Genomic DNA, 141565 nt, shown 5'->3' with positions numbered 1-141565 from the left:
AGGCATTAAACTGAGTTCAATGAGATTTTATTTAATTCAGGATGGTGACTCCAGGATATGACAGAAAACTACACTTTGTCACAGCTCTTGGACTTCAGGATCTTAACAAAGTGCAGGTCCTGTGGGCGGAGTGTGTGTGTGTGTGTCATTCTCTGACCCCCTGCTTAAGCCCCTGGTGGCTGTACCCTCCCGCAAGCTGCAGGCCCTGGCTCAGCACGCTGGGCTATGTGGCTGTCCCAGGCTATCGAGGGATGAGCTGGATTTGCACATGGGTGGGATGGGCAAGGGCTCCGCCCACTCATCTGTTTGCTGTTTGTGAACAGGAGCCTGGGTGGCTTTCAGCACTGCAGGGCATGAACAGCTGCCCAGCAGTGACATACAAATGGTGCCCAGAGAAACTCTCTGGGCTGACTGCTCTGGTGCGCCAGAGTCTGCTCTGTGCAGCTGAGAAGGGAAAATGGGGCCACGGCAGCTTTGCTCTTGGGACCAGACAGGGGGCAGGGGGCTGTGTCGATCTCCGGCGTAATTCCAGCAGCCTCAGGGCTGTAGTAATGGTACCGCTCTGCAGTAAACCCCAGAGGGGCCCATCCTGTGTCTGGGGATGGCTGGAATCTCTGCTCCCTCCCACCTCTCTGTGATAACCCCTAGTCTCAGCCTGGGTTACCTCTAAGGCCGAACAGGCGGAAGCAGGCTCAGCGGTATCGCACACTTCCATGTCTCTGCTCCACCACCTCTGCTGGGCACTGCCCGGGGATGACCTGGGCCTGGTGTCACTGATCCTGAGCCAACTGCTGACACAGCAGAGGAGATCTAACTGTGGTTTCAGCGTCTCAGTTACTTCTGGCTCAGTTTATTCAGGTGAGACAGGCTGAGGGTTTCTGAGAACCGTGGAGAGCATTCTGTGCCGGGCGGGACAGGGGAAGGTGGTACCATCGTACCCATTGCAATAGCCAGGGACCAGCTGTAGCATTTGTCCAGCTCTTACTCTCTTTGGAGTCCCAGCTGGGGGGAGTTTCCAGATAATAGGCTTTGAAATAGGGCAGGGCCATGAGATTTCACAGCGATGCCTCGACGATGGCTCCTTCCTGCTGAGGGCCAGGGTGGGGTCTGATTTCTGCCGGAGATGAGCAATGCTCTGCACTGGAAAGGCAGCGCAATTCCTGTGGTGCTGGGCTGACAGATTCAAACCCGCCCATGTGATCTGGACTGGCCTCCTAAATATAAATGAGAATTGGGTTTCCAGATCCCTTAAGCAAGTTGAGATAAATCACATCTGTTCTGCTCCCATGCCCCACCCAGAGATGCAGCCAGCTGTGTGGGTGTCTCCAGCTGGAAGATATTCCAGCATTGCACCGTTCGCACCAGGAGACCCTGAACAAACTTTCCCCCAGCAGCTCTGTCACACAGCGGTTACCTCAAGGGGAATAAGGCAATGCTTCAAAGGAAAACTTTAGAACTGGTAGGGGAGAAATAGGAAAGGAAAGCCCCTTTTCTCAGAAGATACAAACTTGTGTGCTGTAAATAAAATAAAGAGGAGATAAGGTGATCTGGTGCAAACAAAGGTAAGTGTATCCAGGGTAAAGGTACAGAAAACTGGGAGGAATAGGGGAAAATGCAAACTTAATTAATACAGTGAAACAGTGACTGGCTTTGGGAGCTTAACACTCAGGCCCATAAACCCTCCCTTGGAAACTGGAAAACAATAAATGATGCCCCAGCACAGAAACCTTTCCCCACTGTTCAGGTGCAGTGGATACCACGTACAGGGGTGATGCCCAGGACTTTCCACTCTCCGGCTGATTTAGAGCCTTTGAGGAGGAGCACTGGGGAGTCCGGACGACAGTTGGATTTCGTTGCTGGCAAGGAGGCCCTCTGGGATGGTGGACATCAGGAATGCAGGATGGCAGGAATGGTGGTGACAGGCCTCCTTTTCCTCAGTCTCACGGAGCGACCGACAGTATTCTTCACTCGTCAGCTCTGGAGCACTGTGAAGACCCGACCGTGTATGGGCCGTCGCTGGGGTGGACAGCCCTGGGCAGGCGCTGAACAACTCCTTACAAAGCTTTTGTGGTGGGAAAAGTTCTGAGGAGATGGAATGCTGAGGGCTGGTTTTGGAAGGAAAAATCAGTTTTGACTGGTTTGAGCCTGTGTCTTAATGGAAAACAAGTCCCCTCTCAGAGATGGAGTCCAAGGGTCAATAGCTCATATACTCCATAGCGGATCTTATTTTAAAGCCAGTGATTTACTTAACATTACTTCATAAACACCTTATTAAACAACTAATTGAACATATTAAACAGTCTATACTTCTTACACCTAACACAGCCCAACAATCAACAGCTGTTCTGGTTGTGTGGCCCATCGGTCAGTGTGTTATGTGTCCCTCGCTGAGCCCAATCCACAGAGACTATAAGACATCACCGCTCCTGCTTCTAAAATCAGGCTCTCTAGTTCACGCTGTAACTGGTCATGCTGTCAGCTGGGAGATCTGGGTATCCCCTAACACCCCTCCTGAGGCTTGTTTCACTGTGTGGGGAGGTCCCTCCCTCTGGAGTGATACTGGTGGGGGAGTGAGAGGAGAAGCCAAGCCTGACATGCTGGTGTTCTCCTCTGCCCAAGGGGCCACCCAGAAGACGTACCAGGAGGATGGGTTGAGAACAGCGGAACAGCCAATTACATGGAAAAGTGGCAGATTTAAACCCTGTAGAAGGCACTGCTTTAATCACACAATTAGCCAGCGGAACTCACTGCCACAAGAGACTATTGAGGGCAAGAGCTTGAAAGGATTCAAAATAGGAGGAGGCATTTCTATGGATAATGGAGCATCCAGAGGTGTAATAGTAAAAATTCTGAAAGATATCCAAGGGTTTTTGAAGAGCTATAAACCCTCCTGCTTTCAGGGCATATGAACATCATGACCATACTGGCTCAGACCAAAGGTCCATCTACCCAGTGTCCTGTCTTCCGACAGTGGCCAATGCCAGGTGCCCCAGGGGGAATGAATGGAACAGGGAATCATCAAGTGATCCATCAATCAGTCCAGGGCAGAAGACAATCCCTATCTATTGAGGGTCAGGAGGGAACTTGCACCTCAGTGCACGGGATTAAGTGCTTTCTAGTGCATCCCTGACAGGTGTGTGTCTAAGCTGCTCTTAAGACCCACCAGTGATGGAGATTCCACAGCCTGCCTAGGTGATTTGTTCTGGTATTTCACCACTTTAATAGTTAGGAAGTTTTTCCTAATGTCCAGCCTAAACCTTTGATGCAATTGAAGATCTTTTCTTCTTGTCCTCTTCTCAGTCATTAAAGAGAACAATTCCTCCTCCTTTTCTTTATACCAACCTTTAAATGCTTGAAAAATGTCATCATGTCTCCCTTCAGTCTTCTCTTCCCCAGACTAAACTAACCCAGGCTTTTTCAATCTTGCCTCGTGTGTCATGTTTTCTAGACCTTTCATCATCTTTATGGTTCTCCTCTGGACTTTCTCCAATTTGTCCACATCTTTCGCCAAGTGTGGTGCAGAGAACTAGACACCACACTCCAGCTGTGGCCTCGTCAGTGCTGAGTAGTGTGGAAGAATTGTTTCTTGTGTCTTGCCTACAACACTCCTGCTACTAAATCCCAAAGATGTAGGCGGACCCCAGGTCTGATCCAGTCTGACAACTGCTAGGATCCTTTAAAAATCAGGCTTATACTGGACAGCTCATTACTGTCTTAAATTAGAACAAACTGCCCATGTTTCCACCTTTTAGGTTGAATGACAGTTTTTTCTTCATTGCTGCTTTTGGAGTTCTTTGCATAAACAGCAGTTTAATACTATGGCTTATTTCAGGAAGCATCTTTTATATAAACCAGACACCCTCTCATCAGAGGTTTGAAATGCCCCGCCTGCTGGAGATGCTCATGTGGCTCTACAGGGCATATTTACATTCTGTAGCATCTCATCTTTCGTTTAAAAATAAAAAGTAAGTGTCTAGCTTTCACAGCTGCAAAGGAACCCTTCTAAATGTGACCCACAGGGCCAGCGCTTCCATTTAGGCGACCTAGGGCACCAGGATTTGGGGGGGCGGCAAGGGTCCTTCCGCACTCCGGGTCTTCGGCGGCAATTCTGTGGTGGGTCCTTCACTCACTCCGGGACCTGCTGCCGAAGTGCCCCGAAGACTGGGAGCATGGAAGGACCCCCCGCCACAGAATTGCCGCCAACGACTGGGAGCGCGGAATGACCCCCGCCTAGGGTGCCAAAAACCCTGGCGCCGCTCCTGGTGACCCACATGTAACCGATATAGTAACACATGCCTGAGTCTGCAGAGAGTCAGACAATCTTTCCAAGAAGGGGGGAACTTCCTTGCATGTCACTGAGGTGTACAGAGAATCCAGAACAATGAATCAGAAAGGTGTGAACGCTCCGCTCCTGTTCATTTCAAGAAGTGTTAACTCTTAAGTGTAATGGTGACACATTGAATGCCAGCATTAACCATTTCTTTGCTGATCCTTTTAGCAGACTGGAAAAGGATGAGAGAAAGGAAGTAGCAAGCATGAGGAAGCATGTTTTTGAAGAGATGAACATGCAGGAGATGGAGCAATAACACCTTAGAAAGATCTACCATCTACTTATGTGTCTTAGCGTTCACCATGGCAACCATCACTATCATGAATAAAGCTGGTTGGAAAAATGTTTTCTTTTCTCCTGAGAAAATGTTGACATTTTAGCAAAAGACTGAAAATCGTTCAGCATCTGTTGACAAAAACTCAAAAGACACTGGCTGTGAAAAATTTCAGTTAATCAAATACCCAATTCTCCATCAATTAACAGTTTGGATGAGAAATTTTTGAGCCATTCTAATCTTGACTTTGAGATCTTAGATACTATATTATCGAATCAGCATGCTCACTGATTCTCCAGTGCAGACATCCTGTTCCCTTTATCGATGGATCAACTCTGTGTTTTATCAGTACCAGGCAGAGAAAGACGTTAATATCAGTCATTATCAGACTCAGCAGCAGCCAGTAGCTTATTTTTTAAAGTGAAGTTAAAGTTCTTTAAAGTCAGGCCGCACAGAAACCAGGTGGGGGAGAGGCACCCCAGTTCTTTGTGTGCTCTCCGAATTTGATACCATGTCCCTGGGAGTGGAGAACCTCGCCAGCTCAAACCAAATCTCTGGGCTCCTCTCCACAGCTTTTGGGGAGGGAGAGATTAGCCCCAGAAGTACACACTGTGCTCAGACATAACGCCATTGACTAGATCCGGGAAAGGACAAACCCTTGATGGATACAAGGAGCCATTCAGGAGCCCTGTAGGGAGTCCCCCAGTCTGCCCCCCCCAGCCACAGCACAATGTACCGAGTCCCCAACACTGTTATATACATAGTACTAATTAATCTGATCTGATTACGAGTCCATACAGCCCCCCACCTCCTCACCAGCCCCCAGCTCTTAGGGCTAGAACCACAAAGGTCCGTAAGTGCTGCAGTACTCAGGTCATAACCTTTAGCCCAGTGGCTCGGGCACTCACAGAGGACATGGGGCACCCAGGGGTTCAAGCCCCCTCTCTGCCTGATGGGGGAACAGGACTTGAACCTCACACGAGTGCCTAGCTATGGGGCTGGACGGGATCCTGGGGCAGGGCTCTCTCACTCTCGCCTGTCGAAGCTGTTCCACTTTGTATGAATAATGGATTAGAGTAGAGGGACTGGAGCCTGGATCTCCCACCTCCCAGGTCTCCTAATCATCAGGTCACTGACTCTTTTTCACTCCCAAGCTGGAGTGTCAAGGCAGCTGCCACCAATCAAGGCCAGTTGGTTTATAAACCACGAAACGAGCAGTCTGGAGGAAAGGGTTGAGTTGGCGCTAAGCCCAGGGTGGGACCTAATTCAGACAGGCTGAGATTCCTGTTTTTCTGGGGCGTGGATCAAACTGGTTTTGTGCCCACGAATAGCAGCACTTTATTGTGAGTTAGGTTTGTGAGACCTCACAACTTCACCAAATAACTGTGTCAGGGGCCAAAGTCGGGAAGAGAAGAACAATGGTAGGAAGAGGTAATCGCCCCCCACTCCAACCTTGTTTATTTCCTCTCATGTTCTCATTTATTTCAGTATGTCTCCAGGATTTCCTTTCCTTTGTCAAGATGCTGCCTCTTTGTACAATGGACTGGCCCAGACTGGCTCTGTTAAATCAGCCTGAACCAGCAGGAAAATTGGTTCTTCTAATAGCGAACCCAGATCTCTCCCGTGTGAAGTCACAGACACTGCCTTGGTTTCCCTTTTCTTACTAGGCAGCTTAGCTTTGCAATTCAACTACCCCCATTACCCCCTTGCTGGAGGCCAGAAGAAAACAAAACAATAGCGACCTCTGACCCAGCCCCTCACTGCCTGGCCACAGCCCTGTCTCCTGGATCTTCTCCCACCTTTGTCAGGGGCTCAGCCCCTCCGTGCAGGGGTCTGAGCTCACCACATCCAGATCATTTGCCCCCTCTGCCATGAGCACCTGCCCTCGGTCCATCTGCTGCATCTCAGCTTCTCCCCACTTCACTCCCTCCAACACCCAGGGAACACGCCAACCCCTGTCCCCTCCTCTGAGTATTGCAGGAACCCTCCTGAATCCAGCCTCCCTCTCAAGCCCTTTCCGCCCCCCCAGGCACCGAGGGATATGTCCAGAGCTCCTGTCCTCTCCCACATCACCCATAAGCTGCCCTCCACCTACTAAGCAACACACGGCATTCTTATATAAAGGTCCCTTCCCAGCATGCCTTGTGGTGAAGCCTATTGTTCCCATCAGCCCTGGGAACTACAAGTCTCAGGATTCACCTGTCCAGGCCAGAACTGGGCCGGGAACCCCTCTTAAAGGGCCAGCACTCTCTGCGACGATTCTCCCAAAAGCTGGATGGGGGAGTGGGAGGGAGGTGGTGAGAAAGCCGTCTGTGGGCTGCCAAGCCCCTGGTGGGGCCCTCACGCCCTTGGCAGCCCTGTCACACCTGCCCCCACCCCAGCTAAGATCTTCCACATTCCTCTGGGTGGGGAGCAGCTTTGGGATCTCCTCCCAGGGGCCATGATGGGGCCGTGTCAGATGGGCCATGTCTCTTTGCTCCCTGCTTGCTCCAGGCCAGTGGGGGAGTGAGGGAGGCAAGGTCAGACTGGAGGGTGCGGCTGGGGGGACAGAATGAGAAGATGGGGGGCTATTGGGGTGAGGGGCAGAATGAGAACAATGATCCAAGGGGGCCTCAGCCTCTTCCCATCCCTCCCAATGACCCTGCCAAGCTCCTCTCTCCCCCCACAACCATCTGCCTCCTAGACTCCCTCCAACACACCCACCCCTTGACTCCCAGCACTACGCCGGTTCCCACTGGCTGTCCCAAAACTTTTCCTGGCTATGCCTGGATCTCTCCAAGCCCTCCTGGTTTTGGAGATGCGTGGGGGATGGGCTTCTGCCTCCCCCAACACCTGCTGGTGCAAATTGGTGAGAACTGAGATGTGTTGCATGCCGAGCAGCGGAGGACTGGGTAACGATGGCAACGAAGCAGCACCCATGGGTGTGGGCGAGTTGGGGGCTGGGGTGTGAAAACTTGTTCTGGAATAGCGCAGCGACTTTGACATAGGTGTGATCACACTCAGATACACCCAGGTTTTGGTGTTAATCAGACCCACAGACCTAAGGTTATTAGAGTGAACAAAAGTCAATTTCTAGTCAGAACCGGTCACATGTGAATACATTCGCTGGGATGTGAAATTCATTTCTGATCGCTCTGAATTCTTCACTCTTGTGCTTCCCCTCAGCTAGGCATGGAAATGCTCCTGCCCACGTGTGATGTGACACTGATCCTGTGAATCAATCTCAGTCCACAGATCTTTTTCCTGACAGATTGTGTGTGCTTCATCGCCACAACCGCATCCGCCTGCATCTGGTCTGTCTTCTGCTGAGACCAGAACGAAGGATGAAGGCAGCTGGATTAGAGGCTTTTGCAGAGCCAGCCTAGGAAAGCTGGACATGCACTGGTGATTGGAGTGGGCTGGAAAATAGTGAGGAGTTTTTGTGTGGAAAATGTTGACATTTCTTCCAAAACCTGGAAATCTTCAGCTGAACTGGGAAAGTTTTTAGCTAAACATTTGGGGGCATTGATTAAAATTTGAAAATTTCCCCACAAAAGAAGGCACCATGTTGCTTTATCAAAACCAGAATTTTCCGTCAGCAAACCCTTCTGACAGAGAACGACTGACCAGCTGTACTGGGCATGGGCCTTAGTATGGTCCTGAGAAATGCTTCTCTTGTGGGACATGACTTCCACTGTCAGGTATTGGACACTCAGGCCTGGTCTATCCCTGGAACTTAGGGTTGGCATAGCAACAGTGGTCAGGGTGTGAAAAAACACCCTCCTGAGCACTGTAGCTGTGCCGACCTCACGCACAGTGTAGCTGCCTCTGTGTCAATGGACGAGAGCTTCTGTCAATGTAGCTACCATCACACCGGGAGGTGGTCCTACCCTGAGGGAAGAACCCTGTCCCTCACAGCAGGCCGTGCCTACCCCACAAGGATATGGGGGCATAGCCGTGGCCACCTGCCTATGCTGGGGGATTCACTGCAGTGTAGTCTTATCCAGAGTCAGTGTGGGAGTTCAAATAGAGGACTTCTCTCTGTTCCTCTTCCTCATGTAACCCATGGGGAAATAGCAAAACTTCCCAAGGGGTTTGTGAGAGGGGGTTCCTTGCTCCCTCGATAGGGCTCTGAGTGTGGCCTGGCTCCGAACCCTGAGCAGGACATTCCCAGAGGGGAAGAGACACTGACTGGAGAGAGGCCATGTGGCCAGGTGAGGATACACGGGGAATTCCACTGCCCTGCGTTTCCCTACAGATGAAACCACCCCGCAGTGTTTGCCAGGTGCTGAGTACTAACAAAATTCAGCAGCACGTCCCCATTGTGCCCCTCAAGACCACATCCTCCTAATTTCCATTGACTCACCAGCCACCTGCCCCTCCCCTCTGGTAAGGGTCTCTTGCCCCAGGTGAGGACCTTGTCCTGTGCTGACCGTGTCATCAGTGCTCCCGTGGCTTCGATCCCAATTGTCTTGTTTCCTACTAGAGTCATTGGCTCTGTCTCCAGGTCTCTTCCTCGATGCCTTGTGACACAGGCTCATCAGCTCCGATGTGTCACCTCGGACAATGCAGCTGGTCTGGGCTGACGTGCAGTTAAGTGTTGTTCTAGGGTATTGTAAAAAGAGGCCGGATGGCTCAGTTGCTCAGGAGACCACATGGGGTCAGTACTCAGCACCGACACAGATTCCATGTGATATTGGGCAAGTCACCTAGCAGAGTACAACGGAATCCTCTTCTCAGCTGGGGCAGGGACTGTCTCTCCCTGTGTGTCTGTGCAGCGCCTGGCACAATGGGGCCCTGATCTCAGCTGGGGCAGGGACTGTCTCTCCCTGTGTGTCTTTGATCCTGGTTAGGTTCCACCTTAATGCAAGTATTTAATACCGAAATGCAGGGCCGTCCCTAGCCATTTTGGTTCCCTATGCAGCCCTCCCACAGGGTGGCTGTGTGGGGCCCCAGGCCTCTGCGGGGGGAGGGGAGCAGGGGGGAACTGTCCCCCAGCCCCAGTCCACTCCGCTGTGCTCCCCGGCTCCCAGCCTTGGGGAACAGGGGGAAACTGCCCCCCAGCACTCGCCACTGGGTCGCTGCATTTCCTGCTGCCGGTGAGTACAGGCCCGACCCCTGCAGCAGTCCTCAGGGGAGTGGGGGCAGGACTAGGGTGGAGCCGGGGCAGGAAGAGGCAGAGTGGGGGTGGAGCAGGGGCAGGGGCTTTGGGGAAAGAGTGGAGCGGGGCTGGGGCTGGGACAGAGCAGGGGCGGGAAGAGGCGGGGTGGGGGCTGGAAAAGGCAAGGTGGAGCAGGGGCGGGGGCTTTGGGGAAGGGGTGAGGTGGGGCTGGGGTGGAGCAGGGGCAGGGGCCATGGGGAAGAGGCGGAGCAGGGGCTGGAGCAGCATACAGCTGTGCAGGGCACCAAGAAATGTGGTGCCCCAAATTTCCTGGTGCCCTACGCAGCTGCGTACCTTGCTTATGGGTAGGGATGGCCCTGCCAATGTGGTATGTAGAGTAAGTCAATTGCTATTTATACGGAGCCATTGCATTCTTTATTTGATCTCCTCTCACGCTGAGTTGGCTGAAATGATCCCTGCCCGTTTCCTGCTGACTGCGTGAGGTGGAATGTAGGAGGACAATGGAGAGTTAGAGAGTCAGGTATGAATAATGTCTGAGTTTCAAGGGGCAAAGAATGCAATTAACTGGTGGTTTCTATGGGTTCATAGACCCATAGAAACCACTACTTCAATAACCTTAGAGACAAATTTTCTAAAGTGCTCTCTGTTGGTCTCATGATTTCATTGAAGCCAAGGCTGAGAGCATTTGAAAATCTCACATGTGACCTTTAGTTTACAATGCTTGTCATGTGGTCAATAAGTAGTCTGCTAGTTCTGAGAAAATACCCACCCACAGCTTTTAATGAGTCAAGGTTGAAGGGACACTGTCTATATTAACCCGGCTCCAAGGGGAAGCTTTGGAAAACAAGAAGCTTTTTTCTTATGCCCAACAGCAATGTTTCCACAATAAAGCTAGACCTTTAGAAACCAAATAAAAATATGCTGTGCTTTAACCAGCAGTGTTTGAAATGGAAACAGTGCGGATCTAAGAACCTGACAACAGCATGCAGATACAAAACTAAACAAACCTACACAGAAACAAAGCATTCTACACAAAACATTCTTCTCTTGGGAAGACAATGAGAGAGAGAGAGACACGGAACAGGTGTGAGTCACGTTGCTAAGTGCATGACCGGAAAGTGCTCAGATACAACAGAAGGTGCAGTCAAGCCCCTCTATGTGGCAAAGATAGACACAGACAATGGAGGCATCTGCCCAAGGACTAGGCTGCATGGCAGGTCACAGCTATGCCATGTGAGCTGCAGTTTCTCTGGATACAAACACTGGGTCTGGGTTGTGTGTTTTAAGCCAGGGAGCCAGGAGGAACAGTTGTGAGTGTGATCTGAGAGGGAGCAGAGAGACAGGGCTCCTTTGGCACAGAGCTTGCTGCAGGGGAAGATGTGGGAATTTCTGAGCAAGGAAAATGCCTGCTGCTGTTTGTTGCTGCTATGGTCAGGGAAACAGGACTTTGGGCACAGTTTTTGTCTTCTCCTAATGGAAGCAACTCTCTGGGGTGCTGAATATTGGCTAGTAGCTTGGGCCAAAGAACGAACAATGATAGCCGATGACAGAGCCAGGAATTGAACCCAGATCGTCTGAGTTTTCAGCTAATACCTTAGCCACAAACCACGCTTTTACTGCTAGATGCTAATGAAGATCAATGCTGATGAACCAGAAAAGCCAAACAATGGGGGAACATGGATATTTGGAATGTGGTCTCAGGAAGGGTCTAAAGTACAGAATTGCTCACCTGTCCAAAGTGAAAAATGTCCGTGACTGCAGACGGAAACTTTACATAGAAGTGGTGAGGTTCTTTTGTTATCGCTTAACACGTTGACCATGGACTTCTCAGAAAAAATAAGTAAACAAAAATGTATAGAGAACAAAAACCAGATGTACTTGCCTAATTCCCCATTTGGTGCCCACATACATCATCACATGACTATATGCAGTCATAATGTTCCCCATACTGATTGTCAACAACCTGATACATTCTGACTGTTGGGCAGAGAAAAAAAAGGATATTAAATATTGTACCTCTTTAACTGTATCCCCTGCACACACTTTGTCTCTCATTTGTCATCTCTCAGTATAAGCAGCCCCTCTGCCCCACGGCGCCACTCACTGGGCTTTCTGGTCCTGCTACCAGGGGAAGCCCTAGGGGATGTGTTGTATGTCACGGAGGGGGCAGAGCTCATTGCGATGTGGATGGGAGACAAGGTCTTCAGGAGCAGGACTAAAAGCCCCCGGACAATTTCCTGCCCTTCCCCTCTGAGTAGGGATTTCAACTGTTCAATGGTCTCTTAATGCCTGATGCCCTATATTCTTTCTTTCCATGGTAACCTTTGCTAGCCGTGCATTGCTAATCTATGTTCCAGCTTGAACTGGCCAGCAACTAAAGACATTCATTATACAACTGGCATTTGAGTCTGTTGCCAACACAAACTCCAAAGGAGCCTGTCTGTCCTCATTGCAGTTACCAGTAAACAGGATAACAAACTTTCTGGGTATTATACAAGTTGGAACATATCTCATCAGCAAAGATAAGTCAGAACTCTTATCTTTGGCGATGTGAGCGCTGCTAGTTTCCCTTTCCCTTCACAATGCAAGAGTCCATTAAATACCCAGTAAAAGTGAAAGGCAGTGTATTTAAAATGGGGCTTTTCCAACCCCCTGGGGCAATTGGCCTGTGGAACTCCCAGCCATATGAGCTCATCATAAGCAAAGGCCTTCAGACAGGGCACTGGGCATTTATCTGCAGGATGGGAAGATCCCGAGGTATCACAGTCAATACAATGCAAACAGGTTTGGGAGAGATCTCACCATCCTGCTTCAGGGCATGAGTAGAGATGTGTTGGGGGAGGGGTTGTGTCTCTTTGTGACCCCCACTTGCCCTCCTTTCCTGTCCAATATCCTGGGTGATCCTTCTCCTGCCCCCATTCATGCAGCAGGACCTTGGTGGCCTGTGAGGGCTAAATCCTGCACCCTCACCCCCAGTGCGAGGCAGCAGCCACACAGCAGCACTCGCTGAGCTCTCGCTACTGCTGATAGGGGGTAGATGTGGGGGGCACCCAGGGTACCATCAGCGGGGGTGGGGTTAACCCTGCCCCAGCCCTCACTCTCTTGTCACAGGTCACCCCTCCTGGGTAGTTAGTGGCCCCTCCCCACACAGCAAGGCTAGAAATGTGCACTAGGCCGTACAGTGGTCTCTCTCCAATGGGAGTCTCCCTCGGCTCGTCTTGTCCCTTAAGGCTGCTCCTGAGCCTGTGTGCTGATGGGGGAGATGCTGTATCCTGGCCTCTGGCTAAGTGCAGGGGCTGTTGTGGGGAGGCAGTGCGGCTCAGTGGTTAGGAAACTTACCTAACTCACTCTGCTAGGAGCTGGAGACCTGGGTTTAATATCTGGCTCTGCTACTGACTCCCTGGGTGTCCTTGAGCAAGTCACTCTGTGTCTCCGGTCCCCATGTGCCAAAGGGGGATGGCTACATTTCCCTACCTGGCAGGGCGCATGTGACGTGTGATGGGGAGGTGGCCCTGGGCACCACTCAAGCTAGAGCCCCTGATTCCTTTAGCCTAGGCAGCCTCAGCTCAGCACAGCTCAGGGCTTGGCTACACTGGAGAGTTGCAGCGCTGGTGGTAGGTTTACAGCGCTGCAATTTAGTAACTGTCCACACCTGCAAGGCACATCCAGCGCTGCAACTCCCTGGCTGCGGCGCTGGCTGTACACCTGGTCTGCTTGGTGTGTAATGTTTGCAGCGCTGCTCATCAAGTGTGACCACCAAAAGCGCTGTTATTTGCCTCCAGGGTATTAGGAGGTATCCCAGAATGCCTGCTCACAACAAACCGGAAGAATGGCTGAACTCTGAGCTCCCCTGAGCTGCTTATCTAAAAAACAAACACAGCTCCTGTTTGCTCCAGCCAGCGGAGGCAGGCAGGAGAATTACTTTGGAAGGTTCACAGCTGTTTGCTTGGAGAGAGAAGTCACAAGGCAGAGGGAGAGGGGGAGTCCGTGCTGAGCAGCTGCTTATGTGGTCTGAAGGCTATTTAGGAGTGCATCATTTGCATTTAGTGAATAAGAGGGGTGGGGGAAGGGCTCGAAACTTTTTAATTGATTGCAAGTTGGTGATGCACCACTCCCAACAGCGCTGGAAATGTGCCCACACTGCAGCTCTTTCCCTACACAGCTGTACGAAGACAGCTGTAACTCCCAGCCCTGTACAACTGTAAGTGTAGCCATACCCTCACTCAGAGCCTTGGGATGCCCAGTGCAAGGGAGGAAAAGGAGCAGGTGTCCCATAGGCGCCATCCCCGCTCTGCCTTGAACCCTTTCCTCAGGGGGCTCTGAAAGCCTGGGCATTGAGGTCCTTGGGGCAGGACCCAGATGTTTGTACAGCATCTAGCACACTTGGGGGCTGGTCCACGACTGGGGCTTCTAGGTGCTATGGGGAGACCCAGAAATAACAACACAGTGAGGCTGTAACTGAGCCCATCAGCCTGGTTCCTGCCTCCCTTGACCCTATCCCTGCTCTCAGGAGCCATGTGATAATACAGCCCTTACACAGCAAAGCTGATCTCTCTGTCTCCTGGGGTTATGTTGTTTTTCTGCTCTAAACCGTGAACTCTGGATGCACCACCCTGTTTTTCAATCAGATTTTACAGATGTTTTTGTTATTTCTACTCTGCACCGCACAGAACTGTGGGTAATGGACTCAGGTGGCCTCGCGTGTGGCTCCCTGCCAGCAGGGTTATTGCAGGAGTGGGTGGGGGAGGTTCTGTGGCCTGTGAGATGCAGGGAGTCAGACTAGAGATTCTCGTAAGGGTCCCTTCTGCCTGGCCTGACAGCCTGTGAATGAAGAATCCAGGGGGTGAGAGCGCTCGGCTTGGCTCTGCTGATGACCGTGCTCAATAGAAGAGGATGTTCCCATTGATTCTGTTTTCCAGGAGCCGTGTGTGGCCCAGATCCCTTCTCCCCCGACCCCCCAGATTCAGATCACACTGGACGAAGCTCTGCTCTGTGAGGGTTGGGAATGTAGAGGCCAGTTAATGCTCAGGGGCCTGGGAAGAGGACGGGCTGAAGGAGGAAACACAGAGCAGGGGAAAGAAGAACCAGGTCTCCCAGCATTGCTGGCTGAGGTTACAGTGGGGAAGAAAATGCAGAAGCTGGGACAGGGATTTTGGACTAAAGAAATCAGCAGAGAGTGGGAAGGGAAGCAGGGCTTGGGTAGGGTAAATGAGATGGGGCAGGGCTCTGCAGGAGGACACAGCTGTGGGTGGATGCAAAGGAGGTGAAAATAGGGGGCTGGGCTGTGGGAGATGCAGCTGCTGGTGGATGCACAGAGGTGTAGGAATGGGGGCAGGGCTGGGTAGAGGAAATGGGGGCAAGGCTCTGTGAGGAGAAGTCAGCTGCAGGTGCATGCAAAGGAGATGAGAATGGGGGAGGCAGGGCTCAGCTGGGGCAGTGGGGGCAGGGCTGTGGGGGTGCAGCTGCAGGTGGATGCATAGGGTGCAGGAATGGGGGGCAGGGCTGCGGGAGGGGCAGTGTGGGGGCAGGAGAGCTCTGTGCCCAATGGATAACTCACTGACCACAGAATCACAGGGCTGGGTCTTGGCAGGTGCTGAGCTCGTCCTGCAGTGGTGCCAGGCAGGGTGGGGCCTGGGATGGGAGCTGTTGAGGTTGATCTGTAACAGTCTCTCTTGCAGCCATGAAGCCGCCCCACCTTGGGCCGTGACAAGCTGTGCGGGGTCTCTGCTAGAGCGACTGGATGGGCCAATGAAAGTTCCGCATTTGCTTAGAGCTTCTCTCTGGAGCAGAGATACATAGGTGTGGGCAGCTGATTTGAGAAGTGCAACCTTACCACCGCCCTGCCTGAGTTTCTACTGCATGGGCTGCAGTTTTGTATCTTTTCTTGTTTGAGTTTTAATGGCTGAGAAGCACACACTCAGATCAGTAACCTGTGGCACCATTCCCTTAGCAATGACTGTTGTGGAAAGTCAGCCTCATTTTGCAGTGCTTCCATTCTGCATCAGGCAGCACTTTTTATAGCACTGGTGGGTCATTTTTGCAATGTTTACTCAGTTTTGCATTTTCCTTTCCCCATGTTTTTGTCCTGCGGCAACAGGAGAGAGGGAAAAAATGAAAAGCTAGCAAAATGTGATATTGAAACTGCAAAACTTTGCTGAGGACTCTCAGGGACAAGGGTGGGCCATGAAATGACTTTGACCTGGGACATTCAAAGCCTCAGTAAAAGGGACCGAAACCCAGGCTCCCCTACTCCCTGTGGCATTACCAGAGAGCTGGGAATGCGCCAGGCAAGATATGCCGCTTCTTGTGCCAACTGCACGTCTGGAGTGGATTCCCCTCTGCCCCACAGCGTGTGGCATTTACACCTTCTGGCTCAGTGCTGGCAGGGGACTGATTGGGTGGCATTTTACATGGGATTGGCATGGGGTAAGCGCCAAGGTCAAGTGGAGGGCCGGAGAGAACGAGGTCGCAGGGCTTGGGACAAGAAGCTCTGGAATCTGGGCTAGGAGGCTGCACACTTCATAGCTTGTGTGTGCTGAGCTCCCCTCACACGCCAGGGGCTCCATGCATCTCCCCACAGGCTCCTGGTGGAAAGCCCTGCCATCCCCCTCTACGTCAAAGACTTCCTGCAAATCTCCCCATCTCCCCCTGCCAGTGTTAGTGGGTGGCCCCCATTGTCCCCACACCAAAGGTGATAGGACAATTTCCTGCAGTATCTTTGGGAGATCTTATTGATCTCAGCGTGAGTATCTTTGGAGTCCAAGGTATGAAATGCAAAGCTTTCATGTTACTGTGGGCCTGGAGGATCATAGGACTGAGCCGAACAATCTCCAAGACAAGAACAAACTTTTGGGACAATAGTATGAAGCGGATTTCCTCGGAATTATCTAGGGGGAGGTGAATTCAAACTTTTCCCTCCCCTCTGCCTCAGCCTTTGAAGCTGTGCGCAGGTGAGAGGGCGATTTTCTGCTGAGTACCTGTTCCCTGGGTGGCAAGACGAAAGGCTCAACCTGTGTATTGATAGATTCAGGGGGGACTTGTTCTGAGCTCCCAGCTGTTATGAGCTTGTTCCCCTAGGAAAACCCCTTGATGAGGTATGAAGGACTGAACCTGGCTAGAGCCCTTGTTGGGATTGGGAGGTGATCTCTAGTGAGCTGGTCACAGGCCAGGTTCTGTCCTATGTTTTCTCCATAATGCTTTTACCTTATGAATAAATGTACTTGCTTGGAAAGCGCTGGGTGGTAAATTCACTACAGACAATGACGTTGTTTATAGCCTCTGAGGAGAAGGCAGAGCTGGCCTGGTGTGGCCATCTGGCTGGCGGGGGAGCTCGCAGTGTAGGCAGGGAACTGCGCAGCCTGGAAAAACCCCAGTCAACAGGGAGAGAGACCCAGGCCTCTGCCCAAGAGAAGGGATGGCTGAGGAGCTGGGAGCCAGAGACTAGGTGCCCTTGGTGGACCACAGAGGGGAAATATAGGCACAGTTGCCCTGAACTGTGACCCCAAAGTTCCCCATTCTCCCCCAAACTAGTGGCTCTGGGTGCCCCCAATTCCCTCCATGCCAGGGGGTCTAAGTGCCCTCCTTTGCCCCATACTAGCTTCCCCCAGTCTCCACCACAAGAGGTTCTGTGTGACCCATTATTCCCACATACCCCCATGGCAGGGGCTCTGTGTGCATCCCCAGTCCTCTCTTTCCCCCAGTCCCTCTCCTCCCCATTCCAGGGTTCCCCATTCTCCCTCCCCCCACATGGCAGGGATTCTGTGCCCCCCATTCCTCAATCTCCCCATAGCAGGGTCCCCTGTTTCCCTCCCATCATAGGGGCTCTATGTGAACCGTCTTTTTTCTCATGACCCCCATGTCCCCCATAGCAGGGACCCCTAATATCCCCCCACCTGGACTTTTTTGTCCCCCCACACTCCCCTCCATACCAGAGTTCCCCATTTTTCCACGTGAGCCCTTCTTACTCCCTTCCCCCCATTTCTCCCCTCCCATCCCATGTCTGCCCCTCATTTGCTCCTTTGCCTCATTATCACCTTTCCCCCTTGCTAGGGGCTCTGTGTGCTCCCCTTCCCCACTTCCACCAAACCAGGATTCCCAAATCGCCCCCTAGGCCAGGGACTAGGTACATGATCCCTCCCCCCAACCATTATTCTTCCTGTCCGGGAGAGAAATCACGTGGGGTATCAGCATGTTAATCTCTCCTGGGAGGAGGAGCAGGACTGTTTTTAGGGGAAAAGGGGTTTTGATCTATAGCCATTCGCAGAGGCACTTGTGGCTGGGCTAATCCCATGGCAGGGGCTCCATTTGTCCCCCATTTTCCCTCTTTGTGGCTTTCTGATTTCCCCCCCAAATCGGCAGAGTTCTGATGAGTGATGCCTAGAAGAGTCCCTGAAATTTTGGAATTGATTGGATGCAGCATTCATTGCTCTAGAGACACGGCGTGCAGACAAACACAGAAATGTTGAGTATAAGCCCTTCACAAGATATAATGCCCGGCTCTCTTCCTCTGTAGATCTCACAGCACTTTACAGTGGAAGGCAGCCACGCTAGCCCCATTGTACAGATGGGGAAATGGAGGCACAGAAAGGGGAAGGGTCTCACCCAAGGCCATTTGGCAGCTGAGCCAGGGACAGAACTCAGATGTCTTGAGCCCTAGTTCAGTGCGCGATCCTCTAGGCCACACCTTAAAGCACACAGTGACTCTGTTTAATGTAAGCTGGTCATAGAGTTCCACCCGACAGTCCACTGGCTAAAGGGGCTGCCCAGAGAAGTGTTCACCAGCCTCGCCACTCAGGGTACTTCTACACTGCACTAAAACCCCTGCAGCTGGCTGTGACGAACTGGGAATGTTCTTAATGTTTGCTCTGAATACTGTGTTGGTGCCTCAGTGTCCCCTCTGCAGTTCTTAAGTATCTAGGCGGCGGAACAAGGGTCTGTGATTGCTGCAGAGCAAAGGGCCAGTGCACCTAAATGCCTGACACTCTTTCTCCTAGCAACTGATGGCCGGGTCCCCCCCTCTGCAAAGGTGCCAGCTGAAGGTGTTGGAGACAAAGAGGTCAGGTGAGCTCCTGGCCTGGGAAAGGGGCTAAGCAGAGAGGAGGGGCTGGAGGGAGTTGTTAGTCTAGAGCTGGCTGGGGACGAGGAGTGAGGGCAGACGTGGGGGTCTGGCTCACTGCCCCCCCCAGAATGGACCCGGCCGAGGAGTCCAGTTCACTGTACCTACAAACTCAGTTTTAGACCATGATCCTGTCATCGAATAAACCTCTGTTATACTGGTTGGCTGAGAGTCATGTCTGACTGCAAAGTGGGGGTGCAGGACCCGGTGGCTTCCCCAGGACCCCGCTGGGGCGGGCTCGCTGTGGGAAGCGCAGAGGGGCAGAGGATGCTGAATGCTCCAAGGGGAGACCCAGGAGGTGAAGATGTGTGAGCTTCTTGCCCTGAACAAGTCTGCTCCAAGGGAGAGGACGCTCCCCAAGGTCCTGACTGGCTTTGTGGGGAGCTGTTCCAGAGCGTCACTCGGGGACTCCGTGACAACTGGTGGCAGCGGTGGGATGTACTGCACCCCGTGAATGGCACTGCTTGCAGTAAGTGACTGGGGAGCAGTAAAACAAAGGAGGGATAATGAGGACCAGGCGCGCTGAAGGCTCAGAGAGGGACGGTTTCAGGAGGCGGTTAACTTCTGGGAGTGTGTGACCAGCAAGAAGGACTGTTGGAGTAACGGGGTCCCCCTGAGGACGGCAGCGAGCAGTCTCAGGGGTGGAGGAGCTTGCTGCTCGACCCTGGGAGAGAGAAGGATTTTTGCAGTAGCAGGGTTCCCCGGGGGATTGCAGGAGCAGTCCCAGGGGCGGAGGAGTCTGCAGCTCGACCCTGGCAAAGAGGTGGTGATCAAGAGAAGGGCTGGCACACCAGGGGTTCTTCCTGGAAACCATGGGGGAGCCAAGAGCACACAGGCCTGTGAGTCCAGAGCCACTTGGGAACGGTGAAGTGATGGCCTATCACCATCTCCTTGAGAAGAACATTGTGATCCTGAGCACAAAGAGAGGGTTATGCATGGGGACGTTCACCAAGGCACAGTTAATCGTGCTGTTGGAGGAGGAAGCACCGCTCTGAGGAGGAGATTCCTGGCCCAGATGGGGCTACAAGAGGATCTGGGAGCAGCTGGAGCAGCAGCCAGGCATTCCCGAGAGCCTGGTCCCCAACCAGACGAGAGTCTTCATGGTCGGGTTCCCCATCAGGAGATTGGAGACGGATGGGATGGGAGCAGAGCCCGAGAGAACGAGAGGACCGTGAGAGAAAGGAAGAGCCCAAGGAAAAGCTGCAGGAGAAGCAGCAGCAGCGTGGATTGGTGATGGTGGAGCGGAGAGACAGAGGGGTCTGCCCAGGGGTCAGTGGGGAAACACCCCTGCGGGGGCGAGACCCTGGGACACAGAGAACTGTGGTGGTGCAGCCCCAGATGCTGAGGGACTGTGGGACCTGGGTGAAGGTCCCTGGGGTGAAGCTCCTCACCCTGTCTATGGCCCAGATCCCTGTGCAGACCCAGGAGGGGTCGGGCTGGCTGGTCATTGGGGTTCTCCAGGATATCGGCTGGGAGGCCTGTTGAGGGGGTGACTGTCTCCCCTTGGGACAGGATCCAGGCCCTGCTCCTGTAACGGCCGAGGATTTGAATTCATATCCAGGGAACCAATTGGCTAGGATGGAAATGGTCAGTGAAAATGCAAATGACCTGGCTGGCACAGGGGAGGGGCTGCAGGACTCAGGATACCTGCCTACCTGTAACCAGCCCCCTGGGGCTGAGTGGGAGGGAGAGATGCTCCCTGCCCCCCTGCACACCGGAGAGGGGGCTCACACCGGCTCTGATGCTGTGACCAGAGCAAGGAGCTTGCTGCCTGCCCCCACTGGGACAGCAAGGGCAGCGCTGAGCATGGGGGGAGCTGAGACCCCAGCTGAGTGGGGGGACACCCAGGCAGGGCAGGTCGGCTGCCAACCAGGTTTGCCTGGTCCAGACGTGCTGCTGGGAAGTGATTACATAGCAGGGAGGGAGCTACCAGGGACATGGCTCAGGGGGGTTGTGACCCCAGGCCCAGCCAGCAAGAGGGAGCAGGTCCCCCTCCCTGCCCCAGCAGCTGGATTCCAGACCAAACTGCAGAGGGATCTCTCCTTGGAGAAACTGAGGGAACTTGCTGGCCACAGTGCTGCAAACCCCCTTGGGGAAGGCTGCAGGGACAGAGTCCTGCAGGAGAAGGGATTCCTGTACCGGGAATGGGCTCCCCAAGGGGAAGTAGAACTGAGGGGAATCGGGAGGCAGCTGGTGGTGCCCCAGGAATCCACAGGGTTCTTCCCTTTCGAGCCGCTGCATAGGAAGAGAGTGAGGGGACCCCTGGACCTGAAAGGGGAGGATTGGGAGGAGAAGGGGGAAGACCCCCTGGGGGATCTCTTCCCTGAGATGGGAGCCAATCTCCCCATCAGGTGTTCCCCATTCAGAGTCACTGGGAAAGCAGCCCAGAACCTGGAGAGAGAGGTCAGGGACATACTGGCTTTAGATGTGATCCAGCTGTTTTACAGCCCATGGGCCTCACCCATGGGGCTGATCCCCAAGGGAGACAGGATGATCTGGTTTTGTGGGGGCCATCAGAAGCTTAAAGCCATCACAGAGTCTGATGCCTACCCCATGCCTAGGCCTGGGGAGATTCTGGACAAGCAGAGGGGGATGGAGAACTTGGCCCTGGCAGACACTGATAACATGTGCATCTTTAGCCAGACCTGGGAGGAACAGGTGTCCGAGGTGAAGAGGGGGCTGGGTTGCCTCAAGGAGGTGGGACTGACAGTAAAAGCTGGAAAGTGCAAGGGGGGATGGCAAAGGTGTTGTATCTGGGCCACAAGGTGGGGAGCGGCTGCCCAAGCCCAGAGCTGGCCAAGGCCAAGATGGGGGCTCTTAACCAAGAGAGCCCAAATCGTAACCCAGGGTGCTGGGAGAAGATCCTCTCCCAGTTTAAACCCCAGGGGTGTTGGGGTGGCAAAAGGGTACAGGCCGCATAAACCTTCCCACATGCGGCCTGCGAGTGCCATCAAGCACACTCGAGCAAAGAGAGGGCGCGAAACTGGACTGTCCTGGTGTAACTCACACCAAGGAATGAGAGAGATGCTGGGGTATCCATGGGAACATTAGTGGGTTCGAACTTCCCCAGGTCACTGGCTGAAGTGACCTGGCTCAGTTCGGTCTCGAAGTGCGGGAGAGATGTGACGAACTGGGAATGTTCTTAATGTTTGCTTTGAATACTGCGTTGGTGCCTCAGTGTCCCCTCTGCAGTTCTTAAGTATCTAGGGTCTGCAATTGCTGCAGAGCAAAAGGCCAGTGCACCCAAATGCCTGACACTCTGTCTCCTAGTAACTGATGGCCGGGGCCCCCCCTCTGCAAAGATGCCAGCTGAAGGTTTTGGAGACAAAGAGGTCAGGTGAGCTCCTGGCCTGGGAAAGGGGCTAAGCAGAGAGGAGGGGCTGGAGGGGGTTGTTAGTCTGGAGCTGGCTGGGGATGAGGAGTGAGGGCAGACGTGGGGGTCTGGCTCACTGCCCCCCCCCCCAGAATGGACCCGGCCGAGGAGTCCAGTTCGCTGTACCTACAAACTCTGTTTTAGACCATGATCCTGTCATCGAATAAACCTCTGTTATACTGGCTGTCTGAGAGTCATGTCTGACTGCAAAGTGGGGGTGCAGAACCCGGTGGCTTCCCCAGGACCCCGCTGGGATGGGCTCGCTGTGGGAAGCGCACAGAGGGGCAGAGGATGCTGAATGCTCCAAGGAGAGACCCAGGAGGTGAAGACATGTGAGCTTCTTGCCCTGAACAAGTCTGCTCCAAGGGAGAGGAGGCTCCCCAAAGTCCTGACTGGCTTGGTGGGGAGCTGTTCCAGAGCATCGCCCAGGGACTCCGTGACACTGGCGTGTTTCAGCTGAGTGCGGCTTGTGGGGCTCGGGCTGCGGGGCTATAAACTTTCAGTGTAGACATCTGGGCTTGGGTTGGAGCCCTGGATTTGGGACCCTCCCACCACACAGGGTCCTACAGCCTGGCTCTAGCCCAAGCCTGGAAGTCTACACAGCAATGAAACAGCCCTGCCATGGGCCAGCCACAGATTTGTCTTTGCTGTGTCGACGTACCCAAAATGGCCACTTCCCTCCCCACAACAAATTATTTTTTAAAATTCCTTTTTTCCCTACAAAATCAGAAATGTAAAACTTCACCTTTTCTCATTTTCTTAGGTTGCCTTTTTAAAAAATAATCATTCTCTTGTCATCTGGGACAAAATGGAAAAAAGAGGGGGAAAGAGGTAACCGCGCCCCCACCCCCTTTAAATTTACAGAATGAACATTTGCAATAAAAAGATTCACAGACATTTTGGAAGGAATGAAAAATTGTTCCACTTTGAGACCTGAGGAATAAAACTGCCGACTGGCTGCCTTTCTGGAAGCTGTGTGTTAGTCACATCCGAGTTATTGGGTTCAATACAGGAGTGTCTAGGTGAAATTCACAGTCCTGGGGTATACAGGAGGTCAGGCTAATGGGAATGATCTAATGGTCGCTTCTGGATCTATGAAAATGACTTTGAAATGTTTTGCCGTTTTGTTCACTTATTGGCCAGTTCTAGTGATCAATACAGATTAGGGAGCCAGGGCAGAGTGTAGAATATCGGTAGGACGTACAGTATTGTCAGGCCACGTGTTCAAATATCCTGGGTCAGGCCCCCCAGAAACATGAAACTGTTTGAAAAGATATAAGATTTCAAAAAATGAATAAAAGTTAAGTTCTGTTTATTTGCGTTCTGGTTTCTGAGCCTTTTGGGATCATGTTTTCAAGTTTTTCTCTGAGTCCACCAGGACTAGAAACCTACATTTGCTTTTAATGAAAGCTGAAAGTCTCTCATCATCACATGACTCCAAGAGCTGGAGCCTCAAGGAAAAGGCCAAATATTGTGAGATTTGCGTTAAAATCGTGAGAGCTGGCAATGTCGATTCAGAGGAGCTTTCCTAGCTTCAGCCCATGGCACAAGGTAACAGTGGGGAGTGATAGAAACTAGAAAAAGCAATCGACAGGAAAGAACTGAAGAAACCTCTGTACCCAGGTGTGCATTAAACATTGCAGTTCCTGTAAGTAAGGCAGCTTGGCATCTTGGCGAGGAGTCTAAAGCTATTTGTTGGATCACTTTGACAATTGGAGGGAAAATGCTCTGAATGAATGGGGTCCTGCAGACAACATCCTCTGCTGATGAGTATACAATCTGCCTTCTCCTAATTGGATTGCAGATATGACACACCCTGAAAGGAATCCCAGAAGGGGTTTCCCAGAGGTCTTCTTTTGGGGTGAGACCATTCCATAGCCTGTCCCAGGATGAGAATGACCAGCAATAAGAGACTTTTGTTCTTCTTCTGTTATATAGATTCCATAGATTTTAAGGCACCATAACATCTAATTTGACCTCCTGTATGACCCTGGCCTGAGAACTTCACCAAATGACCCCTTCAATGAGTCAAGTAACTTGTGTTTGGCTGATGCATCATCCAGAAAGGGACCCAGTCGAGATCTGAAGCCATCAAGAATCCACCACTTCCCTTGGTAGTTTCATAGAATCATAGGACTGGAAGGGACCTTGGGAGGGCTTCTAGTCCAGTCCCCTGCACTCAAGGCAGGACTATGTATTATCTAAACCATCCCTTAACTAGTTTGTTTCAATGTTTAATTGCCCTTTAAATATGAGCCTTATTTCTAAGTGGAATTTGTCTGATTTTATGTTCCAGCCAGTGGTTCTTATTTGCCACTGGATTAAAGACACTTTTGGTACCAGATGTTCAAAAGCTGCCAACAACCAGACTCAGACTCACAGTATATGAGTAAAGGTCAGCTTTAATAGCCACAGATCATCACCTTGAGCCACCTACTTCGGGGGGAAAAATATTCCAGTGTCCCAACTTTAGGAAATGCCTGAGAAACAATAATAATAACAACTGAGGAGAGTTGACACACTGGGAATTGAACCTGGGAACCTCAAGAACTAAAAGCATCAACTCATCTAGCTTGAGCTGAATGGCCAGACTACTATAGACAGGGATTGTAACATGTCCTCTAGGGCTCAGCAAGAGTGGCACTACAGAAACATTTTACCTAAAACAGTGTGGTTTTGGTTGAAGTGCTTGGGAGAATCTCCACTCATGTTAACAAGGGCTGGTGTTCGTCCACTACCCTTTTTATCAGAGTGGTGAAGTAATTATTGAGCTTGCAGTGTCCAAAGGAGTCTTGAGCAGTGTAAAATGGTATAATGCTGGGGTGCGGGGCTGGGGTGACTGGCTGGTGCCTCTCTCTGTGTGATTTGTGAGTGTCTCAGGGAGCATTCCTGCAATTTAGCTGGGTGTGGGGCTCCACATGCTGATGACTGAGTGATCCCAGGGGTTTGCTGCTTGTCACTGGCACAGCTCTGTGAGAGACAGCCCAGCTGGAGAGTTAAGGGGGCAGAGCAGCCCCACAGTCCCAGCTTGTACCTCGGGGATCCTGTCACAGAGGGTTAGCCAATCTAGCCATGCTGGTAGAGCTCTACTGACACCGCCTTTCCAGTGTGGACCTGACTGGAGTCACACACCCAGAAAGCAGGGGGGGAAGGTACATTTCCTCCTCCACTTACACATTCAAATTTAAACATGTCGCAACTGCAGCCTGAGGGATTCGTTGATGTTGAATTTGAACACAAATTTGCACACAAAGCCAAGGCAAATTACTAGGAAGGAGAGTTGTGCAGTTGCTCATTAAATCAATTATCAGTAGCAGATTGCCCAATCTCTCTGCCAACAGAGTGTTTTCCCTGGAAGGCGTCCAACTGAACAAACAGATATCCTGCAGCTGGACCACAAACAAGGGGGTTGCGCAAAATTCCCGGCTTTATTCTGCCAGAGCTCAGGGCCTGGTTCTCTGCTGAGATCCGTCTCCTAGGCATTGCTCAAGTGGTGCAAAAGGACTGGCAGGGTTGGACTTATGGGTGGGCACCGTGGTCAGGGGGCACCATGCTCATGAGGGTGTTATATGAAAAATTCGAACAACGGCCTCTCTTCTCCCCAACCTTGCTATGCCCCCCAGCCCTGTTCAGCTCACAGCCTCGGTCCACCCCCATCCCCTGCTCCGTCTGCACCTCCACTCTGCCCTGCTCCACCCCAAGCTCCGTCCCCAGCTGAGTCCATCCCCACTTCTAGCTCTGCCTCCAGCCTAGCTCCTCCCCATCCCAAGCTCCATCTCCAGCCCAGCTCCACCCCTACAACACGCTTAAACTCAAAGAAAGGTTAGTGCCAAAATACAAGTTCCCAGGGTACCATTTTCCCCAAGGCCAGCCCTGGGGACTGGAGATCAGCTGCATGGTTCCCGGGTGCCCCCTCCAAACAAGTGCCCTGTGCCCCCCATCACAGGCTGGCTGGACCGTTGAGGGGAGCAGGGCTCAGCCCTGCCCAGAACTTAGCAGCTGTTCCCTCAGCCTCTCTGATGTGCTGGCAACACGAGGGCTAATTAGTGACCTTGCTGGGTGGAATGGGAGCTTCATTAGCAACTCTGAGCCCAACTGGGGTAGTGAAGCCAGCAGGTCACCACTGACACAGAGGTGGGAGGCCTGGGGGGGAGGAGTAAGGGAAGTGCCTGAAGACGTTACCCACATGGAGCAGGGCAGGCTCCTGGGGAAGCCTGGAGCTGGGCCCACAAGGAGAAGGGAAGAGCGGAGAGGCCCAGGCGGGGTGGGGGACCAGGCGAGGTGCTATGGGGACTCTCAGTGGGGACAGCCTGGGCAATCAGCGCCCTGACAAGAGTGAGGAGAACTGAGGGGAGCCCCAGAGGGGGAAGAACCTCTTGGCTGTGCATCAGCTGGGACTGGGAATGCTCCGGATGGGGACTGAACTGGTACCAGACTTGGATGAAGGGCTGCGCCACGGAAAACCCAGAGAGGGAGTCAGGAGAAGACATGGGCTGGGACGGGCCCTTGTGGCCAAGGGAGCAGCCAATCGGTGGTAGTTGGAGGTGGGGGGCAGGTTGAGATGTAAAGCCCCCTGCAAGGCCACATCCCTCACAGATGTGAGGATACGTATGTGCACACCCTGACTGTAGGGGGCATGGAGGGGGTGGGAGAGTATCATGTGGCTGCTGTATGGTACATGCCAGCAACCCCAAGAGATGGGCAGCTCCTTAGGGACCCAGCATCCGCCCCAGCAGGGCTGGTCTGGCCCCAAGTTATCCCAGGGCCCTGGCCCCAACCTCAGTTGAACTCAACCCTGTTGTGCTCTGTGGCTTTTGATCCCCTTACGGAAGTTCTGGGCAGCTGGAAACCTGCCACAGCGCTATTGCAGGGCCAGATAATTGGTGAAGCTGTGGTTTCTATTTCAGTGCCACGCTGCTGTTTCTGAGGCCATGTCTACATCTAAAATTTTGCAGCGCTGGTTGTTACAGCTGTATTAGTACAGCTGTATAGGGCCAGCGCTGCAGAGTGGCCACACTTACAGCAACCAGCGCTGCAAGTGGTGTTAGATGTGGCCACACTGCAGCGGTGTTGGGCGGCTTCAAGGGGGGTTCCGGGAACGCGAGAGCAAACCGGGAAAGGAGACCCGCTTCGCCGCGGTTTGCTCTCGCGTTCCCGGAGCCACCCAGCAAACCGCAGGGAAGGAGACCTGCTTGCTCGGGGTTCCGGGAACGAGAGAGCAAACCGGGGAAGGAGACCAGCTTCACCGCGGTTTGCTCTCGCGTTCCCTGAACCCCCCTGCAAACGGCAGGGAAGGAGACCAGCTTGATTACCAGAGGCTTCCTCCTTCCACGGAGCTCAAGAAAAGCGCTGGTAAGTGTTTACATTGGATTACCAGCGCTGGATCACCAGCGCTGGATCCTCTACACCCGAGACAAAACGGGAGTACGGCCAGCGCTGCAAACAGGGAGTTGCAGCGCTGGTGGTGCCCTGCAGATGTGTACACCTCCTAAGTTGCAGCGCTGTAACTCCCTCACCAGCACTGCAACTTTCTGATGTAGACAAGCCCTCAGAAATGAAACCTGAGTGTCTCGGCTCCGTTCCCAGTGTTTGAGGTTTCGTTTTCTTCTAAAGTCTTTACCAGGCCATGTACTCTCAGTGCTCAAATGTCACCCTAAGGTGCCATTGATAAATGGTCCATAAAGAGCTAAGAAGTGACCCCTGGATGTTCCTAGCACGTCGCAGACAGGAGCAGTCTGTGTCCAGCTGGGTATAAGCAGCCTATGGGCCAGCTGGGCTCTACCAGGCTGGAAGAATCGATTTAGTGCTACATCTGGCAATCACTTACCAGCTCTGTATAAATGATCAACCCCTGAGCAGTGCCTGCAGCACGAACTCCCCCCCCAGGCGCTCTGGGATGAACGTGCAGAACATGATGCGTGTTGTGTGTCTGCACAGAGAACCCGATGCTGATCTGCCCTGTGCTAGCTATGAACCGGTGTCACCCCACAGAAGTCGGGGGACACACCAAGATGAGAATCCAGCTTGGACTCCATTGGGCAGTGGGGTCGCTCTGGATTTACACTGGGATCATTGAGATCAGAATCAGGCCTCCTGGCTTGTCGCTCTCTGCTCTGTGGGTTACTTTGTGGTCACCTGTTTGCAGCTGTCTGTCATTTCTTGTGGTGGTGCTATGGCAGGGCAGGGGGGCTCAATGTGTAGGAAGGTTGTTGGCCTGTAATAAACACAAAGCTTTGACCAAACGAGTAAAGATGAAAATGCAACTGACAGCAGTAGTCCCCAGCACTTCCCTTTGTCCTTTGGGGGGAACAAATACGCAAAAGTCAGTTAAGTGCCTCCCAGTAGCACTGGCAGCCAGCTGGCATTGTTCACTTCCCTATCACGCATTGTGTTTTCCCCTAATCTATGCGAGCTTCCTTCCCTGTTCCTGTTCCCCTTGGCTGACCCCCAGCTGAGCTCATGGCCAGTTTAACAAGCTGGATAAGGGCAGCAGGAGCAGGGCTCCCCTCTGGCCCAGCTCAGCTGGTCCCTTGGCTGTAGCTTTTCCTTGCCAGCCCAGTGAGGATCAGAGCTGCCCTGGGTGTGCGCCCTGAGCCTCCCTCTCCCTGCCCCACCCTGCCCCTCTGACTGCCCCAGGGCCAGGGCCAGAGCCACTGGAGTCACTGGAAAGGCTCCCCTGACTACAGTGGGTTTCGCATCACCCCTCCCAGCCCAGCTGTCACCCTGGGGGGCCCAGAGGCAGCACTCATCTAAGCAGCTCGGTCCATCCGAGGAACTGAGGCCCCACCAGTCCCATGGACCCTGCACACGCTCAGGGCAGCCCAGGCTAACCCGAGTCTGCTGCAGCTCCAGGATTATTAACACACATGGCCCGTTAGCTCAGCGGCGCCACTAGGAGCAAAGCCCGTCTGGATCCGCTGCAGGGACTGAACCGGGGACCGAAAACAGGAGCCTTCACTGCTTGAGCTATAAGGGCCCCTCTGTTAATGAAGAGGCAAGTAGCAAACTCTTTTGTGGTGTGTCCACTAAAGGAGGGCAAAGACCCGCTGCATCAGCAGGGGTTAGGTACCGTGCAAGAATCAGGCCACGTTCATTCACCAGTGGAGTCAGCTGACTGGCTTCATGGGCCTGGGTTTGAAAGTGTGGGTGCCTCGTGCTTTAAGTTCTCTGTTGAGCCCCACTGTCCCAGCCACAGAGACCCAGTAAAAGTGATGACTTTGCAACAAAGGCTCTAATTCAAGCCGAATGCTGCTGTAAGTAGGATGACCAGACAACAAATGTGCAAAATTGGGAAGGGGGTGGGGGATAATAGGAGCCTATATCAGAAAAAGACCCAAAAATCAGGATTGTCCCTATAAAATCGGGCCCATAGCTGGTCACCCTAGCTGTAAGCGATGTTCTGGACAAGCATGTGAGTGAGCTTCCACTTGTTAGCGGTTGACGCTCCCAGGCAGCCTGTTCCCTTTTTTAAATAAAAAAAGGCTGTAAAATCTTGAACATTTTTTTTCTACTTGCAAGGGGAGCAGATCTGCAGCTGGTGTAGGATGGTGTTGCCCTATGAGAGTCAAGGGGCTGATGCCGGTTCATGCTGCCCCTTCCTGGTGTTGTCACGGGTTTGGTATTGATGATACGACAGGCAGGGCTGTTCCTTCCCTGAAGAATCTATCTCATGTTGGGTGTTAATGTTGATCTGTAAAAATGTTTCCACCTCCTTAGCTATTTGACAGCGGCAACACCCAATTCATGCATTTCTCCCAGATTCCCAAATTGCCTCCCCTGCGTTCCCAGCCGCCCCCTTCCCACCAGCCAAACCTTCCATTCCCGCCCCCCGCCCCAACAGTTTCTAAATGCAGTTATGTACCATCAGTTCAAACAGTCCAGACACCATAAATGATGGTAATGTGGGGGCTGAGGAAACCGAGTCAGGTTTAAAAGAAATAGTTTACCAGGAAACCGATGAGCAGAGTCATTTTCATATCTGATGCAATGAAACGTAGAAGTTCTGCAGAGTTCCCCTCTGACTATGCTAGGATGACTCAGGCTACGTCTACTCTACAAAATTAAGTCGACCTAACTTATGTCGGCTACAGCCACTGCGGTAATTATTGCAGCTTTTCATGTCCATGCCGTGCGCCTTGTGTTGGCAGCGGTGTGCTTCCTCACTGGGGACACTTACACCAAACTAACTGACGTTGTGGGGCACGAACAGCCCAGAGCCCTGCCCCCTAGGCCTAACAGCCGGAATAGTCAATGCAGTGTCTACCCTGGTGTCGGCCTAACTACATAGACCTAAACGCTGCGCATCCTGCAGAGGTGAAGTTATTAGGCCATGGATGAGTCATGTTGGCGGGAGCAATGTTGTAGTGTAGATGCTAACAGAGTTAGGTCAACATCAGCTACCTTAAGTCGACCTAACTCTGTAGTATAGATCAGGCCTCAGAGACCCCAGGGGCCTGGTTTAGGGCTCAGGTCCAGAGAGCCATGGGCTGTGTTTCTATCCCTGTGTGGACATAACCACAGAATACCCTGGGCATAGACTGATGTTAGTGTCCCAGTCCTTTGACTGTAGTTAATACTCTGCCGGTCTATTTAATTGGTCAGTGGTTTGCAACTTGTTGTCCTTGGGCTGAAGCAAAACAGACTTGGCTTTAACCCTGGAGCCGCCTTCCAGGAGAAAATGGTATTAGGCATCTGGTTGTCTGTACAGAGACAGGATCCTGATAGAATTAAATGGGAAAAGATTTGTAAGACACAGCCTATGCCCCTGTCAGGAGTGGAGGCTTTGAGTAGAAGCAGTGGGATCTGGAAGAATCAATGTTTTGTGACTAATGCGCTGGGTGACCATGACCAAGTCACTGCACCTCCCTGCCTCAGTTTCCCCATCTGTAAGTGGGGTGATAATACTTACACACCTACCTTGTGCGTGTATTGTAAAGCTTAATTTGTTAGTGTCTGTGCAGTGCTTTCAACAGGCAGAGTGCTACGTAAACGCTAGGTAGGATTATTAACCTAGAAAGTTTGGATTTTTGAGAGGCTTTTTAAGGGAACTGGTCGAGCAAAGCCCTGAGCGCACAACCACTGCTCCACTTCTCCCCCATCCCTCCCAGGATTGCCACAAAACAGCTGATTCCCATTCTTTTTTTCCCTCCAGAGAAAAAATTTAATCCAAAGATTGATTCAGATTTTTTCATGGGAAAGTTTTGCCCCAACTCGAAAACTCTGACGGTTGGAATCACTGTCCCTGCGGTGTGCAAACTGGATAGCCTGGCTGTTCGCTTTCAGTAACAATTCTGCTTTTGTGCGTTACGTCTACTCATTGTCCTGATGGCCTGGATCCGAACCAGCTGGGGTTTACTCAATGACTGGCTTTGGATCGGTGAAGTAGGCATATCCTGTTTGGACTAGTCCAATGTTCTAACTAATCCGCATCCATCATACCTGGGCCGGGTGCATTAAATTAAATAGTCGGGGTGTGTGTGTGAGTTTTCTTTGTCACACTTCAAAGGACTTTGTGAAACAAACCCATGGGGTGGGAGCTGGGCTGGGCCCTGCAAGGCCACAGAATGCAGAGCACAAAGGGGGCTTCAAGCTGCCTTGACCCACCTCTGTCCCTTTCCCAAGAACAGGAGAATAGGGATGAGGCCCAGTAAGACTGATTGGGAGCTACCAGAGCGATGTGTGACTGTGGTACAGAGAGGGCTTGTGAGAACTAGCTGTGACTGGCAAGGTGTGCTGTGCTCCAGGGTGTGGAGAAGGGACTAACCAGTGTGGGTTTACAGGGCTGTTACTGGATTGTCAAGATGGGTGTTGGAGCAGCCTGGTGATATTCCAGAGAGTTCAGAGAAGTGGCTCTCACACTTCTTGGCATCCTCGCAAAAAATGCCCCTTGCCTCCCTGGCAGATTATTTTCACAGTGTGAAATTCACCCAGGTGCAGAGGACACTGCCAGGGGTTTCTGTAGCAGGAGCACAGCCTTCAGGGATTTAGATGCTCTTGAAAATGCTGCTCATAGGCACAGATCCTGCGAAGACTTATGCAAGTACAGTATGTCACTTGATTCATTGAGCAGCCTTTGAAGTCAAGCAGGCTACTGATAGACAGAAAGGCCATGGATGAGTGTTTGCAGGATCAGGGCTGTAAGTAGCACATGGAATGTGTCTTGATGTTAAATCCATCCCTCTAGAAATATCAGTGGGCTATTTCAGTTTTTGCATAATATTTGCCTTATGAAATGTGTTACTTTTATGCAATGCAGGAAATCACAGCTGGTATTTCCCAGTGCTCCAGAAATCTGGAGCCTTTCCTGTCCTATTGCATAACTTTCTTTCTCCACAACTTCCCTACAACCCAAATCCCATGAACACTCAAAACTGCTCTAATTGGTTAGAAAAAAAATTTTCCATGAAAAATTCGTTTTTTTTTAGTGGAAAAAATCGAAACCCAAATATTCACAGGTGAAAACCAAGCATTTCAATTCAGAAATGCTACCCCAATGCCTTGTGGGGGCTGTAGTTCAAGTGCTTCATGCCTCTGTTCTTCTCTATAGGCCAGGCTCCCTGGCTGGACTACATCTCCCATGATGCACCATGGCCTCCTCTCTTGTTGAGCCAGTGCAGGGCATCATGAAAGTCCTGTGGCTGATATGCATCACAGAATCGTAAGATGGGAAGAGACCTCAGGAGGCCTTCTAGTCTGGCCCCCTCCCCTGAGGCATGACTAAGTATTATCTAGACCATCCGTGACAGGTATTTATTCAAATTGTTCTTAAAAACCTCCAATGCTGGTGATTCTACAACCTCCCTAGATAACTTATTCCAGTGCTTAACCACCCTGACCGTTAGAAAGCTTTATTAAAAGCAGGTAGAGTAAAATGTGATGGGCCGGGCATAGAGCGAGGCTCCCTGACAATCCATGGACTGCAGCTGTCGCCGAGTGGTATCCACGGGAACTGAAACCACCACTCGGCCGACCTCCAAAGAGAGGGGAAGATTTTATTGTGGAAAGGCTGCACATGGAGAAGGAAGGCCAGGGTCAGAGAAGAATGGAAGATGTGTTATGAATGGCGCAATCTGTATGAGGGCTGAAGGACCGATTGATCAAGGCTATTTGTTCCATCCTCAGTGGATAAGGAGAACAATGAGAAGTCTTAAGGAATCTCCATCCTTAGAGGTTTTTAAGGCCCGGCTTGATGAGTTGGTTGGGAATTGGTCCTGCTTCAAGCAGGGGGTTGGACTAGAACCTCCTGAGGTCCCTTCCAACCCTGATATTCTATGATTCTAGGGTTCTATTCCCAGTTCTCCCACAGTCTCTTTTGTGCAAGTCACTTCACTCATCATAAAAACCTTTTACGTACTCGAAGACTGTTATCAGCCCTCCTGGTCTTCCATTCTCCACACCAAACAAACCCAATTTTTTCAGTCTGTCCTTATGGGAGATGTAGTCCAGTTGGAGAGTCAGGGAGCAAGGACAGGGGTGAATGGGGCCCACTTTGGCTGAATCAATATTAAATACTGCATTCACGCCAAACAGAGACAGAGCCTCTGGGACAGGGAAAGCAGCCCTAGTTAGGCAAATAGAAAAAGAGCCTCGTTTGAGATGGAAATTTCTTAGCTGAGCGGGATTTGAATAGCAAAGAGCCTGGGACACAAACACTTTTGAGGAAGCTAATCCAGTCACAGTGTCTATAGCTGCTGACACTCGGCAGCGGTGGAATCGGACGCGTGTTGTCCAAGCGTGACAGTGCCTAAGGGTGGGAGAGGATAGCAGGTGGGGGAGGCTGGAAGAACTGTGCCTATGCTGTGTAGATCCCACCCCCAGGCTGTGTGTGGTTGGGGCTCGGGTCCCTCACAGGAGGCTGTTAAGAACTTCAATGAGCGGTGGGGTGAGGCCCAGGATCAGAGGCAGATTACTAATATGGGAGCATCTGTAGTCACCAGCCCTGTGCAAATACACCACAATGAGCCCCGCTCTTTTGCAAGAAGCTGTGGGAGACAAGTGGGAGCAGGTGAAAACCTGTCCTGTGCACTCTGTGCTGCTTTCCCATGGAATATCCAAGCAGGTTCAAGGCCCTGATCCTTATCTTCAAGGCACTCGTGGCATGGGCCCAGGGTAGCCGAAGGAGCTGAAAGTTCGGAGATGAGGATCACAAGTAACAGCTCTGCTTCTCAGACATAAGGGAGCCCTCTGCCTTAATGGTAAAGCACCTCAGGGCTGGGCAGAGCTTTCTTGGGGGGCTGCTTTGAAACAGGTGTGGATCCCCCTAGGCACCAGCACAAATCTCCCCCTTAAAACTAGGCGAAATGTTTCAATTACAAACAATTTTGGCAATAAAAAGTAGATGAGTCGACACTGAAATTTGTGAGTTCATGTTGATTTCGCCAAATTGTTCATTTTGAAGAGCGAGAAACCCCCTTAGATTCTGAAGAAATCAAAACGTTTTGTTTTGACATCGTCAATTCAAAGTATCTTTTTTTTCCATACAGAAATTTCCTTTCATTTTAGTTCTATAAATTCAACAATAAAAAAGCCTTGAAATTAAAACAAAATATGTAATTCTGAGTCGAGCTAAATGCTTTAATCCAACTTTTTTTTTTTTTTTTGCTTTTCATTTTGCCAATTTTTTTGTTTTGAGACTTTCAGTCCAACCCAACATTTTTCCCCTCTGACTTCTCAATATGGCCAATGAACTGGAAAATGTGTTATTCACCCCCTTGCTACTCTCCTCCTTCCACTCTGATCTGCTTTCTCTGGTATCAACACAGATCAGGCTGTAGATAAGAGAAAAATCCTCCACTCCACCACCCACACAATTCGCCCCCCAGAAGAGGATGAGAGGAAAAACAAACTCTGCTGTCAGTTGTATCATTTAATACAAACCTGGCCTGGCACTTTTAGATACTGTAGTGACAAGGACGGGATCAGAACACACTGAACAGAACAACAGATTGTCACCCACTCACTTATCAAAAACTGGGCTCAGAGGGGGAGACAGTAGGGGCCAGGGGTAATGGCTGTGGGGCTGGGGGAAGGAAGTGGCGGCCTGGGGCGATGGGTGGACTGGAGATTGGAGGAGGCAGCAGGGCCCCAGGGCAATGGGGGTAGTGGGTTTTCAGAGATTTTCCTGGCCCTCTCGGGTTGGAGGCACTGAGGTGGACTGGAGGGTACTGGCAGCCGTGGTGGAGGGGCCTCTGGGCTTCTGTGGAGAAAAGGGGGCAGGAGGAGCAGGGCCTTAGGCAGAAGGGGTGAGCTGGACTGGGGGCTGACCTCACTGAGCCTGGGGTTTACTCACCTGCCCATGAGAATATGCTGTGAATTCTCTTTCTATAACTTTCCTGGAAAGGTGGACACTTTAGTAGCCATTGAATCCAGTTGAATGAGAGGCAGAGAGGAATTGTATGTCAGATATTTTAGGAACCACTAACAATGACCTTAGAACTCTCCCATGCATAAAAATGTCATACTCAGTAGTCCAATATTTCAGGTCCCTCGGGCGTAGCATTGCATGCTGGGAATCTCTAGGGTGCTGTGTGAAATTCCCATTTCTCATGCTGCAGGCCTGTCCCTCAGTCACGACTAGTTAGGCCCTAGGGAGAGGGGAGAGGAGTTTTGGGTGAAAGGATGATGCAGAGGTTAAAGCACTAACTTGGGAGACGCCAGTTCAATTCTGTGCTCTAATACAGACTCCATGTAGTCTAGGTTAAAAAAAGTCCCTTAGTTTCTGTCCCCTTCCTGTAAAATGACCATGATATATTCCTTTTTATCTCAGGGGCTGTCCTGAGGCAGTTACAGTGATGGGGGCGGCAGGTGTCTAACACAGATCAAGGGACACCCCACCCACTGGGGGAAAGAACAAAAGCATTTCCACAAAGGTCAATTACAGAGGAAAGGCTGATGGGAGAAGCAGACCTGGGTGGGGAATAGTTTTCCTACCTCATGACAATTTTTGCGATTTTTGAAAATTTTTCCTGTTTCTCATCAGGATGAAATTGAGCCCTTTTGGAATTATTTTAGAAAATATGAGAGAAAAGATTAAGAATATAAGAATGGCCATACTGGATCAGACCAAAGGTCCACCTAGCCCAGTCTCCTGTCTTCCGAGAGTGGCCAATGCCAGGTACCCCAGAAGGATTGAACAGAACAGGTAAGCATCAAGTGATCCATCCCCTGTAGCCCATTCCCAGCTTCTGGCAAACAGAGGCTTGGGACACCATCCCTGCCCATCCTGGCTAATAGCCATGGATGAACCTATCCTCCATGAACGTATCTAGTTCTTTTTTGAACCTTGTTACAGTCTTGGCCTTCACAACATCTCTGGCAAAGAGTTCCACAGGTTGACTGTGCATTGTATGAAGAAATACTTCCTTTTGTTTGTTTGTTTTAAACCTGGCTATTAATTTCATTGGGTGGCCCCTAGTTCTTGTGTGATGAGAAGGAAAAAATAACACTTCTTTATTTACTTTCTCCACACCAGTCATGATTTTATAGATCTTTATCATATCCCCCCTTAATTATCTCTTTTGCAAGCTGAGAAGTCTCAATCTTATTAATCTTCCCTCATACAGAAGCCGTTCCATACCCCTAATCATTTTTTGTTGTCCCTTTCTGTACCTTTCCAATTCCAATATATCTTTTCTGAGATGGGGTGACCATATCTGCATGCAGTATTCAAGGTGTGCACGTACCTTGGATTTATATAGAGGCAACATGATATTTTCTGTCCTATTATCTATCCCTTTCTTAATTATTCCCAGCATTCTGTTTGCTTTTGTGACTGCCGCTGCACATTGAGTGAATGGTTTCAGAGAACTATCCATAATGACTTCAAGATCTCTTTCTTGAGGGGTAACAGCTAATTTAGACCCCATAATTTTATATGCATAAAGACAGATGGAAAGACCCACTCTAGAATACCCCATATGGCCAGTGACCTGGGCTGTGGGAGATCTAGTCTGAAGTCCCTGTTCCAATAACGATTTAATTATTTATACAAAGTGGACAAGCTCCCATGGGAGTGCGGGGGAAGGACACACCCTATAGCCCAACAGTTGGGACGCTCACCTGGGGTGTGGGAGACCTTCACTCCGGTTGTTGCTCCCAGTCAGATGGAGCGGCTGGGGTCTCTTACATCCCAGCTGAGTGCCCCAAACAGCAGGCTATAATGAGTGGGCTGGGGGGGGAGGTCTTTCTGACCAGAAATTCCATCCTGGCCCTGATGTCCCGTCTGCCTACATGACAGGGTTCAGTAGGTTCTTCCATCCAAACAGGAACAGGGAATGGGAACCCAGCCCTGGTGAGGTCAGTGGAACAAGAGCCTGATTTGAGATGGAAATTCCCATGCTGAGATGGAATTTGAATTGTAAAACACTGACCAAACTAAGGATCCTCAGCCATGGGATTGGCACGGTTCTGCAGCACAGGGGGCATGGATGGGTATGCGTTTAGATGGGTAAGGTGGGTTGAGGGATGGGGTGACACAATGGCACAGGGCTGGATTAAGGTGATCCAGGCCCAACAGAACCTGTCCCCTTCCTGCCCCGCAATGGCTACTGTGCCCTACTCTGATTCCTCTTGCTGTGACAGAGATCAGGCACACAACAGTGGTGTGCTGGCTGGATTGGGGGACCCTGCCTCGTTGGTTTAGGGGCAGGCTGGGATTCTCTGTCTCCTCCGAAGGGCAGGAGCAACTGCAGGGATCACTATCCCATCAGGAGAGCAGGGGTAACAAGGAGTCCCCACTCCACTCCCCAGATGGCAATCCAGCAGCTGAGGTGTCTGTGTTTGGAGGAGGGGGACATTGTACTCCTCCCTATCTACCACACGCACACAGCCCCATGCTGGAGTGGGGTCAACAGGGTGCCCTGAGCAGTGGGGTTGGGAGTTAGCACCCCATTGAGATGAATGGTCAGTTGTCCCCCCCCATAGAGCAATTGGTTCAGGCTCTCTGCATATTCAGGCAGCATTGCTGCATTGGTTATACTCAGAGCCATTCCACTATTTCAGAGCCATCAGTTCAGGCTCTCGGAAGACTCAGGAAGATGTCACTGTGTTGGTTACACTGAGGATACTCTTTCAAGGTTTTCCACACAACCTCAAAAGCTAGAAACCAATTACCTCATTTAATATGAGCTGAGAAACCTGACAACAGTTCTGATACTGGTCCATGTTCCCTCAGTCACCAGTTTCTTTGGGAAAGACTGCAAACATACAGTTGCTACCGATATAGAATTATGGACTTGATTGTGGAACCTTTACATTGGGCAATACTTTCTCATATGAGTAGTCTCATTAAAGTCATGGAAAAAGTGCTAATGAATGCAGGTGTGAGCATCGCATTAACAAGCCCTAGAGCTTTCATATAAAACTTTATAGAGGAGTTTACAAGAGAACATCAGTTTGAAGTTTAGCTTGGGAAGCTGCAAATGCTGAGTAGTTCTCTTAGAATGCGTCTACCAGGAAAAATAGCTCTGTCCATCGGGTTATTTTTGCTGCACTCATCGTGATGGCATGTGAGATCTTTATATGGTTGTAAAATCCACCCTGGAATGTCATCCTCTTCCACTGTCCTATCACTAGGTGGCACTGTGCATAATATACGTTATTGACGCTAACCTCCGCCATACCCAGCTGGGCATTAAAGGCATCTATGGAAAACACATCTATGACTTCTCTCTAAAGAAAGCTCTGTAGCCTGTCCGGAGCTGATGCCTGACTTGCTAGGAGCAGCCCATGCCCTACCAAGTACAAGGCGTCTGTGACGGGGTGGAGAGCTAGGTTGAGAGGAGAGAAAAGGGAACGGTGCTCATAGTGGAGGTTGAGAAGAAATGGTCCTTCCTCCCCCACCCCACACCCAAAGAATCCCATGACTTTGAAGCCATTGTGAGTTCTGGCTTATCTTTGTCTCATGTTGATTTTTTTGGCCAAGAGGATGACTGATGCTGCGGCTGGTCAGCTGGGCTGGGGGATGGAGATATCACTCCCCCCCACACACAAATCAAAGCCCCCTCCTCCAACCCTGCATCCCATAAACCCATGTTGCCTCCTCCAAAGGCCAATCCGTGTCCCCTCCCCCGCCCCAATTCCCAGGCCTTCAGCATTCCTGACAACAGCTGCGATATGCATGTGGTTTAACTAGGAGCATGTGAATAATCTGGCAGCAGCCTAAAATAAATTCTGTTTTAAATCCCCCTATGACTGATACTGGGGCCACTGTGCTGACTGGCCCATGTGTTTTCCATTTTAGGTCATTGAGAGCTTGGGTCTCAATTTGATTAAAGCAGTCCCAGGATCCCCAGTCAGCCTCACTGCAACGCTGCAGAAACCAGAGAGGGGCCAGTACAAAATGCACCCCCTGTTTGGAGAAAAGCCCTCAGGCCCAGAGCTGCACAGGCACATAGGCGATGTGACACCAAGCATCCCAACGCCTAACTTTTAGGTGCCTAGAAAACCACAGGAACAACCTGGCCATCCACCAATCCTGAGTTAGCTGCCTCAGCTCCCTGTACGATACACGGGGAGAGATGGGCACCTAGGAATGGGATCAACAAAAGCCAGTGTGTTAGGTGGGTAGCTACGTAGACCAGCCTATGGGCAATGCTGACCACAGGGGTGTGTCCTAAGCCCTGCCCCTCACACACTTAGGCAGCTACATCTGAGCGGCTGAGTGGTGTCTATGGCCAGGTCTGACCCAGTATGGCAGCTCGTGTCTTAACCCCCCCTCTGAAATCTGCTCCCTTGGGTTCCAAAGTGGTCTGAGAATGAGTTAGACGCCTGCCGTGCTCCACAAAGCCCAGAGGAGGAGGCAGAACTTTCAGCCTGGGCAAGTCACTTGCCTGAGATGTGGGAGATCTAGATCCAGTCCCACCCAGTGGGGAGAAAGGATTGGAACAGGGCTCTCCTACCCTTCAGGTGGCTACTCAAGCTATGGAATATTCTTCTGTAGGGCTCCCGTAGTGTACGTCTACACCAGAATAAAAGACGTGATGCAGAGCTGTGCCTGGCCAGGCTCGTGGGGCTCAAAACTGGTCCTTGAGCCCAGGGTCCAGTCCAAGCCTAAACCTCTACACCACAGGTTTGCAGCCCAAACCCAAGTCAGCTGACCTGGACCAGACCCAAGGGTTTAATTGCAGTGTAGACATACCCTCAGTCTCTTCTATTGCAATTGTTCCACACTGTATAGTTACTTAAAGAGTCACATGGGAGGAGGAAGCAGAGAGTAAGAGACAGTGAGAATGTGTCTGTAGCCTGGTGGTAGGGCACTCACGTGTGAGATCGAAGACCTACATTCTAATCCCTCTGCTCCAATGACTCTTATCCAATCGAGCACAATTAAGGCTGCATTGAGCTGGAAATAGGGTGACCAGACAGCAAATGTGAAAAATCAGGACGAGGGTAGGGGTAATAGGGGCCTATATAAGAAAAAGACTCAAAAATCGGGATTGTCCCTATAAAATCGGGACATCTGGTCACCCTAGCTGGAAATAACCACACAGACATTGTAATGGCCATGCCAGTCAATGAGAACCAACCAGTAGAGGTGCCGGGGCTCAAGCCATTTTTTTTACATTCATAAAGGACCTGGCAAGCTCAGAGGTGCTGGGGCTATGAACTGCCGAGCCTGAAGGAGCCAGAGCCCAGCCCTGGCACAAAGTAAGCAGTGGACCCAACCTTTCTCAGGGAATAGAATTTAAAAGGACAACAGGAGTCAAGTTGATGTAAATGCAGGTTCCCCATGTGCTGATTGAACCCATGATTAAATTGGGTAATTTAAATCTCTCCTCTCTGGTTTAGTCAGTTTCAACACCTGTAGCATCAAGGGAGGTATGCTGAGGTGGAATAGATTGCCTAACACTGGAATAGATTGCCTAACACTGGAATAGATTGCCTAACACTGGAATAGATTGCCTAGGGAAGTTGTGGAATCTCCATCGCTGGAGATATTTAAGAGTAGGTTAGATAAATGTCTATCAGGGATGGTCTAGACAGTATTTGGTCCTGCCATGACGGCAGGGGACTGGACTCGATGACCTCTCGAGGTCCCTTCCAGTCCTAGAGTCTATGAGGTACCCATGTTTTGCTCTAGGTGCTCCTTGCCCCATTTGTAGCACATCATTATACAAAGAGACTGTGCCAGGCCCTGCCTTCACTCAGTCATTAGCAGAAATCATAACCCAGCATCTGACAACACATGTCTGCAGCGTCGCACGCTCACAGGTGACATAAAGCAAAGTTAGCAAAAACCAGGCTGTGAGCAGAAGTCAGGCCTTGCTAGAAAACATGCCTGCTTGCAAGCTCACAGAGCCTGGCCAGAACAGGACTGGTGTTGCACAAACACAAGCATTTCTAGGTACTAAGTATTCATGTAAACACATTCAGAAGTGTCATGCCAGAACACCCCAATACAAGGTCATGGTGGAAACGCACTCCCAGCAGGTGACATGGGAACACACTGACCTCGCTCAGAAAGATAAGGTCAGCGTGCTGGATACAGATCTCTTGAGCAAACCAACATGTACAAGGTGAAGTATTGTGTCCAGTTCTGGGCACCGCATTTCAAGAAAGCTGTGGAGAAATTGGAGAAGGTCCAGAGAAGAGCAACAAGAATGATTAAAGGTCTTGAGAACATGACCTATGAAGGAAGGCTGAAGGAATTGGGTTTGTTTAGTTTGGAAAAGAGAAGACTGAGAGGGGACCTGATAGCAGTTTTCAGGTATCTAAAAGGGTGTCATCAGGAGGAGGGAGAAAACTTGTTCACCTTGGCCTCCAATGGTAGAACAAGAAGCAATGGACTTAAACTGCAGCAAGGGAGATTTAGGTTGGACATTAGGAAAAAGTTCCTAACTGTCAGGGTAGTTAAACACTGGAATAGATTGCCTAGGGAAGTTGTGGAATCTCCATCTCTGGAGATATTTAAGAGTAGGTTAGATAAATGTCTATTAGGGATGGTTTAGACAGTATTTGGTCCTGCCATGAGGGCAGGGGACTGGACTCGATGACCTCTCGAGGTCCCTTCCAGTCCTAGAGTCTATGAGTCTATGAGTCTATAAGGTAAAAACAATAAGGAGTCCTTGTGGCACCTTGGAGACTAACAGATTTATTTGGGCATAAGCTTTATGCCCAAATAAATGTGTTAGTCTCCAAGGTGCCACAAGGTGAAGGTAGTAACTGACCATGTCAGAGAGTGGTAACTAGCCATGTAAGTGGGGCAATACGTAACTTGTTTGTATTCAGGTATAAAGAAGGGTTTCAGAAGAGGGTGTCTTCGTCCGGCCAAGGAGGAAATGTAAAATCCTGCCGTTCACTGAGCCGAGTCCATTGTCATGGGCATCCATGTCTCAGTATCTCCATAAAGTCAGCCGGGTGCTATGATGGGGCTTCGTTGGCAGTAAACCCGGCTGGGAGCCTTCGTTATGGAACCGAGTCTGTGTCTTTTTGAGCCGTTCGATCGAGGTCTGCTGCGTGCCCGCCTGAAGCTGGGACAGCACACACTGAGAACACGCCCTCCGCTGACCACCGACTACACCAGATGGCAAAGAAACAGAACCCAGACTTCATCCTCGCTTTAAATCTCTTGCTTTTTTAAGCCAATCCACTGATTTGGAGTTGGCTCAGTTCTCGTCAATCTGTGTGCCCTGAGCACATTGGCGAATCAGGCTAAAAGGGTGATACATTCGCAGAAGCACCTGAATCAGTAACGTGCGATCCTGAACGGTTTTCACCCTGCTTTCGCTGCCGGTATCAGCCCAACTGTCTCTAAGGAGTTGTTACTGACGCATCCAAGCTGCAAAGTCTGTTGTTCCCAAACCTTGCTGAGACCTTGGGAGGGTTTGTTGTATTTACTGTGTCTATTTAACTATCACACGGGAGGGGAGCAACCAATCCTCTGCATCAGCTGTGGAAGTCGGGATGTGGGGGCTGGGAGGGGGGTAGAGAGACCCATGGGAGGAGGAAAGGTTTTTCTTGTGTTGTGTTGGTTGGAGCTGTCTGTTGCCAGCTCAGAGCTGGCACATATAAGGTGATAAACTGCTCCCCAGCACAATTTGCCACTGGTAGCAAATACTGACATCTGGCTGTTAGTGTTGCTGGCCTGTCACAGTTTGGTACCCCACACCTTTTTCCAGCCCCTGGTCCAGGGCTAGGAACAGCGCTTAATTTGTGCCAGGGCTGACCCCCAGCACCTCTCGACTTGGGAGTTCATAGCCCCAGCACCTCTGGGCTTGCTGCATCTGTTATGAAAGTTAAAAACAAAACAAAAGCCAAAAAAAGAGTCCTGGCACCTCTTTCACTACCAATCAAGCACTGGCTTGGAAACTGTGCTGCGAAGCAGTTTATAACACAACCCCTGGTGTCGCTGTGTAGGGGCTCTGGCTGCATTCAGCGCTGGCTGGCTCTTTACACATCGCGGTCTCTCTGGTGATAATTTCCCCTGTGGGTTTTATCCTAAGTGAGAGTTCATCCGTGAACAAGGAGTGTTAGTTCATACGATGTTTCAGTCACCTAGAATGATAGATTTGTAACACACACACACACCTGCTTGGTATGGCACACTGTCCCACCATAGCGTCAGCCAGCAAGTGCATTACTTGTAATGCCGACAGACCCCCCGCACCATCATCCCCCACCATGGGAACAAACCTGGGACTTCTAGAGCTTAATGCATGAGCCTCTACTCCATGAGCTAAAAGATGCATCTCTCTTGGCTAACACTGTCGCAGGCTCATCAATCACTAGCTGGTCTAGCTGCCACTGGAGGGGGACAGAGCGCCACCCCAAGCTGGCCTGGGTTACATATGCACGGGCAATGGTACAAGAGAGACAGACTGAATTAGTCCAAAGAAAAAGATCTGCAGATACAATTCAAGGACTGGGTTAAAATCATGCCTGGGCCACACAAAGTGTGACCCAACATTGGTGTGTTGGAAACTAGGCCTAACTGGTGACCAAAAACCCACTCTGCCTACCACACCCCTGTGAGGGCCTTAATGAAAGCGACTTTGAGAAGAAAAATTGGCTCCTGGAGTGACCGACACTGTGGCGACTGCCCTGACTGCCCCATCGTCTCCTGGGACCCCCGACCTTCTGTGCCCTACTTCTGAGACATCCTGCCTCGACCAGACCAGGCCAGAGAGAGGGACCCGGATAATGTCGGTGAATGCCAAACACCACCCGGGACGAAATGGGATCCGACTTTAACAGCAACAAGAGCAGCTCCAGCCCATCTCAACTAATTTCTCTCTTCCCCAAAAGGACAGTTATCGCCGTCTGTGTTACCATCCAAGGGGCTGTCAGACCAGAGGGATGGGCTCCCTTATTAAAACTCTCTCCAGGGAAAGGGAAGTGGAGTTGTTACCACAGAGACTTACTAGAGTTGATATTTTACATTCCAAAGGCTGGGACGGTTTTTCCTTCTTTGTCTTTAATAAACGGTTAGGGGGAGGGTTTGGAGTGGGGGTTGCCATGGGGCTGAGCAGCCTGAAGTCTCCATGTACCAAACCTCAGACCTTGTTTGAAACTGTCCAGAGCTGGGCAGTGCCTGGGATATGTTAATCCTTTTGGTCCATATGTTGCTTCTAAACCAAACAACCTCACTCACCTCCTCCCTCTGGACACCCCTGATGTCCCAGTTCCAGGCTCATCACAAGACAGGGTGGGGGGTGTGAAATCCCACTTCACGGAAGTCACTCTTACGGACTTCCATGGATTTCACTCAGGGAGTGTAAAGGTGCCTTACATTTAAAATCACTTGAACTGCCCCTCCTCTCCCCAACCCCTGTCCCCCACAGGGAGGGAGTCGCTGTGACTGGAGAGCTACTCTGCACTAGAAGAGTTATCCCGCTCTAAATACCTTGGCTGGGGTTGGACAATGGGTTATACTGGTAATGGTGGATTAGCAACTGGGCCAACAGGGCTCTGGCCAATTGGGGGCCCCCCAGAAATATGCCCTGAGCTGCTCTGCCTGGTGCTCCTGCCAGGGAGCAGAGTTGGGGTGCAGCAGCCCCCACTCCCTGGCAGGAGTTTTCTGTTTTCAATCTCCCGGAACATTATACAACTGGCTGCTCAGAGGAGGGAGGAGCTGTGGGGCCAGTGAATAACCCGCCTGCTGCAGCGAGGGACTGACACAGGACTGTATGTTCAGTCTCACAGCCCAGCGAACTCTCCCTGATCGGAATTAACCCTTTTGCCGCTGTTGGTCCTCCTGCGGGGAGCTGGCTGGCTGCTGTTCAGGTGAGCAGAGAGCTGCAAGTGCAGGGCTGGGGGGAAAGGGGGGAGATATCTGCATGGGGAGCTCTCCTGGGGGAGGGGCTGGGCTGCCTCCATTCTGTCTCACCCCGGCTTTCTCCTCAAGAATCCAGTTTAGCTCCCAGCTCGTTGCCCCGCGGGTCTGTGAGGGGCTGGTTGTGGGGGGCTCCTATGGGGCAGGGTGAGCGTGCGGGAGATGCAATGCCCCTGGGCAACCCAGCCTGGGATGTGTCTGCCCTACAAATCCAGGTGGGGTCTGATCTCTGTCCCCCACTGCAGAGCTCGCGGGGTTTGCCCTGGGGTCAGACCCTGGTGCCGGCTCCGTTTGATGCCTTTGCTGGGGCCCCCTGAGGCCCGGAGCTCCTGGGTTCACCCTTTCTGAGATCCTGCTCTGTTGAGCTGTCTGTCCCTGCAGCTAGGGACCCTCCTACAAACACCCCGGGGAACAGCAGCTGCTGCTTCTCTCCCTGCCAGAGCAGATACACAAAGACACCGGAGAGTGGTTGTCAGTTGCATTGGCTGGACTCCAGTTACCGATTATTAAAGTCAGAGGCACTGACTTTTCTTTTTGCTGGCGGGTGCTTTTGAAGAGGTGTGTGTGTGTTATGGGGGGGGGAGCATTCTGCTAGTTTGGGGGAGGCTATTTTCAGCATAGGTATACATTTCTGTCATATTCTAGTTACTGAATGTGTCAATCGTTGGCATCTTTACTATTTTAATAACAAGTCAGTTGTTATGAACTACCTAATTACATTCTCATGAATTACAGTGTATTAAAATCATTGCAGTCACTTGCAAGCTGTGTTCACTAATGTCCCAGTTTAAAGAGATTATGTCTCACTGTAGCTTTCTGGATGAAACTACAGCCAGCAATCTTACCTACATCTAGCTCCCTGGGATGGTCTTGATGCACGTTCAGGACAGCGGCATTATCCAGTTGCGTCTGTCCCATTGATGACTGGAGAGAATTTTTAAGTCTTCTGAAGCTGGAGAATGAGTTTGGGATGATATAGGCACAGTGAGATGGATACATTTGCAGTAATCTGGAAGGACAGGTCTTCCAGAGTCCTGTAAACGATTCCAAGGTCTCTTTCTTGATGGGTAACAGCTAATTTAGACCCCATTATTTTGTATGTATAGTTGGGTTTCTATTTTGTCATGTCATAGAATCATAGAAGATTAGGGTTGGGAGAGACCTCAGGAGGCCATCCAGTCCAACTCCCTGCTCATGGGCAGGACCAGCCTCAACTGATTTTGCATTACTTTGCATTTAACATTGAATTTCATCTGCCATTTTGTTGCCCAGTCACCTAGTTTTGAGAGATCCTTTTGCAGCTCTTTGCAGTCCACCTGGGATTTAACTATCTTGAGTATAATCATAGAATAATAGAACTGGAAGGGACCTCAGGTCATCAAGTCCAGTCCCCTGCACTCATGGCAGGACCAGCACCATCTAGACCATCTCTCACAGGGGTTTGTCTGACCTGCTCTTAAAAACCTCCAGTGAGGGAGATCCCACAACCTTCCTAGGCAATTTATTCTGGTGCTTAATCACCCTGACGGGAAGTTTTTTCCTAATATCCAAACTAAACCTCCCTTGCTGCAATTTAAGCCCATTGTTTCTTGTCCTGTCCTCAGAGGTTAAGAACCATTTTTCTCCCTCCTCCTTGTAACAACCTTTTATGTACTTGAAAATGGCTATTGTGTCCCCTCTCTGTTTGTATCAGCTGCAAACGTTGGCACCTCACTGCTTACCTCTTTTTCCAGATGATTGATGAATATTGCACAGCACTGGTCCCAGTACAAGCCCCTCTGGGGACACCTCTATTTACTCCTCTCCAGTCTGAAAAATGGACCATTTATTCCTGCCCTTTGTTTCCTACCTTTTAACTGGAGCGCCTGGCAATGCTTTCAGGATCATCTAACCTTAATTTAATTTAATGACAAGACTTTTGTTATCTCAGTCACTCTACAGCTTTTTATAAAAACACTCCCTGCCCCAAGGGCAGAAGCTGTTAGCGGCACAGAACTCCTCACCTTCCACACTCCAGCTCTGAGCACCCTGGGAGTCACACCTATGATTAAATTGCTGCCCCGGCTTGTGTGTGTGTTTGTGCATGAGTGGCGGGTGTGTGTATGTCTGTTTGCTATGTTAGTCTGTATGGATATCATATATCATGCAATCTGCCAGCTCTCCTGTATAGCCTGGATCCTGTGAGCAGCCAGGGACAAATGCCCCCTGGGGCAGATGGGAGCTGTGAGGGGGGGTGGGCTGCTCCTTTCATTGTGCATGGAGAAGTGACGCACGAGGGGTCGGGGTCAGCTCTAGACAGAAGATCTGCAGTGGCAGAGACTAAAATCAAAGCAGAGAATGTTGCATTCCTTATTCTACTAGTTTCTTGCTGACGGGTGGAAAAAAGTGACTCTCAGGGTGTGTCTACACTGCACAGTGAGCCCAGCTCAGACTCAGGTTTGAGACCAAACCCCTTTTTGTCCACACACAGATCAGTCTGACTCAGGTCATGTCAGGTCCTAGCATCCTGCTGGGGTGAGTCTGAGCCTGCGTCTTGGTGTGACTCAGGTCCGAGCCCTGTCATTTTGCCGTGTGGATGCAGCGTAAGCTCCAAACCGGTCAGAAGATCGGCACGGTGCGGTATTGACCATTAGCAAGGCTGAGAGACCCAGGGCAGCAATTGTAAACCCAGGTTTGCTGTGCAGTGTAAACGCTCATGCATGGGTTCAGACACAAGTGTCCACAAACCCAGGTCCCACAGAACTGGGTTTACAATGCAGTATAGACAGACCCCTACTGATTCGCTGGCACCATCCCAGGCCAGGTGTAGTTACCAATGGGTTGGTGATGAGGCCAGTGGATACCAGTGAGAGGTGATTCTAATCCGGTGGCTTTTGACACCTCACTGGGCAGGTGGCCGAGATGTTACAAGGTGACAGGCAGGGGAGAATCCGAATCTCTGTATGAGCACAGGAGACTCTTACCAGGGAAACTGCTACATTTTCTGTCTCCCGCATTCCTGCCATAGTCGCATTTTATGAAACACAATGGGACTATCGGGCAATTCCCAGCTGGCTGAGGTAGCCGTTACCCCACTGTCATAAACAGATAGCTAAGGGTTAACGTCTCTTTCACCTGGAAATAAGTATCTGAAGCACCTGACCAGAGGACCAATCAGGAAACAGGATTTTTTCAACTCTGGGTGGCAGGAAGTTTGTGTGTGAGTCTGTTGTTCTTGGGTCTTCTGCCTGTATGCTCTCTCGGCTAGGAGGAGTGATTTCTATTTCCTGCTTTCTAATCTTCTGTTTCCAAGTTGTGAGTACAAAGATCAGATAGTGATTTATATATTTTCTTTTGTATTTACATGTCTATAGTTGCTGGAGTGCTTTAAATTGTATTCTATTTGAATAAGGCTGTTTATTCAATATTCTTTTAAGCAATTGACCCTGTATTTGTCACCTTAATAAAGAGAGACCATTTTTATGTATTTTTCTTTCTTTTTATATAAAGCTTTCTTTTTAAGACCCGTTGGAGTTTTTCTTTAGTGGGGAACTCCAGGGAAATTGAGTCTGTACTCACCAGGGAATTGGTGGGAGGAAGAAGTCAGGGGGAAATCTGTGTGTGTTAGATTTACTAGCCTGACTTTGCATTCCCTCTGGGTGAGGGGGGGAAGAGAGATTAGCTCTCAGTAATTCTGTTTTCCAAGGCTGGAAACGGGGAGGGTGGAATCCCTCTGTTTAGATTCACAGAGCTTGTGTCTGTGTATCTCTCCAGGAACACCTGGAGGGGGGAAGGGAAAAGGTTTATTTCCCTTTGTTGTGAGACTCAAGGGATTTGGGTCTTGGGGTCCCCAGGGAAGGTTTTGTGGGGACCAGAGTGCCCCAAAACACTCTAATTTTTTGGGTGGTGGCAGCTTTACCAGGTCCAAGCTGGTAATTAAGCTTGGAGATTTTCATGCTAACCCCCATATTTTGGACGCTAAGGTCCAAATCTGGGACTAAGTTATGACACCCCCCTTCCCCATTACCCATTACGGCTCTGCTAATACCGGAGAGGAGCTGTGAGAGGAGGGGGCTGTTTGTTTAGCTGCTTTTTATTGATTGACTGTTACTGTTTATTGTCTGATTGCAATGCCCTGTCATTTCCACTAGCAGGCTGATGTCATATTGTAGCAAGTCTCCCAAAGGCCCTATCAGAACCACCCATTGACCACGCCCCTGACTTGAAAAGGCGGCAAATTCAAATCTTTTGAAATACATTTTCACACAAGGTGCAGCTGGCCTGTGGAACTCACTGCCCTAAGATCTCCTTGGCCAATCTTCTTTTCTGACTCCTGCCAAGTTCTTGGCATTTATAGGGATAATGGGACCATCCAGAGTTATAAACATCAATATTACACAGTAACCTGGAGTGGGAAGGACTCTAAACCCTCCTGTGGTAAGGCACAAGCCCCAGCTTCTATCCAAGGGGGGTGAATGAAGAATCTATTCCTGGAGCAAGTTATTCCATCACTGTCCAGTACAGGGGTGTCCTGCCCCTCCTGCTGAAGCTGGCTGCTGTTGGAGTCGCTCCCTTCAGATCTGCTCAGCTGGCAGCTCTGCTGCTGTCACAGGGCTCAGCTGGGATCTGTGCCTGCTGCTCTCCCAGTCTCTGTCCTGCCAGGGGTGCAGGGACTTCATGGGGCTTCCCCAAGGGCAGAAAGCAGGAACTGCTCCCCCGTATGGAAAATTCCAGGCTCTCCAATTAAACCATAACGACTTCTTGTAAACTATTTGCATAAGGGGCAGTGATCATTCCCGCCAATACAGGTGTGGCTGTAACAACTGTATACACAGACATAACCAATCAGAGCTGGGGATCTGGCCCCACTGACTGCGGTAGAGCGATGGCTCATTTCACCAGCTGGGGATCTGGGGTCAGTGATTTCAGTGGAGCTGCCCCAATTCACGCTAGCCCGGGATCTGGCCCCACTCTCTCTGCATGGAACGGACCCCAGTCCAGTACCTGCATCCAGGTGCTTTGGGATCCTTCCAGTGACAATTGCTGTAGAGAAACCAGGGCAGTCCTAGCACTGCCAGCTCTAACTGACCCTGTTGTGCAGGGCTGTGGCTGGGCAGATAAACACCAACACAAGCCAGCCAGAGTAACCCGACGATTCTCTCCACAGGCAAACCCTCGAACCCAGACCCCACAGGAAACAGAACAAGGATGATTGAGCGACCTGGAGTCGTTTTGGGCAGTGCCTGCTAAGGCCTAGTTGACCCTGGGGATAAAAGCAGTGCCAAGGATACCTTTGAAACAGTTAATTCGAACACAGCTCAGACCCAGCCTGGCTGGTCAGGGTATTCGGACAAAACTCACCATCAAATTATATTTGAAAGCAGTTTTTCCTGATCACCCCACGTAGCCAAACTGCATCTGAGTTGTAATCGAGTGAGCTGCTTTGAATCTGTCCTTACGAAGGGCTTTGCCGGCATTGCCAGACCCAGTGCGAACAGGCCGTAGTTACCGCTGGCTGCAGAAAGGTGAACATGTCCCCTGGTTTGGAGTCTGCAATTCCTTCGGAGACAGAACAGATGTGCAATGGGTCGTATCACGCTGAGAAGATGAAGCCAGAGCCACTCCTGGCCTCTCAGGAAACTCAAATGAATGAAAACGGAACAACTCACGTGCCCATCCCCCCCCAGGGTGGAAAGAGCAGCAAAATTTGCCCTACAGGTACAGCTGCCTCTTTGAGATCTTTCTTATCCGTTCTCCTGTCCCACCTGCATTAACTCATGAGGGCTTTTATCTCCCTCTAGTGAATGGTCCGTGTAAAAGACACAAGTCAGCCACGGCCTTCAATGTACTACACCAGATCTCTGCCCTGCTTCAGTCCGGGTATAGTCACCCCACTTCCTCCATCAGTGCTAGACAGGCTGGTCAAATTTCCATCAGCGTCTTCTGAGTGGAAAATGCTTTTTTGAACAAGGCAGATTTTCCCCCACAGCTCTCTTTGCTCAGAAGTTTTCCGAGTTTCAAATGGAAACAATGACAATCTTCATTTCTAATGAGCAGGTTTTTGTTCTGGGGGTGGGGGTGGGGGTGGGAATTGTGTTTGAAGTAGGAAAAGAATCCAGTTTTTATTTAAAACGTTGTGGTGTGACCCCCCGCACCTCTCCCCTTTTGGATAAACACTTTCACTGGGAACGCTTTGAAGGTACAGGGGAAAACCCTGAATACATCCAGTTGAGAACCAAGTTTTTCTGATTTTTTTTTTTTGGGTTGAAAGGACTTTCCCCTCCCCCCAATTTGGAATGAAAATTTTCACTTCCTGCTCTGTATATTTCTCTATTTGCAAAATAGCCCGAGCTCCAGCTGATGCAGTTAATCAGTGAAGGGCCCAGCCCCCCCTGTTCTGGCAGCAATGCAAGGATTAATGGCTTTTCCTATTACAGGTTTGCTGTCTGGGTTGAAACTAAGGGTGCATCGCTGGGCAGTTCCAATCCTGGCTCTCAATTTCATACTGTTCATCATCATCATCGTCCTCATCGCCGTGTCAGGTGAGTGTGGAGCCCGCACTGACCCCATCTCCGCATCTTCCACTCAGTGTGGAAACATCACAATCCCCCCAACTTCTCTTTCCTCCCCCCCACAGCCCACCCCGCTTCAGCAGTCACATCAGACTCTGCTGAGCCCATGGCATTTCTGTGGGGTCTCCCCCACCCCCAGTGTTCAGCTCCCACCAGCTATTGGTTTACTCTGCCCTGTTACCCAAACACACCTGGTTACCCAGGGCTGTGAGTCACTGTGTCACCCCCTGCCTCCTGCGGGAGGGATCTGTACCTGTTCCTGGCTGGCTGTCGGCTCCCTGACCCCACCGGCCTGTCAGCCTCACAAGCCCTCTCCTCTGGGCTAGGCCAGCCCTGGCTTTGCCCTGCACATAACAATAGCTGCACCCCAGTCCCTGCATCCCTTTGCAGTGCTCCCCTGTGACCTCCAGGCCTGACACTGGGTCCTCACAGAAATCCCAGATCCACTGCCCCTAAAGGGACAGTGTGCCCCATTTACCAGTTTTACCATAAACCGCCGCTCCTGTATCTCACCCAGCCCTCGTGAGCGCGGCTAATAAACAAGAGGAGGTTTGTTCAGGAAAGAATAAAGATTTAATTAGAAATTAGAGCGTGGGAGGGAAAGAAATGGTAACAACACAAACCCAAGTAATAAAATGTGAACCTGGGTCTACACTCATCATTTCTGTCTAATAAAGCTGCTTCCCCCGCAAGTCCAGTCTCTTGCAGAGCTGGCTGGCTTCACAGAAACCAGCATCCAAGCGGTCCTGAAAGCCCCCCTGCTCCTCCCCAGTAAATGGATCCAGAGGGTCTTTCCCCCTCCTCTGGTATCTTCAAACAGAGAGAGAACAGCACCACCTGATGGCTAGTTGCATCATCGTAGGTGTTCCTATTCCGTACCTGGCCTCTCATCTGCAGGTGCATGGGGGTGACAGCGCCATCTAGTAGTTGTTTATAATGAGCTTAGTGGTTGGTCGTAAGTGGCCTCACCCCCTGGCCTTTTTGAGAGCACAGTTTTGTGCCCACAGTACATTGCCCTGATATTGCACCCCCCGCAGACCAGCCTGGCCATTCAGATGTCAGTGCACCTGATGTGCAGGTGCAATCAGGTATCTCAATGACCGTGTCTGTGTGGCATAGGGTACATGGCAGCCCTCACTGAAAATACCCAAAGTCAAGGCAGGCTGCAAAAGGGAGAGCAGATACTCCCAAGACTGGTGGGTAACACTGAAGTTAGACGCCCCAGCCAGTCACAAACTGTGCTTCTGATCCCCCACACTGGTTATCAAGAAGTTAAAAAAGAAGTCACCCAGCCCCCTCTATTGCATTCCAGTTCTCTGGCTCCCAATCAGCGCCTTTGTCCAGTACAGTGAGAAGTTATTTAAAAGCTCTGCTCACGATACAAAATGTTCTTCTGACCCCAAAAGACCAGCCACATTACCAGGCCAATATTAGGTTGGATCTTACCCAAAATACCACGCTGCCAGCCAGTCCTTTAGCATCTAAAACTAAAGGTCTATTATAGAAGAAAGAAAAAGAGAATTATTAAATGGCCAAGCAGTCAGATACATACATAAGACTTCAAAGTCCATATATCAGGTTCTTAGCCACATTGGTGAGTTTGCTGGCTTGAAAGTCTCTCTGGAACATCCCCAGCTTGGATGGGTCATTCAGTCCTTTGTTCAGAGCTTCATTTGTAGAAAAGTTGCTTCAGAGGTAAAAAGCAGGACTGAAAACAAAATGGAGATGATGCAGCTGCTTTTTATAGTCTTTTGCCATGTGTCTAGCACTTCTTGAGTCCCAAACACAAACTTCACAGCACATGGCATGGAAAAGCTGTAGAGTTCTCTGTCCACTGGCCTGCCCCTACACGTCTTGCTGACTCAAGGTGTAGCCCCTGTCTCCTTTCCACGAGTTCATTGTACAGCTGATGACCCTGGAGGAGCCACTGAGCAGGCTGGGCAGTGCCGATGCCAACCTGTCTGGGGGTGTCACCCAGAAACAAAGCACAGACATACCCTACACATCTATAACTCCTAACACAAAAGTGATACAAACATATAAACAAGGTTATCGTACTCGGCAAATCATAACATTTTCGCAGCTCCCTCACACGGCCTATCTGGCCAGCTCCTTTGCAATTTGCTAATATTGGTGTCAATACCATCACTAAGGGTTCCACATATTCCACACAGCGTCACCATCTGTGCTTGCAGGGGCCAAAATGGGGACCCCAGCAAAGGAGCCCAGGGCTAGAAACGTGGCCCCAAATTCACAGCTCGCGTCGCTGTGGGGAGCGGGTGGGTGGCGCTGGCCTCTCTCTGTTCTAAAGGGGAACGTGCCCAGTCACAAGCTCAGCTTCCCATGGTGTGGAGGGGGTGCGGGGTTCCATGGGGTGGTGTCACTGGGGCTTGTTGCCGTGGCTACAGAGGGTGACGGGCAGATCTCTCACCCTGTTACTTTCTCATCTCCAGCAAAGAAACCTGAGTCGTGTCCAGCTTGTGCTGCCTGCCTAGTGGCTGCCTGCCCAGACAGCTGGATCGGGTACCTGGGGAAGTGTTACTATTTCTCAGAGGCTGAAGGGAACTGGACCTACAGCCAGAGCCACTGCTCGGGACTCAATGCCTCCCTGGCTGGGATTGACACCCAGCAGGAAATGGTGAGACCCAGATTCTGGGCTGCACAGGGTGGGAGTGGCAAAGGCGGCTTTATGCTGGGTTTGCCCTGGGGCTGCCACGGGCCTGGATGCTGCTTGAATTTAGGACAACTTTTCACGTCCCAGAATAGCCAGAGTACAGAGAGCTCCACCCACTCGCCATCCTCCCCGTTCACTGGGGATTGAGTCAGACCATGTGGGGCTAATGTGCTGACCCTCTTCTCCAGGGGAGTTGTAGTTTGGGGGCCTTCTGCCCCCTTCTGTGTGCTGAGATCCTGTGTTGGACTACATCTCCCATGATGCCCAGCAGTGGCTCAGCCAATAGGGAAACCATGGTTCATTATAGGAGATGCAGTCTTGGGGAACCCAACCCAGAGCGGAGAGTGGAGGTATAAGCATAAACAATAACTCCCATGAGGCACCTTGGTAACTCAGCTGGATACAGATTAATGTCGAACTGACCCCAAACAAAATCATTGCTCAATGGAAAATAGAAACTTTTCCATGAAATCAAAATTAAACTTAGGAAAAATTCATCTTTGCAGGAAACACATTTTCTGTCCCAGAAACATTTTGATGGAAAATCTTCAGCCAGCTCCACGAAATACACGAGACTAGTCTTAGCACCATGTCCCTGCATGGGCTGACCAACCCATAGCTCATGGAGAGGACGGGTGCTGCCTCTGAGTTGGGGATTCATTTCTTGGTGTAGCATTCCCAGCCTGGACCACCTGCCCAGCGCCCTGTGTAGCAGCCCAGAGAACCCAGTGTTGGTTGTCGAGATCCCAGACATGGAGATGTGCAATGTGTATTTGCTGTTACTTTTTTAACAAAGGATTTCCTGATGAACCATAAAGGACCCTCTGACCACTGGATCGGCCTCGGGAGGGAACCGGACCAACCCTGGATGTGGACCAACAGCACCGAATTCAACAAGTGGTGGGTCCCTTTTGCTTCTGTTAACTCGGTAAATGTTGCAGCGCACATGCAAAACAAGACACTGGCCTGGTGGTTAAGGCCTGGGCTGTGACTTAGCAAAGCTGGCTCAGTTCCTGGTTTTACCCCAGGTTTGCGTGGCCTTTGGGCAAATTGCTTAGAGCCAGATTATGGCTGCTAGTTGAAGCTGCTTTCATAGTTTTGTTGGCTTTATTATTATTTTTATTATTTATTATTTGTTTCTGTTGCAGGTTTCCAATAGCGGGAGGAGGCCTGTGTGCTTTTCTGAACAGAGGTGATGTTTCCAGTTCAAGCTGCTGGAGAAATGCACGCTGGATCTGCAGCAAAGCAGCAGAGAAACCAGCAGGCAGAGCAAAGTGACTGAGACCTGGATCAGTCGGACCTTGTCCTGTCAATAGGGCTGGCCCAAGCTGCCTCAGCGAGTGGGGAACTGAATGGGACTGGTGAAGTGGGACAGCCCCAGCAGCAAGGAAGAGAGACGCTCGCTGAAGGACATCAGGTAGCTCCTCCCCTTGGAGCCTCTGTCACCCATTGGCCCATTTGAGAAATCCCTGGAGCACCCCACATTAACATTCCAGCAGCCCCACTCTGAATTAGGAGTTGGACTCACGGGGTGGGGTGAAAGCAGCAAAGAATCCTGTGGCACCTTATAGACTAACAGACTTTTTGGAGCATGAGCTTTCATGGGTGAAGACCCACTTCGTCAGATGCATGTCTGGGTGGGGTGAGACTCCGTGGCCCTCCCAGGCTGAGGGCAGCCCCTGTGTTCAGGTTTAATAACATTTGGAGCCTGCCACGTAAAATCCATCCACGGGCCTGTGCTTACTTTGCCTCTGCGTCCTCATCAATGTTGCTTCTCCAGCCAACATGCAGCTACCCCCGGCCTGAGTGAACCCCTCGGAACCAGACAGCCAGCACCCCAACAATCGGACAGATGGACAGTAGCCATAAGATAGGACATGGCAGTTGTTTGTACTTCACAAGCAGCAAGGTTTGACAAGTTGGCAGCAAGGCCTGCTGGGAGAGGAAACGTGTATAAACGCCCAGGCTCCGTCTATGGCACAGAGAAGGAATCTTTTGACTTGGAAACTGGAAGGGGAGCAGCCAAACTTGCAGCGTCCCTCCTGTCAGAGGCCCTAGGCAGGAACCAGAGAAGAGCTGGGGCTAGACTGATCTGCCGGAGACTGTCTCTGGAGATGCTGTGGCCCTTGCAGCCATGGAGTGAAGGGGCCGGGTGATCCCTGCAGCCTGGGGGAAGGACTCGAACTCCTGCTATAAGGCGAGAAGGGCTGCTTTGCAGGCCCTGCTGCGAGGGCTTCGGGAGCGTGAAGAGGCTCTGTGGACAAGAGAGGATGCGCGCGCACACATACAAAATTTTTATAATAATAAACCAGCTCCAAAATTTTTATTTTAATTATTTTATTGTAAACCTTAAATCCTCCTGTGAATGGCTCCTCCCACCCCAGCAGGGAAACTGAGGCAGCAGCTGCATCCTGCCAACAGGGTTGTAAGCTCCCCTCCCACCAAGGATTAATGAATTGACACCCGTATGTGTGTCTCTCTCTCCTTTTTCTGCCCGATCCTCCTCATCTTTCCCTCTGCCTGCCAAGGGGTGATGTGCTGTAGGGGAAAGTCTCTCGACTCACTAGTCTAGGGGTTCTCAAACTGGGGGTCGGGACCCCTCAGGAGGTTGCGAGGTTATTACATGAGGGGTTGTGAGATGTCAGCCTCCACCCCAACCCCACTTTGCCTCCAGCATTTATAATGGTGTTAAAAATATAAAAAGTGTTTTGAATTTATAAGAATGGGTCGCATTCAGAGGCTTGCTGTTTGAAAGGGGTCACCAGTACAAAAGTTAGAGAACAACTGCACGAGGGGAAGGCTTTTCCCTAGTCTCTGCCGAAAAAGGGCAGGGCTCAGCCTGGTGTCTCTTCCCATGGAAAGAAGAGCACAGTGGAACGTGTGTGTGTGAGAGAGTTCAAAGAGCTGAGCTGGTCTCTGTCTGGCCATGCACAGTCCCCAGGAACCATTACCGATAGGGCCGTGCTTAGGCACAGGGCCGGCTCTACTGTTTCTGCCACCCCAAGCAGCGCACCGAATTGCCGCTGCGGATGGCGGGATCAGTCCTTGTGCCCTTAGGTGCCACGGCAGCGGCAATTCTGCGGCAGCTTCTGTCTTCAGCCGGAAGACAGAAGCTGCACCACCGCACACAGCTGAACAGAGAAGCTGCCACCGAATTACCACCGCCGCGGAAACACGCATGCCGCCCTAAAGGCACACGGACTGATCCTGCTCGCCGCAGTTGCAATTTGGCGCACTGCTTGGAGGAAAAAACACCCGGACTGCCGCCCCTTGCAGATTGCCGCCCCAAGCACCTGCTTGGAATGCTTGTGCCTGGAGCCGGCCCTGCTTAGGTATATGCAGAATATAGGGCTACATAGGGCACCTGAAAATTTGGGTCACTGCTGGGTCGTAGTGTCCACCCACCCGGATTTCCTATCCCTGTTCTGACCCTTCCTGCAGACTCCCACCACAGCTGGCTGCTGCAGCTTGGTGAGTCTTCCTTGGGAGGGGATCCAGTAACTTAAAAGTGAAAAACCCTCCAGCCTGCCAGACCTTTTAGCACAACACGGTAACTGTTAAAGAGCCTTGCAAGGGGTAATGAAGCCATTTAACAGGCACTTGCCAACCCCCAGGTATCGACTGTCAGTTTCTGAATTTACTGACAGAAACAACTGTGCATTATAAATCTTCTGCCTTTTACTCAGAACGTGTCAGTCTACAGGACCTTAGTTTAAAATTTGCTTTAAAAATATTTCATTGGTTAGCTGGTGAAGATTATAAAAACACATCTCTAAAAAATCCTTGGATAGACTTTTAGATGCACGATCATCTTTAGCCTTAAATGTTTGGATCTTCAGACATAGTTTTTTAAATACATCCTTCAAAAAAAAAGCCCCTTATCTAAAATACACATTTTGATTTTAATTACAATAGTAAAAAAAAATCTTGCTTTCATAGTCATCCTGTCCTTTCTGTCCATCCTTCTCCCTTCAAACCTCTCCCCCCCCATTGAGGAGAGCCCTTAAAGCAGTGGTTCCCAAACTTTAACAACCTGCGAACCCCTTTCACTAAAATGTCAAGTCTCACAAATCCCCTCCTAAAAATGAATATTTCCAGGGATTTTCTCCTTTACCTGAGCATAAATTATAAAAGCAGTGATCTGGGAAATATAAAATTTGGTTTTATGACATTCTTATTGCACATTATTTATTATTAATTATTATTTATTATTACGGTATTTTTATTACATTATGAAAACAGCAACACTCTTCCCAGATGTCACTTTCATAGCTTGTATCACTTTGACTAAGCCCGTTCTAAGACAAGGCTCCTATGTTTCATCAAGGAGTATCAGATGGGAAACAGCAGGAAGGTATTTAATTTTAAAACGAGCAAAAAATACCCACCTCCCTTTCCATTTCTTATAAGGAGTCTTGAAGTTTCAATCTCCTCAGTGTGATAGATCTGCTCGCTGTGATCTGCTTAGCTCTTGGAAGTCCAGGGGCTCCAGGCTGCTGGCCCGTATGGCCCAGGATTCCTAGGGACAGCTCTGTGCGCTATTAGGGAATTTTCCCCTGAGAATCCCCTGTAACATTTCCTGAACCCAACCCCAGTTTGGGAACCACTGCCTTAAAGGGACAAGACCCCTTTCTTTCCAGATAGCTGGATAAAGAGTTTCAATTTCTTTACTTCTGACTGTCTGATGAACTAGTTTTAAGAGAACACTCCAGCAAAATCAGTACGCAGTAAGATATAAAATCCTTTGTTATGCCTAAAATCTTTGGAAACATATTTTTAAAGTTGGTAAAATTTCATAAACATTTCTGTTGTTCTGGAGTTCACACAAAATAAATTAGTGTTCCCTTTTTCTAAAAGCAATGAACATTGTTATGAACACACTAAACCTCTGTGACTGATTAAATTAAAATAATGTCTTTGTTTCAGTGAGTTAAATATGTAGTAATCTGGGATGATTACTTTATGAAGGCTTAAGAGTACATTTAAAATATAAAATCAGCTTAGAAACACTGATTAACAAAATGTAAAACAGAGAAGAGCTGCATCATGTATTCCATAATATTTAATGTTGTATTCAGCAAGACAACTGACTCACCCTTACTACAAAGTTTTTGCAAATAAATCTCTGTAAAACTTCAGGGCAGATAAAAAACCTGTGACTGACATTTTTTATTCCCAAGTTTAGTGCTTTTAATTAGGTACCTTCTGCATGTCTATTCTGCATGAGGGAGAGTGTATAGGGGTCTCTGCAGGGAACTGTGATTCTGTGCCACCGTGAGACGGGCCGGGCATCTCACTATCCTTTGCTACCTCGTCCCTCCCTGCGTCCCTGGGCTGCCGTCGGGCATAGGGGCACCAGTTTAATACTACTGCTTAGGGACCCATAAATGCTGAAGACAGCCTTGATTACGGATACACAAACTTGAAACAGTTACACACGTACCCTCCCCACCATGCTAAGCATCAGGTATGACATCAGCGGTTAGAGGCTCCAACTGAGATCAGGACCCCATTGTGCCGGGCGCTGCAGAGACACACAGGGAGAGACAGTCCCTGCCCCAGCAGAGATCAGGACCCCGTTGTGCTGGGCTCTGCACAGACACACAGCGAGAGACAGTCCCTGTCCCAGCTGAGATCAGGGCCCTGTTGTGCCGGGCGCTGCACAGACACACAGTGAGAGACAGTCCCTGTCCCAGCTGAGATCAGGACTATATTGTTGTCCCTTCACTATCTGAACAGACAGGACAGACAAAAGGTGGGAGAGGAAACTGAGGCACAGATTGGGCAAGTGACCTGTCTAAAGTCACATAACATGTCAAAGCCAGAGTCTATCCACCAAGGCCGGCCCCAGGTATTTTGCTGCCTCAAGCAGCAAAGCCACAAAAAAAAAAAGGTAAATCCGCGATCAGCACCACTGCGGTGGCAGCTCTGCCGCACCGCTTCATGATTTGGTGGCAATTTGGCGTCGGGTCCTTCCCTCCGAGAGGGACTGAGGGACCCACTGTCGAATTGCCACTGAAGACCCAAACGTGCCGCCCCTTTCCATTGGCAGCCTTTAGCACCTGCTCCCTGCACCGGTGCCTGGAGCCAGCCCTGCTATCCGCTCTGTGACCTATCAAGAAAGACACTCAGCTTTCACATGGTTTAACAGAAACCGTTAACGTCCCTATGATCGTGATGATCCCTAGCTCCGACCTCGAGCTTTGCATCTGTAGATCTCGCAGTGCTTCATACAGGGAGCATAGGTGCTGACAAAGTGGGTGCTCCAGCATGGAAAAAAATTGGTGGGTGCTCAGCACCCACTGGCAGCTCCCCCCCCCACTCCAGCTTACCTCTGCCTCCTCCACGAGTGCACCACCGCGTCCTGCTTCTCCTCCCTCTCAGCCCTTGCACTGTGAAACAACTGATTTGCAGGGCAGGGAGGGAGGGGAAGGAGGGTGAAAGCGGCACGCTGGGAGAAGAGGCGGGGTCGGGGCAGAGATTTGGGGAAGGGATCCAATGGGGCAGGGAGGGGGCAGAGTTGGGGGTGGGCACTTTGGGGACGGGGTTGGAATGAGGGTGGAGCCAGAGGCAGGGAAAGGGTGTGTGTCCTCCATCCTGCATGAAGAACCGGGCTGCCTCAGGTAAAGCCATCGCCCCTGCAGGGGAGGGTGCGCAAGCAAATGCCCCTGTGTTGCTGAGCCCTTCTGCCAAGGGCAAAGGTCCCGTCGCAGCCGCGGGAAAAGCAGGACTTTGTGCTGCAGGCAGAGCCACCCAGAGCCAGGCTGTGCCCCCAGCACCTGGCAAAGGGCAGGAGAGCCCGGACAGCAGCAGTTCCTCCGATAGCGAGGAGGAGGACACGGCCAAGCAGTCCTCGAGGCCTGCAGGGGCACCCCAGAAACAGGGAGCGACGAAGGAGGCCGACAGCACCTCATCGGAGTCCAACAAGGAAGAGCAGCAGCTTTCGCAGTCCCTTCTAATAGGCTATCTAGGTCTTTCTAAAGCTCCAGCAGCACCCCAAGTGCAAACACCTGCTTCCCTGACCTCACCCAACGCAGGACGTAGAAAAGCAGCAGCTGCTGCCAGCACCCTCACCAAACCTGGGAAAGCAGCGCTGCCTGACGTCTCGGAGAGTGACAGCAGTGACTCTGATACGGATGCTGAGAAGACGTCAGCCAAACAGACGGCAGAGAGCAAGTCGTCCTCTTCTGGGGAGGTAGCGGTCACCACAAAAGTGGCCTCTAGCCAAGAGACTGCAGCAGGGAAAGCGGGCGAAAGAGGCACCAGTCTCAAAGCCTCACGGGCAAAGAAAGCCCTGGTGGTGACTCAGAATGCTGGTGGTCCTAAGGGCTCTCCAGGGACGCCGTCGCCGTATGCTCTGCTGTCCATCGCTCAGTCGGAGCAGGAGAGCTCCGTGAGCGACAGCGAAGACAGGGTTACTACTGCTGCCAAGGCTCCGGGCGGGCAAGCGCCAGGGGAGCTGGAGGGGGGGAAGAAGGAGCAGAAGGCAGTGAAGAACACCCCCGCAGCATCAGCCAAGGCTCTGAAAGCAACGAAAGCACCAAAGCTTGGGGACAAAGAGAACAAGAAGCAGAAATCCTCCGTGAAAAGGAAGCTGGCAGCAGGGGATGCCAGCCCCGCGAAGCCCAAGCCGAAGAAGCTGAAAAGTGGCCTCGAGACTCCCAAAAAGAAGAAAAGCCAAGGGGAGAGAGCAGCGGGCAGCAAGGAGAAGAAGAAGAAAGCCAGTAAAAAGAAGAAGACTGTGAAAGACAAGAAGAAGAAAAGCAAGAAGGCTGCAGCTGGAGTGGAGCCAAGCACGGACGGGTCTGCTTCCACCCCCCAAAAGAAGAAGAAGAAGAAGAAAGCTGCTGAGCTCGAGGGATCCTTGGGAGAAGAGCACCTCCCTCGGACGGCCGACAACGAATGAATGACGTAGGGGTGGAAGACAGTGAATTAAAACTCTTCTGTTTTTTTTAAAGAAAAAGAAAATACTTTAAACTTCTAAATCTTAATTTATAACTTCTTCTTTTAACTGTGACTTTTAGAGCCAAGCATTGTACTTTGCTGCCTCAGCCACTGCCTGGCTGGGACTGGACAAGAGTGTATATTGTTCTCCCGGAAGCCCGCAGCCATTACACTGTAACCAAACGAAAGGAGGCAATCAGAGCAACCCCATGGGCAGAGGGAATAAGAAGCCAGCTCCTCCTGTGCGCCATTTCCCCTCTTAGATGTGATATGCAGCAATCTCTCTCCAGAGCTATATTTTTTAAGAGAAACTTCCAATCTTTCTGTGAAAAAAAAAATCCAGTTTCCTGATTGGTCCTCTGGTCAGGTGCTTCAGGTGAAAGAGACATTAACCCTTAGCTATCTGTTTATGACAGGGTGGAGTTGGGGTGGGGCTGAGGTGGAGGGCGCGGGCACCCACCGGCGCCGGAGAAAATTGGCGCCTATGACAGGAAAGTCTATATCTATATCCTCATTTCACAGATGGGGAAAGTGATGCACAAAGGCTATGTTTACACTGCAGTTAGACACCTGTGCCTGGCTTATGCCACCTAACTGAGGCTCGAGCCAAGGAGCTGTTTCACTGTGGTGTAGATGCTGGGGCTCTGGTTGGGCTCCCCCTTGTGACAGCACCTTCAGCATGTTACATTCGTCCAGCCCCATGACCAAACCCATGACCAGGCTAGCGCTCGCCAGCCCTGACTCTCCCGCAGATAGAACATGCTCTGTCCTGTTGCATTCACAAGCCCAGTTGTCTTGGGGGCAGCTCCTAAAGACACTTGGGTCTGTTTGGAAGGTCACCTTTCAGCCTGGCCAGCCGCCTGCCCTCCAGCTTTGCCAGTCCATCTCCTCCTGGGCTGCCGGGTCACAGGGTAATAGGGCATTCGCTAGCCCCCAGCCCTCTCCCTAGTGCCCCCATCACTGCCACGGAGCACCCCAACGCGGCTCCTCCGACAGAGACAGTGACACCAGAGAGTGTCGAATAATGCACAGGGAAAGGTTCCCTTTGGGGTAGGGGTTGGGGGCACTGATCTCCTTAAAGGTGCTCTAAGGAGGTAGCAGGTGGACAGCACATCTGCACAGACACCTCTGAACCTGAGACCCCATCATTAGTGACAGGAGGCAACGATCTGTTAGGGCAGGATGGGCAGAGGTATGTCAGGTCACAGGCTGGACTGGACAGGAGCAGTGGACAAGCCGGGGAAGGGGGCTGAGAGCGGAATCTGTCAGAGAGGTGAAAGGAAATTAATCAGGGGTGAAATACAGGGGAAAGCCCAGATCCCCACCTGGCGTCAATCAGTTCTGCTCCATTAGACACCAAATCTGTGCTGATTTACGTGTCCTGGGGCAGACTCTTTACTCCCAGTCCTGCCGGAGTGAGGGATAAATTGCCCCAGGGCTGTGCAGAGCCTGATACCTACAGCCCAAGCCCGGCCCTTGCAGCGCTGTCCAGCCCCTGCTGGAATATGTGAAGCCAGAGCTTGGAATCGCTCTTCTCTAGACTGAGGTACCATTGGGAGTCAGGACTGCTGGGTTCCATTTCCCATTTTGCCATTGCCTCCAATTCTCGGTGTAATGTGGGCAGGTCAGGGTATGTCTACACTACGGGGTTATTCCGATTTTACAGAAACCAGTTTTTTAAAACAGATTGTATAAAGTCGAGTGCACGCGGCCACACTAAGCACATTAGTTCGGTGGTGTGCGTCCATGTACCGAGGCTAGCGTTGATTTCCAGAGCATTGCACTGTGGGTAGCTATCCCGTAGCTATCCCATAGTTCCCGCAGTCTCCTCCACCTATTGGAATTCTGGGTTGAGATCCCAATGCATGGTAGTGCAAAAACAGTGTCACAGGTGATTCTGGGTAAATGTCATCAGTCAATCCTTCCTCCGTGAAAGCAATGGCAGACAATCATTTCGTGCTCTTTTCCCCTGGATTGCCCTGGCAGACGCCATAGCATGGCAACCATGGAGCCCGTTTTGCCTTTTGTCACCATCACCGTATGTGTACTGGATGCTGCTGACAGACACAGTACTGCAGTGCTACACAGCAGCATTCATTTGCCTTTGAAAGGTAGCAGAGATGGTTACCAGCCCTATTATACCGTCTGCCATGCCATTGTAAGTTGGCAATGAGATGATGGTTATCAGTCGTTCTGTACCATCTGCTGCTGTCATGGGTGCTCCTGGCTGGCCTCGCTGAGGTCGGCCGGGGGCACAAAGACCAAAATGGGAATAACTCCCCGGGTCATTCCCTCCTTTATGTTTTATCTAAAAATAGAGTCAGTTCTGCCTAGAATATGGGGCAAGTGTACTAGAGAACCAGAGAGCACAGCTGCTCCGTGTCAGATCCCATAGAAATGATGAGCTGCATGCTATTCTAGGGGGTACCCCTGCAACAACCCCACCCGTTGCTTCCCTCCTCCCCTAACCCTCCTGGGCTACCATTGCAGTGTCCCCCCATTTGTGTGATGAAGTAATAAAGAATGCAGGAATAAGAAACACTGACTTTTTAGTGTGATAAAATGAGGGGGAGGCAGCCTCCAGCTGCTATGATAGTCCAGGCAGGACATTAAATGGTGGGGGGGAGAGGAGCCCAGCATCCTGCTGCTATGATAGTCCAGGCTGTACAGAATCTTTTCTTTAAACATGAAAGGGGGGACAGGGTCTGATGGAGCTCAGCCCCCACTTGCTATGATGAAGATGGTTACCAGCCATTCTGTACCATCTGCTGGGAATGACCCGGGAGTCATTCCTGCTTTTACCCAGGCAACCCCGGCCGACCTCACCTGAGGCCAGCCAGGAGCACTCATGGGATGATGACAAGGATGGCTATCAGTCCTTTTGCACTTTACCACCGGAGAGGAGAGGAAAGGAGAGGATGCTGCTGTTCATTGCCGCAGCACCACGTCTACCAGCAGCATGCAGTAGACATACAGTGACATTGAAAAAAGTCAAGAAACGATTTTTTTCCCTTTTCTTTCACGGGGGGAAGGGGGGTAAATTGACGAGATATACCCTGAACCACCCCGGACGTGTTTGACCCTACAGGCATTGGGAGCTCAGCCAAGAATGCAAATACTTTTTGGAGACTGCTGGGGACTGTGGGATAGCTGGAGTCCTCAGTCCCCCCTCCCTCCCTCCATGAGCGCCCATTTGATTATTTGGCTTTCTGTTACGCTTGTCACACAGCACTGTGCTGTGGCCTCCGTCTATCATAGCCTGGAGATTTTTTCAAATGCTTTGTCATTTCGTCTTCTGGAACGGAGCTCTGATAGAACAGATTTGTCTCCCCATACAGCGATCAGATCCAGTATCTCCCGTACGGCCCATGCTGGAGCTCTTTCTGGATTTGGGACTGCATCGCCACCCGTGCTCATCAGAGCTCCATGCTGGGAAAACAGAAAATGAAATTCAAAAATTCGCGGGACTTTTCCTGTTTACCAGGCCAGTGCATCCGAGTTCAGATTGCTTTTCAGAGCGGCCACAATGGTGCACTGTGGGATGCCGCCTGGAGGCCAATACCATCGATTTGCGGCCACACTAACCCTAATCCAACATGGCAATACCGATTTCAGCGCTACTCCTCTCGTCGGGGAGGAATACAGAAACCGTTTTAAAGAGCCCTTTATATGGATATAAAGGGCCTCGTTGTATGGACGGTGCAGGGTTAAATCAGTTTAACTCTGCTAAATTCGGTTTAAACGTGTAGTGTAGACCAGGCCTCTGTGTCTGTGTGTTGGTTTCCCCATGTGTGACATGTGGGATATGGAGCCGTGCTCTGAGGTGTCCCCCGTACCCTGTTTGGAGTGGGACGGCGTCTCGCTGACAAATCCACTGAAATGCAGAGCTGCAGGTGTCAGAATTAAGCTGTTTCCCTGCCAGCGCGCCACAGCTGTTCCCCTCAGCCGGGCCTGACACCGGAAACCTGCGGGACGAAGGAGAGGGGCCCTGTCAGCGCGTGTGGGTCCATCACATGCAGTCAGTTCCCTGTTCAAAGTTCCAACAGGATCCGCAGCCGTCGTCTCCTCCAGCTCTGCCCTGGGGGCTGCCCCTGCTCCCCACTGTCAGGCCCTGGCCAGGGTCTCAAACGGCCTTTCCCTGTCCAGACCCCAGGGACCTGCTCCAGCCTCCTCCTCCCTGCCGGGCTAGACCCTGTCCAGCTCCCTCCCCTGCTCCACGTCTCCTCCCCACCGGGCTGGGCCGACGCTGTCCCCTCCTGGTCCCCTCCGGTCTCTGGCTGCTCTGTGTCTCCCCCTCCCCCCTGCCCCATTGTCTGGGGGATCCCCAGGGCTCTGGCCTGGCCCCTTTGCTCTTCTCCCTCCACATCCCGTCTCTGAGCCACCTCCCCCACCCCCAACGCTCCAGCTTCACCTCCTCTGGGCAGGGGAGGGGCGGGGAGGAGAGGGTGTCTTTGTCATCACCTTACACTGAAAATGATTCCCCAAAGCCCCCGACCTTCCCCAAACATCCCCTCCCCCCATCTCTGTCACTGGCCCCTGCTGCCCAGAGAGAGGAGGGAAAGGATCCGACTCAAGGAATCACTCACTGGGTCTGATCCAGCCGGGAGCCGTTCAGCCAGGTCCAGGCCTTCTCCGGGGAGTGGAGGGACAGTCCGACCCAGAAATGAGACGTGCCTCCTGTCAGGTCCTGTAGGGACTCCTGCAGGGAGTGTGGGACAGGCAGCTGGGGACCAGAACCTGCTGTCGGTTCTTTTCTTGCAAATCCAAGTTCTCAACAACTTTAGCACCAGAACTACTGGCCGGCTGTCCAGATATCTTTATATACACCTATCCATCCCAACACATACCTGTCTATCTCTCCAACTGTTCCCCATGGATGATCTTCTGTCCACCCATCCCCACACCTACTCCCCCTCTCTGTAGCCCTCAGTCCTCATAACTCTCTCTCTCTGTCTCACACACACACACACACACACACACACACACACACACACACACACACACACACACACACACACACAGAGTCCCTCTTTCCAGCTGAATTGTGCTGGGCACATCCCAGAAGGGGGAGGGTACTGGTAGCTTTAAGCACCATTGTGTGTCCCTGATCTCAGGGCTAGTGATTTAGGCTGGGATTTGTCAGCTGCCTAGGGGATTTGGACACTCTGTTATTAACCATTAATGGGAATGGGGTGTCCAAGTCCTTTAGGCAGCATTGACAATCCTAGACCTACCATGTAGCCTATACGAGTCCTCAGACTCAGTATCCAGGGCCCAGCCCTGCAGGGGCAGCTCCAGCAGGAAGTTATCACCCCTTTACCAGCTCCTTCCGGTCCCGGAACACCAGCAGCTGGGAGCCCCTCGCTGAGCAGTCGGCGCAGCTCTCGCTCCACGTTTTACTTCCTCTGCCAACCCAGTAGCACTTGTCCCCGCGCAGATGCCAGTCCGTGGGGCAGAGTTTGCACCCGGAGCCCCCTGCAGACAGACAGGCATCATTAATGCTCTGAGCCCTCTGGGCCTCATTCCTGGCTACTCCCTTCCTGTGACTGGGGCAGGAACGGGGTTCAAATGGGATTGAGTCTCCTTTGTGCTCCCTGAAATCTGGGGCTGGGCCAGGCCCTGCCTGGCTCCTGGCATCAGTTAGAGCAGCCTTGGGGCTGCTCTGCCTTATCCAGCACTCCCATATGGGCCCTGGGCAGCAGAGAACACCCATAGCGCACTGCACTCTAGCCACACTACCAATGTGCTCCCTACTTTGGGGGTTGGGAACAGGGTGGTGAGGAGCCCTTACTCCAGCTCCACACTAGGTAGGGAGGTCTCCAGGGCAGAGGGGATCTCATGGGGCTATTTGCATCCATTTTAAGGCTACATTATTCTGCCAGAGTGGCCTAGAAGGGGCTTAGGACAGCTGAAGATGTGTTGGGGGCTGGTTAGTGGAAATCTAATAGGATATGGGAGGGGAAATGGTAACAGGGGAGAACGGGAGAGGAGGTGGGACCCCAGGGCTGGCTGGGAACCAGCAGGGGGTAAATCCATGAGACCATCTCTCTGCTGGGATCCATCCCTGATCTGAAAACATTTGGCCAACCTGGTATTAGATTATTTTAAGACCCCCCCTTGAGCAGTATCATGCATGGCCACTAGATGTTGCTCCCCCCGCCCCCACAGTCTCAGCAGAGCCCCCACACCCGGTTCCATCTGAGGCAGGTACATTCATGGTCTGGCATCGAGCGGGGCTGGTGGCAGATCGGTGCAGCCAGCAGGGGGCGGCGTGTCCCTGCCCTGCAGGATCCCCAGGGGCTGGGACGGCAGCTGGGTTCCCACTGGCCGTGCCCGGGGCGGAGGGCGGCTCAGAGACACACGCGCTGGGGTTACCTGCTGGGCTGGGCTGGGCCGGGTGGCACAGTTTTTGGGTCAGCTGGGATCGGAAATGCTCCAGGCGGGCGCTGCATTCTGCTGTGCTGGGGTCTGCGGTCCTAGAGGCTGCCAGGGTCTGTCCCTTCTCGGACAGCAAGTGGGAAACTGCAAAGCAGCGTCGGTGGGAGTGAGGTGACAGGTTAATGTGATGGGGAGTTGCTGGGTAAAAGCACCGGCAGAGACGGAGGGCCTGGCCCAAAGCCCATTCAGCTGACTCCCATGGGCTTCAGAAGAGCCGTAAAGGGCCACATTCCAAAAGAGCAGTTTGGGATTGAAAATCAGTGGGAGCTGGGTGCCTAAATCCCTTGGGCCTCTTTGCAAACCCAGCTCATCTTTGCATCAAAGTTATCCAGCCCCCATCAAAGCAGTGTCAGAACAGCTCAGAATCTTTGCTAGATTTCGCCTCCCAACCCCACTCTGTGAGGCTGGGCACAGGGATGTCATCCCCATTGTACAGGTGGGGAAACTGAGACACAGAGCTCCTCATGGAGGCGAGGACTAGCCTGGGTTCTGGGCCAGGACAGGCCACCTGAGCTGCCCCTCTGGGGTATCAAGTTCAATACAGTGTAGCCCCCGTTGCTGTGCATCCTGTCCTGGCGAGAGGAGGGGCTGGGAGCTGCGTGGGCGGAGATATGAGATCGCACAGGAAGCTGAGATGCTGGGCTGCAGCCGTGTGGCGTCAGGGTGGTGGTCACAGCATCCGGCCTCAGGGGCTTTCTGCTGCTGTGGACGTTGGCTCAGTCAAAACAGGGCTCCTAGGTGCCTCCCTCACCAATGCAGCCACCCTGAGGGGCACAGACTGTCTGTTGTGAAGTTTATCTGGCCCCCGTCACTTGCTGTCTCTGTCTCTCACCCACATTCCCTGTGACGCAGGGGAGGGTCATGGGGACAGATTATTCAAGGGATTTAGGCACCTAAAGCAGCAGACAGGCTCCAAGTGGGGTTCTCAGAAGCACCTAGGCCAAGATCCTCAACAGGATTTAAGTACCTAACTCCTTTGGGTGCTGGGCAACAAAATACATTTGAGAACCTGGGTCCTAAGAGCCCAATTCCCATTGACTTCGACAGGCATTAGTCACATAGTGGGTTGGTTTTAGGTGCCTAGATGCATTGTTAGGTATCTAAACCCTTGTGGAATTCCAGCCTTAAGGGACCAGCCCAGGGTCACATGGGGAATCAGTGGCAGAACCAGGAACTGGTCCCAGAGTCCCAGATTAGCACCAAAACCAGTGGGCCAGATTTCCTCTCAGGATGCCTGTGAGGTCCCGCCCAGTCCCACCATCCCGCTGCGAACAGCCAGCTCTGTCTGGCATGTCAGCCCAGCGATGGGAACTCGCCATTCGGGGGGAACATTCCAGCCATGTTTTGGGGACGTCCTTTCTCCATTTATCCACCAGCTACATTTCCTCTCTATTACGTATAGAGGACAGTTGTACTTAAACCCCCAAGGCAGATGAAAAGCTGGGGGGACGCTAGGACATTTTCCCCGCCCTAGATTCTCAAGTGGAAATATTTCAGATTTTGATATTACAACAATCGCTTTGCAACTCCCCAGCCGGTGGTACTGGCTAGTGCCCAGCATGATTAGTGGAAAGGCATCGTGAGGAGGAAATCGGGATTCAAGACTCAGCTCTGCTGTATGACCTTGGCCAAGTAATTTCAACTCATTTCCTTTGACTGTCTTGTCTATTGAGCTTCTGAGCTCTTGGAGGGGCAGGGCCTGTCTGTGTGTGTCTGTGCAGTGCCCGGTACAACGGGGCCCTGCTCTCAGCTGGGGCAGGGACTGTCTGTTGCTGTGTGTCTGTGCAGCGCCCGGCACAATCGGGCCCTGCTCTCAGCTGGGGCAGGGACTGTCTCTCCCTGTGTGTCTGTGCAGCGCCCGGCACAATCGGGCCCTGATCTCAGCTGGGGCAGGGACTGTCTCTCCCTGTGTGTCTGTGCAGTGCCCAGCACAACGGGGCCCTGATCTCAGCTGGGGCAGGGACTGTCTGTCGCTGTGTTTCTGTGCAGCACCCGGCACAACGGGGCCCTGATCTCAGCTGGGGCAGGGACTGTCTCTCGCTGTGTGTCTGCACAGCGCCCGGTACAACGGGGCCCTGATCTCAGCTGGGGCAGGGACTGTCTGTCGCTGTGTTTCTGTGCAGCACCCGGCACAACGGGGCCCTGATCTCAGCTGGGGCAGGGACTGTCTCTTGCTGTGTGTCTGTGCAGCTCCTGGCACAACGGGGCCCTGATCTCAGCTGGGGCAGGCACTGTCACTGTGTGTCTGTGCAGAGCCCAGGACGAAGGGGCCCTGATCTCAGGTGGGCATCTAGCTACTAGTGCAGGGTTAATAAAACTTTCCATTGACTTAGCTGCCCTTTGAAGTTGAATCGCCCCCTCGCTGCCCAGACACAGCTCCTGTCCTCATTTCACTTCCCCTCCTACACCACAAAGAGAAACCACTGTGTCTTCCCGGCCGCACACGTAAACAAGGTTACAAACAGGGACAGGGCAGCAAACGGCATCTTCTGTCCAGAGCCCAGCTGGCTCCTTACAGCCCAGCACAGACACATTCCAGGCTGCACGTAGGCCATGGCCCATGGACCAGCCTCTTTTATTGTTATTATATCTAGTGCTGTGGAGCCTAGAGGTCCAGCTGTGCACAGACGCACAATGAGAGACAGTCCCTGCCCCAGCTGAGATCAGGCCCCGTTGTGCCAGGCGCTGCACAGACACACAGGGAGAGACAGGTCCTGCCCCAGCTAAGATCAGGGCCCTGTTGTGCCAGGTGCTGCACAGACACACAGGGAGAGACAGTCCCTGCCCCAGCTGAGATCAGGGCCCCATTGTGCCAGGCGCTGCACAGACATACAGTGAGAGACAGTCCCTGCCCCAGCTGAGATCAGGGCCCCGTTGTGCCAGGCACTGCACAGACACACAGCAAGAGACAGTCCCTGCCCCAGCTGAGATTGGGGCCCTGTTGTGCCGAGTCTGCACAGACACACAATGAGAGACAGTCCCTGCCCCAGCTGAGATCAGGGCCCGTTGTTCCGGGCACTGCACAGACACACAGCGAGAGACAGTCCCTGCCTCAAAGCACTTGCAATCTATTTAGACAAGGGAGGCACAATCTCCATTTTATAGATGGGGAAACTGAGGCCTGAGATTCATAGACTCAATAGACTTTAAGGTCAGAAGGGACCAATGTGATCATCTAGTCTGAGCTCCTGCACAGAGCAGGCCACAGAACCCTACCCATCCACTTCTATAACAAACCCCTAACCTATGTCCGAGTTATTGAAGTTCTCAAATTGTGGTTGAGGACCTCAAGCTGCAGAGAATCCACCAGCAAGTGGTCCGTGCCCCACGCTGCAGGGGAAGGCGAAAAACCTCCAGGGCCTCTGCCAATCTGCCCTGGAGGAAAATTCCTTCCCGACCCCAAATATGGCGATCAGCTAAACCCTGAGCATGTGGGCAAGACTCACCAGCCAGCACTCAGGAAAGAATTCTGTGTAGTAATTCAGATCCTATCCCATCCAACATCCCATCACTGACCACTTGGCATACTTATCTGCTGATAATCAAAGATCAATTGTCAAAATTAAACTATCCCGTCATACCATCCCTTCCATAAACTTATCAAGCTTAGTCTTAAAGCCAGATATGTCTTTTGTCCCCACTACTCCCCTTGAAAGGCTATTCCAGAACTTCACTCCTCTAATGGTTGGAAACCTTTGTCTAATTTCTAGTCTAAACTTCCTAGTGTCCAGTTTATACCCATTCGTTCTTGTGTCTACATTGGTACTAAGCTTAAATAATTCCTCTCCCTCCCTAATATTAATCCCTCTGATATATTTATAAAGAGCAATCATATCCCCCCTCAGCCTTCTTTTGGCTAGGCTAAACAAGCCAAGCTCTTTGAGTCTCCTTTCATATGACAGGTTTTCCCACAGTCACACAGGGAGTCTATGGTAGAGCCAGGAATTGATGCTAGAGCTGAGTGTGGCTTGCAACCAAATGGAGGATATTTAATGTCAGTATGAAGTTGGTGCCCTAAATTCCTTACGGGCTTCTGAAAATCTCCCAATAAATAGACAAGGCAAATCACAGGCTGGGGAGCGAAGAGAAAAACAAAGGCAAAGTGCCTTGTGCAAGGTCACCCAGCAGATGGGGGAATAGAACCCACATCTGTTAAAGACAATATCCTCGTCTGACAGGTCTGGTTCTCTCACTGGATCTCCATTGCTGTGACTATCTCTTGGGGTGTGTATGTATTAGATAGCGTAGGTAAAAAAATCCAAATTTAGGTGCCAAGGGGAATTCTAATATTTCAACATTCGTTTTTGCCTTGAATTGGGACGAAAAGTCAAAGTATCAAAAACTTGTTTGTGGGAGGAAAAATTCAGAATCAACCTGATTGGGAAGGATGAAATGTTTCACTTAAGGCAGGTTCAATACTGACATGTCTGAGCTGCTGGGAATTGTAGTTTGGTTTCTCATGCTGCAATTCCTTCTTATGGGCTAGGCTCACTGGCTGGACTACATCTCCCATGATGCACCACAGACTCGGGACTCCCAAGGTGCACTGCAGTGACACTGCCAGAGCAGATATATATATGTGTGTGTAAGCACCAAGGTGCTTCCCTAGGGGCTTTGTGTGCTGGTAGCCCAGGGAGAGGCGCTGTCCTGGGTGACTCTCAGGTTAGAGACCTTTGTTGGGAAAACTCCCCCGACAGCCTGGCTGAATTTACCCCCCCCTCCATCTCCCTAGGGAAAATCAGCCACCCCAGGGCATTACTGCTCTGGCTGCTAGCCCAGGACTGCTGCCTGCTCGGAGTGTGTTTGGGTGCTGGGGTGGGAGACTAAACTTAGGATTTTTAGGCTAGTTTAGTAACCTGTCCCCTGAGCCCTACACCCCTTGGTGGGGAGGAGAAATCCTAGGAGCAGCAGCAGCCTGACCCTGCATGACAAGGACGCCTGCCAGCAGTGATCATCAGCCTTTCTGCTGTCCAGCGCCATCTCTGAATGTGAGGATCCGGCGTGGAGTTGTGAGTCACCATCCTTCCGTTAGCTAGTCAGGGAGATGGTTCGGGAGACACCCCCCTACTCCTGGAACTGGATCCTCAAGCCAGCGGGTCTGGGCTTGGGGATTTTATAACCTGCTGCCTATTAAAGCTGTGGCAGGACTGACGGCCTCATCCCACGCGTGAGTCCTTTGGGCTGCTCTGAGTCCAGTCAGCCGAGCTGCTAACTGAGGCACAGATGATATCGTGGTCACAGATCATCAAAGGCCTCCACGAATACGTGCACCAGTGGGACACTAATTTTATCTTTGCTAGATCAGGTCACGTGACTGGGGAAATTCATGGGTATTATCAGCATGGGCACAGGTGACCCTTGGATTAGTGTTTTATCCTGTTTTGTTATATGTATCTCGTGTTTAATATAATTACTGTGTGGAATATATTGTATGTGTCTGGGTTATTTCTTGGGAGTCTCCAGCTATCTGGCAAGTAAGCTGGGGGTTTACCCTGTGGTTAGAATTTTCCTGCCAAGCTGCCCTGGTGGCCCTGCCAGGAAGGAGCAAGGGGGGTTGGAGGCACCAGCAAATAAATTCATATGGGAAGAAAATAAAAATGTTATACCCTGGGGAGTGGAAAGCAGGATCCAGAAGATCCCAGGTTCGTCCCTCAAACCCATCAGGGGATTGGTGCTAAAGAAGGTAACTGGGGGGATTGGAGTGCTACATATATAGCAAAATCCTAATTTTCCTTTTTAAAAAACACATTTGGATGAGAAATTCTCAGTCAGTGCTAGTATCAGAGTTGGCTGAAATTTTGTTCTAATTTTTAAAAGTCGATGTAATTTTGAAATTTGAAACAAAAAATGAGGAAAAGTGTTGATGAAACTGTCACATAATTTTCCACACACTCTCCCATTTTTAAGCCAACTTGCAGAGCTTTTCAAATTTTCAACTTTCAAAATTTAGGGGGTCTTCTGAATTTTGAAAAGAGCGAGAAGTTTTTTTTAAAAATATATCAGTAAAATTTTCCCCTTATTTTTAACCAGTTCTAGTGTATGCCTGGATCTATCTAGTTATCCATCCATCCCCATGCACACCTATCTCTCTATCTGTTTAATTTTCTCTCTTTACAGTCAGGCTCTTTGGAGCATCAAAGAAATTTACTAGCTAGTGGGAGGGACCCACAATGGAATTCTGGAGGGACGGGACAATCCATGCTATACACTGATGGACCCGCGCAAATAAACACGGAGCTGTCAGCTACTTACCCCAAATCCCCAGCACTATCACAGCAATCACCAGGACAATATTCCCAATCCATCCGACCCACAGCGCTGTCTGATGCCACCGGGGACTCTGGGGACCTGTAAGAGCCAACGTCTGGTGAAAAACAGTCGGAATCTGGTGTATGGAAGACCATTTCAAAGAAAAATACGTTCCCGATCTTACAGTGTGGGTAGAATCCTATGCCCGCATGGAGTTTATTACAGGATTGGGGCCTATACACTCACCTGTTTTCCGCTGTAGGCCAGTCTGGGATGACTTGAGAGCTGCCTGACTTTTTATGTAAAGGCAGTGGGGTGAAATTTTGGCCATTTTCTTGAAAATGGAAATTTTTATGAAAATATCGATATTTTCTCAATATTTTACATTTCCTACATTTTTAAATGAAACCCCCCCTTTTTTTTAATTCTTCACCATATTGGTTTGTTGTTTTTTGGGTTCTTTTTCTGTTTGATTGCATTGTTCTTAATTGTCTATTGTGTTCATTATATATGTTGTCAATTTCCATACCTTGGCTGTAACAATGGAAAGTCCGGGAGAAAATACTGTCACAAATTGGCAAGGCAGCAGCCGCAGGGACCAGCTCAAACAAGATTTGGTCATTGCAAATCTACAGTTTAAAGACCAAACTATGAATGTTCAACTCAACTGTTATTTCCACCCTAATGTATTGATGTGAAATCTGGAAATCCACCAAAGGCATAGCCAGATGTCTAAATACCTTGGAAGACAAATGTCTTAGAACATTACTAGACATTAAATGGAATGAATTAATAACAAATGCCAAGATCCCATCAGAGAGTCCAACAACCCCTGATCTCTAAAATTATCCAGAACGGAAGTTGGAAAGATCTGGGATGCGTTTTCTTTGGCCACTGTTGGAAGACAGGATACCAGGCTAGACAGACCATTGGTCTGACCCTTTGTGGCCATTCTTATGTTAAGAATGAAGTGATGCATTGGCCACTGGGCAGCTGGAAGAACATGCAAAAAGGCCTAGCAAAGACTCCCTCCATCGAGCAGTCCCCAGAGAGAGAGAACTTACAGAACATAACAGAACAGAAGACGTGCAAAGAGCAGCCCAGGTTAGCCAGGGATGGTGGAGCCTGGCTCGTGCCCTGAGCAACCTACAATGGCCCGGGCAGGATTCAGTATCACTATTATTATTTTGCTTTCCCAGATTTGATTTTCTCAAAGGTTCCCATTTGCAACATTTTTGGCTGGAAACTTTTTCCCATTTGTAAACATCTTTAGTTCGAACAATGTTAGTCTCTAAGGTGGCACAGGGACTCCTCATTGTTTTTGCTGATACAGACTAACACGGCGACCGCTCTGAAATCTTTGGTTCAGTGCTTTCCCTTTCCACTTTCAAGGTTTAATTACTATGTCGCATGGCTGAGCTTCATTGGTCAGCTCGGTCACGTGACATTATTGTTTCAGACTGAACATCTTTCAATCTTGAAGACACAGAATCACAGAACTGTAGGGCTGGAAGGGACCTCAAGGGGTCATGTAGTTCACCTGCCCCCTCCCTCACCCCACACTGAGCTAGGACCGTATTTACCTCTAGACCATCCTTTTCTGGTGTTTGTTTAACCTATTCTTAAAAACCTCCAATGCCTGAGTTTCCACAACAGGCGGCTTTTGGTGGCATACCTGCGGGAGGTCCGTCGGTCCTGCAGCTTTGGCGTACCTGCCACCGAATTCCCGCCGGAGCCACGGGGCTGGCGGACCTCCTGCAGGCATGCTGCCGAAGGCTCCCTGACTGCCGCCCCCACAGCTGCTGGTCACCCGCTGCGGCTTGCCACCCCACGCACGCACTTGCTGCACTGGTGCCTGGAGCCGCCCCTGTCCCTAGCTAACCTGGTTCAGTGCTCAACTACTCTTAGAGTTAAAAAGTTTTTCCTAAAATCTAACCTAAATCTCCCCTGCTGCAAATTAAGCTGATCGCTGATTATCGTACCTTCAGTGGCCGTGGAGAGCAACTGATCAACACTCTCTTTATAACAACCTTTTTTGTACTGGAAGACTGGTCTCATCCCCCATCAGCCATTTCTCCTCTAGACTGAACATGTCCAGTTCTTTCAACCTCTCCTCATCCGTCATGTTTTCTAAACCTCTTCGAAACATTTCTGTCTTGAAATCAAAACATTTTTGATGTTTTTTGAGCTACTCAGAGATTCCAAGGCTGGAAGGGACCATTCTGGTCGTTTTGCCTGACCTCCTGTATTACACAGGCCAGAGAGCTTCCTCAAAATAATTCCGAGAGCAGATCTTATAGAAAAACACCCAGGGTTGATTTAAATCTTGTCAGTGATGGTGAATCCACCATGACCCTTGGTAACTTGTTCCAGTGAGTAATTACTCTCACTGCTAAAAAATTTACAGCTTATTTTGAGTCCGAATTTGTCTAGATTCAACTTTCAGTCGTTGGATCATGTTAGAACCTCTCTCTGCTCGATTGAAGAGCTTGTTATTCAATATTCCTTCCTCACGTAGATACTTATAGACTCATCAAGTCACCCCTTAACCCTCTGTTTGTTAAATAGACTCCAAGAGCTCCATCTATCACTACAAGGCAGCTTTTCTGATCCTTTAATCATTCCTGTGGCTCTTCTCTAACCCCCTCTGCAATTTAGCAACATCCTTCCTGAATTCTGGACACCAGAACTGGACATGGGTTTCCAGCAGTGGTCACACCAGGGCCAAATCCAGAGCTAAAATAACCTCTCGGCTCCTACTCGAGATTCCCCTGTTTATACATCCCAGGATCACATTAGCCCTTCAGGCCACAACGTCGCTCCGGGAGCTCATGTACAGCTGATTATCCCCCATGACCCTCGAATCTCTTTCAGAGTCCCTGCTCCCCAGGACAGAGTGCCCCATCCTCAAGGAAGTGGTTAAAGAGAGGCACGTGTGTTAAGTTCTTTGCTGAATGGAGGCCTTACATCGTAAAGAAGAATCATTCTAATCAAAGCCGGCGTCTGTAGGTGAAACTCTCTGGCCTGGGTTATGCAGGGGGTCAGACTTGAGGATCAGAACGATACTTACAGACATGCAACGTCTTTGAATCACAGATACCTAGCAAGAGACATGCCCTGCCCTGAAGACGCTGGGTTCACGGGATGAAATTCACCCCTGTGTAGAGAATGAACACAAAGCCAGACACCACTCTAGTCCTATTTTGCACATTGCAAGTAGGGTATTGGCCTTTGTGCTGAGCCCTCTGCAGAGTTGTGAATTTCCCCCACAGAGGTTGGGAGGCAGGGAGAGGAAACAATAGCTTAAATGTAGTGGCTGTGAAGTCAGGCCTGCCCAGAGTGAGGTTAGAACCATAGGCTTGAAGGGTTTCTTAAGAAGCATGTTAATGCCGTGCATTGCAGAGATTCTGTGCAGCAGGGGAAGTGCAACCCCGGAGCTTGTGATTCTGGGCTTCTCCAAAACAGCCTCTGGTGTCAATTACAGCAGCCCTGGGATTGCTCTAATTTATGGACAGTCCAGAGCAACTTGGATTATCTGGAGCAGCAGAAATTCTCCTTACTGTTCCCAGACCCACCCATGCTGGAAACCGTCCTGCACTAGGGTTTTTTTGGGGGAGAGTCAGGGCAGGGGGGAGGCAGTGTAGCTTATGGCTGCTCTATGCTGTACCTGCATTGCGTGAAATTCTCCTCTGGCCACTTGCAGCAAAATCCTGCCCCTGTGTACTGACAGTGGAGAGTATAGGGGCCGAGGCAGGCTGAGTCCTGAGGTGTGTACCGAAAACTGGCTCCAACTGTGTGGGGCTGAGCACTTGACCTAAATAAGGACCCACCGTGTCCAGATTCCCAGCTCAGGGGCTTACCCCGGATGCCAGCCTTCCCTGCCCAGCCAGCGCTGCCAACTTTCAAGTAGCAGCTCCGTGGACCATTACAGAGGATGCCCGGCTGCAGCATTACAGCTGCGTGTATCAGCTTTCCTCAGAAGGAAGAGTCAATTACAGTAGCACCCTGAGATGTTGTGTGAGATCAGGGCCCCCTTGCGCTGGGGGCTGCAGAAGCATGTAGCACGTAGAGTTAATGTCGTGCCTACACCTCATCCCCACTCCAGGGAGGTGTCTGAGCAGTTCAGATTATTCTTGCCTATGCTCTGGTAGCCTGAGTCCATCATGCAACCATATAGAGAACCACGAGCCCCCAGCTAGAGCTTGGTGGGTCGTAATTGGAGAAGTGCCATCTGATGCAGCATCCGGACTGGCGAGTGGGTGCATGGACTTCCCCTTTCTACCCCAGGCTTCTGCACCGAGAGCCCCGCACACAGAAGTGAGCTGCTGCAGAGAGCTGATCAAAAGTGTTGCAGCCAGCTCCCCAAAAGCCAAAAATCCCCCTGGCACAGACCTGCTCTGGGGCAGTCACTGAAAGCAAGGGGCTCCCCAGCAAAATCCATCTGTGGGTTTACAACGACCACCCCACCCCTCGGGGGAAATAAAAGTCACTTACTGAGGGGCTGAGCTGAAAGGGGTGTCCTGGAGCCAGGAAAGGCAGGGGAGAGGTTCAGATCGGCATAGACTGTCTCCCGAGCCATGATGCGAGCAGCTGATAAGAGCACCTGGCTGTGTTTGGGGCAGCCTGATGTGCTTGGTATATGCATGAAATTGACCTCAATCCAACGTCAGGAAGTGCCGCCTCTGAAAGCTGAATTCCACTCCTCTCACGTGTGTGACTGCGAAGGGTCCTGTCACAGCCAGGGCTGAGTAGGTCCTGCAGCCTTAAACCAACGCAACTGGCCTTGAAATGTAGAGACTGGCGCAGTCTTGGGGCCAGGGATTTCGGATGCACCATAGCTGTTGTAGGGTCCAGGCACATTGGGCTGGGAATTAAACTCCTGGCTTCTGACCTGCTGTGGGAATGTGCACAGGTCACTTCTTTCCCTCTGTGCTTCAGTTTCCCCTCCTGCTTTTTATTTCGATTGTGAACTCTCTGCAGCATGGACTCCCTGTCTGTCTGTGCAGTGCCCGACACAGCGGGCCCCTGATCTCAGCTGGGGATCAACTCCCATTGAAACTAGGTGCTTAAATACCTCCGAAGGTCTGCTCCTAAGTGACTTGTCAAGGTTACACACTGAGTTAGTGGCAGAACTTTGTAACCCAAATCTCCTGGGTCCCAGTCCAGTGCATTAACCAGGAGACATCTTCAGTTCTCTTTTAACACCACGTGAGGACATTGGTTCAGCCTGGGAATGATTTACCCAGTGCCGCTGGTGTGCCTGGCATTGTGCTGGTGAAAGGTTTTCTGTGATGTAGCTTTAGAATGGATCAATATCACTAGCATGGTTGAAAGCGTTCAGCAGAGGGTCTAATGGAAGTACAAACTAGTCAGACTAGTCATTGACTGACTGACATCTTGGCTGATGTATTTTGCAAGTGTGGCCAGAGCACGCATCGGAAAATATTACTCTCATACCACAACCAGCCAACCGAGACAGCTGACAGTGGTTAATAAGTATTAGCAGGGCTCTTGGGCCGGATCCCCGCCTGCTGTGAATTCACCCTATTTCCGTTGGAGTCAACAGGGCCAGAGAGCCCCCGCCAGTGCAAAGTCATTTTTTACAATGTGCAAAGTCACGCGCATTGGGAAAACTAATCTCAACTACGCTGACACAGTGATGGAGTCTAAATTGGCTGTTGCCACCCAAGCAGGAGAACTTGGAGTCACCATGGCTTGTTCTCGGAAAATGTCCACTCAATGTGCAGCAGCCATGACAGGGTAACAGTATGTTAGGAAAGGGATAGAAAATAAAACAGAAAATATCGTAATGCCCCTGTATACATCCATGGTCACCCACACCTTGAATGCTGTGTGAAGTTCTGGTCACCCCATCTCAAGAAAGAGATAGTGGAACTGGAAAAGGTTCAGAGAAGGGCATCAAAGATGTATGGAAGCCGGTCCATCTCCTTGATCAAGAGAGACTAAAAAGATTAGGGTTGCTTGACTTAGAAAAGAGAGGGAGGATATGACTGAGGTCTCTAAAACCATGGATCATGTGGAAAAAATGAACAGAGAAGTGTTATTTACCCTCTCCTACCACACACAAACCATGGTTCACCTGGTGAAATTAATAGGCTGCAGTTTTAATACAAACAAGAGGAAATACTTTTTCACACAGCTCACAGTGAACCTGTGGAACTCATTGCCAGGGGATATTGCGATGGCCAAAAGTGTAACTGGGTTCCAAAAAAGCACTGGGTAAGTCCCTGGAGGACAGGTCGATCGATGGCTATTAGCCAAAGTAGTCAGGGATGCAACCCCATGCTTGAAGTGACCCTAAATGTCTGACTGCCAGAAGCCAGGAGATGCCGGTGGGGTGACTCTCTCCAAAACTGTCGTATTTGGAATACTCCTTCTGAAGCTCTGGTGCTGGCCGGTGTCGGAGACAGGATACTCAGCTAGATGGACCATTGGTCTGACCCAATATGGCATTTCCTATGTAAATTGGTCGTAGCTCCATTGGAGCCAATGGGGCCAGATCCCCGCTGTGTATCTGAGCTCCCCAGGGCTTGCTGGGTTCCACTAGCTGAGGGTTTGGCCTGTGACACTTCAGAGAAGACTTGGTTGCTACCTGCTGCTAAACACATCCCTGAGGGAAGCATGTCCTCTTACTTGACATGACTCTTTCTCATGGTTTCACGCCACCCTTTGGTGTGTGTGGTATAAAGGGGGTGTGAGGGGACAGGAAAAGGGGTGTGCAGATTTGAACGGTCCGTTCTCCATCTAGCCCTTCGATCCCTCGGAGACACGAATCGACGCAGCGGAAAACTCAGCGAGGCGAGAAATAACCCAGGCAGAGGCTCTGCGATGGGAGGACACAATTTAACGGGAAGGCCACTGGGTGATGTAGAGCCCTTTAAGGGTGAGGCAGTCAGATATCAGTGCCCCACTGATGCTAACCACAGGTGTGTGTCGTGTTTAGGAATGGGTTAGTATCTCTTTAAATAGTTTGTGAACCCTCTAATGACACTCACCGTGTTGTACCCTTTTATTGACTCACGTTACTGTAATGTCACTTCTAGCCTGTGCCGCACTTACCCTCGTAACACCACTGAGAGGCAGGGAGGTGCTATTCTTCCCGTTTTATAGCTGGGGAACAAAGACCAAAATGAAGGGCCAGATTTTTAAAGCTATTTAAGCACCCACAACTGCAGATAGGGCCCCTAGTGCCGTTTTCAAACCATGCAGAGCCCTGGTTCACAGAAGGACTTTGGCACTGCAGTGCTGAGTGTCATAACATCTAAGCGTGTCTGGGCTGTAAGAAGGCTAAAGCCTCCCATTTGACTCTTGACGAAAGAAGGAGACTTGCAAGTGGTCATTCGTGTAGAATGGAGTACCATCTCAGCACCATTGCTGCATTTATAGCTGGGTGAGTCTGGACTCTGCTTCTGCAGCGCCTGGCACAACGGGGCCCTGATCTCAGCTGGGACAGGGACTGTCTCTCCCTGTGTCTGCACCACCCGGCACAACAAGGCCCTGATCTCACCTGGAACAGCAACTGTCTCTCCCTGTGTGTCTGTGCAGCACCCGGCACAATGGGGCCATGATCTCAGCTAGGGCAGGGACTGTCTCTCCCTGTGTTTCTGTGCAGCGCCCGGCACAACGAGGCCCTGATCCCAGCTGGGGCAGGGATTGTCTCTCACTATGTGTGAAGGGAATTATTTAAGTAGACAAAAGTGGAAGGTTTTCTTTGGCTGGACACAAAATTAAGTGTTGACACAGGCTGTGCCAACAGAAGGAAAGCTTTGCCAGATAAACTTTTTAGGGTAGACTTCTGTATCTGCAGAAAATTTAGAAAAAATTCATTTTTAGTTTGGCTGGAAATGATTTTTTTTTAACTGCCGGTGAACCAAAACACACAGCAAGAGACAGTCACTGCCCCTGCTGAGATGAGGGACCCGTTGTGCCGGGTGCTGCACACACACACAGCCTTAGACCCCCAGTAGGGCAGTGAAAGGCACGGCCCAGCTGGCTCAAATGGTGAGGTGCCTGGCTAACCACTGAGATCACCAAGAGCCAGCGGTGGGACCTCAGGACATAGCATCACATAGAGAGCCGTAGAGCGGCGGGCGGCAGCAGAGAAAGCCATGGCCCCGGGGTCGATGATGTCACAGCGGCCAGGGGCGGCGGAGTGAACAGTGGCCTGGCAGCGGGCAGCTAATGCAGAGTGAACAGGGCAACTGTGAGCCCAGTTGCAGCAGCGGGGGTGGGAGAGGGAGTGGCCCCGTCTGAACTCTGGGACAAAACACCAAAACACCTGTTACTCAGGCAGCTCTCAACATGTGGCAATCTAAGCCCTGTGTGTTGCAAAGTTCTATACGCACAGAGTTTTGCTTCTGACAAAGCTCTCTTGGCCACGCATGTTCACACTTGGCTGCCTTCACTGGTGCATTGTGTCCACGTGGCATCGGGCTGTGTTGGCAGAAGATGTGTTGAACTGTGGGTAGGCATCCCAGAGTCCTTGGCTCCTCCGTTAAGCGCATCACCTTGTGGGACGTTTTTGCTGTGTATTGTGGGTTGGCTGCTGTGCATTGTGGGATACCCTTCTTCCTCTCAGGGAATTGTGAGGATCTGGGCTGAAATTCTCACAACGCCCTTGGTTCCATCCCATAATCGAAGAAGAGCTCTGTGAAGCTTGAAAGCTTGTCTCTTATACCTGCAGAAGTTGGTCCAGTAAAAGATAATACCTCCCGCACCTTGTCTAGCTCGTAATCTACTGTTTTTTGTTCCATGATGCTGTTATTCCAGGTGTTGCTTGGTGAAGGGGATTATTTAAGTGGACAAAAGTGGAAGGTTTTCTTTGGCAGAACACAAAATTAAGTGTGGACACAGGCTGGGCCAACAGAAGGAAAGCTTTGCCAGATAAACTTTTTAGGGTAGATCCTGTCAAAGAAGGAAATTTTAATCTGCAGAGATGACTGGATGGAAGCAGAAATCTGCAGAGACAGAGGAAGAGAATATCTGCAGGGACAGGAGAATAAAGGGATGGAGAGAAAGATCCCGCAGGGGTGACTAGAAAGACGTCTGCGAAGGTGGCTGAATGGAAGGACGGAAACAAGGACATCTGCAGAGATGGGTTGGATGGATCCATGTGGGGTCAGGCTGGGTGGATGGATGGAGCTTGGGAGGGTTGGACATGCAGAGCTGCCTGGTGTGTTTTCTCCTACAAGGAAGGAGTGAGGTCTCTACACCCTGTCATGTGTGAGGATCTACCAGTGTCACCCTTCCGCCTGGGGAAGTTGGCAGCAACAAGGGCTGGGCTCAATATCTAGCGGTTCCTCGTAACCCTACAAAACAGAACCAGCTCCAGCCCCCACCCAGTATTCTGCAAAAACGTTCCACGCCCCCAGGTGTCTCTACAAGGCAGAATTTCCCCTTTCACAAGCCCAGAGCCTGCGTATACGAAATGAGAACGTTTATGAAAAGGGAACCGAGTGTTAGTTTAGGGCAGCCGCATGGCAAGCCCTGCCACCATAAGCAAACCGCCCACCCCAGAGTACGCTGGGCAGTGGCCTTCGCCTCAGTGGCTCACCGGGCAGTGTGAGAGCCCGACTCACAGATGATCCTTTAACGCGTCGCCCCCCTCTCCCTCCATCGCATCCCGCTCACAGTCGCTGGCCTTGGCCAGGGAAGGCTCAGAGTTCAGACGGGGCCACCTCCCTCTCCCACCCCCCTCCGCTGCAACCGGGCTCACAGTTGCCCTGTTCACTCTGCATTAGCTGCCCGCTGCCAGGCCGCTGTTCACTCCGCCACCCCTGGCCGCTGTGACATCATCGACCCTGGGGCTATGGCTTTCTCTGCTGCTGCCTGCCGCTCTACGGCACTGTGCGATGCCATGTCCTGAGGTCCCACTGCTTCACCTGGCTCTCGGTGATCTCAGCGGTTAGCCGGGCACCTCACCATTTGTGCCAGCTGGGCCATCCTTTCCAGGCCCCACAGCGGGTCTAAGGCGTAGCACCTCGACCTGGTTATTGATGATTTCAGTCCAGGGAGCACTGAATGCAACCAAAGACTCCATTGACTCTTACCCGCGCTGTCCTTACACGGTGGAGAGGGGTCATGTCAAAGGACATCAACGACTCTTAGGCCAGGTCTACACTGCAGACCTACATCGGCACAGGCACCAGCTCCATGGGTGCTCCAGCCAGGGAGAACCATGGGGAAAAATCAGCAGGTGATTAGCACCCACCGACAGCCAAGCTCCCCTCCCTCCCTGCACTCCACACTCCTGCCTGCCTGCCTGTCAACTTCTCCCCCTCCCTCCCCACGCCTCCTGCATGCCACAGAACAGCTGTTCTGGTGTGAAGGCGGCATGGGGAGGGAGGGGAGGAGCAGGGGTGGGGCATGCTTGGGGAGGAGCAAGGATGGAGCCTTAGGAGAAGGGGTGGAGTGGGGGTGGATGTTGCGGGTGAGGAGGGGGCAGGGCTTGGGGCTGAACAGGGGTTGAGCCCCCCCTGGGAAAAATTAGGAGCTGGTGCCTGTGTATATCAGGGTACGTCGAGACTTCCTGCCAGATCGGTGGGTAGCGATCGATTTATCTGGGATCGATATATTGCGACATATCGATCCCTGAACATGCTCCTGTTGACTCTGGTACTCCACCAGTGCGAGCGGTGGTAGTGGAGTCGATGGGAGGAGCTGCAGCCGTTGATCCTGCACCGTGAGGGCGGGAGGTAAGTCAAAATAAGATACATCGACTTCAGCTACGCTATTCCCGTAGCTGAAGTTGTGTGCTTACATCGACCCCCGGCCCCCAGTATAGACCAGGCCTAAGGGGTGTAAAAAAAAAAATTCTTCTTCTCTGCAAGCAACATAGTAATTCTGACATATTCCCCTGCCCGAGTAGGCAGTGCTAGGTCAAAAGGAGAATTTATCTCTTCCAACATAGGTGCCTCCTCTGGAACAGTTAAGTTAACAACACTGATTTGAGAACTCTCTCCTCCCATTAGCATAGGAGCATTTTCATTAAAGCGTTACTGCTGTACCACTATGTGTAAACACAAGCCCATCAACCAAACCCCACACTGCCAATTAGAAGCACCCACCTGCCCCCCCCCTCTTTTTTTTCATGGGGGTTTACCGTTCCTATGCCTGGTTTAGTGAGTGAGGTCTAGCTGAGGGTGACCTCGCTCGAGGCAGGCTAAGCGCAGTTCTGCTGCCCTTTACTCACACAAGCAGGAAAACCACTTTCATTACCCCTGCACTCAAGTTTAAATATTTTATTAAGATGATGTTAAAAAAAAAAGTGAACGATACAGAGTTTAAGCATAGACGTTTCTGGTTATCAGGGAATAATGTACAGATTGTCGAGGGTGCAAAGTTTGGTTTCAGATTGGGTGGCATAAGGAATACATAATCTGCAGTATTCTTGATTGGGGATAAAAGGTTGATGGGTCAAAGAACAGACTAAAGGGGTTTGTAACCAAGCACCAGCCGGAATCGATCACTTTAGCGACCCAACTGCGTCTGCTGACAACCTGCGCTAGTGGGTGAGTCTATGCAAATACCGTCCGATGCTGAGGTCTTCTCCCCCCAGCTCATCGCTGGATGTCAGGGGAGAGCTCGTTCAGACATGGGAAATCCCCCAGGCCCTGTAGAATGACCCTGTGTCTCAGCTGCTCACTCACTCCAGGCACAGCCTGTAAGTCTTGCCATTGGGGGGCTGGGAGTGGGGGTCCAGGCAGAGGAGATTCAGCCAGAGAACACAAATCACTTAGTGGCAGGTAACCTCTGGCTTCCCAGGCAGGGCTGCCCAGAGGATTCAGGGGGCCTGGGGCAAAGCAATTTCGGAGGGGCCCTTCCATAAAAAAAAGTCACAATACTATAGAATACTATATTCTTGTGGGGGCCTGGCGCAAATTGCCTCACTTGCTCCCCCCGCACCCCTGGGCGGCCCTGTTCCCAGGGACTGCCAGGCTGTGTCATCTCCTGGTCCAGTATCCTGCAGGGCCACCCGGGGGGCAGGTGGGGCAATTTGCCTGGGGCCCCATGAGCCCTGGCCCGGTGACATTGGGGTGGTCTTCAGTGCTGTCGAAGGGGTGGAGCAACTGAAGGGACCCCCGCTGCCAAAATGCCGTCAAAGACCCGGACCGCTGCCGGGTGAGTACAAGTGCCGCAGTTCGCCCGCTTTGCCCCAGGCCCCCTGAATCCTCTGGGCAGCCCTGGTATGCTGTATCTGCCGGTGGCCAGCGCCAGCTGCTTCCGAGGAAGGGGCCGTAACCCTGCAGCTATCGGGACATCTGCCCCTGGGGAAAGTTATCACCTGGCTCACGGGGCACCTCAGGGAGTTAAGAGAGTCCGGCTATTGCCAACGCTCAGCACACTCTGCATCACTTTTAGGGGTGTGAACGGGCACCGCATGGACGCACGCTGCCCCCTACTGCCGGAGAGGGGAACTTTCCAGGTTGATTTCTACCAGCCGGGCTTCCGTTTGCATTAGTGAAGGCAGGTCAAAGTCCCCCCCCAGTGCTGAGTCTGAGGCCTGGTCCACACTACAGCATTAAATCAATTTAAACAGCGTTAAATCAATTTAACACTGTACCCGTCCACACTACAAGGCACTTTAAATCGATTTTAAGGGCTCTTAAAATCGATTTCTGTGCTCCTCCCCAACGAGAGGAGTAACCCTAAAATCGATATTACTATATCGATTTAGGGTTAGTGTGGACGGAAATCGAAGTTATTGGTCTCATTCTTTTACTGAGCTACCCAGAGTGCACCGCTCCGGAAATCGATGGTAGCCTAGGACCATGGACGCACACCACCGAATTAATGTGCCCTAGTGTGGACGCGTAAAATCGATTTTATAAAACCAGTTTTATAAAACCGGTTTTAATAATTTCGATTTTATGCTGTAGTGTAGATGTGGCCTGAGGCAGCTCGTAGAGCCTGCTGGACTTCATTCCACAGCCTGTCCAGCCCCCAAGGGTGCGTCTACACTGCAAAAACCCAAATGTGCGGTAGCAAGTTTCCAGGTCACACTACAGGGCTAAAAATAGCTGTGCAGACATTCCTGCTTGGGCTGGAGCTCAGGGTCTGAGAGCTGCCCCGAGCTGGGTTTCAAAGCTTGAGCGGGAATATCTATGTGGCTATTTTTTAGCCCTGTTGCACAAGGCCCACAAACCTGAGTCTGTAGACCCAGGGTTTGAGACTTGCGAAGGGTGACCAGACAGCGAGTGTGAAAAATTGGGACAGAGGTGGGGGGTAATAGGAGTCTATGTAAGAAAAAGACCCCAAAATTGAGACTGTCCCTATAAAATTGGGAGAGCTCATGGCTGCAGGTTTTGCGGGGGGTTTTGCACTGCAGATGTATCCCAAGAAACCTCTGTCTTCTGCACAATGAGATGCAGATAAAGCTGGGCAAATAATGGATTTGTTTTGGTACAGTCTGAACCACGTCTGTGCATTCTGAAAACAACATTTATTTTGGGTTGAACTGAAAAATGAAAAAAGAACAGGAGAACTCATGGCACCTTAGAGACTAACAAATTTATTTCAGCGTGAGCTTTCGTGAGCTACAGCTCACTTCTTTGGATGCACAGAAAAATGAAACTCTTTGAAAGTTTTGATGAATCAAAACATTGAAAAAAATAATAATTTGGGGTCAAATTAAACATTTTGTTGGATCCAAAATGAACCGTGGTGTTTTTTCTTCTGAGCATTTTAAGCATTTGCTCAATAAAACGAAAGGAAGTTTTTGAAACTACAAGTCACTTTGAACCAGAAGAATCCAAACATTTTGTTGAAAAAAGGTCAAAAAATGAAACATTTTGGCTTTTTTGGAGTTAGTTTTGGTTTGTTATTTGTACTGAGATAACTTGGCAAAACCGAGATGAATTTGCCAAATATTCTGGTGTCACTGGATCTGCATTTACCTCAGGGGAAAAATGGTTTGTGTGAAAAATTTCACCCAGCTGTATCTATGGAACCTGTGTTTCAGACGGTTCTATTGTGGCAGAGATGTGGAGTTGAGCTTTTCGCTGCCCTGGGCCCAATTTGTGAAGTGCGTTGGGAGATCTTAGGCTTGATGTGATATTCTCTAGGGAGCCAGTGCAGAGAGCGGAGGATGGGAATCCGCATTGCTAAGCAAACATGATGTCGGGCTTTGAAATCTCGTTATATTGTCCTGTGGGAGCTGGCTTCATGCTCAGATTGATTGCACTGCTATAGTACAGATTGAAGGTAACCAGACCACATATTGATGCAGCCCGTAATCAGTATTGTCAACCCCAAGTGTTTAAAAATCATGGATTGGGTCCCCGAAAAATGAAATTGGCTTCAAAATTTTGAAGGTTTTTAAAAAATAAATTTTAGAGGGTACTTTTATTTGACTTATGGTTTCTGAGCATTTAGGGTTCACTCTGATCATGTTTTCAACCAAACAGGCAACGAATTTGCGTTATAAAACAAATGCTTAGATTCTTATGTAATCACATGAGTCCGGGAGCTGGCGCTTTAAGAAAAGCGCCAAATATTGTGAAGCTTGTGATAGAATTGTGAGAGTTGGCAACACTGACAATGATTTAATTCTTACACACACAACTTTGGCTTGCAGCTAGGGCTAGCCAGAAATCTTTCCTCTCCTGAGGGAGGGAAAAATAATTTTTGTCAAATTTTTCAAGGGGAAAAAAATTGATGTTTTGTGAAAAACAGGAAAAACCCACCATGTTTTGTTTTCGGGTCGGCAACAGAAAACTGATTTTTATCTGATATTGATTTTTTCCCCCTTGAAAAACTGCTGTAAACCAAATGAAAAAATATCAGCTGAAATCTGAAGCATGTTCAGATTTTGGCCCAAATTTGCTCTTCAGTGAAAAGTCAAAACTTTTCAGGGAAACCAGAAAAAAACATCCTTCGTTTAACTGAAAATCTAAATTTCCATCAGAAAATTCTAGTGGTAAGAAGGCAACCTGCCCTAGGGCTGCAGTGAGCAGATTGCAGGACATCCTGCCAGGCTGAGCTGGGGAAAGCAAGTTAATTAGCAGGGAAATGATTCCACCCCATCTATGCTGCAGCAGCTCCCTCTTCAACCTCAGTTACTTCCCTTCTACCCCCAGCTACAGCAGCTCATTGTGGGCAAACAACAGGCTGTATGAGGTGTTTGTCTGGGGAGGAGCAGGAGGTCTGAGGAGGAGCTGCATGTATCAGGGACTCAACTGGATCCTATTGAACGGGGCTGTCCCTACATTCATCTCGGTGCAATTAGCTACCACCCTGACTCAGTGCATTCTATTCATTTCCTGTGGGAGGAAGGTTGCAGGATGGAGTCTCAGCCGATTGCTAAAATGATTTGCAGTGTCACCAGTGGAAGCAGGACAGAGAGCGATGGGCTCAGAGGCCAAAGGCCTTTGGGAAGTGTCAGAGATTTAGATCAGGTTTTAAAAGCCTCCCACTGGTGGGATGCCCGGGAGGAAGATTCAGTGGGCACTGAGGTAAGAGAATCTCTGTGTGTGTCTTCAGGGCCATGCTCAGGGGTGTCGGAGCGTAGGTCCACACAGTGGGAAGTCCCGTAAGAAGAGGGGTGGGGAAAAGGGGTCAGACCAAGACAGCGAAGTGGCAGCCAGAGGACTGTGTCCAGTTTTTGGTCACCGATGTGTAGAAAGGATGTAAAATTGGAAGGGATCCAGAGGCAAGCGACAAAGAAGACCCAAGGGATGGAACACAAGCCCTGTGAGCAAAGGCTGACGGAACTGGGTATGTTTAGTTTGGAAAAGAAGATAGAAGGGGGCCTCTGACAGCAGACTTCAAGTACTTGAAAGGCTGCCATAAAAAAGATGGAGAAAAGTTGGTCCGTCTTGCCACAGAGGCAGAACAAGAGGCAATGGATTCAAACAGCAGCATGGCAGGTCTCGTTTAAATCTCAGGAAAAGCTACCTAACTGGAAGAACAGCAGGGCAGTGGAACAGACGCCTCGGGAGGTGGTGGAAGCTCCTTCGCTGGAGGTCTTCGAAAGGAGGCTGGAGCCATCTGTCCTGGATGGTTTAGACATAACAAATCCTGCATCTTGGCAGAGGGTTAGAGTGGGTGACCCTTGTGGTCCTGTCTAACCCTATGGTTCTGTGAACCCAGCCCTCTCCTCTGAATGGGTTTGACACCTCCGAGCTGGAGGGACAGGATGTAGCTAGCAGAGAGCTGCAGAAGGAGATGGGGAATGCTGTTGTTAGGCCTGAATAAAGATATAGCAGACAAAACCAGGTATGCCAACCTGACCAAAGTCAGGCTAACAGAGGTTTGTGGGTAATCCCTGAGTGGAAAACACTGAAAAGCAGCAGCATGTCTCACAAGCGCTGGGAAAAAGTGAGATAAAAGAGAAGCTGCATTCCTGGCATAGTACCAGATGTGCTGTGTTCGGGCAGCTCCTTCGAAGAACTGATAAGAGCCCTAGTTTCCCAGCCTCCTTGTTTTCACTCCCTGGTTTTGTTCTTTGTTTGTTTTTAACTCCCCTACATTTCTAACTTTAGGCATGCATGTATACTAAAGGTGTCTAGTTTCTAGTTGTTAGAAGAAGGGGGTGGGTTGTTCCAGTGAATAATTTATGACGCAATGAAACTGTCTATATAGGCTTATACTAAGATGTAAGAGGGGGCTGGTTCTCTCTGGAGACGAGCTGCTCTCTATTGATGCGTGCACTTGTCAATAAAGAGCTTTTGATCGGACCTTGCTGGTGTTGCCTGTCTCTCTCGCGGTCAGACAACGAACTTTGCCGTCGGGGTTAGAGTCCCTGACACTGTGGATGGGTGTGGGGGGGGGGCAGTGACATGGTGTGGGGCAGAGTGGGGCAAATGCATGTGGGGTGGAAGGAGGACGGTGCGGAAAGGCCCTAGTGAGACCACAGATGCAAATCAGAGCTCTGTCTGGCAGATCGGCCAGGGGCTGCTGGATTGTCCCTGGGAGAAGGGACCCTGGAGGGACATGGCACTGGGACAGAGGTGCCCATGGGAACAGTTCCTTTTTCCCCTCAAACCGCCTGCCTTGGGGGGCTGGGTTAGCAACGGCTGCGCTGATGATTTGTTATAAGCTGATGTCCAGGTGCTCAGAGCATTGGCTCCCCCCATCTCTGCCAGCCACAGTATGGATTCATCCATCGCTTACTGGGAATGGGTGGGGTTCATGGAGACCCCCCAGGGCTGGCGCTGGGGACGTCTCTGCACTGCTGGCATCTGGCCCTGTGCTATACTCAGCTCCCCACTAGGCACACCTTGCTGGGGTGAACAGTTACTAACAGCTGTAGCACCTGGAGAAAGACCACAACTGAGATTTTTCTGGGTGCAGCACAGACACAGGAAGAGACAATTCTCCCTGCCCTGTAGAATCAGGTGACCTGAGCTGTAGAGACTTTATGACTTGGCCAAGGTCACACCAAGAGTGTGTGGTGGAGTCAGGAATTAAATCTAAATTTTCCAGGTACCGTGGCAACGGCTCGAGTGCCGAGCCAGCCTTCTTCACAACATGGCTGCCCCTGCCAAAACTGCTCAACACATCCAGAGACTTTGGCTTTGTTCTGGGATCAGGTTGTACTGGTTTCACAAAAGGTGCATTTTTAAAGGTTCAAAACCCAGCCCGACTCCCCGTGTTCCCAGTCAGGGAAATGAAACGAATTGTTTCCCTTTTGTAACCAAAGCAAGTGGCGTTAAAAGCCTCCACATCTTAATTGAGACACGCTCTGTGCCTGTCCCTCCTCCAGCTAGTCCATCATTCCTCACTAGAAGAATTGCCAGTGTGGATTTTCATAACATTAATTGTTCCTCTCCTTGTTCCCAGGCATTAACGAGCAGTGACATAACTCACAACGTTAGTATTTAAGGCATCATCTCACTTAGTGGAGAATAGTTCATATCTCAGAGCGATTGTTTCAGGCTGTCTGCAGACTCAGACAGAAGTCACAGCACCCGTTATACTTGGGGCAGTTCCTATAGGAATTGCTGGACTGGATCAGATCAGATTCAAGATCCATCTAAGCCAGGGCCTTGCCTCTGGCCAGTAACAGATGCTTCAAAGGCAAATGTAAGTGCAACAGGAGATGTGCGTTAATCTGCCCACCATAATAGGGCATACCTTGGTCTCTAATAGTTAGATTGAGCTATGTATGCCCTGAACCTGGAGGTTCCCTGCCACAATTTGTTAGCATTAACTGTTGTAACTCAGGGGGCTCTTTTTATCCATAAAAGGGTCCAATCCTTTTTGAAGTTGCAAAGTTCTTAGCCCTGACATCTTCCTGTGGCAATGAGTTCCACAGTCTAATTATGTAAAATTACAAGTAACTCAGCCTAGATGCACTGCAGTCACGTAATCTAGCCTGGACAGAGGAAAACTGGTTAAATTCTCCTTCAGACCAGCTGGGTGTCTGGGATCAGGGCCAGCTCCAGGCACCAGCGAACAAAGCAGGTGTTTGGGGTGGCCAAGGGGAAGGGGCGACACGTCCAGCTCTTCGGCAGCAATTCGGCAGTGAGTCCCTCGGTCCCTCTCAGAAGGAAGAGCCTGCTGCCAAAGTGTCACCGAAGAAGAAAGCGGCGCAGTGGAGCTGCCGCCGAAGTGCCGCCAATCGCTTTTTCTTTTCCCCCTACCGCTTGGGGCAGCAAAAACCCTGAAGCCGGCCCTGTCTGGGATGGAGGTGTGGCCACCCACTTGGAGTCAATGGGGCCAGATCTCCAAGTGGGTGGCCACACTTCCATCCCAGACAGGATCTGGTGTTTGTTGTCCTGTGGCTCTCAGTGACCTGTGGAGAGGGAATGATTTAAATCATGGCTGAGGGACATACGGCTGCTCTGGGAGAGGAAGCTGTAAACCAGCTGCTCTCAGACTCTGCCAGCTGGGGGAGCTGGGGGACAGTGATCTCTGTGCAGGGCTGGTATAAAAACTACTGAGCAGGGGAGAAACTTTTGTTACCTTTTGAGGGTGGGTTTTTCTGTGACCTAAAAAGCCAGGGCTTGGATTGACCCAGTTAATGGTGCTCAGGGCTTTGTCCTGAGCCAGAGGCAGCTGGAGAGGCACCGTGTGTGTAACTGAGCCTCGCGTGTGGGTGTGTAGTCAGTAAACACAGTGACTGGGAACTCCCCTGTGCCTGTGTGGATGCTACACACTATTTTGTTGTGCAAAGAGCAAAAGACACAGCATAGTCCCTGCCCAGGGGAGTTTATTATCCAAATAGACAAGACAGGGGGAGGGGAAGAGATGGGCCCAAGGTCACGCAGCAGGGAGGGGGCTGAGACAGGGATTGAAACCCAATTTTCAGAGTCATACTTAAGCCCTTTCGTTTTCAGTTTAAACTGATTTTTACCAAAAAATTCCGGGTTTTACAAAAAATATTTTTCATTTTTTTCTGATTTTTTAACCCTACTTTTGTATCATTCATATATGTAAAAAATAACTTGTTTTATGAGGAAAATACAATACATTGTGTGCAATCTATGTATTATGATCGTACATTAGTCTGTGTGTATATGCAAAGCTGCCTGTTGAAGTAAGGCCATGTATTAGTCTAGAAGACACACACAATGAACAAACAGGCATGAATGCAAGCTCTGAATGTACTGCTGAATCTCACGCCCACCACGTGCACATTACAAGCTGTTAGCAGATAACAGTTTCGAGATCTGACACCCTAAAGGGGAAAGAAAAGGAAAGTCTGTCGCAGAATACGGTTCAGAACACGAGTATTCAAAAGTTTTAAAACAACAAAAACAGGAGAAAAGGATGAAGTTGAGTGCAGGCGCTACAACTGATGCGACCCAATTATTAAATGTAAACAGTTATAGGCCAATAGTTCTAAGTCTATAACAGTAACTGTTTGCTCAGATGAAAAGGTTGTTTTGAAGATTAGAGACATGTTGTTTTCTTAGACTCTGAGGTGGCCTTGTGTTTTGAGTTCCCTTTCAGTCCTGCAGCAAACCGCACTGATGAACAGAATTCAAAGCATTAATCTTTCACACATACAGAATGGGAAGAGACTGTCTAGGAAGGAGAACGGCAGAAAGGGATCTAGGGGTTATAGTAGACCACAAGCTAAATATGAGTCAACAGTGTGATGCTGTTGCAAAAAAAGCAAACGTGATTCTGGGATGCATTAACAGGTGTGTTGTGAGCAAGACACGAGAAGTCATTTTTCCACTCTACTCTGCGCTGGTTAGGCCTCAGCTGGAGTATTGTGTCTAGTTCTGGGCACCGCATTTCAAGAAAGATGTGGAGAAATTGGAGAGGGTCCAGAGAAGAGCAACAAGAATGATTAAAGGTCTTGAGAACATGACCTATGAAGGAAGGCTGAAAGAACCTTGGGTTTGTTTAGTTTGGAAAACAGAAGACGGAGTGGACATGATAGCAGTTTTCAGGTATCTAAAAGGGTGTCATCAGGAGGAGGGAGAAAACTTGTTCACCTTAGCCTCTAATGATAGAACAAGAAGCAATGGGCTTAAACTGCAGCAAGGGAGATTTAGGTTGGACATTAGGAAAAAGTTCCTAACTGTCAGGGTGGTTAAACACTGGAATAAACTGCCTAGGGAGGTTGTGGAATCTCCATCTCCGGAGATATTTAGGAGTAGGTTAGATAAATGTCTATCAGGGATGGTCTAGACCAGGGATCCCCAATGCGGTGCCTGTTGGCACCATGGCACCCGCAGGGGCATCTGCACCTGCCGAAATGTCAGCGGCAAGTGGCGTCATCGAGAGGCATCACCGCCGAAAAGGTTGGGGACCACTGGACAGTATTTGGTCCTGCCGTGAGGGCAGGGGACTGGACTCGATGACCTCTCGAGGTCCCTTCCAGTCCTAGAATCTATGAATCTCTGGAATATTTTCCCCCCTGTCTTTCCGTTCACCAAAACAAATCCTGATATTTACCCAGAAAAATTATTAATTGGTTTTTGCCATGATTTTCACCTGTTTTTTTGCTGTGGTAACACTGATAAATTCCCAGGGAAAATGAAACCTCCCTAGGCAATTTATTCCAGTGCTTAGCAGCATCGCAGCAGGACTAGCGGAGACATGGAAAATAATGGAGTTCATCATCAACTCTATCCGTTCATCTCTCCCCCTGCACCACCCTGCCATTACTGCTCGGCATCCTCAACAGGCAATGGGAGAAGGAGTGGGCAGGCTCAGGAGCTAAAAGGCAGGAGGGCTGAAATGCTACAGATGCTCACTGCATGAAATTGATGCAATGCATTTAACTTGCTGCAGCTTCTTGGACTCAGAGTAAGTGGTGGCTTGTGTCCTGGGGAAATTTGTGGGGTGGGGGTGGGAGTGCTTCCCATCTGTCTGGAAGTTTGCCCCAGTGGGATGCCAGGGAGCTGGAGAGGTGGGACTGGACATTTTGCAAAATTCTTCTAAAATAATTTTTTTTTAAACAATCCCTTCTGTGGAAAGTATCGCATAGCTGACCATTAATTCCTGTTTGGAACCCACAGACTCATTCTCTCACTCTCTCTCCACTGGAATTTTCCATGGGAGGGAAATCATAGTTCTAAGTCTACAACAGTAACTGTTTGTTCAAATGAAAAGTTTTATTGGGGGATTAGAGACATGTGACCTTGTGTTCTGAGTTCCCTTTGAGTCCTGCAGCAAACCGCATTGATGAACAGAATTCAAAGCATCAATCTACGGAATACTCCCCCCGTCTTTCTGCCCACCAAAACAAACCCTGATATTCACCCAGAAAAATTATTAATTGGGTTTTGCCCTGATTGTCACCTGTTTTTTTGCTGTGGTAACACTGATAAATTCCCAGGGAAAATGAAAGCACCCTAGGCAATTTATTCCAGTGCTTAGCAGCATCGCAGCAGGGCTAGCGGAGACATGGAAGATAATGGAGTTCATCATCAACTCTATCCGTTCATCTCTCCCCCTGCACCACCCTGCCATTACTGCTCGGCATCCTCAACAGCCAATGGGAGAAGGAGTGGGCGGGCTCAGGAGATAAAAGGGGGGGGCGCTGAAATGCTGCACTGTGTCAATCTCTGGATCCTGCAGATGCTCTCTGCATGAAACTGATGCAATGCATTTAACTCGCTGCAGCTGCTTGGACTCAGGGTAAGTGGTGCCTTGTGTCCTGGGGAAATTTGAGGGGGGGCTGGGAGGGGTTAGTGGATTTCTTAAAGGGATGTGGTTGCTGGAGGCAGAAGAGGGAAAACCCCCTTCAAGCCCCCAGGGGTGTGGGGGAAACACCCGAAAGGGACTGAGGGTTGGACACCTGGGGGGAGCGGATCCGAGGGAGGAGAAAAGGTTCGTTCAGGGGGGTGAATTGGCCCAGCCAAGCAGGCGGCAATGCTGGGCTTGGTGGCATTTCTCTGTGTCAGGCTGACTGGGAAGCAGGGCCGGCTTTAGGAAGTGCGGGGCCCAATTTGACCATTTTTGGCGGGGCCCTGGCAGGGATGACTTAAAAAAAAAAGCGGAAAAAAAAGCCTTCCATTTCTTTCATGTATTATTTACTTTCCATAACTATATAAATAATAAAATTATATAATATGTACATTGCATCATATATGCTGTTGATTGGTTATTAATGACTGCCGTTTCACATGTGTGGGTCCCAGCTGCTCTCTGCCCCCCTCATTGAAGCAGGTGTGCAGGGTTACTGCCCTGGGAACTGCAGGGCACAAGTGGACATGGGGCTGGCTGGAGGCAGGGCAGGGGCTGACTGGCGGTAGGGTCTGGCTGCAGGCAGGGCAAGGGGTGTGGGGCTGGTTGGAGATAGGGGGTGTGGGGCGGGCTGGCTTCAGGCTGGGCCACGGGGGGGATGCAGCAGGGGTTGGCAGGGCTGGAGACAGAGGAGTGTGAGACTGGCTGGCTTCAAGCAGGGGGGTGCGGCAGGGGTTGGCCGGAGACAGGACAGGGTGTGCAGGGCTGGTGCAGGCAGCAGTGTGTGTGGGTCTGGTTGGCTTTGGACAGGGCCGCAGGGGTTGACTGGAGACACAGCAGGGGGTTTGACAGGAACTGGCTGTGGATGTGGGGTGCAGAGCTGGCTGCAGACAGGGGGAGCAGGGCTGGTGTGGGCAGGGCAGGGGGTGAAGCAGAGGCAGCTGGAGCCCCAGCCCTTTAAATAGCCCCCAAGCTCCCTGCTATCCCAGGGCTTTGGGGGCTATTTAAAGGGTCCGGGGCTCCCCAGCTTCTGCCCCGCCCTGGACCGTTTAAATAGCCACGGGAGCCCTGGGGAATGCATGGGGGTGGTAGGGCTCTGGCGGATATTTAAAGGGCCGGGGTGGCAGAGGCAGCTGGAGCCCTGGCCCTTTAAATAGCCCCCGGAGCCCCTCACTACCCTAGGGCTCTGGAGAGTATTTAAAGGCCCGGAGCTCCAGCCGAGAGAGCGGGGCCACGGGGCTTGCTGCGCTCTGGCCGGAGCTCCAGCCGGGAGAGTGGGGCTTGCCGCACTCCGGCTAGGACTCCAGTCAGGAGAGCGGGGCCGTAGGGCTTGCCGCACTCCGGCCAGAGCTCCAGCCGGGAGAGCGGGACTTGCCACGCTCTGGCCGGGGCTCCAGCCAGGAGAGTGGGGCCGTGGGGCTTGCCGCGGTCCCGCCTACGCTTCGCTTAAGGGAGCGGGACCGTGGAAGACCCCTAAGTAGATCGCAGCCAGGAACCCGGGGTAAGTTTAAAAAAAAATGTCTAAGGGTGCTGGGCCCGATTCCTGGGAATCGGGCGAATCGGCCTAAAGCCGGCCCTGCTGCGAAGCTGCAGCTGATCGGTTGCAGGATGGCAGGGGTTGGTCTGGGGATCAAAGACCCGGGTGCTGGCAGCACCTTCCAGCATCACCGCCCCCAGCTCAGCTCTGGCCCTGTCCCAGGGGAGCTTAGCAGGTTGGCACCTTGTGTGATTGATCGCCCAGAGGTAAAGAAATGAGTGTGTGTGGGGAGAGGGGGAGCACAGAGCCCTGTGGGGGGATGGGACATTATGGGGTGCTGGTGTGTGGGGAGGGGGAGCACAGAGCCCTGTGGGGGGATGGGACTTTCTGGGGGATTGTGTGTGGGGAGGGGGAGTACAGAGCCCTGTGGGGGGATGGGACATTATGGGGTGCTGGTGTGTGGGGAGGGGGAGCACAGAGCCCTGTGGGGGGATGGGACATTCTGGGGGATGGTGTGTGGGGAGGGGTATGCACAGAGACCCTGGCTTGGGGGCAGAATAGGAGATCCTTGTATCTGGGGAAGGAGGAATTTGGGGGCACACAGAGCCCCTGGCACAGTGGAGGGAGTTGCTTGGTGTCCCTACAATAAAGGAGGATGGGAGCTGTGTGGGGGTGGGGGAGGTGGGAGGGGTGAATGCAGGTACCCCATGGTGTGTGCAGGGAGCTTGGCCTGCACAGGCTAGGAAGTGTGGGACCCCTGATGGGGTTTAGGGCAATGTGTGTGTCTGTTTTCCTGGGGGCTGCGAGGAGGCAGGGCTGTCACAATAACACAGGGTGATTTCCATTAGCCTAGTGCCTGCTTGTCTCCATCCAGCTGCCTGGATGTACCTCTGCTGGGCCACACCCTAATCCCAGGCCCTGCCTTAATTTGGAAACCCCCAGTCCCTTTCACCTGCTTTGGGGGGCCCCACAGGCCCAGAGTGTCCTGGGGGATTAGCAGGAGACTTGGCGCCGGGAGCAGGAAGCGGAATCCTGACCCCTGCTGCCAAGCCCCCCCCCGCTAATCCCCTGGGCCTGTCTGTCGCTGGGGGAGGGGGCTTGGGAGAAGAGGTGGGAAGAAATGGGGCAGGGGCACAGGGAGGTGTCCCGGGCCTGGCACCACCACCCCCAGGAACGCACAGGCAGCCCAGCTGGGGGATAGCATAGAAGCAAGCAGCTGCATCGGGCACCATGAAAACTGGGGCGGCTGCATATTCTGTGTATGCCTAAGGACAGCACTTGGCATATGTTGGTTCTGCTGAATATCCAGAGGCTGGTGGGAAAGGGCTAAATGCACAGAGGTAGTGGGAAGTCCCTGGAATTATTTATTCATCTCAGGATTCGCCCCTCCGTCCCCCACTGGTTTTTAGTTTTGACAGTACAATCCCTTGCTTCCAATGACAAAGATAATGTGTATGAAGTTGATACTGGGGTCTCAAAGATATTAAATGCATCTACGGCGGCTGTTGCACAAAAATAGTAAATGTTGACATAGTTCATGATTTTTGAAGCCAGTCTCATGACCGTTACTCGTGATGTTTGAGCCCTTGGGTTATTTAGGAATATTGAAATGTTAGCAAAGGATGACACTTGCCCTCTGGGGGCTGGCTCGTCATGGGATAAAAGGGAAGGTCCTTTCATGGATTGAGAACTGGTTAAAAGATAGGGAACAAAGGGTAGGAATAAATGGGAAATCCTCAGAATGGAGAGGGGTAACTGGTGGTGTTCCCCAAGGGTCAATCCTAAAACCAATCCTATTCAACTTATTCATAAATGATCTGGAGAAAGGGGTAAACAGTGAGGTGGCAAAGTTTGCAGATGATCCTAAACCACTCAGAATAGTTAAGACCAAAGCAGACTGTGAAGAACTTAAAAAGATCTCACAAAATGAAGTGATTGGGGAACAAAATGACAAATGAAATATAATGTGGATAAATGTAAAGTAATGCACGCTGGAAAAAATAACCCCAACTATACATACAATATGATGGAGACTAATTTAGCTACAATGAATCAGGAAAGAGATCTTGGAGTCATCGTGGATAGTTCTCTGAAGACATCCACGCAGTGTGCAGCGGCGGTCCAAAAAGCAAACAGGATGTTAGGAATCATTTAAAAAGGGATAGAGAATAAGACTGAGAATATCTTATTGCCCTTCTATAAATCCGTGGTGCCCCCACATCTTGAATACTGCATACAGATGTGGTCTCCTCACCTCAAAAAAGATATACTGGCACTAGTAAAAGTTCAGAGAAGGGTGACTAAAATGATTAGGGGGTTGGAACAGGTCCCATATGAGGAGAAATTAAAGAGGTTAGGACTTTTCAGCTTGGAAAAGAGGAGACTAAGGGTGGATATGATAGAGGTCTATAAAATCATGAGTGGTGTGGAGAAAGTGAATAAGGAAAAGTTATTTACTTGTTCCCATAATATAAGAACTAGGGGCCACCAAATGAAATGAATAGGCAGCAGGTTTAAAACAAATAAAAAGAAGTTCTTCTTCACACAGCACACAGTCAACCTGTGGAACTCCTTGCCTGAAGGAGGTTGTGAAGACTAGGACTATAACAAGAGTTTAAAAGAGAACTGGATAAATTCATGGAGGTTAAGTCCATTAATGGCTATTAGCCAGGGTGGGTAAGGAATGGTGTTCCTAGCCTCTGTTTGTCAGAGGGTGGGGATGGATGGCAGGAGAGAGATCACTTGATGATAACCTGTTAGGTTCACTCCCTCTGGGGCACCTGGCGTTGGCCACTGTTGGCAGACAGAACACTGGGCTGGATGGGCCTTTGGTCTGACCCAGTACGTCCGTTCTTATGGCTCAGCCTCTGATCCCGTTTCCTAATGTTGCACTTTTCTTGTCTTGCAGGGTGCTGAAGGTGGTTTGATCTTGGCGGAAGGGATTGCGATTTGTTACTTACCAAACATCAGCCTGCTCGGAGCTATACGGACTAATTAAACCCCAAACCCCTTCGCCCTGAAGAGCTTACAGTGGAAATAAATGATGACTGGATGAGATGTATAAACAAGTGTCCTGTGCTCTTCTGGTATCAGTTGTTTGTGTTCCAACCCAGGAATACAAACTATAGATCTGATCTGAGCGGCGCGTCTGTGAAGGAACACAGATGTCACTCTAGCATTCGCTACTAAACCTGCTGTTCCAGCCCTGCCTCTCAGGGGTAGCAGCCAAGTTGAAGGTGGGTGGAATTTCCTATTCCAGGTGTAGGGAGCTTAGGAGGTGTCTGCTGTTCGTCACTGCAGAGTCTGGGCCTCCCAAACTAGGAATGAAATATTCCCTCACCAAGCAAGTGTTATCACGTGTTGGTAGGTGAAGGCCAGAGAGATGAACTGACTAGCCCAAGGTCATGCCAGGAGCTTGTGACATTGCTGGAAACTGAACCAAGACCTTCTGGTCAGCAGACCAGTGCTATCACTATCCTTTGTTGGGACTGAGAGGTAAGATATAGAGGGTAGCACGAAAGGGCACATCTACGCTGCAACGTAAGCCCAGGGTTATTAGAACTGAAGTGAGCAGATCCGGGGTGTGTTAACGTAGGACAATGGTTCCCAGACTGGGGTTTGTGAAATGTTACAAGAGGTTCTCGAGGGGGGATTCCCTAATGGCGGACAGAGCTGTCCCTAGGGACCCCAGGCAGCACAGGGCCAGCAGCCCGGAGCCCCTGGACTTCCAAGAGCTAAGCAGATCAAAGCGAGCATCTCTGTCGCACTGGGGAGATTTAAACTTCAAGACTCCTTAGAAGAAATGAAAAGGGAGGTGGATATTTTTTTGCTGTTTTTGAAATTAAATAGGCAGCTAGTGCTGTTTTTAAATTATTATGAAGAACAAGTATAAGTTTTGTTGTTACGTGCGTTGTTTGCCTGGACTGCTCAAGACCTGAATGCTTGTGTAGGAGAAACTCTTTGGGTTGGCTTCTTAAATACCTTCCTGCTGTTTCACATCTGATACTCCTTGATGAAACACAGAAGCCTTGTCTTAGAACAGGCTTAGTCAAAGTGATGCAAGCTACGAAAGTGAGATCTTGGAAGAGTGTTGCTGTTTTCATAATGTAATACGTAGTGTGCAATAAGAATGTCATAAAAACAAATTTTATGTTTCCCAGATCACTGCTTTTATAACTTATACTCAGGTAAAGGAGAAAATCCCTGGAGATATTCATTTTTAGGAGGGGGCTTGCAAGGCTTGACATTTTAGTGAAAGAGGTTCGCAGGTTGTTAAAATTTGGGAACCACTGACCTAGGACTTGAGCGTCTACACTTGTTTGTAACCCAGGTTAGCAATTGTTCAACCCTGGGTCCCGCCCCAGGGCTCCATTGTCTGCAATGCACTGTGCAGGCCTGAGTCCAACCACCCATATCCCAGACTTCCTAGCGCCCTGCCAGAATGAGGCCGCTCTAGTCCTTTGGTAGTGCAGTGTGGGAAAACTTGACTGTCCAGAGGACAAAGAAAGTCGGCCTGTGGGATTGTGGGATACTATTGGCGGACTCCCAGACCACAGGTCCAGTGGGACTACGTCTACACAGCAAAGCAATAGGCCTTGAACCGTGGGTCCTGGCTTGAATCAGGTTCAGCTCTTCTTCCCTAGTGGAACCCTGGGTTAGCGTGATTTGTGTGTTGATGGAAGCGGGGTTTCCCTTGAGCCTGAGTTTGAACCCTGCGCTTACATTGCAGTGTGGACATACTAGAACCTGATCCCAAACCCCATGTTTCTGTTAAGGTCACTGAGTGCTAGATCCGGGCTGGCAGAACCACAGTAGGTGGGTAACAGCCTGAGCTTGGGCTAATGGGGATTTGTCTTCTAGGAGACTTTAAATGACTTGTGTTTATAACGAGGCTTGGCGGAGGTTGACGATTTTCATAATTTTGACAGATAATATTGATGTTTATTTTTAGGCTTTTTAATTTTTATCCATTGTTAAATGTTCACAGCTGTGCAAAATTATGGGTTGTAAGCCTTTTAAAAATGTTTATTTAAATGCTCACAGTTGTGGGAAATTTAATTGGGGGGGCAGACAATAGTTAATGATAATAGATGTTGAAATTTAAACAGTTAAAGCTTTGTAACCTTTAAAACACAAATTTTAACATCTCATGTCAAAACATACAAAGGAAATACACGTCAAACAAACCCTAATCAGTTCTCAAGCAGCATTTTCCTTACTTTACCTGTCTTTGAAGCTCCATAATCTGGCTGGAAATATTTTGTCCTGAGTTTGTGCATGTGCTGTGAAATTGACCTTTATTGACAGTGGCAGATAAAAATCAAATCTTTCTGAGCCTATTTATACTGCATGAATGGCTCCGGGAGAAAAGCTGGCTGGGGATAAAGAGGACTTTCAGGAGCCTGGAAAATGGTTTCCTTTGCAGAATATTCTCTGCTTCCAAGCAGGTGCAGAGGGGTGTGTGTGCGCATGTGTTTGTGTCCACAAATGTGTATGTCTGTGTTGTCCTAGTTTGTGTCCTTGACCCGTGTGTGTGTGTGGGTGTTTTCAGTGTCCTCATTCATTCCCCAAAATAAGTCTCATCCCTTCCCTGCCATTGTGTCCTCTGTGGTTCCTAGTATGTGTGAATTCCCCTGTCTTGCGGGGGGGGTGGGGGTGGGGGTGGGGGAGAGGGGTATGTGCCTGCCTTTTGCACCCCCTCTCGTGTGTGTGTTCTCCCACAGTAGACACTTGGGGAGAAGAGCTCATAATGGAAGAAAGAGGACCTGGTTTCAGGAGAGATCTATCTACACCTGTAATATGAGAGACTCAGGAATCCAAGCCAGCTTATGCTCCAATATGTCTGTTAGCCTTTAAGGTGCCACAGGACTCTTTGATGCTTTTTAAAGATCCAGACTAACACAGCTCCCCCTCTGATACAAGCCAGCTGTGTGTGTGTCCGTCCCTGTCTCCACTGCCCCCTACTCTGTTCCTCCTGAAGATCAAGGTAACCCCCTGCTGCGAAGCTCCATTCCAGACAGGACATGTAAGCCATGCTCTGTAGCCAATGCACTTTGCTTCTCTGCTTTAAAGAGTCCTTTGTTTGCTTCCCCCAGCATGCTCCCTATGCGGCTGCTAAGAGACCATCTGCCTTCCACCCCTCCCCTGCTCCCAGCACACCAGGACCACAACAGGCACTTTGTGAACAGCTGCTCTCACACCCACCCATTGCTGCTTCTAAATGCCAGATGCTTGGACCTAAGATCATTGAGAGCACACCACTCAGGGCAACCACACAGGGGTTCTCCTCTGTTTAGTTATGCTGGGTTCCCCTGAGACCTCTTCCCCTCAGCTCCCCAAGAACGACTCTGGGCTGATCACTCCGGCGTCTGATTTGGCAGATGGCAAAGCTACGCTGCCTTGATCAGACTCAAGTGTAGGGGGTGGGTATAGGGCATATCACACATCCAAAATTACACATATCGCCAACTTACCCAAGTATCACATATCCCAAGTTACACGCCAACCTCTTCCTTTGTACATTACATTGCATTCATGAGCCATCGCTTCACATTTTGGAATTGGCTTGGTTCCTTTGGAGGAACCAATCCCTGTACAGCAAGCTCTACCCACGCACTATGTTCGACTTTACTCTTTACCTCTTTACATATTTACGCTCCTGACTTCCCTTGTCCACTGTTTTCTTGCTGTTAACAACTGGTTCCCCGGGGGTTCTCCCTCTTATCATAGCTCTCTCAGACACTCTCTCTTGTAGCTTACTGTCCCATTTGCTTATCTTAGCGCAAACATTTCTGCTGCTCTAGTTACCTCCCTAATCTTGTCTTCCAAGAAATGAGGCCTCCGCATGTATCATAACTTGTAGCTGAACATGAGTAATGTTGGCTTATCGCATGGAAATTCTTCACATGCATCATTTTATCTGCTGTAAAATGCCCTTTCAGTTGACCTAAAGCTATTTGACCCCATTTCACCAAATAGTTTGGCCATTCCCTTCCCCACCACCCCTTGACCCCATTCACAAAATAGTGGGGTGGGGGTTAGATGCTGTCATAACCACTGGACTAAAAGTTCTATGGGGAGCACGTTCAGAGGGGATGGAGCAGTGATTTCTCCCTCCTCGGTGACTGGTTCCATAGCTTGGTGGCTGGGAGAGTCTCACATGCTCTCTGGCCAGTGAAGGTCTGAGTACTTTATATGGCATCAGCAGGAGAGATTGGGAGGTACCTGCCCTAGGACAACCCACAGCCTGACCATCTCCCAGGAACTGTTCTAACCGCAGGGATAACGGTGCACAACCACCTCCGTCTGTTTTGTGGATCTTGTCCTGTAAAAAGGCCGGGGAAGAGGGGTCCTGGTGATTCCGTCTCTTCCTCAGGGGTAGCTGCTGCTAACTTGATCATGTTAGACCCCCCCTGCTCCCCAGCCTGATCCCTGGCGCTCCAGTGGCTGCTCCCACCCCTGCTCTTGTCTCTGTCCCCAGCAGCTGCGAGCCGGCCCCTGCCCCCAGGAAAGAGATCAGTCTCTGCAATATTTCTATTGCGGAGGGGGTGCTCTCGCATGCCCCCCTTCCCCACCCACAGCTGTTCTGCCACCCTGCCAGGGGGCCGGGTTACAGAAATACTTGCAGGAACTAAAATAATACAAGACGCTGCCAGGTAAATGACTCTGGAGAAGTACCAGACCCCGGGAAATGACGAAAACTGAATTTGATCGGATTCAACTGTCTGTCTGTTGTTCATTTATCTTCTCCTGCTTGTTTTTTTTCCTGTTCTTTCCTGACAACTAATACAAATGTCTGTGTGCATGCATATATGGTTGCTAGGAGTCAGGCCAACGAATAACAGGTGCATCACATTGTATCCTGTTTTTTGTGCTTTTTAAACAAATTTGTTAGCCAAGTTCTTAGTTTCTAGTCTGTTTTTCTTCAGGAGACGAGTCTGGGTTGGGTTGGGAAAGGTTTTAGGCAGACGCTGTGCAATGACACAGGCTGCCGGGTGTCTTGACTGGTCTTCTAAGCACAGGCCTGGGGCTGTTCGTCCTCCAGAAGCAGCCAGTGCATTGAGTCCAGCATGGGCGTAAGCTGACAGCTCTGTCTCATAGTCCTGGGACATCAGCTGGCCTCAGTTCCAGACCCGTCCATTGCCACAGGCTCACTGCACATCATGCCCCCACAGAGTTTGGTGCCAGGCTGTGTATCCACATTGCAGGTGGACAGAGCGACTTTGGGGATAATGCTGTTTGCTTTGAAGTGCCCACTGCGAGTTTCAAGCTCTGCAGCTGCTGTTACTAGCTGCTGGGTGAGTTGATCTCGCATCTGATTTAGGGCTTGTGTACACTGGCAACTTTCTCGCTCAGGGCTGTGAAAAAACACCCCCCAGAGTAATGCAAGTTTCAGTGCTATAAAGCACCAATGTAGACAGTCACTCGTGCTGGGAGCGATTCCTCATTTTAGCAGAGCTCTTTGTTCAGAGCTAGGAGCAAACACATTCCTGGGACTCTTTACCCACTGCACCACCCGGGTTGGTTTTTAAGCCGCAGGGCAAACAATGGGCCCAGTTCATGCAGCCCATTTTACCAGTGCAGCATAAGGACAAAGCCTGGCGCCAAACTGTGGTGGTAAGACTGGCTCGTGACAACTGAAGGGTCGAGAACAGGGGCCCATTGACGTCCCACAACTCTGAGACAGAGCGGACAAGATTGATGGATTCCAAGGCCAGACAGGACCATTGTGATCATGTAGCCAGAGCTCCGGAATAGCACCAGCCAGAGAGCGGCCCTGGATGAATTCCGGTTTGAACTAGAGCAGAGGGTTTAGAAAAACATCCAATCCTGATGGAAACATTTACAGCGATGGAGATTTTATTAAGATTCAGATAATACAAAGGTACCAATTCCAGACTCTCTAATGTGTTACTAGTAATATATAGAACTAAGGCCCTTTCTTTTTTGGTTTTTATTTTGTTTAAAAGTCTCTGGGAATTTATCAGTGTTTATTACAAAAAAATTAAACGTAGGTGAAAATCATGGCAAAAAATTGACTTCACGGTTTTCTAGTTAAATATTGGGAGACATGGGGGAAAAAAAAGCCACAAGTAGAGGAAAGTGGGAGTATTGCATTAAACTGAGTTTCCTCTCTGTTGTTTGTATTATGAACTGTACGTAGTACATACATGTAGGCACTCACATACGTGTGTTTTTCACTTTAATAGACAGTCTCGCATTTATGCTTAGACTAACTTATTATTAACGTGAACATGCTAATCTAATTTTTTAAACATAATTAGTATTTCCATGTACTGGAGAGGTCAAGAATTGGTTACAAAAACCCCAACCAAATTGCTTTTGTAAAACCCTGGAATTTTTCAGTTTAAAAACTGAAAACAAATGGCATTCTGTATAATAAGCATTCAGCCAGCCAGAGACCAACAAGAACTGCTTCCCAATTCTTCATTGGTGGTTTGGGGGGAGAGGGGATTTTAACACTTGTCAAAGAATAATTTATTTCAGCTGCTTTTCCGTTAAGAACTGTGGTATTTCACCACTTCCAACGTATTATATCATCGCCCCTCCCGCTTTCCTTATCCAGCTCTTTAGTTGTGAGACATGTTGTATCTACACCCCAGCAGCTGCACAGCTCCCAACTGCTGTTTCCTGATGGTTGGCCCCCAATGCCTTGAAGCAGGGAGCCTCCCACTGCCTGTTCAGTTCGGCAGGTGCACGTGTCATGGGTGTTGTTCTTAGACCCCGTTCGTTATGGAGGGGGAGAATAACGCCTTCCTCAGACTCTCACAACTCACCCATGTTGGCACCGCCCCGGCAGTGCGGGATTCATCTGCTGATCTCTGGCCTGTATGTACGTGTCCCTCCTGCCCACCCGCCAGACACACACGCAGCCCTATAGACTCATAGACCTGAAGGCCAGGAGGGCCCATCACGATCATCCAGTTTGATCTCATGCACATCACAGGCCACAGAACCTCACCCACCCACTCCTGTAACAGACCCCGAACCTCTGGCTGAGTCACTAACGTCTTCACATCATGGTTTAAAAACTTCAAACAACAGAGAATCCACCATTTACACTAGTTCAATCCTGCAAGTGGTCTGTGTCCCATGCTGCAGAGGAAGATGAAACCTCCCCAGGGTCTCTGCCAAGCTGAACTGGGGGAAAATTCCTTCCTGCCCCCAAATCTGGCAACCAGTGAGACCCTGAGCATGTGAGCAAGACCCACCAGACAGACGCGTGGGAAAGAATTCTCTGTAGTAACTCGGAGCCCTCCCCAGCTAGTGTCCCATCACAGGCCATTGGAGATATTTGCTAATAGCAGTCATGGATGGGCCACATGCCACTGTAGGCAACTTCATCGTCCCCGCAGAAGACTGTTTCAGAACTAAACTCCTCTGGTGGTTAGAAACCTTCATCTAATTTCAAACCTCAATTTATTGATGGCCAGTTTATATCCATTTTTTCTTGTGCCAACATTGGCCCTGGACTTAAATAACTCCTCTCCCTCCTTGGTACTGATCTCTCTGACGTATTGATAGAGAACAATCCTATCTCCCCTCAGCCATCATTTGGTTAGGGTAAACAAGCCAAGGTCCTTAAATCTACTCTCATAAGACCTTCTCTGCATCTATTCTAGTCTGGATTCATCCTTCTTAAACACGGAAGACCAGAACTGAGCACAGTATTCCAGGTGAGGTCTCACCAGTGCTTTGTATAATCAGAGAATCGTAGGACTGGAAGGGACCTCGAGAGGTCGTCTAGTCCAGTCTCGTGCACTCAAGGCAGGGCTAAGTATTACCTAGCCCATCCCTGACAGGTGTTTGTCCAACCTGCTGTTATTAATATCCAGTGACAGATTCCACAACTTCCCACAAAATTCCACAATTTATTCTAGTGCTTAAGCACCCTGAGAGTTAGTACTGACTAATGATACGAACACTTCCCTGTCTCTACTGGAAATATCTTGCCTAATGCACCCGAGGATTACACTAACTTTTTTCATGGGCTCATCACATTTCTGACTCATAGTCATCCTCCCTGCCCAGCTGCTTGTCGCTGTCTCACAAGAAACTACTCAGGCAGCTTAATCGCCTGACTCCAGAGTCATGTCCCATTCGTGGATAGCTAGCGGAGATAGGTGCTTCAGTCCAGCCTGGACTTAGGTGCCAAACTCCCTGAGAGGGGCAGGGTTTAGGACACAGCCCTCTCATTAGCATTGGCTGGAGTAGGCATCGACTCATAGAATCATATTCTTTAAGGTCAGAAGGGACCATTATGATCATCTAGTCTGACCTCCTGCACAACGCAGGCCACAGAATCTCACCCACCCACTCCTGTATCAAACCCCTAACCTATGTCTGAGCCACTGAAGTCCTCAAATCATGGTTTAAAGACTTCAAGGTGCAGAGAATCTTCCAGCAAGTGACCTGTGCCCCACGTTGCAGAGGAATGCAAAAAAACCCCAGGGTCTCTGCCGATCTTCCCTGGAGGAAAATTCCTCCCCAACACCAAATATGGTGACCAGTTAAACCCTGAGCATGTGGGCAAGACTTACCCAGGAAAGAGTTCTCTGTAGTAACTCAGATCCCACCCCATCTAACATCCCATCACAGGCCACTGGGCATATTTACTGCTAATATAAAGCCAGGCACCCCGCTGCAGCCCCTCCACACCGCGAAGCCGCCGGCACTCTGCCTAGTGCCGGAATGTATTGAGCTGCTGCCACAGCAGCTTCCCCCCTCCCACCGCCGAGCCGAGCTGTGCAGGGACCCAGAGCTCCGACAGCTCCCAGACACCCCGCTCCGGTGCAGCTTTTGAAAAACGTGATGAGGGGAAGCAGCTGCTTCCCCTGCACCGAGCTAGCTATGTTACTGCCTGGGGTGAGTCACCTGGGCCTGATCTTCACTGGTATTTACATGCCTATTTCCCATTGAAAGCTATGTGGGCTGCAGGTCCCCGTCTGTAACACGGGGGTAAAAGCAGTGCCCTGTCTTGTAGGGTTAAATACATTAAAAAATTAAGGTGAATAGATGCTATTGTGAGGGGTCCATGGATAGAGGATCTGGGGAGATGGGACCTCCGGATGCTAATGCGATGCTAATACAGGCTTAAATCGGGTTGTGGGGAATTGTGAATCCTCCTAGTTAAGAGCCTGTTCCTGCAAACAGACTGTTACTCCCCTGCAGAATCTGCTGGAGGAGCAGCACTGGGTGTTGTCACTGGTATTACAGCAGTGCCTGGAGGCCGTAAGCTTATAGTCATAGAAATGTGGAGCAGGAAGAGACCTGAAGAGGTCATCAAGTCCAGCCCCTTGCGCTGAGGCAGGGCCAAGTAAACGTAGACTGTCCCTGACGGGTGTTTGTCCAGCCTGGTCTGAAAAGCTCCAATGACGTGGACTCCACTTGGAAGCCTGTTCCAGAGCTGAACTCCCCTGAGAGTTAGAAAGTTTTTCCTAATATCAAATTTAAATCTCCCTTGCTGCAGATTAAAGCCCATCACTTGTCCTGTCTTCAGTGGCCATGGAGAACAATGATCCCTGTCCTCTGTATAACCAGAGGCAGCAGGTTTGTATAATTGTTGGTGGTGCCCATAACAGGTCCAAGTCCCGCCCCCTACACCTGCCTTGTAAGCTGATATATTTTTTTAAATAATGTAAAACTGTGAGGGCTGTGGGGTGGGACTGATGATGAGGGGTTTGGGGTGTGGGAGGGGCTCAGGGCTGGGGCAGAGGGTTAGGGTGCAGGGGGTGATGGCTCTGGCTGAGGGTGTGGGCTCTAGGAGGGGGCAGGGCCGTGGCTGAGGAGTGTGATATGGAGGCAGGCTGCGCCAGGACTGGGGCCAGAGAGGAGGACTCCCCCCCAAGCCCTCTCCCCAGCAGCAGTGAGCTCTGGGGGAGGGGCTCCCTCTCCCTGCTTCCCCCCTCCCATCCCTAGCAGCACACTCACCTTGCACCACTGTCACTGCACATGCTCCTACCGCCCCTCTCAGGTCCAGGAAGCCCCCGCGCCTCCCTTGTGGTGGGTGCTGGGGGGGCTGCCATGACATGTGCCCCTCACTGTAGCCTCACTGGGGGTGGAGAGTGGGGCTGCCCCTTGCCCAGCACAGGGCATGAGCAGTGACCGTGGGCGGGGGGCCCTCCTGTGCTGGTGGAGGGTCCCACTGGAAAAGGGAAGGGTCTGAGGCAAGGGCAGGGTCAGCTGGCCCTGGCACTAGTGGTGGGGGGCACTAGGACGCTGGGGTGGCAGTTGATGCTGGGAGCCGGCAGAGTGGTGTGCAGCCCAGAGCTGCAGGAGGCAGCCACTGGCTCGAGGCAGGGACATGCCTGGTCCCAGGGGAGGTGCACGGGGGCACCAAGTGGGGGCTGAGGGACACTCAGGGGAGGCGCGCGAGGGTGGTAGGTGGGGCCGGGAGAGAGACTCGACCCCAAACATTGGTGGAGCCAGGCCCCCAGGCCCTTAATATTGCTGGAGCCCGGGCACCAGGTCCCATATAACTCGCCCCTGCCCCCTTCCACCCCCAAGTCCCCACTCCTGCCCCGCCTCCTCTGCTGCGTGCGCCACGTCCGCCCCCTCCTCCCGGAAAGTCCTAAGCACCACCAAACAGTTGTTTGGCAGCGGGAAGCACTGGGAGGTTGGCGGAAGATCTGGGATGTGGCGTGCTCAGGGGGGTGGTAGGTGAGGTGGGACGGGGGGTATGGGGAGCTTAACTGCCAGTGGTGCAGAGCACCCACTAATTTTTCCCTGTGGGTGCTTGTTTAAGCAAATTGTTTGACAGATAAAATCAGCATGTTTTGCATAGTCAGTTACAGTCTCAGCTTCCCCCAGCCCTGCCCTCACCAGCTGTCCATGGTCTGTGGGTGTTAGAGCACAGCTGAATTGAAAGGAAGGTATTGTAGGGACTTTCTGGGTTTTTGCTAGGGACTTTTTTATACCTTGATGAGGGGGGAGCCTGGGTATCACTGGCAGAGAAATGGTCATGTCCCTGGTTTGATAAAATTGCAGGTCTGCTAGGAAGTGAGGGGCTAAAGGGTGAAGAACTGTGACAGGGACTAAGCAGAAAACTGCTTTGCCAGCCTTCAGTCACTCCAGCTCCAAGGAAGCGGGGTGAATGGAGCTGGGTAAACCTCCTGGCCCTGATTGGGGAAGTTTGAACAGCTGCTGCCTCCTCAGGCTGGCTGGATAAGAGCCCAGGAGAAGGAAGCCAGGGGGAAGCTGGAAAGAGGAAAGCTGCAGTAGAAGAAGGGCAGTGTGGGGAGGCAGAGAGATAACTTGCCCCCTCTCTCCTGCCGGGGGACTGTGAGAAGGGGATGATATGTATGGTGAAAGGTGGTGGGAGCACAGCCTGTAAGTAAAAGCACCAGGTGGGCTCTGCACCTAAAGGTCTCTGGGTGACTTTCTCAGCCCAGTGGGGGTAGGAGCCAGGAGGGCCCTGCAATGAGGCTGTTACACAGACCGTAAAGGCATCGAGGCTTGTGTCTAATGCTGTGGAGGAGTGTGCGAGACCAGTGAGGCATCTAAGTTGGCAGGGTAACAAACTCTAAGGGTAACATCACTGGAGGTTTTTAAGAGCAGGTTAGACAAACGCCTGTCAGCCTGGTTTAGGTTTACTTGGGCCTGCCACAGCGGAAGGGGATGGACTTGAGCTCGTGAAGTCCTGTCCAGCCCGACATCGCTGTGACTCTCCTGTTCTCTGCAGCCACATTGTGAATGACATGAAGGGGTGAGTGTTGTGTGTGTGTGTCTGTGTGTGAGAGCGGAGGGAGGGAGTGGGGTCAATGGAGGAGGGAGAGAGAATTCCTTTTCTTTACCTTAAAGCGAGTATAGAGAAAATTGGCATCAATATGAAAGACGCTTTATGCTGCCAGAGTAAACATTTATATTTAGTACCCAGACCAGTGTGTGCACTAAATACAAAACGCTCCCCAGCGCGCCCTTTCTGTTCTCCTCCAGCGACGGGATGAGAGGGAACGAATCCCGGGTCACCGACAGGTGCTCATGTCATGCAGCAATGAGGAGAATAGAATGTATACGGCAGCGGCTGGAGACTTGTTGGGATCAGAGCCCCTTTGCCCTGGGAGTTTTACAGATGGAGTTAAGTCCCTTCCCCAAGGAGCTTGCAGTCTGAATAGACACGAAACAGACCAGCAGCTGGGGCTGTGGCGAGAACATGCAAGTGAAAATAGTGAAGAATGGAAGAGCCTTTTAGTGATGTGGTTGGTTGAGATTGGCTGCAGTCTCACACCTGTGTGTTATTTGTCTAATTAAGTTTAATGCCACAGCTGCTCTCTGGTCTGTTTTTAACCCCTGTCAGTTTTGGTTTCATTCTACTTATAGGATACAAAAGTTCCCCAATTAATTCTGTGTGACAGGCCCGGCCCTGTGTTTAATCACAATCCGGGGTCCAGGGGCATAAATTTAGGGCTACGCACGCCCCTCAATGCACAGCGAGGTTCCCGCGAGCGTCAGTGGCAGTCTGCAGGGAGATGAAGAGGGAAATCTGTTCTTGATGAAATAGCAGAATTGAGTTATGATCAGTTCTACGGTTGCCTGTTCTCACTTACTCACTCGTGTGTGGGTGCCAGGCAGTTTATCCTCCCACCACAGTGGACAAGTGATTACATTTTTTTCCCCCATGTTGACAAGGCCTTAATCACAAGGCCACCCTCTGTCTCTGATAAGGCCTCAAGACCATCAGCTGCTACCCTGGATGCAAGGAGGTTCTGTTGCCCCTCATTAGCTCAGCTGTGCGGGAAGAAGGGATATTGGGTGCTGGGCTCTTTGGAAAATCTGACCCCCAGGGGTGGGTTCACTTTATTTGCAGCTGCAGCCCATTGCTGACTCGTTCAATTTGTGATCCACTCGCATCCCCAGGTCCTTTTCAGCAGTACAACCCCCGAGCCAGCTAGTCCCCAGTTTGTAGTAGTGTGTTTGATTTTTCTTCCCGTGCGCAGTATTTTGTGCTTCTCTTTACTGAGTTTCATCTTGCTGAATTCAGACCAATTCTCCCATTTGTCAAGGTCATTTTGGATTCTCATCCGGCCCTCCAAAGTGCCTGTGATCCTCCCAGTGTGGAGTCAGCTGCAAATTTTACAAGCATGCTCTCCACGCTGTTGTTCATGGAAATAATGAATTGCTCCTGAGACAGGACCCTGGTGGATGCCACTAGATCCATGTAGAGGTTCCTGCCCTGAAGCTTGGTGAGAAGGGTGGTCTCCGAGCCCATGCAATTTAAGTGCCATAGCACAAGCCCGAGTCTCTAGTCCCGGGCTTTGAGACTTGAAAAGGGGAAGAAGGAGGAACCAGGGAATTATAGACCAGTCAGTCTAACTGATTTGCATTATAGCCCTGCCTAGGGGGCCCACTGTGTTGACGCCTGCACAGAAGGTACTTACCGCACCCAACCCACAGGCTCAAATCGTGGCAACAGTCGAGAGGCAGGCAAACAAGTCATGACAACAATGAGGCAACCGGTTGAAACAGACGAGGCGACTGCAGTGAGCACGATTTAGGGAGCCGGTGATCATCACAGCTTGTCCCTTGCCTTGTAACGGTGCCGCAGCTCTGAAATATCTCTTGAGGGGACAGAGCTGGGGGCGCAGAGAACCCCTGCCAGGGGATTAGTGATGGTCATCTAGTATTTAGGCCTGTTTATTAGCCTGAGATAGAATTTGGGGTTCATTTATCTGTTTGACTTTTGATATTCTTATATCCTCACTAACGGGTGAACAAAGACTCTTGTGTTGCATCTGCCCACGGCCCGGTGGGGTTTACAGTACCCAAAGAGACGAGAAGGAAGAGAGTGACTGTCTCGCTGGAGGTGGTGGGAGTTTGAAGGATGAGTGGACACTTGAAGAATGTCCAACTCCTAACCCAAGCCAAGGTCAAGCAACCAGTCGAGGGGAGAGAGAGGTGTGTGTGTGTGTGTGTGTAGGGGGACCCTGCCTAGCTGAAACACCCCTCCTTCCTTACCCCTCCCATGGGGTACAAAAGAAGTGGTGATGAAGCCCCCAGACTCCCGATCCTCCACAAGGGAACATGGCCATAAATTGTAAGCGGTGGGGCAGGCACTACAGGTCTGATTAAGCCTGATAACACTGCTCTACAGCCAAAATGCTTCTGAAATAAATGTAGTCCAACTTTACTAATTCTGGGTCACTGAGAACGAAAATGATGCTTAAAATTGTTGGTTGGCTCTAGTTTTCAAGATATGCTATTGGGTCAGTATATACGACCCTTGACTTGGGAATGGCGGAGGATAAGTGAGTTATAAAGGGAAGGGATCTCAATTTAAACCAGAAATGACTAAAATACATCTTTGACTGGATCTATGAATAAATCTATGACTGGGTTTGGACAGTACTTGCTTTTGAGGCAAAACAATGAATGATGCAATCTGAAGCTGGTATTACGTCATACATGATATGAATTGCATCATGTTATTCCTAGAAGTCATGGATGATGCAATCATAACGAAGCTTACATCACTCTGCTGAACAAATTGCCCTATATCAGCTCTAGAAATCATACAGTGTGGTGCTCTCTTATTTGTCAGTGTTTGATTTTGCAAAGGGACATATTTCTGTATAGCCAAAGTGAGCAGAGATGCCTCGTACTTCTGTGAACAGTGCAGATAACTTCTGCTATGTTTGTGGTGAAGTGACTTTTGCATCACAAAAGCGCAGTATAACCACTCTGGTTAAGAAAGCCTATCACCTTTATTTTGGCTGCAAAATTGGAGATCAGGACAAGAGGTGGGCCCCACACATATGCTGCAACACTTGTGCAACAAATCTTCGCCGGTGGTTGAACAGGAAAAGGAAATCTATGCCTTTTGCTGTGCCAATGATTTGGAGAGAGCCAACAGATCATACCAGCAATTGTTACTTCTGCATGGTGCCTCCAGTTGGGAAAGGTGTGTCAAAGAAGAAAAAGTGGACTGTGCATTATCCAAACATTCCATCAGCTACACGCCCAGTACCCCACGGAGAAGGACTGCCGGTTCCTGATGCACCAGAATCATTCTCACTTGAGTCAGACGAGGAAGAGGAAGAGGATGAAACTTCTGGTCCTGAACCATCAATGTCACAGGACCCACGTTTTCTCCCATCCTCCTCCTCTGAACCACATCTCATAACACAAGGTGAACTGAATGACCTTGTCAGGGATTTGGAACTACCCAAGAGTAAGGCAGAGCTGTTGGGCTCCAGACTACAGCAGTGGAATCTCCTGGCAGGCTATCAGGGCAACTGGAGCCCATCAATGCTTGCAGGCTATTGCTGGACAGTGACAAGAGATGCTCCGTTTAATGAATACAAGAGACAAGCCAAGAAGCGCCAAGTAGACACTGAATAGGACTAAACTATGTACATAATAGTTTTTTGCCTTTTGTTTCATAATAAATTTTATGTATATAACCCTTTTGCTGATTTTTAAAGTGTTACATAAACAGGACAGGTGAAATATTATCATGTGAAGCAACCATAAACACATGAAAAGACCTAGGTTTACAATTTATGATTAAAACTCTACTATCTACACAATATACATAGACATAAAATGTAAGAACTTAAATATCTTAGAAACAGTAGCCAATCAGTTGTTTTAATTGTCATATTTGAATTCGGCACATCAAAATACATAACAAATAGCACATTTTATCTCTGAAGCAGATGACTTCTCAAAAATTGTAGACCAGTGTAAGAAAGAGGAGGGGGGATGGGAAAAGCTCTGCTGGTGTGCAGAGATGTGGTTGCTTGGTTGCTTTCTGTCTGGGACTGTGGCCTTCTGCTTTGGGCCTGCCTGACAGGAACCAAGGGGGGCATGGGGAAGCCTTGCCAGGGGGAAGTTTGGGGGCAGTTGCAGGAAGTGCCTGCAAGGGGAAGAAGAGGAAGGTGGCATCAGGCAGCCTGTGGAGCAGGGGCAGGATAAGGGGAGATCCAGGAGCCCCTGGTGGGTGCAATGAGGCCAGTCAGCACATGCTACAAAGTGCCCCCCTCCCCAGGAATGTAATAACACTCCAGGCCCAAAGGGGTGTGTGGTCACAGCCAGCTCGAGGTGCTGCGCTTGACTGAGCCCAGTGATCCACGCTGCAGAACCGCGCCACCGGGTGATTTCATGGGCAGCACAGAGACTGGCAGGGCAGAGCGTTTGTGCCCGACGACTTGCGCTAACGACGGCCCGACTGCAGTACTAGCTCTGGCATCAGCAGCGTTCGAGCTACGGGTCCCCCCAGCCCCAGCGGGTGGCTAGGTCGTGGTTATGGCACCGCTTCACTCAGGCTAGAGGCTTGTAGGTGTGCATGGGAGCTGGCTCAGGGCAACGCTCGAGTGGCACCTCCAGTTAACCCTGCGGCAAAGACAAATCCTTGGAAGCAGAAAAAAGCTGCCACAGCCTGGAGATTTTTATGACTAGCAACAAACGTTGCTGTTTAGTACACAGGGCAGTGTGTGCGTTAACAACACAACCCTGCTGTGATAAATGGAAGTGAGTAGCTCTCTTTGATGGACACCCAGCCATCATTTCTGCTTGGTAGCTGTTCGTTGCTTGCCTCACCTGTAACGGGTTAAAATGTCCCCCAGGTAAAGAGGAAAAAAAAAGTGGGCACCTGACCAAAAGAGCCAATGGGAAGGTAGGACTTTATAAAATAGGGAAAGAAACTTCCCGTTTGTCTGTTGTTCTCTGGGCTGGAGAGACAGAGCAGCCGGGCTATAAGCAGCTGAAGCCAGGCATGATCATAAATTTATTACATCGTGCCTAGAACTACTTATCTGAGCTCCAGCTGTGTAAGTAGATCAGAATGTTTAGCTAGACACGATTAGGGTTATTTCTTTTATTTCTTACTGCCTTGTGGACTCCTCTGTGTGAACCCCAGATGCCTTTGTTTGCTTGAAACCTTTAAGCTGAACCCCCAAGAAAGCTCTTTTGGATGCTTGATTTTTGTAATTGTCTTTTAAGATCTAGGAAAAAGCCTAAGTTCCAGATGTAATTGAGTCTGTACTCACCAGGGAATTGGTGGGAGGAAGAAGTCAGAGGGAAGTGTTTTTTTTGTTCCAGGACTGGAATTAGAGGGGGTGGAATCCCTCTGTTTAGATTCACGGAGCTTGCTTCTGTGTATCTCTCCAGGAGCACCTGGAGGGGGGAAGGGAAAAAGGATTATTTCCCTTTGTTGTGAGACTCAAGGGATTTGGGTCTTGGGGTCCCCAGGGAAGGTTTTTCAGGGGGACCAGAGTGCCCCAAAACACTCTAATCTTTTGGGTGGTGGCAGCAGTACCAAGTCCAAGCTGGTAACTAAGCTTGGAGGTTTTCATGCTAACCCCCATATTTTGGGCGCTAAGGTCCAAATCTGGGACTAAAGTTATGACACTGGGTTCAAAGGGTTTGTTTATTTTATTTTGCATTTGGGTGATGGCAGCGTTTACCAAGCCAAGGTCAGAGAAAAGCTGTAACCTTGGGAGTTCAATACAAGCCTGAAGTGGCCAGTATTAATTTTTTAAAATCCGTGTGGGCCCCCATCTTCTGCACTTGAAATGCCAGAGTGGCAAATTAGCCTTGACACCTACCAAAACAAAACACTCCAGGGCACTGGCAATTCACCCCGTGGGCATAGAGCAAGAGAGAACAAACAACCCGTGACAGATGTTCATCTCTGATTCTGGGTCTACACACAATGGTGCTAAAAGGAGCCACGTAGAAGTTCCTGCCCTGAAGCTTGGTGAGAAGGGGGCGTCTCCCCCTGTTTAGCACCATAGCACAAGCCCGAGTCTCTAGTCCCGGGTTCTGAGACTTGCTGCCATGGGTGTTTTGCAGTGTAGAGGTACCCTGGGTCATTACTGAGTGCCTGGAACCTGCCCACTTTGCAGTGACGATGCAGGCGAAATCATCTCAGAACTGTTAGCGATTCTCTTCAAGATCTCATGGAAGGTGGGTGAGGTCCCATAGGAATGGAGCAGGGCAAACAGTGGACCCACCTTTAAAAGGAGGAAGAAAGAGAACCCAGGGAATTATAGACCAGTAAGTCTAACTTCCATCACTGGAAAGGGTCTAGAACAAATGATAAAACAATCAGTGTGCAAGCCCCTAGCCTAGAGGATAACAGGGTGATAAGTAAGAGTCAACATGGGTTGGTCAAGAAAAAAATCATACTAACTATACCAACCTTATTTCCTTCTTTTAACAGGGTCACTGGCCTAGTGGAGAAGCAGGAGACATGATATATCTTGATTTTAGCAAGGCCTTTGACACAGTCCCACGTGACATTCTCACAAGCAAACTGAGGAATGTGGTCTAGAAGAAATGACTATAAGGTGGGTGCACAACTGGTTGTGCTCAGAATACTTATCAATGGTTCGCTGTCCATCTGAGAGGATGTATCTAGTAGGCTTTAGCACGGTCAGTTGTAGGTCAGGTGCTAGTGATCATTTTCAGGAATTAGCTGGATAATGGAGTGGAGCAAATGCTTATAAAATGGGAGGCTGATACCAAGCCGGGAGGGGTTGCAAGCACATTGGAGGACAAGATTAGAATTCAAAGTGACCTTGATAAATTGGAGAATTGGCCTGAAATTAGCAAGATGAAATTCAATAAGGACAAGTGGAAAGTACTAAACGTAATAAGCAGAAAAAAATAAATGGACAACTACCAGCTGGGGAATACTGGCCAGGTGGTCGTAGTGGGGAAAAGGATCTGGGGATTCTAGTGGATCAAAAACTTGAATGTGAGACAACAACGTGATGCAGTTTCAAAAAACGCTTTGATATCATTCCGGGGTGCATGAACACAAGTGCCGTGTGGAAGACAGAGGAGGTCATTGTCCAGCTCTGTTCGGTGCTAGTGAGACCTCATCTGGGGTACAGTGCCCATTTCTGGACATTAAGAAAGACGTGGACAATTTGGGGAGAGCTCAGAGGAGAGCGACAAAAGTGATAAAAGGTTTAGAAAACCCAACTTAGCCAGGATGGGTAAGGAATGGTGTCCCTAGCCTCTGTTTGTCAGAGGGTGGAGATGGATGGCAGGAGAGAGATCACTTGATCATTACCTGTTAGGTTCACTCTCTCTGGGGCACCTGGCATTGGCCATTGTCAGTAGACAGGATACAGGGCTGGATGGACCTTTGGTCTGACCCAGTACGGCCGTTCTTATGTTCTTACGACTTATGGGGAAAGGATGAAAGAATTGGACGTGTTTAGTCGTGAGAAGAGAAGGCTGAGGGGGGACCTGATAACAATCCTTAATGTATTTGCAGGCTGTTCTAAAGAAGACTATGATCAATTGTTCTTTATGGCCGCTGATGTCAGGACAAGAAGTAATGGGCTGAATCCGCAGCAAGGGAGATTTATGTGAGATATTAGGAAAAATATAACTTTAAGGGGAGTTAAGCTCTGGAACAGGCTTCCAGGGAGGGTTGTGGAATCCCTGTCACCGGAGATGTTTAAGACCAGATTGGAGAAACCCCCGTCCAGGATGGTCTAGGTTTATTTGGTCGTGCTTAGCGCAGGGGCTGGACTTGATGACCTGTGAGGTCCCTTCCCACCTGACATTTTTCGGATCCTATGATTTGATGAACTGGCTCTTTGAGGAGCTCGGGGCAATTTGCCTTCTTGGATTTTTGCTTTTAAGCATTGTCAGTCCAATATATTTGTTGCCTGAACATGCCGTCAGCCCTGGCTCTGGCTGCCGTTCCACCCTGGCTCAGTAAATGCATAGCACGTAACAATGGCTCCAAAGCTAAAAGCCTCCAAGGCCCATTGATGTGAAAGTCTCAAGTTCAATTAAAGGTCTCACTCCACCAATCCCACCTGAAAATGTCCGAGAGGAAGGAAACTAGGTCCATGGAGTGAGAGTGAGAAGTGAAAGTTCTAGCATTGAAGGACTGTGATTGTAATGAAGGCCAATACAGCTGCATCTTCCTCTTTAAACCAGCACCAGACTTTCAGCTGAAGTGCCTCAGCTGAGCTCCGTTGGGTGTCATCTGATGTTTCTCACTCCCAGTTAGCTGTTGTTACTTTACTGGTCGTATTATTACTGTGGGGTCTAGAGGCCCTAACTGAGACCAAGATCCCACTGTGCTGGGCACAGAACAGACACACACACTCAGGAGTAGGGAGCTTGCAAATGAAGTGCACCAGAAAGAATGGGGCAGGAGGGGAAACTGAGTCACAGAGCAGGGACTTGCCCAAGATTACCTAGGAAAGCAGTGGCAGAGCTGAAAACATAATTTAGCTCTTCGGAGACACAGCATGGTACCCTCTGTACTTAGGGTGACCAGATGTCCTGATTTTATAGGAGTAGTCCTGATATTTGGGGCTTTTTCTTATATAGGTTCCTATTATCCCTCACCCTCTGTCACAATTTTTCACACTTGCTGACTGGTCACCCTATTGCTGCTGGACCATCCTGTCCCACAGGAGTCCATGGGAGTTGAAGTAGATAGAAACAGGAAGGGGGCATCCTGTCTGCACCAGCCAGAATGGAAGGGGAGCTGCAAAGCCTTTTAGCTCCCCCTTTCTTTAACCCCTGGAGTTCTGACAGGAAGAGGGGACATGCTGAGGTGTCAGCACAGGGATCAGAGCCCAGGCAGTGGGGCGGAAAGGCATAAACCACCAGAGGGTCTCCTTTTTTCAGGTCTGCTCTGGGGATGTTGGTGCAAGTTAGAGCAGCCCCAGAGCTACTCTAATTTGCAGCAACCTTGCAGAGTCATGCTCACTCCTAGCCCTAGCTGCACCCCCAGAAGGCCTTTATGCTGGGGGCTGTGTAGGAGGGGGGCACAGGGCTTCTGACCAAGTAGAGCGGCATAAGGGGGGAGTGGGGAGAGAATCCACTGCACTGTCATGGCTCCTCGTCCTTCTGGAGGGGTGGTTTAGCCTTCCCCAAGCTCACGTCTGACTCTCACAATCAAACGCCTTCCGAGGGCTTGTCTACACGGGGAAATGGACCGGAATAGCTCCCGTGGGCCGCGCTGCTCCAGAATAGCTCCTCTTGTTCCAGAAGTGGGTGAAGCTGAACCAGAACGAGGTGATCATATTTCAGAACGAGAGCACCTGCCCTGGGAGTTATTCCAGAACTGCTCTGGTCCTTTAACGTCTCTCCCTAGCTTACTCCGGAATCACTTCTTCGGGTAGCCTAGGCCTCAGATGGGAGCTCAGCAACCGCTGTCACCTTGGTAATGCCGCTCTGGAGATCACCGGCCTTTTCCTGTTTCCTGCCTGCAGAGAAAGCCGGGCTAAATAAGCACCGCGACTGAAGAGGCCATGCTGGGCAGCCTCAGGGAAGTCCCTGGCATGGAGCAGACAAAAGCAGAGCCAAGAGAAGGAAGCTGAGGGTGGGGAAAATCAGGCTGCAGAAACAGTACCTGTTTTCACAGGTTAATCAGTCACTGGAACAACTCTCCAAGGCCGAGGGGTTCCCATGGCAGGCAAAATCAGTAAACTGAGATTAGCTATCTTCCTGAAACACACGCTCTGTTTAACACTTCACAGTTCTGGATATCGGACGCGCTGCCAAGGAGGGTCTCTGGCCTGTGGTTAACGAGATGATCTTAATGGGCCCTGCTAGCCTTTGAACTGGGGAAAGAACCTGATTTTCAGCATCCCTGACGCTCAGCTGTTTCTGTAAATTTGGCTGTTTTCAATGACTCTCGTCCGCTCTGCAGGGCGTGGCTGATGCTGCAGCGTTGTTCCCGCTCACAGCACAGCGAGTTCATTCAGTGTGTTTTTCATAAGCCCCAGGGCTCGGTTCAGTGGCTAAGGCACTCGGCCAGGTTCATTGTTGACACACCACAGTGCTAGCGTCCCTTAGGAGCCACAAGGACACTAACACATGTATACCTGGGACAATGGTACCTGCTCAGTCAGCGCACCAGGATCCTGTCCTCTAGATCAGCGAAAAGTCACCCCTCCTCTGGCTTCTCCTCTTTAGGCATCAATACAGACATTATTAGTTACCACCCTTGGCCTTGTACCTTCTAGTTCCGCCAGAACATCCTGATCTGTTATTCTGTCATCCCCTCCCTGTTGTCCGAGGGGTCAGTGTGTTCCTGCACCATCTCTCAGAAATGTGCTGACTAGTTTCCTGAGAGATCTGCGTGTTTTTGTACCATCCTCTCTGCTCAGGATATGGTGTGAGCTAAAACGTATTTTGCCAAGGTCAGGCCTACTTTGGTCACACTGTTGTTATGCCAAGGGCTCCAGCCAGGCTTATGCTAATCAAGACAAAAAAAACCATGGTTATGCTAGTGCCTAGAGCAGCAGAGTGGGTCACAGAAGACCTGGGTTCTAATCCTGGTTCTGCCACTAAACTGTAATGTGACTCTGAGCAAGTCCCCTCTCTGCACTGTTTCTCCTCACGCCCTTTGATTAGATTGTGAGCTTTTTGGGTCAGAGACTGTCTGCACAATGGGGCTCTGATCTCTCTAGGGTAGTGACTGTCACTGTGTGTCTGTGCAGCGCCCGGCACAATGGGGCCCTAATCTCAGCTGGAGCAGGGACTGTCTCTCCCTGTGTGTCTGGGCAGCGCCGGCAAAACGGGGGTTCAGTCTTGGTTGATGCCCTGTGAGACTTCTGCAAGTGAAGCAGCTAATAATATTAACCGTAGGTGCGTTGGCACCGAGTACGTGGGAGATTCTCAGAAGCTACGGTGACGAGATAGAACTGACAACACTAAGGGCTGGAATGACAGACAAGAGCCATCTGCATTCCCAGGAGTCTGTGCGAAGTCTCGCTTGCCCTGCCCAGCAGCCCGCACCACTGAAGCCAAGGTGGAAAGGAAATTCTGTGTGTCCCTTGAGGTAAAGGCCTGGTGCCAGTGGAGGTCACATTGTTTAATGCCTTAAAAGTAGCCGTGTGGTTGGTGTAAGTGAAGGTTGGGAATTTGGTGGCCCAAAGGCCAGTAGCTGGAGCAGGAGAATGTGCAGCGCTGGCCCATTGCTCTTACTTACTAAGCCCTTGTTTGGGGAACCCTGTGTACCCATTATATTACAGGCCCCTTTGTCAGCCAGGAGATCTCTCTGATCAGTGAGTGTGTCCTAAACCCCACTAAACTAATCGCAATTAATTTTTTTTAATCGTGATTAATTTTTTTGAGCTAATCGCGTGAGTTAACTGCAATTAATCAACAGCCTGATTTCGGGTGTTAAAATCTACGACTCTGTAAAGGAGGGGTGGGGACTGTTGGGTATTGGAGGATATTAAGGCTAGGGGAAGCCACGACCGTGGTTCTTACATGGTGACAGTCGCACTGAAAACACCTTGATGGATACAGTGAGAGGTTGGACTAGGCATTGTCTGTTGCATTTGGTACATGGTACGTTCTGACGGCTTTAAATGAGACATGCATAATTAAAATAACACACCCTGAGTGACCGTCTCTGTTCCTTCCTGGTAGGTGACGACACAGCAGTCTTGGTGCTGATTGTCCAGAAAATGGCAGAAGAGAGCGCCGAAGCAGCAAGTGATACCAGTAAATAATAAATCCTTTCACTCACTCCACCTCTTGGAGAGGACCTGTCAACTCCCAGCAGAGGAAGAAATCAGAAGGAGAATAAATCCTTTAGTCTTAATTAAAAGGGAGCCTGCAATGTGATTGGCAGAGGGACAAAAATACAGTGGGTGGGTTCCCCCTCTTTTTTATGAGGGATAAAGACAGGAAACAAGGAGTTTTTGTTGCTCTTTGGTTCATGCTTGTTGTTTACGTTAGCAATTTGGGTCTTTTCTACCCTGAAGGACTCTATGGCCAATAGGAGATCTGGTGTAGTGAAAGGCTGAAAATCTGGAATACTGTGTGTGCCACGTCTCGGAAAGGATATTGTAGAACTAGAGGGTGTTCAGAGAGAGGTGACAAGAAGGCTCAAGGGCCTGGGGAAACTCTCCTGTGAAGAGAGCTTGAAAAGACGGAGATTGTTACCTTGGAGAGGAGACGGGTACAAGGGACAGGATAATGGATGGGATAGAGAAGGTAGATCCGTGTCTAGCACAAGCACAAAGTGGACAGTCAATGGAATGGAAAGGTGGGAACTTCAAACTGATCAGTGGAAACAATTTTTCACACACTGGGTAATTAGATGGTGGAACTCGCTGCTAGGTGACATCAACCGATGATCTTAAGGCCGAGAACTTAGCAGAATTCCAAGAGGGATTGGAGATTTCTCCGGAGAACAGGAAGAGCCAGAGTTGTTATAATGGTAACAAAAATGTTGGCAGAGATTTTATCCTCTTACCAGCCACTTGAGGGGGGACATGGCACACAATTTGTCAATTGCATTGCCATGCTCTCTAATCTGCTTGGAGCCCCTCAGCCAGGCCAAGTGTGGGGTGGGGATGGCAAGATTGGGGACTGCCAGTCACTTTGGGATGCACAGGGGGAGGGGAAGCAGTGATGGACACTTCAAAAGGCCAGGGCTTTGGACACAGCACTGGGCCCTGCATGGAGGGGACTGTATGATCTGACCTTAAATGACAGTTTCTTTTGCTTTCTGGTAGGTGGAGGGGTGACTGGCGCAATGCTGCGGGGTCACGGAGCAGTGGAAGAAAGGGGAAGAGATGTGGGTAAATAATTACATTATTTATTGGGTACAATATGGTAACAGCAGCTGAGCCCCATTGCGTGCTGCACAGACTAACAAAGAGAGACAGTCCCTGCCCCAGCTGAGATCAGGGCCCCGTTGTGCCGGGTGCTGCACAGACCCACAGGGAGAGACAATCCCTGCCCAAGCTGAGATCAGGGCTCGGCAGCATTTGCTATTGAAATGCCTTTGTCTGCTTTCATATTTTTTTTTCTTTTTCAGATTTCAGCCTAAAATGCATTAAAGGTAAACGAATCCCAATTATTGTTACTGTCGTAATCACAGCTTTGACCATCACCATAATTGCACTGGCAGGTGAGTGAAGGGTCATTACTAACCCAGCTGATTCTCATTCCTTGTCACTGGTTCTTCACTCACTGCTTGTCCTAGCCCCAAGGTCACGGTGCCCACTTGCGTTTCCCACGGCCTCTTCTCATCCCATCTTTGCCCTGGTCTGACTCCTCCATTGAAGCACATTCTCCTTTTCAGAGGGGAAATCTCTCTCCAGACCCTTTTTCCCCAAAGAGGAAGGACCTAACCCTGTTCCCTGCCCCCTTGGAAGCAGCCCCACTGGATCCCAGGCCTGGGTAGTGTTGTAGGGATGCAGTGGGTGGGTCTCCCTGCCTCCCACTCTCTGCGTCATCCAACGCCCAGTCTCACCTTAAATTACCGTAGGTTTGGGTGCCACTGTGTGGCCATGGCTCACAGTGCATCTCTAAAATGTTTGCAATCCATTTATTCTTGTTTCCGCTCCATGGTCCATTCACGAATCCGGGCGGAGTTCCTTTGGGCGGCGTCCATTGGCTCCCTTGACGCCTTCGAGGAGCAGTGGGCGCTGTCCGGGATTCTCTGCTCGGTGTCCCCGTCAGGTTCTCTTCTTATGACCCTTTAACCGCACTCCTGTCCCTGTTCCTTTATTAGTTATCCCCCGTAATCAGTGGGTTCTGTGGTCCTGTGGGTCCTCCCCTTAGGCTGGGGGAGGATCCTTTAGCAGTGGGCGGGCTTTGCCCGCCCACTTCCCGGAAACCCAATAGATACTCCCTCATCCACAGTACTGTGTGTAAATGCAACTGGGAATCTCAGGCAGAGGATTCAGTTCCCTGATCCCGGCCAGTCTCTCGTGGCTTTGGGAGCATTTCTGAATGTTTTTTCTGTGCCAAAGTTCTTCCGTAAAACTCACAGAGAATCTGTCATGCTGTACGAATTCTTCCCATTCCTGGCTGGGTATGGATGGCGCAGCAGAAAGGGGTGTGTTGGAGTGTGTGTGTCTTGCCCCCGGGAACCGAAGCGTTCCCAGGATTCCTTAGAGAAGACACGTGGTAGGGAGTGTGCGGTGACAGCTGTTCGTGTTGGAGCGAGGCGCTGGCTGCTTGGCCTCACTGGAAATGGCTACAGGGAGGAACATGCTGTAGGGGTCGGGTTGGACTGCGTAGAGAGTGAGAGACTCTGGGCTGGATCCTTAGACCACTTGACACTACTCTGGGGACTCATGGTGGATGCAAAGAGCCCTCTGAAAATTCCCCCAATTCAGAGGACCCCCCCACCCCAGCTGGTGTGAAACTGGTATATGGGATGGGTTGGGGTTGTGGCCAAAGCACGCTGCATTACAGCTGTTCTGTGCTTCCCAGGCAGCCTGAGAAGCAGAGGGTAAGTTAGAGCAACCCTGGGGCTGCTCTAAGTCACACCAGGGGAAGGTCAGGGCCCTGAATGGCCCCAGAATACAGGAAGCACAAAGCCAGCATCTCCGACATATGCCAGACATTCCCATGTGCTGTTTTGCTACAGAGCACGTGCCAGCATGTCTGCTCATAGTTAATGCGTCTGTGCGTTGGGAAATCACATGGCTGGTAAAAGTTTCCATTGACCCGAACTGAAATTGTTTCTGGCTTTTCAGTTCATGAAAACGTTTGACTTTGCTCCTCGACTCAGGAAGGGAAAATTCTGTGAAACCTCAAACGTTTTTGCAGAATGTTGGGAAAACCATTTCCCGCATCCCTCTTGTTAGGCTCCTTTGCCCTCCGTTTTAGTGGCTGCTTTGCTCTCCTGAGTGAAACGCCTTGGCGAGTGTGTGTGACAGGCCGGCTTTGGGCCCAGTAGGGTGACCAGATGTCCCGATTTTATAGGGACAGTCCCAATTTTGGGGTCTCTTTCTTATATAGGCTCCTATTACTCCCCCACTCCCGGCCCAATTTTTCACACTTGCTGTCTGGTCACCCTATGGCCCAGCCACAGAGAACGTGAGTTCTTCTAGCCCCACCTAGGAGCTCTTGGCTCCGATATTATGGGTCTCACTCTTAGCTCTGGAGGGCCCCAGTTCTAGCCCTGATGTGGCAGCCGTCACGTGTGCACTGAGGATGGTATGTCAATTAGGAGTCCATGAAATGCACCCACCTCTCCCATTTTTCACCCCTTGCCTGACAGAAAGGGTGCACCTCGATAGTGCCGGAAGTTAAGATGGCCGATGGGCCCATTTGGATGCGTGGTTACAGTGGGTCATGACGCCATCTTAGCTCCACTCTGTCCTCCCCAGCCACCCCATGCAAATGGCGGCCGTACAACTAGGAGGGGGAGCTCTGTCCAGGGAAGCAGGGGCTCTGACAAAGGTTTGGGGGTAATGGGGGATAATTGGCTGAACACGAGCTCCCAGTGGGACGCTATGGCCAAAGGAGCTAATGCGACCCTGGGATGTATAAACGGGGATCTCGAGTAGGAGAAGATGGGTTATTTTACCTCTGGATGTGGCTCTGGTGCGACTGCTGCTGGAAACCCGTGTCCAGTTCTGGTGCCCACAATTCAAGAAGGATGTTGATAAATTGGAGAGGGGTCAGAGTTGAACCACAAGAAGGATTAAAACCTGCTTTATGTGATAGACTCAAAGAGCTCTGTCTACTTACAGGAGAAGGTTAAAGGGTGACTTGATCCCAGTCTACAAATACCTACTTGGGGCACAAATATTTAACAATGGGCTCTTCAGTCTAACACGATCCAGTGGCTGGAAGTTGAAGCTGGAGAAATTCAGACTGGGGATAAGGCAGCAGCTGTTAACAGTGAGCGTTATTCACCCTTGGAACGATTTACCGAGGGGCAGGGTGGATTCTCCGTCACTGACCGTTTTTAAATCATGATGGGATGATGATGTAAAAGCTCCGCTCGAGGGATTATTTTGGGGCAGTTCTAAGACCTGTGTGATGCAAGAGGTCAGACAAGAGATTGGTCCCTTCTGATCTTGGGATCTATGCAAAATAACAACCCAGCCTGAGATGTGTGGGTCTTAGTGCCCTCTCTGTACGGGATTCCCACGCAGAGACAGACACCCGGGATAGGTCCATCTCTCATCACTGTGCTACTTCCTTATTTTCAGCCACGAAGACGCCCCCTTGCCCAGGCTGCCCGCCCCATGTCACTGCTGCGTGCTCGGATGGCTGGGTGGGATACCAAGGGAAATGCTACTACTTCTCAGAGACTGAAGGGAACTGGAACAACAGCCAGAGCAACTGCTCTTCCCTCAACTCCTCCCTGACTTCCATTGATTCCCTGCCAGAGCTGGTAAGGAAAAGACACAAACCTTCATAACCACAGCTAGGAACATGCCAGAGCCTGGCGCCCCCCGAAGGCCTAACTCAGCTCCTAGTTTCAAGGAGCTGGTTGTAAAATGGAAATTCAGGGGCAGGATATTACTTTTTTTTTTAATACAAAAAAGTTGATTCTTTCCCTCTCTCCCAAATTTTTAACGTCAAATGTCATTTCAGTTTAAAAAAAAACTCCAAAATCCCGCCCCCCCCTTTTTTTCCCTTTTCCCACATCATTTTATACTGGAAAAACAGAGGAAAAATAAAAAGCATGGGGAAAAGGTGTGGAAACCCACCTTAAAAAACAAAACAAAAACTATTTCCCAGACTTTTCCCAGCAGGAAAGCAGTGCAAAGGTTACTCTGAAAAAGAAAGGAACGTTTTTATCTCAACAGTATGTGCCTCATTTTTGTATACAGTATCTATATAATTTAACCAGCAATGAAGACAAGTGCAAAGTACTTCACCTAGGAAGGAAAAATCAAATGCATGAAGGCAAAATAGAGAATACCTGCTTAGGCAGTAGTGCTGCTGAAAAGGGTCTGGGTGTTACAATGGACCACAAATTAAATATGACTTGACAGTGTGATGCAGCTGAGAAAAAGGCTAATCTCATCCCGGGGTATATGAACAGGAGTGTTGTACATAAGACATGGGAGGTGATTGTCTAGGTCTGTTTTGTCCTGCCTGAGCTCAGGGCTCTTGATGATGATCTCGAGGTCCCTTCCAGCCCTATGTTCTATGATTCCCCAAAGTTGGGAAATTGTAAGAAAATGGGAGGAAATTGCCCAATTATGAAACGGGGGGAGGGGGAAGTATTTGAGTTTTTTAAATAAATTTTCCTGTGGAAAAAATCATTTTGAATGAACCCCTTTGTCCTGTGTAGTTTGACTGGCAGCTTTTTGGGCGAGGGGCCAGCTTTCTGTGTGTGCGGCACCCAGCGCATGGGGGCCCTGATTCCCGTGAAGGCGGATGTAATACAGCTACGGATATAGTGTGTATGTTCTTATCCACAGGATTTCATGCTGCGCTATAAAGGGGTGCCTTACCACTGGATTGGCCTCCGGAGGGAACAAGGCGAGGGCCAGCCCTGGAAGTGGACCAACGGCACCATATTCAACAACCTGTGTGTCCCTTTTCCTCATTCACCCTCTCAGTATTAGGGCGCAGAGAAATGCAACAAAAAACTCTGGGCTGGGTGGAGAACTGGAATTGGAAGCGAGACGTCAGGATCTTAAAAAGTTTGATCCTCTACTGCCTGAGCTACAGGGCTCGTTCTGTGGATGTTGCACCTGTAGGAGACTTGTAGACCTCTTCCATAGCATAGGCACCGGAGGAGGACAGAGAGGCCCACTCAGTTAATGTGGATGACACCAGTGGGACTGGTTGGAAAAATTCCTACTCAAAGTTTTCCCTTATGGAAAATCTGATTGTGTCAAAAGCAAAATTTCCTGGAGGGAAAGATACACTGGATGAGATATTTTCATTGCGGAAATTGACTCAAATGTTTATTTTCAGTCAACCCAGAATGAAACATTTTCATTTTGGTTTGCCTGTGGGGCCACTGCAGCATATCATGGGAATTGTAGTTCTGGGTTCTTCCAGTCCCATTTGTCCCTGGTCTTTGACCAGACAACATCTCCCATGATGCACTGCAGTGTTTCAGGTTTGAGAGTAGCAGCCATGTTAGTCTGTATCCACCAAAAGAACAGAAGAACTTTTGGCACCTTAGAGACTAACAAATTTATTTGAGCATAAGCTTTTGTGGGCTGCAGCCCAGTGTTTCACTCATGCATGTTCTTATATGGTATTTTGGTGGTAGGAAGACACCGCAGTGCATCATGGGAGATGTAGTCCAGATGGGAATCAGGACCTATAGGAAAGAACATGGGTGGAAGAACCAAGAACTACAATTCCCATGATGCCTGGCATCAGCCTCACCATATTAGAAAAATGTTTCATTTTGGGTCAAGCTAAAGCATTTTGGGGGGGCGAGGGGAAGAGAATTTCTGTTCTGTAGGAAATTTTAAATATTTTGACCTTTCTGTCCCAAAACATGAGAATTTCCCTCAGGATGGAAATTCCATTTGCCACCCACCTCTGTGTAAACAGTTCCCCCTGAGGCATTCACGAGCACATCCCATCGTTCATGCACAGTGACACCTCACTGAGGAGAACTGCTATGGCTAAGGGATGCAGCAGAACATGCGGCATCTTAGTGGGAGAGCTGGGCTCTGGCTGCCTGGGGAGGGGAGGCAGAAGAAATGGTTGGGAAGTGTGGGGGAAGGCTTGGGAGACCCAAGGGGAGAACATAATGGGTGAGGGGGCAGGTGGGACAGCAAAAGGGTTGTGGGAAAGAGGGGAAGTTGCTGGAAGAGGCGAGTCTGGAGGGAAAGTGGGAGGACCGGTCCATCAATAGCTATTAACCATGATGGTCAGGAAAGCAACCCCATGCTCTGAGTGTCCCTAGCTCTGTTTACCAGAAGCTGGGAGTGGCCAACAGGATCACTTGATAATTGCGCCGTTCTGTTTATTCCCTCTGAAGCACCTAGCACTGGCCACCGTCAGCAGACAGGATACTGGGCTAGATGGTCCATTGGTCTGACCCAGCATGGCCGTTCTTATGAGGTTGGCTTACCCTGAGGTATTGCCTGATTTCTGGTCTAGCTGCACTAAGGTGTCCAGTTCTGGTCACCCGTAGTCAAGAAAGACGCACTCAGACTGGAACAGGTGCAGAGAAGTACAGCTAGGATGCTCATGGGAATGGAGAGTCTCTCTTATCTGAGGAGACTGAAAGAGCTTGGCTGGTTGAGCCTAGCAAGATGAGAGGGTATCTCATTGCTCTCTGTAAATACCTCGGGGGTAGACACCTGGGCGGGAGAGGAGCTACCAAAGCTACAGGACAATGTTGGCACAAGATCACACAGGGATAAACTGGCCAGGAATTAATTTGGGGCTGGAAATTAGCAGGTTTCTGCCCATCAGAGGAGGGAGGTTCTGAAGCAGCTGCCCCATAGGAGCCGTGGGGCGAACCACCTAACTAGATAGAATACACAGCCTGAGAAGTCCGTGAACAGGATGATATTCTGGAGTTGCCTGCCATAGCAGGGGGCTGGACACAGTGACCCAGGAGCTCCCTTCCAGGCCTATGTCCCCTCACACACTGGAAAGACCTGCAAGAAACTTCACAACCTCTGTTTCCTGTTTTCTGTGAGCCTGATTTTCAGGTGCTCAGCATCCACTGTGACATTTACAGCTAGAAGTGACTAGCTCAGGGTTGATTAGTCGCAAAGCCTGGTTGAGAACCCAGTTCCTCTACATCGTACGCCACTGAACCACATCGTTTCTCTGTAAGTGAGCAGGAACGGGAGCCGGCTGCATCTGATAACCCCACACCGCTTCTCTTTGCAGGTTTCCGGTCAGAGGGGAAGGGCAGTGCACCTACCTGGATGAATATGGGGTCAGCAGCTCCAGGTGCTACTCAGAGAGACATTTCATCTGCAAGCGGCCGGACAAGTGCTCTAGAAGGAAGCCCAGTGCCGCAGGAGGGGACACAATATTTAAGATCACTTAAAGGGTCAATGCAGCCTCTTCAGTGGATGCAGAACTTACACATTCACCATTTCTTGTGCAGCATAGACTCATAGACTCTAGGACTGGAAGGGACCTCGAGAGGTCATCGAGTCCAGTCCCCTGCCCTCATGGCAGGACCAAATACTGTCTAGACCATTCCTAATAGACATTTATCTAACCTACTCTTAAATATCTCCAGAGATGGAGATTCCACAACTTCCCTAGGCAACCTATTCCAGTGTTTAACTACCCTGACAGTTAGGAACTTTTTCCTAATGTCCAACCTAAATCTCCCTTGCTGCAGTTTAAGCCCATTGCTTCTTGTTCTATCATTGGAGGCTAAGGTGAACAAGTTTTCTCCCTCCTCCTGATGACATCCTTTTAGATACCTGAAAACTGCTATCACGTCCCCTCTCAGTCTTCTCTTTTCCAAACTAAACAAACTCAATTCCTTCAGCCTTCCTTCATAGGTCATGTTCTCAAGACCTTTAATCATTCTTGTTGCTCTTCTCTGGACCCTCTCCAATTTCTCCACATCTTTCTTGAACTGCGGTGCCCAGAACTGGACACAATACTCTAGTTGAGGTCTAACCAGCGCAGAGTAAAGCAGAAGAATGACTTCTCGTGTCTTGTTTACAACACACCTGTTAATGCATCCCAGAATCACGTTTGCTTTTTTTGCAACAGTTTCACACTGTTGACTCATATTAAGCTTGTGATCTACTATAACCCCTAGATCTCTTTCTGCCATACTCCTTCCTAGACAGTCTCTTCCCATTCTGTATGTGTGAAACTGATTGTTCCTTCCTAAGTGGAGCACTTTGCATTTATCTTTATTGAACTTCCTCCTGTTTACCTCAGACCATTTCTCCAATTTGTCCAGATCGTTTTGAATTTTGACCCTGTCCTCCAAAGCAGTTGCAATCCCTCCCAGTTTGGTATCGTCCGCAAACTTAATAAGCGTACTTTCTATGCCAACATCTAAATTGTTGATGAAGATATTGAACAGAGCCGGTCCCAAAACAGACCCCTGCGGAACCCCACTTGTTATACCTTTCCAGCAGGATTGGAAGCCATTAATAACTACTCTCTGAGTACGGTTATCCAGCCAGTTATGCACCCACCTTATAGTAGCCCCATCTAAATTGTACTTTCCTAGTTTATCTATAAGAATATCATGCGAGACCGTATCAAATGCCTTACTAAAGTCTAGGTATATCACATCCACCACTTCTCCCTTATCCACAAGGCTCGTTATCCTATCAAAGAATGTTATCAGATTAGTTTGACACGATTTGTTCTTTACAAATCCATGCTGGCTATTCCCTATCACCTTACCACCTTCCAAGTGTTTGCAGATGATTTCTTTAATTATCTGCTCCATTATCTTCCCTGGCACAGAAGTTAAACTAACTGGTCTGTAGTTTCCTGGGTTGTTTTTATTTCCCTTTTTATAGATGGGCACTATATTTGCCCTTTTCCAGTCTTCTGGAATCTCCCCCATCTCCCATGATTTCCCAAAGATAATAGCTAGAGGCTCAGATACCTCCTCTATTAACTCCTTGAGTATTCTAGGATGCATTTCATCAGGCCCTGGTGACTTGCAGGCATCTAACTTTTCTAAGTGATTTTTTACTTGCTCTTTTTTATCTTCTAAACCTACCCTCTTCCCGTAAGTATTCACTATACTAGACATTCCTTCAGACTTCTCAGTGAAGACCGAAACAAAGAAGTCATTAAGCATCTCTGCCATTTCCAAGTCTCCCGTTACTGTTTCCCCTTCCTCACTGAGCAGTGGGCCTACCCTGTCCTTGGTCTTCCTCTTGCTTCTAATGTATTGATAAAAAGTCTTCTTGTTTCCCTTTATTCCCATAGCTAGTTTGAGCTCATTTTGTGCCTTTGCCTTTCTAATCTTGCCTCTGCATTCCTGTGTTATTTGCCTATATTCGTCCTTTGTGATCTGACCTAGTTTCCATTTTTTTTGTAGGTCACGCAAGATCTCGTGGTTAAGCCAAGGTGGTCTTTTGCCACATTTTCTATCTTTCCTAACCATCGGAATAGCTTGCTTTTGGGCCCTTAATAGCGTCCCTTTGAAAAACTGCCAACTCTCCTCAGTTGTTTTTCCCCTCAGTCTTGATTCCCATGGGACCTTACCTATCAGGTCTCTGAGCTTACCAAAATCCACCTTCCTGAAATCCATTGTCTCTATTTTGCTGTACTCCCTTCTACCCTTCCTTAGAATTGCAAACTCTATGATTTCATGATCACTTTCACCCAAGCTTCCTTCTACTTTCAAATTCTCAACAAGTTCCTCCCTATTTGTTAAAATCAAGTCTAGCAAGGTACGTTGCATCCTACCTCTGCAACCATTTCTCCCTCCAAATCTCTGCTGAAAAACCATCTTTCAATGCTCACGACACTAACTCTACTGCACAATAACTCCATTGCCATGGTACTACTGCACAGGTGCTTTAGAGGTTTAAATCTAACATTGCATTAATACCTAAAGTGAATAAGCCCTGGCAAACAAAGAGAGCCTGAGTCAGCCCAGAACTTGAAACAATAACTCAGAAAAGTGCCCCATTTAATTGATTGACGTGTTAACTCTGGAACTTAGTGATGACACTAAGTCGTCTTTTTCTTTTTCCTTTATGCCGGTTTTTCCTGTTGAGGGTTGTGACAGCAACATGGAGAGTAGGGATGACTAGACCTCCTTTTCCTCCACAACAGACTCCAGCTCCTCCTGGGGGATTCCCACGATGGGCTGGCCCTCCGCAATGGAAACTGGCCTGACACTAAAATTACCACATTAATTCGTAAATTAATTTAGCTCATTTTAGTGAATGAGAGCTTGGAGCTGCAGAGGGGAGAAAGGAAGAGAGTGACAAAGACAAGGGGAAAGAGCAGAGAGGGGAGGATGGAGAAAGAAGAGATGGAAAGGACAGGTTGCTCTAAAAGAAGGATCCCCCTGAGTGATGTTGAATGCGGGACAGAAGAGCTAAGAACTCAGGCCTGGAACCTCCAAGGTTTCCTTGGAGCCTAAATACTTTTGAGGGTCTAAGTCTCAATTACTAGTTTAAAGCCAGATTCTGCTACTGGAATGTGATTTTATTTGGAGGGTTTTCATAAATCTCTAGCCCCAGGAGTCATGTGATTACATGAGAATATTTCTAGCCTTCCTGATTGTAGAGAAAAGTTTGAAAATGGGATCCTCCCCTCCCCAACAAGGGTTTTAAAAAAAACCCCTTAATTTCTGTATTAAAAAAAGTCATAATTTTGGGGAGATTTTTGAATGTTTGGGTTCGACAAAACTGGATTAACAAAATCTAAAGGTCGTAAATTTTGGTCGCAGCTTGAACTGGGTGAAATGTTTTGACAAAATCTTTTTTATTTTTGGCCAAAAATGCAGATCTGTTGACACCAAAACAATATGAGAATGTTTATCAATTTTGCCAGATCAATTTAGCAGACAAACAACCTAGAAACAAACTCCAAAAGAGCTGATCATTTCATTTCGCTGGTTTTGGCTTTTTGTTTCATAATTTCCTTTAATTTTGTTTTTAAACCTTAAAAATCAAAATGAAACTTTTTTTTCGACAATTTTTTTGTTGTTGTTGCAATGAGAATTTTGAAACAAAATTGTTCTTGACTTTATCGAAGACTAATTTTTGTTTGATTTGTTGGAACTTCCAACAAAGTGGAAAAAATCCATTATATGCCCAGCGTTAGTTGTGACCTCACCTGCCCTTTCTGTGTTGCTCAACGTGTGTGTAGGAGGGTGGGGGGGATCAAGGTTAGATGGGAAGTGGACACTAGTGTGCAAAGAGCACACCTGGTCTCTCTACGCTTAAAACTTAGGTTCACCTAGATACTTTGTCGGGTGTGAAAACTTCACAGCCCTGAGAGATGTAGTGAAGCTTCCTCAGCCCCCTTGTAGACACCGCTTGGTCAAGGAAAGTATGCTACCGTCTCACCAGGAGCTGGATTTACAGTAGTGATGGGAAGAAAACCACCTGTCTCATTAGCAAGTATCTACACTGCACCAGCGTATCTGCAGCCCTAAGTTAACCCAGTGCATCTGCCATGATGTGAGTCTGGGATCGCTGCCTCTGCAGACACAGGTGGCTACTCTTTGAGCTAAAGAACCAAACTTGTGAACAGCTGCTACTACAGGGGGACAGAGACTCTGAGTGTAGGATACAGACCCATGGGATACACTTGGGAAAAGGCCGAAGAGACATTGAACCAAAGTTGGGGTAAGAAGTAGCCAGTGGATCTTGGAGACATTTGAAGCTGGGACTGGATGACATGGGATGGATCACTTGATAATTGCCCTGTTCTGGTCATTCCCTCTGAAGCAATTGCCACCAGCGACTTTGGGAAGACAGGACACTGGGCCAGATGGATCATTGGTCTGACCCCGTATGGCTGTTCTGATGAACTTTATTTTTTTATGCCTTTTTGAGTAGATCTGATCAGAATTTGACAAGAAACATTTTTAACAGTGTTTTCTCCAGGACTTGTTTGCCATCCTTTATACATTTATTTATTCATTTACAATTTTGACAGAAACTGTGAATGGGAGATATTTAGTCAGCATCTCTCATCATCTGCATTTAATTCATTACTTTGAGCTAAGACTGTTTGGGTCGGGAGAGCTCCTTGAAGGTTTTAGTCCCTTCCCCTGGGCTGTGTAAATACCAGAGTAACCCATAATGACTCCCAGTTAGGAACCAAAATGAGTGGCCAGATTTTTCAATAGATTCATGTAGATTAAGGCTAGAAGGGACCATTAAATGATCTAGTCTGGCCTCCTGTTTAGCACGGTCCAGAGAATTTTCCCCACTTACCCCTGTATTGAGCCCAAGAACTTGTGTTTGGCTAACATCTATCTTCTAGAAAGGCACCAGTCCAGCGTCCAGCTCACAGACACCATATCCAGTTGTTAAGATAAGTTCCTGTCTGCATCCTAAAGACTTGCCCATACCGGTATTGCCCTGGCCTCTTCCTTTGTCAGTCAGTGTTAAAGGCCTTCTGAACTATATGGATTTCCTCACCTTTTGGGGGCGAAGCCAGACTTTCAGGCACCTGCTCCCCTACTTGGTGTAAACTTTGCTTGTACCAATCAGAAACGAACACACACAGTTTTTGGGCCCCATCCCCTATGACACTTCTATGATGTCATAGTGGGTATTTTAGGCTGGTTTGCCATGTGCAGGCAGAAGAGGAGAAAGAAAAACGAATCCTGTGTACCTTGTGCACACCCGTAACCGAGCCTGATCACCTCGAAGCCTCTCTCAGCTCACGTGTTTTAAGCAGAGTTTCTACATTTGCCAGTCGTTATGAGTTGGTTTGTATTCATAAGTGTTGGTTATTACTAAATGCTGCATCTGTGTTTATAAATATTGTTTATTGTTTAATAGTAAATACTTTAGCCATTGTATGTTTTAAGTTCCATTAACCCTATTAGCTAATCATATGCTGCTCCCCTACCCCCTGTAACTATCCCCAATAAAACTTTTAATTAACTAATTTTAGTTGTGTGCGTGCCTGCAGTTTGCATCGTGACCCAGACCCTCCTTGCATCCCTTACCTATACAGTCTATTGCCATGTGCAGCCTGGTAAATAACAGCTCTGCATTTTTCTTTCGCCCCTAAAAGTACATGGCAATCTACACCAGTGAGATGAGCTGCTCTGAAAATCTGCTCTAAGAGTCGCAAGGGAGCTGCCACGGTGGATGAGGGAAACTTGAGGGTCCTTAACTTGGAGCAGAAACTAAAGCAAAAAGCAAACAAAAAACACAAATGGAAAACTGAACACGAGTCATAGATTCCAAGGCCAGAATGGACGGTGGTGGTCATATCATCTGACCTCCTGTACGACACAGGCCAGAGACCTGCCACCAAATAATTCCCACATAAGCCAGACCTCCCATTGGGGTTAGTCTGGGGTTTAAAATAGACAAGTAAATAAAGCTTTGTTGTGATAGGAGGAAAAATAAACCAACCGACTCTGCTTCCTCACTTCTAGAAACTCTTTTTCCCAAGTCGGGAGGGAGGGATGGGGAAAATAGTTTTTAAAGAGAGACAAAGTAGTTGGGGGGGAGTTTCTTTCCAGAATTTTTCATTTCAAAATCTTTTGTCCAAACAAAAAAAAAGAAATTAAATTCAACCTAAATAAAGATATTGGGGAGGAGGGAAGGGAATTAGACCTTTTCTTTTTGTAAAAAAGTTATTTTCTGTTTAAGAAAAATGTTTTGATGGCAAGGTTTTGATCTGGTCTATTGATGTGTAGATAAATTACATGTTTTGCTTCCCTTCCCCTCAACATAGATTCCCTGATGTGAATCGCTTATAGTCTCAGGACAAAAAGTGCCTTATACAGGGCAGCCTGTAAATTGCTGGGCAGGAAATGGTTTTCGCATCCCACAAAAACCTTGATATTTAAAAAAAAAAAATTCTGTCCCAAATCGGGATGAAACCATTTCACAATTTCCCAAACAAGTTGAGAACAACCCACCCCCCCAACGGTGAGGGCACTCACCTGAGAGGTAGGAGATACAAGTAAGTCGCTGCTCCGAATGGGACAGATCAGGAAGTTGACCAGGGTTTTTTCACATCCCAAGTGAGGGCCCTGACCCCTGGGCTATTCTCACATAGTCTGTCCTGGCTATGTTTCATGAAACCAGCTCTGTTTCCACAAAAAGTTTTGCATTCACAGAATTGGCATTTTCAAACAAAAAGCTGCTTTATCAAAAGATTCCTGACCAGCGCTAGTGGGACTTTCCCAGAAACAGATAACGAGGCTGGCATTCGTTATAACAGCACTCACACAGAGCACTAACACACACTTACACAAAGCACACTCTGCAGAGTGCAGAAAAGGAGCCTGATGGAAGTTCTCATCCAAAGCTTATTGAAGTTACTGAAAAAACTCAGAAGTCCAGAACTCAAAGGTGGAAGACGAGAACCTAAATACCTTTGAGGTTATGCGTCCCATTAACTTGACTGAGCAGCTCCCTTTGACACTGTCATACCAGTGTCCCCTGTACAGGATTGTCCCCTAGAGACTGAATTACAAATTATTATTTTAACGTATGATACTTAGAGTTCACATTGTGCTAGATGCTGTAAAATACCTTACTCTTACCATGTGCTCTATCTGTTGTTGTTTGTCTTACGCGTGTCTGTTCTCTGTTTGTACAGCCCCTAGCACAACTGAGTCATGCTCCATGACTGGGGCTAAGTACCACTGCAGTACAAATGTAATATCACCGTCGCTTTTTACAGAGCTTAGTGTGTGTGCCGGTGAGTTCTTTGATGGCTGCTGAGTCCGATGGGCGAGTGACAGTCCGGTCCACAGGTATGACACACCCACACATTAGCAACACTCTGAATCCAAGCAGCAGATTCTTTCCTCCTCTGATGCCGATTATCACAAAGTTTGATTCAGTCCTTCTCACAATGCCTCACTCCATCTACAAGCTGACTCTACCAACCAGTGTGACATTCTGCATTCCTTTCCCAATCATCCGCAGAGATTCCAAAGGACACTAAGCTTTGCAAGCATCCCGGAATCTGTGTAGCAGTCTGCCTCTCTTTCTAGACCCTTCGCGAGCGTCAAAGTACTGAAAACTCTTCAGGATCCTGTAATCCGGCATTCATGTGACATGACCAAGCTGCCTGAGCCCTTTCTTACTAATTAACGTTCCCATAAATGACATGCCAGCACGATTTAGGACTTCCATATTTGTCACCCCCGTGTTGCCATCTTCTTTGAAGAATTTTCAAGCATCTGACGTGGAAGCTGGTTAATCTCCTGCTATGTTTGGCATAAGTCGTCCATGTTTCTGAGTCATACAAAAGAGTGGATAACACACACGTCTTATAAATACGGATTTTCACTTTAATTGACCGTTTGTTATTGTTCCAGGCTCTGTCTTGCAAAACACAAAAGTT

At 50.0% G+C, this 141565-nt stretch overlaps 4 protein-coding genes across 20 annotated transcripts; 3 read left to right on the top strand and 1 right to left on the bottom strand.

Annotated features, from left to right (window-relative positions):
- The first annotated feature begins 45221 nt into the window (after positions 1-45221).
- Positions 45222-57013, top strand: LOC115640861 (C-type lectin domain family 2 member D-like). The gene is made up of 6 exons (XM_030543922.1): positions 45222-45413; positions 50609-51159; positions 51879-51983; positions 54467-54651; positions 55484-55587; positions 55836-57013. The coding sequence occupies exons 2-6, from the start codon at positions 50973-50975 to the stop codon at positions 55963-55965; spliced, it is 711 nt and encodes a 236-aa protein (XP_030399782.1). The 5' UTR covers positions 45222-45413; positions 50609-50972; the 3' UTR covers positions 55966-57013.
- A 3309-nt stretch (positions 57014-60322) lies between these two features.
- LOC115640815 (nucleolar and coiled-body phosphoprotein 1-like) lies at positions 60323-62949 on the top strand. The gene has a single exon (XM_030543833.1). It carries the CDS (start codon positions 61289-61291, stop codon positions 62591-62593), a length of 1305 nt encoding a protein of 434 aa, XP_030399693.1. The 5' UTR covers positions 60323-61288; the 3' UTR covers positions 62594-62949.
- Positions 62950-66020: 3071 nt separating this feature from the next.
- LOC115640916 (killer cell lectin-like receptor subfamily B member 1B allele B) lies at positions 66021-80151 on the bottom strand. Its single transcript, XM_030544008.1, has 7 exons — positions 79813-80151; positions 75322-75417; positions 69007-69153; positions 67952-68106; positions 67218-67330; positions 66468-66596; positions 66021-66060 (listed from the first exon to the last, which is right to left on the bottom strand). The coding sequence occupies exons 1-7, from the start codon at positions 79961-79963 to the stop codon at positions 66048-66050; spliced, it is 804 nt and encodes a 267-aa protein (XP_030399868.1). The 5' UTR covers positions 79964-80151; the 3' UTR covers positions 66021-66047.
- A 16981-nt stretch (positions 80152-97132) lies between these two features.
- On the top strand, positions 97133-133738 carry LOC115640864 (C-type lectin domain family 2 member D-like). Of its 17 annotated transcripts, none has more exons than XM_030543925.1 (11): positions 97133-97380; positions 101814-102141; positions 120087-120213; positions 121152-121245; positions 124499-124691; positions 125288-125362; positions 126382-126447; positions 126687-126779; positions 129826-130010; positions 131050-131159; positions 133445-133738. In XM_030543925.1, the coding sequence occupies exons 6-11, from the start codon at positions 125326-125328 to the stop codon at positions 133605-133607; spliced, it is 654 nt and encodes a 217-aa protein (XP_030399785.1). In that variant the 5' UTR covers positions 97133-97380; positions 101814-102141; positions 120087-120213; positions 121152-121245; positions 124499-124691; positions 125288-125325; the 3' UTR covers positions 133608-133738. The 17 variants fall into 17 exon arrangements, with proteins under 17 accessions (XP_030399785.1, XP_030399786.1, XP_030399791.1 ...); XM_030543929.1 differs by lacking the exons at positions 121152-121245; positions 124499-124691 and adding exons at positions 102273-102400; positions 104629-104891 and having other exon boundaries at positions 97134-97380; XM_030543926.1 differs by lacking the exon at positions 121152-121245.
- The last annotated feature ends 7827 nt before the right edge of the window (positions 133739-141565 follow it).

The sequence above is a fragment of the Gopherus evgoodei genome, unplaced genomic scaffold (genome assembly GCF_007399415.2).
Source record: "Gopherus evgoodei ecotype Sinaloan lineage unplaced genomic scaffold, rGopEvg1_v1.p scaffold_32_arrow_ctg1, whole genome shotgun sequence".
Taxonomy (NCBI): Eukaryota; Metazoa; Chordata; order Testudines; family Testudinidae; genus Gopherus; species Gopherus evgoodei.
Note: the sequence above shows the minus strand (reverse complement) of the source record. Positions and strands in the feature narration are given on the sequence as shown.

Bases quoted from the DNA above. Each gene is read 5' to 3' on its own strand.
- LOC115640861 (XM_030543922.1), top strand. From the start codon at position 50,973: ATGTCCCCTGGTTTGGAGTCTGCAATTCCTTCGGAGACAGAACAGATG. The intron at 51,160-51,878 runs GTACAGCTGCCT...TTCCTATTACAG, and splicing joins CAGCAAAATTTGCCCTACAG to GTTTGCTGTCTGGGTTGAAA. The intron at 54,652-55,483 runs GTGAGACCCAGA...TTTTTAACAAAG, and splicing joins TTGACACCCAGCAGGAAATG to GATTTCCTGATGAACCATAA.
- LOC115640815 (XM_030543833.1), top strand. From the start codon at position 61,289: ATGAAGAACCGGGCTGCCTCAGGTAAAGCCATCGCCCCTGCAGGGGAG.
- LOC115640916 (XM_030544008.1), bottom strand. From the start codon at position 79,963: ATGCATATACCAAGCACATCAGGCTGCCCCAAACACAGCCAGGTGCTC. The intron at 75,418-79,812 runs GTAAGTGACTTT...TGGCTCTTACAG, and splicing joins CCTTTCAGCTCAGCCCCTCA to GTCCCCAGAGTCCCCGGTGG. The intron at 68,107-69,006 runs GTAACCCCAGCG...GTCTGTCTGCAG, and splicing joins GGCCCAGCCCAGCCCAGCAG to GGGGCTCCGGGTGCAAACTC.
- LOC115640864 (XM_030543923.1), top strand. From the start codon at position 125,840: ATGGATGGGATAGAGAAGGTAGATCCGTGTCTAGCACAAGCACAAAGT. The intron at 126,448-126,686 runs GTAAATAATTAC...TTTCTTTTTCAG, and splicing joins AGAAAGGGGAAGAGATGTGG to ATTTCAGCCTAAAATGCATT. The intron at 126,780-129,825 runs GTGAGTGAAGGG...CCTTATTTTCAG, and splicing joins CACCATAATTGCACTGGCAG to CCACGAAGACGCCCCCTTGC.